This window comes from Dendrobates tinctorius, unplaced genomic scaffold (genome assembly GCF_039654945.1).
Source record: "Dendrobates tinctorius isolate UK_male_01 unplaced genomic scaffold, ASM3965494v1 ptg000490l, whole genome shotgun sequence".
In the NCBI taxonomy this organism is placed as follows: domain Eukaryota; kingdom Metazoa; phylum Chordata; class Amphibia; order Anura; family Dendrobatidae; genus Dendrobates; species Dendrobates tinctorius.
This window is the reverse complement of record NW_027362151.1, coordinates 211,481-325,991: the sequence shown is the minus strand read 5'-3', so window position 1 is coordinate 325,991 and position 114,511 is coordinate 211,481. Positions and strand designations below refer to the sequence as shown.

The window sequence follows — 114,511 nt, the reverse complement described above, 5'->3', positions numbered from 1 at the left end:
AGCTTAGGTAAAACGTAAAAGGCTATCTTCTCTCGATGTAAGGCTCCGATTTGCAATTCCACCTCTTCAGTGACCAAGGTGACGGTCACCTGTAGCGGTTTGCCATCCACGGTGGCAATCTGAATTGGGTTAGATAGAGTGACTACAGGAATTTGGTATTTGTCTACCTCTTCCGGCCGAATGAAGTTACCCGCTGAGCCCGAATCCACGTAGGCCACCTCGGAACCACGCCTCCCTCCTGAAACCAAAAGCACAGAAATCGTAAGGGGTTGAGAGGAATCATCATCATCACCTAGGAAGGCCTCTCTTACCTGACCTAGGTGGAGTCGTTTCCCTGTCTCTTAGGACAGGTGCGGATATAGTGTGACGAATGACCGCAATAGAGGCACAGACCTTGTGCCCGTCTCTCTCTCTGACGTAACTCGGCCAACCTGAGATGATCTATCTGCATGGGCTCACCCGAAGAGAGGGAAGAAGATCCGACTGAACGAGAGCTGGCCGACTGAGTGAAAGGAGAAACTGACCTGGAGGAGCGCCTGTCTCTCACTGACTCCCGAGCGCGCTCCAGGAAGCGCAGGTCAATGCGGGTAGCCAGCGAGATAAGGTCCTCTAAGGTGGACGGGGTATCTCGACCTGCGAGTTCATCCTTTATTTTACTAGAAAGACCGCGCCAGAATGCCCCCACCAAAGCTGCGTTATTCCAGCCGAGCTCGGAGGAAATAGTGCGAAAGCGAATAGCGTACTGTCCGACCGTGAGAGAGCCCTGGTGTAAGTTAAAGAGTGACTCAGTGAGAGAGGCTAACCGGCCCGGCTCATCGAAAACCTTACGAAACGTATCCAGGAAAACCGGGAAACTCGAAACGACCGGGTTGTCACGTTCCCAGAGCGGGTTTACCCAAGAAAGGGCCTCTCCCTCCAGATGGGACATGATGAAGGCCACTTTGGCCCGGTCCGAGGGATATTGCTGCGGCAGCCATTCAAAGTGGAGACTACACTGATTTAAGAACCCCCTACAGAGCTTGGGATCCCCGGTGAAACGAGGCGGTTTGGCGAGGCGGGGCGTCGGAGGAGCAGTAGACGCAGGGGGAGGAGTCGGCACTGCAGCGGAAGCCTGGAGGGCCGACAAGCGACTATCAAAGGAGGCCATGTAGGACAAAATGTGGGTTTGAGTATCTTGCTGCTGACCCAGCTCCTGTTGGAGACTGGCCAGCTGAGTGGCATTTCCAGGATCGGCCACCTGTAAGGCCGACAAACGGGTGTCCATCGACTTCATGACTGACATAATGCGCCCCTGATTCTCCCGTAGGAATAGCAACTCTTTCTGGGTAGCAGCCGTAGTACCGGCGGAGTCCATGGCCTGATCGTACTGTTAGCGCGGGTGGTCAGGAGCGGGAACTCCGAGAGTGGACCCTCTGGACCGTGGCACCGAGGGACCCCGGGCGAGCTGCCAGGTGGAACCGACCCCTATACAGGGACCGTTAGGAGCAGGCCCAGGGGTTCGAGTACCACGGTAGCCGGTACCGAGAGGGGCGGCTCAGGATGGACCGGAGTAAGACTGAGACTGGAGTAGGACGGCAGGAGCACTGAAGACAGGACTGGAGTAGGACGGCAGGAACGCTGAAGGCAGGGCTGGAGCAGGACGGCAGGAACACAAGGCAGGACTGGAGTAGGACGGCAGGAACACTGAAGGCAGGACTGGAGTAGGACGGCAGGAACACAAGGCAGGACTGGAGTAGGACGGCAGGAACACTGAAGGCAGGACTGGAGTAGGACGGCAGGAACACAAGGCAGGACTGGAGTAGGACGGCAGGAACACAAGGCAGGACTGGAGTAGGACGACAGGAACACTGAAGGCAGGACTGGAGTAGGTAACCAGGAACACGGGTAGCAGGACTGAGAAGCTACTGTGAGGAGCAGCCGAGACAGTAACTGCAGGAGCAGAGTGTGCACGATGGAGCGAGGCCAGAGTGTCAGGAAACACAACGATCAGGCGCCTCCCTCAGGGGGAAGCGGCCTGATATGGCCCCGTCTGGTCAGCCATTGGTCCAAAGGTGCTTCCGGGTCAGGGCACAGCCGGAGCATAAGAAGCAGGAAGGAGGCGTGGCCGCGGCCTATGGCACATGCGCATAGCATGCAGGGAAGGCATCGGTCACGGGCCTGTCTCAGGTGACCGCCGCGGCCGTCGGGTGGAGAGAGGCTGCGGCGTGGGAGCGGAGGGCGACTGCGGCGTGGGAGCGGAGGCCGGGTGAGTATGGCGGAGCGGTGTAACAAAATTTCATTGACTCCATTCTTCTCTCTACCTGTGAAATGTTCCCTGCGCCATTGGCTCCAACACAACCTCAAAACGTGATTGATCCACCAGCATGCTTACTGGTGGGCGAGTTGTTCTTTTCCTGAGATTCTGTGCCCTTGTCTCCACGTATACCTTTGATCATTGTGGCCACAGAGCTTTATGTTAACCTCATCGGTCCACAGGACTTGTTTCCCAAAATCCATCAGGCTTGTTTAGATTTTCATTCGAACACTTCTGACACTGAAGTTTAAGGTGAGGACGCAGGAGACGTTTTCTTCTGGTGACTCTTCAATGAAGGCCATATTTGTGTAGGTGTCTCTGAACAGTAGAGCAATGTACCACTACTTTAGAGTCTGCTAAGTCTTTCTGAAGATCTTTTGAGGTCAGGCTGGGATTCTGATTTTTCTCTCTAGCTATCCTATGTCAGAGACACCGCACTACACTTGCTCATAGAGCCAGTGCGCGTGTCCTGAGTACAGAAGCATGTTGTGAGTTCATTTTCCCCTTCGTCACTGAGGTCTGGTGAACTCCCTATTCTGGTAAAGGAAGGTAATGAGCCTGATTATCAGGCACCTGAGTCTAATGATGATGACTGGCTGAGTGGAGTCACGGACTGGATATAAGGCTGCCGACGCCCTTCTGCCCTGCAGGTGATTTCTCTGTGGACTTCTAGGAAACCAGTCTGATTCCTGCTCCTCTAAAGCTAAGTTTTCTGCTTTGCCTTTTAGCATTTGTGTTTTGTTTTTGTTTGCCTGGCTTTTCTGGATTCTGCCATTCCCTGCTGGGGTGAGCTGATTCTTCTTTTGCCTGTTGCTCTGTCTTCAAAATATTCCTGAGTACTGACATAGTCTTTTTGAAGCCTAGCGTCTTCAGGGCCTTTTTTACTGTCAGTCTGTTGGCTCTTATTTTCATAGGGTTTTTCACGGATTGCAGACAGCAGCCTTCCTGTCCTTTCCTATCTAGTTAGCTTGGGCCCCGTCTTTGCTCAGTCTATCTTTCTGTCTGTGTTGTGTTCTTTCTTCTTGTTTCACTGTCATTATATGTGGGGGGCTGCCTTTTGCTTTGGGGTCTGCTATGGAGCAGTTTAGATTTCCCTTTCTGTCTTTAGGCTATTTAATTCTCCGGCTGTGATCGAGGGGTCTAGGGCATCGTAGGAACCCCCCACGGCTACTGCTAGTTTTGTTGATAGGTTCAGGGGTCTGCAATCCGATAGCTGCCAACCTCTCTGGTTTTCTGGACTTAGCTTGCATTTCTGTTTTTGCCTCCTACGGTGACTCAATCATAACAGAATCACCCGCCATACCGCAGATCCTAGGGTACTCAATAGCAGGAAAGAATTGTGTTTAAAAAAAAAAAAAGTGTGTATATTCTTTCCTCTATATCTCTGAGGCCGTAGGGGGAATTTTTTTTTCTCTCAATGGAGATAAAGCAATTGTCTGATCGTGTGGAGCAGCTTGCTGCGGAAGTGCGGGGAATTTCCGCCTACCTTGCTCGTTTGCATGCTGTTGAACCAAAGATCCCTACACCTGATGTATTTTTTGGGGATCGATCTAAATTTTTGAGTTTCAAAAATAATTGTAAATTATTTTTTGCCTTGAAGCCTAACTCGTCAGGGAGCTCCGCGCAGCAGGTAAAAATTGTCATCTCTTTGCTGCGTGGCGATCCCCAGGATTGGGCATTTTCTTTGAAACCAGATGATCCTATTCTGACTAATGTGAACGCATTCTTTCAAGCCTTGGGGTTGTTGTATGACGAACCTAATGCCATTGATCAGGCTGAAAAGACCCTGCTGGCATTGAACCAGGGTCGAGATTCTGCAGAGTTGTACTGTCAAAAGTTCCGAAAGTGGGCGGTCCTTACTACCTGGAATGATAATGCCTTGGCTGCTCTCTTTCGGAAGGGTTTGTCAGAAGCCGTAAAAGATACTATGGTGGGATTTCCTGTTCCCTCTGGTCTGGACGATTCTATGTCATTAGCCATTCAGGTTGATCAGCGTTTACGTGAACGCAGGATTGCACGAGAGGTGTTGCCACCGGTAGAACAGACGTCTGAACCTATGCAATGTGATAGAGTTTTGTCTAAGGCGCAACATCAGGAGTTCAGAAGGTGTAATAAGTTGTGTTTTTTCTGTGGAGATGCCTCGCATATTATTTCTGTTTGTCCTAAACGAGAAAAACGCTTTGCACACACGTTTTCTGTTGGTGGTGTTCAACCTAAGTTTCTTCTGGCAATTACTCTGATCTGCTCCCTGTCCACATTTTCCGCCAAGGCTTTTGTGGATTCGGGAGCAGCGCTAAACCTAATGGACTTGGATTTTGCTAAACGTTGTGGATTTCCTATGACACCTCTGCAGACGCCTATCCCTTTGAGGGGGATTGATGCTACTCCTTTGGCGAAAAATAAACCTCAGTTTTGGACCCAGGTGGTCATGCGGGTCGCCCCAGACCATCAAGAAAATTGCAGATTTTTGGTGTTACATGGTCTGCATGATGCCGTTGTTCTGGGGTTTCCCTGGTTGCAAATTCATAATCCAGTCTTGGATTGGAAATCTTTGTCTGTGGTGAGTTGGGGTTGTCGGTGTGCCTGTAGTGAGGCTCCGTTTTTTTCCACCTCTCCTCAGTTGCATGATGTTCCTGACTATTTGGCGGACTTGATGTTCCTGACTATTTGGCGGACTTTTATAATGTATTTAGTGAGAATGAGTCTGCGTCCTTGCCTCCTCATAGGAGTTATGACTGCAATTGAACTGAGCCCGGGGTGTAAATTTCCCAAGGGTCGGCTCTTCAATTTATCTGTACCTGAGCACGAGGCTATGCGGTCCTATATTAAGGAGGCGTTGGAGAAGGGTCATATTAGACCATCCTCTTCACCCTTAGGTGCCGTTTTTTTTTTTTGTGGCCAAAAAGGATGGTTCTTTAAGGCCTTGTATTAATTATCGTGCCCTCAACAAAATTACTATTAAATATCAGTATCCGTTACCCCTAATTTCGGATCTATTCTCTAGAGTTAGAGGTGCTTGCTGGTTTACCAAGCTTGACCTCAGGGGGCATATAATCTTATCCGCATTAAGCAGGGGGATGAATGGAAGACGGCGTTTAATACTCCGGAGGGACATTTTGAGTACCTGGTGATGCCTTTTGGGCTCACTAATGCCCCTTCTGTCTTCCAGTGCTTCATGAACGATATTTTCCGAGACTTTGTCGATAAATTTTTGATTATCTATCTGGATGATATTTTGATCTTCTCCAAGGATTGGGATTCTCATGTGGAACATATTCGGACTGTGTTCCAGATCTTGAGGGAGAATTCCCTGTATGTCAAAGGATCGAAATGCCTTTTTGGAGTACAGAGGATTTAATTTTTGGGATTTATTTTGTCTCCGTCAACTATTGAAATGGACCCGGCCAAGGTACAGGCCATTTATGATTGGGTTCAGCCCACTTCTTTGAAGGCCCTCCAGAAGTTTTTGGGTTTTGCTAATTTTTATCGGAAATTTATAGCAAAATTTTCTAGTATTGCCAAGCCATTGACTGATCTGACTAAGAAGGGTGCTGATGTGTTGAATTGGTCTCCGGAGGCTGTTGCTTCATTTCAGGAGCTGAAGCGAAGATTTACCTCCGCCCCGGTTTTGCGGCAACCTGATGTCTCACTCCCGTTCCAGGTAGAGGTGGATGCTTCTGAGATTGGTGCAGGAGCTGTTTTGTCCCAAAAGGATCCTGCAACATCTAAAATGAATCCCTGTGCTTTCTTTTCCCGAAAGTTCTCTCCATCTGAACGTAACTATGATGTAGGGAATCGGGAACTGTTGGCCATGAAATGGGCATTTGAGGAGTGGAGACATTGGTTGGAGGGAGCTAAACATCAAGTTGTGGTCCTCACTGACCACAAGAATTTGATTTACCTAGAGTCGGCTAAACGCTTGAACCCTAGACAGGCTAGGTGGGCCTTGTTTTTTACACGTTTTGATTTTGTGGTCTCTTTTCTTCCTGGAACTAAGAATGTCAAGGCAGACGCCCTCTCTAGGAGCTTCTTTGCTGATTCTCTTGTGGTGACCAAGCCTGCTACCATCTTAGGCGAAGGGGTAGTTCTTTCTGCCATCTCGCCTGATTTGAGACTTGCTCTGCAAGAGTTCCAGGAGGACAAACCTGAGCGTTGTCCCAGTGGAAAGTTGTATGTTCCTGACCAGTGGAAGAAGAGAGTGATGTCTGAAGTTCATTGCTCTGCATTCGCTGGTCATCCAGGTATTTTTGGTACTAGAGATCTGGTGAGTCGCTCTTTTTGGTGGCCCACCTTGTCTCATGATGTCAGGAATTTTGTGCAGTCCTGTGGGACTTGCTCCCGGTCTAAATTTTGTTCTCGCTCTAGTGGGTTGTTGATGCCTTTGCCGGTCCCCAGGAGGCCATGGACCCATATTTCAATGGATTTCATCTCTGATATGCCGGTCTCTCAAAGAATGACTGTTATTTGGGTGATTTGTGATAGGTTCTCTAAGATGGTTCATCTTGTACCACTCCCTAAGTTGCCGTCTTCCTCTGAGTTGGTGCCCCTGTTTTTGCAACAGGTGGTTCGCTTGCACGGGATTCCTGAGAACATTGTATCTGACAGAGGAGTTCAGTTTGTGTCTAGATTTTGGAGGACTTTCTGTTCCAAGCTGGGAATTCAGTTGTCCTTCTCCTCTGCTTTTCACCCTCAGACCAATGGGCAGACAGAGAGAACAAACCAGACCTTGGAGTCGTATTTGAGATGTTTTATTTCCGATGATCAGGATGATTGGGTTTCATTTTTTTTCCTTGGCCGAATTTGCTTTAAATAATAGAGCCAGTTCTGCCACTTTGATGTCACCTTTTTTTGTAACTTTGGGTGTCATCCTCGATTTTCTTCAGGGCAGGTGGAGCCTTCTGCCTGCCCAGGTGTTGACACTGTGGTGGAGAGAATGCACCAAATCTGGGACCAAGTGGTGGATAAGTTATCTCTCTCCCAGGAAAAGGCCCAGCGGTTTTCCAATCGACATAGGACCATTGTTCCCCAGTTTAACATTGGTGATATGGTGTGGTTATCATCAAAAAATATTGCTATGAAGGTGGCCTCTCCTAAGTTTAAGCCTAGATTTATTGGACCTTACAAGATTTTGGAGATTATTAATCCGGTCTCTTTTCGTTTGGCTCTCCCTGTCACATTTAAAATCCATAATGTGTTCCATAAGTCCTTGTTGAAGAGGTTTGTTGAACCAGTTGTTCCTGGGGTGGCACCTCCGGACCCTGTATTGGTTGAAGGTAACATGGAATATGAGGTAGAGAAAATACTGGATTCCCGTCTGGCTAGACGGAGACTCCAGTATTTGGTTAAGTGGAAGGGTTATGGTCAGGAGGATAATTCGTGGGTCTCTGCCTCTGATATTCATGCCAAAAGATTGGTGCGTGCCTTTCATCGGGCTCACCCTGATCGCCCTGGTGGCGTGGTTGAGGGTTCGGTGACCCCTCCTCAAGGGGGAGGTACTGTTGTGAGTTCATTTTCCCCTTCGTCACTGAGGTCTGGTGAACTCCCTGTGTTGAGGTATGGGGTAAATTAACCCTTCACGGTTGAGCCAGTGATTTCCAAATTAATTTACAGGGCGTTGCTAGCAACTGGGAATGACCACACGGAGACGGGGGTCTCTGTACGGGAGGATCGAGGCAGATCACTGAGCCCCTTTACTGAATCTCACATTACATAGCATTCTGCTTAATTATGCAAAGTATACAGCTACCAATAGAATCGTAATACATTTAAGCCAATAGTATTGCAAGAAAATCAGAATATGTCCCCAGCTGCATGACGTAGAATATAGAACAATAGCACATTCTTTTAGGGTCTCATCTCATATCTCATATCTTGTACAAGCTAGAACAGTCTGGTTTCATAACAGCCGTGAACTTTCATCTAGTTAAGTTACAAAATTTAACTCGTAAACAACAAAATGGCGTTGCAAGCACAAAAATGGATCCCGAAGAACAAGATGTCCTGTACATCTGAATACTGTACTTCACACCTTTTCTGGTAAAGGAAGGTAATGAGCCTGATTATCAGGCACCTGAGTCTAATGATGATGACTGGCTGAGTGAAGTCACGGACTGGATATAAGGCTGCCGACGCCCTTCTGCCCTGCGGGTGATTTCTCTGTGGACTTCTAGGAAACCAGTCTGATTCCTGCTCCTCTAAAGCTAAGTTTTCTGCTTTGCCTTTTAGAATTTGTGTTTTGTTTTTGTTTGCCTGGCTTTTCTGGATTCTGCCATTCCCTGCTGGGGTGAGCTGATTCTTCTTTTGCCTGTTGCTCTGTCTTCAGAATATTCCTGAGTACTGACATAGTCTTTTTGAAACCTAGCGTCTTCAGGGCCTTTTTTACTGTCAGTCTGTTGGCTCTTATTTTCATAGGGTTTTTCACGGATTGCAGACAGCAGCCTTCCTGTCCTTTCCTATCTAGTTAGCTTGGGCCCCGTCTTTGCTCAGTCTATCTTTCTGTCTGTGTTGTGTTCTTTCTTCTTGTTTCACCGTCATTATATGTGGGGGGCTGCCTTTTGCTTTGGGGTCTGCTCTGGGGCAGTTTAGATTTCCCTTTCTGTCTTTAGGCTATTTAATTCTCCGGCTGTGATCGAGGGGTCTAGGGCATCGTAGGAACCCCCCACGGCTACTGCTAGTTGTGTTGATAGGTTCAGGGGTCTGCAAACCGATAGCTGCCAACCTCTCTGGTTTTCTGGACTTAGCTTGCATTTCTGTTTTTGCCTCCTACGGTGGCTCAATCATAACAGAAGCGGTGTTAAAAGTTACCTGGGGAGCAGGGCAGCAGAGGTGACCAGGCGTGCTTCAACTAATAGTGTCAGGGTCCAGTCAGCGCTGGAAAGTAAAGAGGCACGGGACCTGCGGACACTGAAAATGAACAAGCTTGCACAAGACCTATGTGTTATGATTGAGTCACCGTAGGAGGCAGACTCAAAAATAGAAGCTACGTCCAGAAAACCAGAGAAGTTGGCAACTATCAGATTGCAGACCTCTGAACCTATCAACACAACTAGCAGTAGCCGTGGGGGGTTCCTACGATGCCCTAGACCCCTCGATCACAGCCGGAGAGCTAAATAGCCTAAAGACAGAAAAGGAAATCTAAACTGCCCCAGAGCAGACTCCAAAGTAAAAGGCAGCCCCCAACATATAATGACGGTGAAGCAAGATGAAAAAACACTCACACAGATAGAAAGATAGGCTGAGCAAACGATGGGGCCCAAGCTAACTAAACAGAACAGGAAAGGAAGGTTGCTGTCTGCAATCTGCCAAAACCCTATCAAAGACATAAGCCAACAAGCTGATATGGAAAAAGACCCTGAAGCAGCTAGGCTTCAAAAACTAAATCAGCACTCAGGTATTTTCAGAAGACAGAGCTAAAGGAATTCAGCTCACCCCAGAAGGGAATGGCAGAAATCCAGAAAAACAAAGCAAAACAAAGTCAAAGCACAAATGCAAAAAGCCGAGCAGAAAACTTAGCTTTAGAAGAGCAGGAATTCAGACTGGTCTCCAAGGATCCCACAGAGAAATCACCCGCAGGGCAGAAGGGCGTCGGCAGCCTTATATCCAGTCAGTAACTCCACTCAGCCAGTCAAAATCATCAGGCTCAGGTGTTTGATAATCAGGCTCACTACCTTTCTTTACTAGAAGAGGGAGTTCCTCGGGCCTCAGTAGTGAGGGGGAAAATGAACTGACAACACCTATGGTCATGTGACTGCAAGGGGGCGGGGCTTAGCGTCAGAGAAGCCAGAGAACTCAGATTATGGCAAAGCAGAAGTCATGTACAGTACAGTCAAACGAGGTACAGGAGGGATAAACAGACGGGAGGTCAGACAAAGCAAAAGGTCATACACAAGATATCAGTACAGTACCAGGGAGGAGACAGAGTGGATAATCAGGGCCAAGCAGAGATCAAAACCAAACAGACATAGGAGGTACCAAGCAGAATCCAAAGCGATATCCAGGGAACAGACCGAGTCATACACAGAGAATCAAGCAACCAGAACACAGCACTAACACACTCAGGGGTCACCACACAATGCCAAGGGCGAAAGTATAACTGACGGGGGATGGGAGCTTCCTGAGGCTATAAGAAGCCTCCCCCAGAACCAGAGAGAGGCCACAATCATAAGCCCCAGGTGTGCAGGTAAGCCTGCACCGGGATCACAACCTTTAACCCCAGAAATGCCAGTCATCAGCACTGGTTCCATACATTAACCCCACGTGTGCGAGTCAAACCCGCACTGAGATCATGACAGTACCCCCCTCTCATCGGGGGGCCTCTGGACCCCCAGGCTTGCCCGTGTACTTAGCATGGAAAGCCCGCACCAGGCGATCAGCATGCATCAACCGGGCCGGTACCCAGGACCTGTCCTCCGGTCCATACCCCTTCCAATGAACCAGTTACTGTACCGACCGCCGTACCAACCTGGAATCTACGATATGACCAACCTCGTACTCCACCTGCCCCTCGACCAAAACAGGAGGAGCAGCAGACTCGGAGTCTCCCCGGACTGCTTCAAAAGGTTTCAGTAGAGATTTGTGGAAGACGTTAGGGATCTGGAAAGAGGGTGGAAGGCACAGCCTATACGCCACTGGATTGATTTTTTCCACAATCTTGTACGGGCCAATGAATTTGGGTCCCAACTTGGCTGACGGAATCTTTAACTTAATGTTTCGCGTGGAGAGCCAAACTTTCTCTCCCACCCGAAACATGGGACCAGGTGTTCGTTTCCTGTCCGCGAAAAACTTATACCTGCCTTGAGACCTAGATATACGCCGCTGGACTTCTGCCCATGTATCTTTTAACCGCTGAACAGAGTCCTCAGCCCCGGGACACCCCGAATCCAGACGAGAAAACTCACCAAAATGAGGACTGAACCCATAGTTGATCAAGAAAGGGGACATACCAGTGGATTGACTCACCCGACTATTGAAGGCAAATTCAGCCAACGGCAGTGCATCACACCAGTCACTCTGTCTAGCAGAGGTTAGACACCTGAGGATCTGTTCCAGGGACTGGTTAGTGCGCTCCGTCTGCCCATTGCTCTCAGGATGGTATGCAGACGAAAAGGACAGAGACATCCCTAATTTTTTGCAGAAAGCACGCCAAAACTTAGCCACAAACTGCACACCACGATCAGACACCACATTCAGGGGTACCCCATGCAACCGGATCACATGCTGCACAAACAACCTGGACAACGTCTCAGCTGATGGTAGTGCGGACAGGGGTACAAAATGAGCCTGCTTAGAAAACCTGTCCACCACTACCCATACCACCGTATTACCCTTAGATGGAGGGAGATTGGTAACAAAATCCATGGATAAGTGAGTCCATGGCCTTTCGGACACTGCCAAGGGTATCAGCTCCCCTGCCGGCCGGCTATGAGAGCTTTTAGAATGAACGCAGACCCCACAACCAGCAATGAATTTTTTTATGTCCGAACAAAGGGTCGGCCACCAAAAGATCCTAGCCACCGCCAGACGTGTGGCTGAAATACCAGGGTGAGCACTCAGCTTGGATTCGTGGAACTCCTGCAAGAGTTTCAGGCGAAGTTGCTCTGGGACAAACAACTTCCCCTCCGGCTTGGCCGCCGAGGCCTGCGACTGGGCCCCCTGAATCTCCCGTTCCAATTCAGATGAGACCTCTGCTATCACAACCCCAGGGTGAAGAATGGAGGACGGTGGCTTGGGGAGAGACACCGGCTGAAAACTGCGCGATAAGGCGTCAGCCTTGACATTCTTAGACCCTGGACGAAATGTAATCGTAAACTGAAAACGGGAAAAAAAAAAAGTGACCAATGGGCTTGTCAGGGCGTTAGTCTTTTAGCAGACTCAATGTACGACAAATTTTTGTGATCCGTGATCACCGTATCCGGGTGACTGGCCCCCTTAAAAGTGCCTCCATTCTTCAAACGCCAATTTGACCGCAAGAAGCTCTCTATTGCCTACGTCGTAATTTCTTTCCGCAGCAGAGAACTTCTTGGAAAAGAAAGCACATGGCCTGAGGTTGGTTTGAGTGGCAGGCCCTTGGGACAACACCACCCCCACCTCGGAGGCGTCCACTTCCACGACGAATGGTTTGGACGGATCTGGCTGCACTAACACAGGAGCAGACAAAACATTTTTTCAGCGTCGCAATGGCCTCTTTTGCGAGCGAGGACCAATTTCTCACATCCGCACCTTTGCATGTTAGATCCGTGAGAGGTTTGACCACTTGCGAAAACCCCCGGATAAATTTGCGGTAATAATTGGCGAACCCCAAGAAGCGCTGAATACCCTTAAGATCTCGGGGTTGCACCCAATCCGCAATGGCCTGCACCTTCTTGGGGTCCATGCGAAAACCCTCACCGGATACAATTTACCCCAAAAAGGACAACTCTTGTACACAGAATACACATTTCTCCAATTTGGCATACAAATGATTTTCTCTAAGCCTTTGGAGCACAGTTTGTACATGTTCCAAATGAGAATACTTGTCGGGGGAATATATCAAAATATCATCTAAGTAGATAACGACAAAACGACCAATGAGATCCGAGAATACCACGTTGATGAAATTCTGAAATATGGCAGGGGCGTTGGTAAGACCAAACGGCATGACTAAATTTTCAAATAGTCCCTCGGTCGTGAGGAATGCGGTTTTCCATTCGTCCCCCTCCCGGACCCTTATCAAGTTATATGCTCCCCGAAGGTCCAGTTTAGAAAACCACTTTGCCCCTGATAGCTGGTTACATAAATCGGGAATCAACGGAAGGGGGTACGTATTCCGTACAGTAATTTGATTAAGCTCCCGGAAGTCGAGACAGGGACGTAACCCGCCATCTTTTTTCTTTACAAAAAAGAAACCTGCCGCCACAGGTGAGACTGAAGGACGTATCTGTCCTTTGCGCAGACTTTCAGTAATGTACTCCTTCATAGCCAAGCGCTCAGGACCGGACAAATTAAACAGACGGGCTTTGGGTAATTTAGCCCCCGGGACCAGTTCAATAGCGCAGTCAAAGGGTCTATGTGGCGGTAACGTCTCGGCCTCGCTTTCGGAGAATACATCTTCGAAGTCCTTCAGGCATTCCGGAATACCTTCCAGCTCAACAGATGATACAGACACAGATTTAACTGGTTCAACCAGCAGTGCGGATTTATCACATAACTCAAAATCATTAAACCCCCATTGAACAATCTCCCTCGTTTTCCAGTTAATAACTGGGTTATGGCGTTGTAACCAGGGCATGCCCAACACCAACCCTGCAGGTAGATTGTCCAGCACAAAACAACTTAGGTTTTCCACATGAGTAGCGCCCACTCTGAGCGAAAACAAGTCAGACATAAAGCGAATTCCCTCCTTAGTGAGGGGAGAGGAGTCAATGGCCATCACCTTGATCGGAACCTTGAGCCTAACTGTCCCTATCTTGCAGTGTGTGACCAGTTGGGAGTCAATAAGATTAATAAATGATCCGCAGTCCACGAAGGCTGTAGAGGAAAAAGAACTACCGTCCACAAACAGTTCCACAGGCAGTACTACTTTAGAAAACGAGGAAAATGGTACCTGAGGGTCTGAGCAGCCTCCCCGTTGACTACCCAGACCTAGTCGTTTCCCGCCGACCGGGTTTGAAGACGGGCAATTCGGGCACTCCCTTTTCCAATGTCCCGTTTTACCGCAGTAAAAGCATAACTGCTTGTCCTTCCGGCGTTTCCTCTCCGTATCCTTCAGGGAGAGGGCGTCTACATCCATGGGCTCAGGGGCAGTCTCTTTTCCACTGGGGAATAATGGAGTATCCACCTGCATCACCCCTCTGGCCCGCAGCCTGCGGTTCATCCGGACGGCCTGGGTCATGGCGTGCTCGAGAGAGTTAGGTCAGGTAAGTAACGCCAAGGCATCCTGCAGCTGCTCGGACAAGCCTCTGCGAAAGAGTCCTCGGAGTGCGGCGTCGCTCCAAGAGACCTGTTGTGCCTGCCGGCGCTCACCTGGGGTCCTCCTCCAGCCGGCGCCCCTCCTCTCCGCTCTCGCGCCGTCCCCTCTCTGGCTTTGCAGGGGTCCGGCGCGTAGGAGGCCCGCGCATGCGCGCTCGCTCTTCCTCGGCCTCTGTGCATCATGGGGGCACGTGACCCGGTGGCTCCGCCCCCATCATGGCGGCGCCCACCGGGTATTTCAGTCGGGCGTCGGGACAGGTAAGACGCCTGTTTGTCTTAGTCCGTGGCGCCGCTATCCTTGCGCAGCGTCACCCCTGGCCATCAGGTCCCCACGCACCCTCTGTGCTGCGCTCTCCTGTATCTCAGCCTTTGTCCCCGTCTGTAGCCTGCTCCCGTGTCTCCCTGTCTCTGCCTACCGTCCTCCTTGGTTCCTCTGTTTCCTCCTCCTGTGTTCCCGTGCCGGTCCCTGTACCTCTGCCCTATTGTTACCTCCCTCCTGTATTTTACGCTCCTTCCCCTGTCTCATTCCTTGTCTCATTTCCCAGGCCCAGCCTTTCCTAATCCCCTTTCCCTCATCTTCCTTTCAGCTTCTGGTCCCGGTTCCGTCCTGACCCTTCGGGCTTCCACAGCCTGCCTCCTGCTTCGTTGGATCTGCGCTACCCCTCGTATACCTTTCTCCACTCTGATCTGATCTGCTCTCCTGTATTTACCCCGGGTCGTCCCTTTGGTTCCGGCTGTCGTGGTTCCATCTCCCTTGGGCCTGCCCCTAACACTCCCTGTATAGGGGGTGGGCATCACCTGGTCCGCTCGCCCTCGGGGGCTCTGGAGCCACGACCCAGAGGGTCCACTCTCGGGTTTTCTACCTAGAAATCTTAACAAGACCTCTGCCGCCCAGCGGCGGAACTCAGAACAAAACCACTCAGCTGAGTGTTTCCCCTGACAGACACTCATCACCATGTCCTCTGCCAATCGCACTCGGTCAGGTTCATCATAAATGTGCCCGAGGGCCTCAAAGAATGCGTTCACTGACATACGTTCAGGAGCAGAGGAAGACAGAGAGAAAGCCCATGCTTGCGGAGCCCCCCGAAGTAGGGAAATAATGACCCCCACCCTCTGGAACTCATCCCCGGAGGAGCGGGGCCTTAGAGAAAAAAAAAGCTTGCATCCTTCTCTGAAAGACCTGAACTCCTTTTTGTCCCCTGAGAAAAAAGGTCTGGTAATTTGACCGGAGATTCGGGGGACGCTAATGACACATCCCTACCCCCAGAACCAGAAGCCCCTGCAGCGACAGCCTCCTGCACAGTAACTACCAACTGTTGCTGGGTCTGGGCCATCGTGCGTTGTTCCACATTGAGCTTATGGAACATTTGGGTCAGTGCGCGTGTCCTGAGTACAGAAGCAGTGCTAAGAGTTACCTGGGGAGCAGGGCAGCAGAGGTGACAAAGCGTGCTTCAACTAATAGTGTCAGAGAAGCCAGAGAACTCAGATTATGGCAAAGCAGAAGTCATGCACGGTACAGACCAGCGAGGTACAGGAGGGATAAACAGACGGGAGGTCAAAGCCAAAGGTCATACACAAGATATCAGTACAGTACCAGGGAGGAGACAGAGCGGATAGTCAGGGCCAAGCAGAGATTAAAACCAAACAGACATAGGAGGTACCAGGCAGAATCCAAAGCGATATCCAGGGAACAGACCGAGTCATACACAGAGAATCAAGCAACCAGAACACAGCACTAACACACTCAGGGGTCACCACACAATGCCAAGGGCAAGAGTATAACTTGCAGGGATGGGAGCGTCCTGAGGCTATAAGAAGCCTCCCCCAGAACCAGGGAGAGGCCACAATCATAGCCCCAGGTGTGCAGGTAAGCCTGCACCGGGATCACCACCTTTAACCCCAGAAATGCCAGTCATCAGCACTGGTTCCAGACATTAACCCCACGTGTGCGAGTCAAACCCGCACTGAGATCATGACATCCTACTAGCAGCTCTCAGTGAAATTTTGCTTGGTCTTCCAGACCTTATCTTGACCTCCACTGTTCCTGGTAACGGCCATTTCTTAATTACATTTCGAAACTGAGGAAAGGGCAACTTGAAAACGCGTTGCTATCTTCTTGTAGCCTTCTGCCTTGTGGGCCTCCACCATTTTCATTTTCAGAGTGCTCGGCAGCTGCTTGGAAGACCCCCATGGCTGCTGTTTTCTGGCACAATGTTAGAGGAGGCTGGGTTTTTATAAAGCTGGGAAATTTGCATCACCTGGACTTTCCTAACGATGATAGTGAGCAAGCCATAACCTTAACAGGCTAATAAGGCCAGAAACCTTGGGCAAAGTTATCTGAGCACAAATCTTCAAGGGTGCCCAAACTTTTGCATCGGACCACTTTCCTTTTTGTAATTTTTAAAATGTAAAATGTGACATTTTTGCTTAAAATACAAATGAAATGTGTCATCTTTAACTTTAGAACTTTAGGCCTATTAGAGATCATAGAATCTCCAAATTGTTTAGCTATTCACAATAACAGTAATTTTGACCAGGGGTGCCCAAACTTTTACATGTCACTGTAGCTCAAGTTATTGTTTATTTTAGTCTGAATTTTGGGTTGTACTTTTATGTTAGGCCATAGCTTACACTGTATCTTATTTTAGGCTGTATCTTGGGTTGTCCATTAGTTTGGTATGTAGCTCGGGTTGAGCCTTAGTTTAGGTCATGGCTCGGCTTGTGCCTTAGTTTATGCCTGAGCTTGGCTTGTGCCTTAGTTTAGGCTGGAGCTCGGTTTGTGCCTTAGTTTAGGCCCAGAGCTCAGGTTGTGCCTTAGTTTAGGCTGTAGCTCGGCTTCTGCCTTAGTTTAGGCTGGAGCTCTGGTTGAGCCTTAGTTTAGGCCGTAGCTCGGCTTGTGCCTTAGTTTAGTCCTGAGCTCGGCTTGTGCCTTAGTTTAGTCCTGAGCTCGACTTGTGCTTTAGTTTAGTCCTGAGCTTGGCTTGTGCCTTAGTTTAGGCCGGAGCTCGGGTTGTGCTTTAGTTTAGTCCTGAGCTTGACTTGTGCTTTAGTTTAGTCCTGAGCTCGGCTTGTGCCTTAGTTTAGGCCGGAGCTCGGCTTGTGCCTTAGTTTAGTCCTGAGCTCGGCTTGTGCCTTAGTTTAGTCCTGAGCTCGACTTGTGCTTTAGTTTAGTCCTGAGCTTGGCTTGTGCCTTAGTTTAGGCCGGAGCTCGGGTTGTGCTTTAGTTTAGTCCTGAGCTTGACTTGTGCTTTAGTTTAGTCCTGAGCTCGGCTTGTGCCTTAGTTTAGGCCGGAGCTCGGCTTGTGCCTTAGTTTAGGCCGGAGCTCGGCTTGTGCCTTAGTTTAGTCCTGAGCTCGGCTTGTGCCTTAGTTTAGGCCGGAGCTCGGCTTGTGCCTTAGTTTATGCCTGAGCTTGGCTTGTGCGTTAGTTTAGGCTGGAACTCGGTTTGTGCCTTAGTTCAGGCCCAGAGCTCAGGTTGTGCCTTAGTTTAGGCTGTAGCTCGGCTTGTGCCTTAGTTTAGGCTGTAGCTCGGGTTGAGCCTTAGTTTAGGCCGTAGCTCGGCTTGTGCCTTAGTTTAGTCCTGAGCTCTGCTTGTGCCTTAGTTTAGTCCTGAGCTTGGCTTGTGCCTTAGTTTAGTCCTGAGCTCGGCTTGTGCCTTAGTTTAGGTTGTAGCTTGGGTTGTACCTTAGTTTAGGCCGGAGCTCGGGTTGTGCCTTAGTTTAGTCCTGAGCTCGGGTTATGCCTTAGGTTAGTCCTGAGCTCGGGTTGTGCCTTAGTTTAGTCCAGAGCTCGACTTGTGCTTTAGTTTAGTCCTGAGCTCGGGTTGTGCCTTAGTTAGGCCGGAGCTCGGCTTGTGCCTTAGTTTAGTCCTGAGCTCGACTTGTGCTTTAGTTTAGTCCTGAGCTCGGCTTGTGCCTTAGTTTAGGCTGTAGCTTGGGTTGTACCTTAGTTTAGGCCGGAGCTCGGGTTGTGCCTTAGTTTAGGCTGTAGCTCGGGTTGTACCTTAGTTTAGGCCAGAGCTCGGGTTGTGTCTTAGTTTAGTCCTGAGCTCGGGTTCTGTCTTAGTTTAGTCCTGAGCTCGACTTGTGCCTTAGTTTAGTCCTGAGCTCGGCTTGTGCCTTAGTTTAGGCCGGAGCTCGGCTTGTGCCTTAGTTTAGGCCGGAGCTCGGCTTGTGCCTTAGTTTAGGCCGGAGCTCGGCTTGTGCCTTAGTTTAGTCCTGAACTCGGCTTGTGCCTTAGTTTAGTCCGGAGCTTGGCTTGTGCCTTAGTTTAGGCCGGAGCTCGGGTTGTGCTTTAGTTTAGTCCTGAGCTTGACTTGTGCTTTAGTTTAGTCCTGAGCTCGTCTTGTGCCTTAGTTTAGTCCTGAGCTCGGCTTGTGCCTTAGTTTAGGCCAGAGCTCGGCTTGTGCCTTAGTTTAGTCCTGAGCTCGGCTTGTGCCTTAGTTTAGTCCGGAGCTCGACTTGTGCCTTAGTTTAGGCTGTAGCTTGGGTTGTACCTTAGTTTTAGGCCGGAGCTCGGCTTGTGCCTTAGTTTAGGCTGGAGCTCGGGCTGTGCTTTAGTTTAGTCCTGAGTTCGGCTTGTGCCTTAGTTTTAGGCCGGAGCTCGGCTTGTGCCTTAGTTTAGGCCGGAGCTCGGCTTGTGTTTTAGTTTAGGCTGTAGCTCGGATTGTATCTTAGTTTAGTCCGGAGCTCGACTTGTGCCTTAGTTTCGGCCTGAGCTCGGCTTAGTTTAGGCTGAGTACCATCTCCTGACTGTGAAACAGACTGATTCTATTTGCTGTAGTGCGCACATTGACCACCAGGGGACGCGGGTTCCGATGCTCGCGGTGCAGGACAGCCTCCCGCCGCCAGGTGTCGCTGTGTTGTCACGCCGCTTCTCCGGGGTCCTCCGGCCAGCAGGGGTCGCTGTAGCGGCCGTGCTCTCCGGCAGGTTCTCTGTTGTGTCTCCCGCGCTGTGAGGCGGCGGTGGCTGAGGAGGATGGCGGTGACCGGGGCGCTGCGCACGGAGCTGGCGGAGGCGGTGTCCGGCTGCCGCGTGCTGGTGGTCGGGGCCGGAGGGATCGGGTGCGAGTTACTGAAGAACCTGCTGCTCACCGGATTCACCAACCTGGACGTGGTGCGGAGGCGGGAGGGACCGGGGGAGGAGAAGCCGGGGGAGGAGACCGGAGCCGGGGAGAGACCGGGAGAGGAGAAGCCGGGGGAGGAGACCGGAGCCGGGGAGAGACCGGGAGAGGAGAAGCCGGGGGAGGAGACCGGAGCCGGGGGAGGGGGGCTCCATCACTGCGGAGCATCGGGGGGAGGGGGCTCCATCACTGCGGAGCATCGGGGGAGGGGGCTCCATCACTGCGGAGCATCGGGGGGAGGGGGCTCCATCACTGCGGAGCATCGGGGGAGGGGGCTCCATCACTGCGGAGCATCGGGGGGAGGGGGCTCCATCACTGCGGAGCATCGGGGGGAGGGGGCTCCATCACTGCGGAGCATCGGGGGGAGGGGGGCTCCATCACTGCGGAGCATCGGGGGGAGGGGGCTCCATCACTGCGGAGCATCGGGGGGAGGGGGGCTCCATCACTGCGGAGCATCGGGGGGAGGGGGACTCCATCACTGCGGGGGGGAGGGGGGCTCCATCACTGCGGAGCATCGGGGGGAGGGGGGCTCCATCACTGCGGAGCATCGGGGGAGGGGGGCTCCATCACTGCGGAGCATCGGGGGAGGGGGGCTCCATCACTGCGGCGCATCGGGGGAGGGGGGCTCCATCACTGCGGGGGGGAGGGGGGCTCCATCACTGCGGAGCATCGGGGGGAGGGGGCTCCATCACTGCGGAGCATCGGGGGGAGGGGGGCTCCATCACTGCGGAGCATCGGGGGGAGGGGGCTCCATCACTGCGGGGGGGAGGGGGGCTCCATCACTGCGGAGCATCGGGGGGAGGGGGCTCCATCACTGCGGGGGGGAGGGGGGCTCCATCACTGCGGAGCATCGGGGGGAGGGGGCTCCATCACTGCGGAGCATCGGGGGGAGGGGGGCTCCATCACTGCGGAGCATCGGGGGAAGGGGGCTCCATCACTGCGGGGGGGAGGGGGGCTCCATCACTGCGGAGCATCGGGGGGAGGGGGCTCCATCACTGCGGAGCATCGGGGGGAGGGGGGCTCCATCACTGCAGAGCATCGGGGGGAGGGGGGCTCCATCACTGCGGAGCATCGGGGGGAGGGGGCTCCATCACTGCGGGGGGGAGGGGGGCTCCATCACTGCGGAGCATCGGGGGGAGGGGGCTCCATCACTGCGGAGCATCGGGGGGAGGGGGGCTCCATCACTGCGGAGCATCGGGGGGAGGGGGCTCCATCACTGCGGAGCATCGGGGGAGGGGGCTCCATCACTGCGGAGCATCGGGGGGAGGGGGCTCCATCACTGCGGAGCATCGGGGGGAGGGGGGGCTCCATCACTGCGGAGCATCGGGGGGAGGGGGGCTCCATCACTGCGGAGCATCGGGGGGAGGGGGGGCTCCATCACTGCGGAGCATCGGGGGGAGGGGGGCTCCATCACTGCGGAGCATCGGGGGGAGGGGGGCTCCATCACTGCGGAGCATCGGGGGGAGGGGGCTCCATCACTGCGGAGCATCGGGGGAGGGGGCTCCATCACTGCGGAGCATCGGGGGGAGGGGGGCTCCATCACTGCGGAGCATCGGGGGGAGGGGGGCTCCATCACTGCGGAGCATCGGGGGGAGGGGGGGCTCCATCACTGCGGAGCATCGGGGGGAGGGGGGGCTCCATCACTGCGGAGCATCGGGGGGAGGGGGGCTCCATCAGTGCGGAGCATCGGGGGAGGGGGCTCCATCACTGCGGAGCATCGGGGGGGAGGGGGCTCCATCACTGCGGAGCATCGGGGAGGGGGGGCTCCATCACTGCGGAGCATCGGGGGGAGGGGGGCTCCATCACTGCGGAGCATCGGGGGGAGGGGGGCTCCATCACTGCGGAGCATCGGGGGAGGGGGCTCCTTCACTGCGGAGCATCGGGGGGGGAGGGGGCTCCATCACTGCGGAGCATCGGGGGAGGGGGCTCCATCACTGCGGAGCATCGGGGGGAGGGGGGCTCCATCACTGCGGAGCATCGGGGGGAGGGGGGCTCCATCACTGCGGAGCATCGGGGGGGAGGGGGGGCTCCATCACTGCGGAGCATCGGGGGGAGGGGGGGCTCCATCACTGCGGAGCATCGGGGGGAGGGGGGGCTCCATCACTGCGGAGCATCGGGGGGAGGGGGGCTCCATCAGTGCGGAGCATCGGGGGAGGGGGCTCCATCACTGCGGAGCATCGGGGGGGAGGGGGCTCCATCACTGCGGAGCATCGGGGAGGGGGGGCTCCATCACTGCGGAGCATCGGGGGGAGGGGGGCTCCATCACTGCGGAGCATCGGGGGGAGGGGGGCTCCATCACTGCGGAGCATCGGGGGAGGGGGCTCCTAAACTGCGGAGCATCGGGGGGGGAGGGGGCTCCATCACTGCGGAGCATCGGGGGAGGGGGGCTCCATCACTGCGGAGCATCGGGGGGGAGGGGGGCTCCATCACTGCGGAGCATAGAGGGAGGGGGGCTCCATCACTGCGGAGCATCGGGGGGAGGGGGCTCCATCACTGCGGAGCATCGGGGGAGGGGGGCTCCATCACTGCGGAGCATCGGGGGGAGGGGGCTCCATCACTGCGGAGCATCGGGGGAGGGGGCTCCATCACTGCGGAGCATCGGGGGGAGGGGGGCTCCATCACTGCGGAGCATCGGGGGGAGGGGGCTCCATCACTGCGGAGCATCGGGGGGAGGGGGGCTCCATCACTGCGGAGCATCGGGGGGAGGGGGGCTCCATCACTGCGGAGCATCGGGGGGAGGGGGCTCCATCACTGCAGAGCATCGGGGGGAGGGGGGCTCCATCACTGCGGAGCATCGGGGGGAGGGGGACTCCATCACTGCGGGGGGGAGGGGGGCTCCATCACTGCGGAGCATCGGGGGGAGGGGGGCTCCATCACTGCGGAGCATCGGGGGAGGGGGGCTCCATCACTGCGGAGCATCGGGGGAGGGGGGCTCCATCACTGCGGCGCATCGGGGGAGGGGGGCTCCATCACTGCGGGGGGGAGGGGGGCTCCATCACTGCGGAGCATCGGGGGGAGGGGGCTCCATCACTGCGGAGCATCGGGGGGAGGGGGGCTCCATCACTGCGGAGCATCGGGGGGAGGGGGGCTCCATCACTGCGGAGCATCGGGGGGAGGGGGCTCCATCACTGCGGGGGGGAGGGGGGCTCCATCACTGCGGAGCATCGGGGGGGAGGGGGGCTCCATCACTGCGGAGCATCGGGGGGAGGGGGCTCCATCACTGCGGAGCATCGGGGGGAGGGGGGCTCCATCACTGCGGAGCATCGGGGGAAGGGGGCTCCATCACTGCGGGGGGGAGGGGGGCTCCATCACTGCGGAGCATCGGGGGGAGGGGGCTCCATCACTGCGGAGCATCGGGGGGAGGGGGGCTCCATCACTGCGGAGCATCGGGGGGAGGGGGGCTCCATCACTGCGGAGCATCGGGGGAGGGGGCTCCATCACTGCGGGGGGGAGGGGGGCTCCATCACTGCGGAGCATCGGGGGGAGGGGGCTCCATCACTGCGGGGGGGAGGGGGGCTCCATCACTGCGGAGCATCGGGGGGAGGGGGCTCCATCACTGCGGAGCATCGGGGGAGGGGGCTCCATCACTGCGGAGCATCGGGGGGAGGGGGCTCCATCACTGCGGAGCATCGGGGGGAGGGGGGGCTCCATCACTGCGGAGCATCGGGGGGAGGGGGGCTCCATCACTGCGGAGCATCGGGGGGAGGGGGGGGCTCCATCACTGCGGAGCATCGGGGGGAGGGGGGCTCCATCACTGCGGAGCATCGGGGGGAGGGGGGCTCCATCACTGCGGAGCATCGGGGGGAGGGGGCTCCATCACTGCGGAGCATCGGGGGAGGGGGCTCCATCACTGCGGAGCATCGGGGGGAGGGGGGCTCCATCACTGCGGAGCATCGGGGGGAGGGGGGCTCCATCACTGCGGAGCATCGGGGGGAGGGGGCTCCATCACTGCGGAGCATCGGGGGGAGGGGGCTCCATCACTGCGGAGCATCGGGGGGAGGGGGGCTCCATCACTGCGGAGCATCGGGGGGAGGGGGACTCCATCACTGCGGGGGGGAGGGGGGCTCCATCACTGCGGAGCATCGGGGGGAGGGGGGCTCCATCACTGCGGAGCATCGGGGGAGGGGGGCTCCATCACTGCGGAGCATCGGGGGAGGGGGGCTCCATCACTGCGGCGCATCGGGGGAGGGGGGCTCCATCACTGCGGGGGGGAGGGGGGCTCCATCACTGCGGAGCATCGGGGGGAGGGGGCTCCATCACTGCGGAGCATCGGGGGGAGGGGGGCTCCATCACTGCGGAGCATCGGGGGGAGGGGGGCTCCATCACTGCGGAGCATCGGGGGGAGGGGGCTCCATCACTGCGGGGGGGAGGGGGGCTCCATCACTGCGGAGCATCGGGGGGAGGGGGCTCCATCACTGCGGGGGGGAGGGGGGCTCCATCACTGCGGAGCATCGGGGGGAGGGGGCTCCATCACTGCGGAGCATCGGGGGGAGGGGGGCTCCATCACTGCGGAGCATCGGGGGAAGGGGGCTCCATCACTGCGGGGGGGAGGGGGGCTCCATCACTGCGGAGCATCGGGGGGAGGGGGCTCCATCACTGCGGAGCATCGGGGGGAGGGGGGCTCCATCACTGCGGAGCATCGGGGGAGGGGGGCTCCATCACTGCGGAGCATCGGGGGGAGGGGGCTCCATCACTGCGGGGGGGAGGGGGGCTCCATCACTGCGGAGCATCGGGGGGAGGGGGCTCCATCACTGCGGGGGGGAGGGGGGCTCCATCACTGCGGAGCATCGGGGGGAGGGGGCTCCATCACTGCGGAGCATCGGAGGAGGGGGCTCCATCACTGCGGAGCATCGGGGGGAGGGGGGCTCCATCACTGCGGAGCATCGGGGGGAGGGGGGGCTCCATCACTGCGGAGCATCGGGGGGAGGGGGGCTCCATCACTGCGGAGCATCGGGGGGAGGGGGGGCTCCATCACTGCGGAGCATCGGGGGGAGGGGGGCTCCATCACTGCGGAGCATCGGGGGGAGGGGGGCTCCATCACTGCGGAGCATCGGGGGGAGGGGGCTCCATCACTGCGGAGCATCGGGGGGAGGGGGGCTCCATCGCGGAGCATCGGGGGGAGGGGGGCTCCATCACTGCGGAGCATCGGGGGGGAGGGGGGGCTCCATCACTGCGGAGCATCGGGGGGAGGGGGGGCTCCATCACTGCGGAGCATCGGGGGGAGGGGGGGCTCCATCACTGCGGAGCATCGGGGGGAGGGGGGCTCCATCAGTGCGGAGCATCGGGGGAGGGGGCTCCATCACTGCGGAGCATCGGGGGGGAGGGGGCTCCATCACTGCGGAGCATCGGGGAGGGGGGGCTCCATCACTGCGGAGCATCGGGGGGAGGGGGGCTCCATCACTGCGGAGCATCGGGGGGAGGGGGGCTCCATCACTGCGGAGCATCGGGGGAGGGGGCTCCTTCACTGCGGAGCATCGGGGGGGGAGGGGGCTCCATCACTGCGGAGCATCGGGGGAGGGGGGCTCCATCACTGCGGAGCATCGGGGGGGAGGGGGGCTCCATCACTGCGGAGCATAGAGGGAGGGGGGCTCCATCACTGCGGAGCATCGGGGGGAGGGGGCTCCATCACTGCGGAGCATCGGGGGAGGGGGGGGCTCCATCACTGCGGAGCATCGGGGGGAGGGGGCTCCATCACTGCGGAGCATCGGGGGAGGGGGCTCCATCACTGCGGAGCATCGGGGGGAGGGGGGCTCCATCACTGCGGAGCATCGGGGGGAGGGGGCTCCATCACTGCGGAGCATCGGGGGGAGGGGGGCTCCATCACTGCGGAGCATCGGGGGGAGGGGGCTCCATCACTGCGGAGCATCGGGGGGAGGGGGGCTCCATCACTGCGGAGCATCGGGGGGAGGGGGACTCCATCACTGCGGGGGGGAGGGGGGCTCCATCACTGCGGAGCATCGGGGGGAGGGGGGCTCCATCACTGCGGAGCATCGGGGGAGGGGGGCTCCATCACTGCGGAGCATCGGGGGAGGGGGGCTCCATCACTGCGGCGCATCGGGGGAGGGGGGCTCCATCACTGCGGGGGGGGAGGGGGGCTCCATCACTGCGGAGCATCGGGGGGAGGGGGCTCCATCACTGCGGAGCATCGGGGGGAGGGGGGCTCCATCACTGCGGAGCATCGGGGGGAGGGGGCTCCATCACTGCGGAGCATCGGGGGAGGGGGCTCCATCACTGCGGAGCATCGGGGGGAGGGGGGCTCCATCACTGCGGAGCATCGGGGGGAGGGGGGGCTCCATCACTGCGGAGCATCGGGGGGAGGGGGGGCTCCATCACTGCGGAGCATCGGGGGGAGGGGGGGCTCCATCACTGCGGAGCATCGGGGGGAGGGGGGCTCCATCACTGCGGAGCATCGGGGGGAGGGGGGCTCCATCACTGCGGAGCATCGGGGGGAGGGGGCTCCATCACTGCGGAGCATCGGGGGAGGGGGGCTCCATCACTGCGGAGCATCGGGGGGAGGGGGGCTCCATCACTGCGGAGCATCGGGGGGAGGGGGGCTCCATCACTGCGGAGCATCGGGGGGAGGGGGGGCTCCATCACTGCGGAGCATCGGGGGGAGGGGGGGCTCCATCACTGCGGAGCATCGGGGGGAGGGGGGCTCCATCAGTGCGGAGCATCGGGGGAGGGGGCTCCATCACTGCGGAGCATCGGGGGGGAGGGGGCTCCATCACTGCGGAGCATCGGGGAGGGGGGGCTCCATCACTGCGGAGCATCGGGGGGAGGGGGGCTCCATCACTGCGGAGCATCGGGGGGAGGGGGGCTCCATCACTGCGGAGCATCGGGGGAGGGGGCTCCTTCACTGCGGAGCATCGGGGGGGGAGGGGGCTCCATCACTGCGGAGCATCGGGGGAGGGGGCTCCATCACTGCGGAGCATCGGGGGGAGGGGGGCTCCATCACTGCGGAGCATCGGGGGGAGGGGGGCTCCATCACTGCGGAGCATCGGGGGGGAGGGGGGGCTCCATCACTGCGGAGCATCGGGGGGAGGGGGGGCTCCATCACTGCGGAGCATCGGGGGGAGGGGGGGCTCCATCACTGCGGAGCATCGGGGGGAGGGGGGCTCCATCAGTGCGGAGCATCGGGGGAGGGGGCTCCATCACTGCGGAGCATCGGGGGGGAGGGGGCTCCATCACTGCGGAGCATCGGGGAGGGGGGGCTCCATCACTGCGGAGCATCGGGGGGAGGGGGGCTCCATCACTGCGGAGCATCGGGGGGAGGGGGGCTCCATCACTGCGGAGCATCGGGGGAGGGGGCTCCTAAACTGCGGAGCATCGGGGGGGGAGGGGGCTCCATCACTGCGGAGCATCGGGGGAGGGGGGCTCCATCACTGCGGAGCATCGGGGGGGGAGGGGGGCTCCATCACTGCGGAGCATAGAGGGAGGGGGGCTCCATCACTGCGGAGCATCGGGGGGAGGGGGCTCCATCACTGCGGAGCATCGGGGGAGGGGGGGCTCCATCACTGCGGAGCATCGGGGGGAGGGGGCTCCATCACTGCGGAGCATCGGGGGAGGGGGCTCCATCACTGCGGAGCATCGGGGGGAGGGGGGCTCCATCACTGCGGAGCATCGGGGGGAGGGGGCTCCATCACTGCGGAGCATCGGGGGGAGGGGGGCTCCATCACTGCGGAGCATCGGGGGGAGGGGGGCTCCATCACTGCGGAGCATCGGGGGGAGGGGGCTCCATCACTGCAGAGCATCGGGGGGAGGGGGGCTCCATCACTGCGGAGCATCGGGGGGAGGGGGACTCCATCACTGCGGGGGGGAGGGGGGCTCCATCACTGCGGAGCATCGGGGGGAGGGGGGCTCCATCACTGCGGAGCATCGGGGGAGGGGGGCTCCATCACTGCGGAGCATCGGGGGAGGGGGGCTCCATCACTGCGGCGCATCGGGGGAGGGGGGCTCCATCACTGCGGGGGGGAGGGGGGCTCCATCACTGCGGAGCATCGGGGGGAGGGGGCTCCATCACTGCGGAGCATCGGGGGGAGGGGGGCTCCATCACTGCGGAGCATCGGGGGGAGGGGGGCTCCATCACTGCGGAGCATCGGGGGGAGGGGGCTCCATCACTGCGGGGGGGAGGGGGGCTCCATCACTGCGGAGCATCGGGGGGAGGGGGCTCCATCACTGCGGGGGGGAGGGGGGCTCCATCACTGCGGAGCATCGGGGGGAGGGGGCTCCATCACTGCGGAGCATCGGGGGGAGGGGGGCTCCATCACTGCGGAGCATCGGGGGAAGGGGGCTCCATCACTGCGGGGGGGAGGGGGGCTCCATCACTGCGGAGCATCGGGGGGAGGGGGCTCCATCACTGCGGAGCATCGGGGGGAGGGGGCTCCATCACTGCGGAGCATCGGGGGGAGGGGGGCTCCATCACTGCGGAGCATCGGGGGGAGGGGGCTCCATCACTGCGGGGGGGAGGGGGGCTCCATCACTGCGGAGCATCGGGGGGAGGGGGCTCCATCACTGCGGGGGGGAGGGGGGCTCCATCACTGCGGAGCATCGGGGGGAGGGGGCTCCATCACTGCGGAGCATCGGGGGAGGGGGCTCCATCACTGCGGAGCATCGGGGGGAGGGGGCTCCATCACTGCGGAGCATCGGGGGGAGGGGGGGCTCCATCACTGCGGAGCATCGGGGGGAGGGGGGGCTCCATCACTGCGGAGCATCGGGGGGAGGGGGGGCTCCATCACTGCGGAGCATCGGGGGGAGGGGGGCTCCATCACTGCGGAGCATCGGGGGGAGGGGGGCTCCATCACTGCGGAGCATCGGGGGGAGGGGGCTCCATCACTGCGGAGCATCGGGGGAGGGGGCTCCATCACTGCGGAGCATCGGGGGGAGGGGGGCTCCATCACTGCGGAGCATCGGGGGGAGGGGGGCTCCATCACTGCGGAGCATCGGGGGGAGGGGGCTCCATCACTGCGGAGCATCGGGGGGAGGGGGCTCCATCACTGCGGAGCATCGGGGGGAGGGGGGCTCCATCACTGCGGAGCATCGGGGGGAGGGGGACTCCATCACTGCGGGGGGGAGGGGGGCTCCATCACTGCGGAGCATCGGGGGGAGGGGGGCTCCATCACTGCGGAGCATCGGGGGAGGGGGGCTCCATCACTGCGGAGCATCGGGGGAGGGGGGCTCCATCACTGCGGCGCATCGGGGGAGGGGGGCTCCATCACTGCGGGGGGGAGGGGGGCTCCATCACTGCGGAGCATCGGGGGGAGGGGGCTCCATCACTGCGGAGCATCGGGGGGAGGGGGGCTCCATCACTGCGGAGCATCGGGGGGAGGGGGGCTCCATCACTGCGGAGCATCGGGGGGAGGGGGCTCCATCACTGCGGGGGGGAGGGGGGCTCCATCACTGCGGAGCATCGGGGGGAGGGGGCTCCATCACTGCGGGGGGGAGGGGGGCTCCATCACTGCGGAGCATCGGGGGGAGGGGGCTCCATCACTGCGGAGCATCGGGGGGAGGGGGGCTCCATCACTGCGGAGCATCGGGGGAAGGGGGCTCCATCACTGCGGGGGGGAGGGGGGCTCCATCACTGCGGAGCATCGGGGGGAGGGGGCTCCATCACTGCGGAGCATCGGGGGGAGGGGGGCTCCATCACTGCGGAGCATCGGGGGGAGGGGGGCTCCATCACTGCGGAGCATCGGGGGGAGGGGGCTCCATCACTGCGGGGGGGAGGGGGGCTCCATCACTGCGGAGCATCGGGGGGAGGGGGCTCCATCACTGCGGGGGGGGAGGGGGGCTCCATCACTGCGGAGCATCGGGGGGAGGGGGCTCCATCACTGCGGAGCATCGGAGGAGGGGGCTCCATCACTGCGGAGCATCGGGGGGAGGGGGCTCCATCACTGCGGAGCATCGGGGGGAGGGGGGGCTCCATCACTGCGGAGCATCGGGGGGAGGGGGGCTCCATCACTGCGGAGCATCGGGGGGAGGGGGGGCTCCATCACTGCGGAGCATCGGGGGGAGGGGGGCTCCATCACTGCGGAGCATCGGGGGGAGGGGGGCTCCATCACTGCGGAGCATCGGGGGGAGGGGGCTCCATCACTGCGGAGCATCGGGGGAGGGGGCTCCATCACTGCGGAGCATCGGGGGGAGGGGGGCTCCATCACTGCGGAGCATCGGGGGGAGGGGGGCTCCATCACTGCGGAGCATCGGGGGGGAGGGGGGGCTCCATCACTGCGGAGCATCGGGGGGAGGGGGGGCTCCATCACTGCGGAGCATCGGGGGGAGGGGGGGCTCCATCACTGCGGAGCATCGGGGGGAGGGGGGCTCCATCAGTGCGGAGCATCGGGGGAGGGGGCTCCATCACTGCGGAGCATCGGGGGGGAGGGGGCTCCATCACTGCGGAGCATCGGGGAGGGGGGGCTCCATCACTGCGGAGCATCGGGGGGAGGGGGGCTCCATCACTGCGGAGCATCGGGGGGAGGGGGCTCCATCACTGCGGAGCATCGGGGGAGGGGGCTCCTTCACTGCGGAGCATCGGGGGGGGAGGGGGCTCCATCACTGCGGAGCATCGGGGGAGGGGGGCTCCATCACTGCGGAGCATCGGGGGGGGAGGGGGGCTCCATCACTGCGGAGCATAGAGGGAGGGGGGCTCCATCACTGCGGAGCATCGGGGGGAGGGGGCTCCATCACTGCGGAGCATCGGGGGAGGGGGGGCTCCATCACTGCGGAGCATCGGGGGGAGGGGGCTCCATCACTGCGGAGCATCGGGGGAGGGGGCTCCATCACTGCGGAGCATCGGGGGGAGGGGGGCTCCATCACTGCGGAGCATCGGGGGGAGGGGGCTCCATCACTGCGGAGCATCGGGGGGAGGGGGGCTCCATCACTGCGGAGCATCGGGGGGAGGGGGCTCCATCACTGCGGAGCATCGGGGGGAGGGGGGCTCCATCACTGCGGAGCATCGGGGGGAGGGGGACTCCATCACTGCGGGGGGGAGGGGGGCTCCATCACTGCGGAGCATCGGGGGGAGGGGGGCTCCATCACTGCGGAGCATCGGGGGAGGGGGGCTCCATCACTGCGGAGCATCGGGGGAGGGGGGCTCCATCACTGCGGCGCATCGGGGGAGGGGGGCTCCATCACTGCGGGGGGGAGGGGGGCTCCATCACTGCGGAGCATCGGGGGGAGGGGGCTCCATCACTGCGGAGCATCGGGGGGAGGGGGGCTCCATCACTGCGGAGCATCGGGGGGAGGGGGGCTCCATCACTGCGGAGCATCGGGGGGAGGGGGCTCCATCACTGCGGGGGGGAGGGGGGCTCCATCACTGCGGAGCATCGGGGGGAGGGGGCTCCATCACTGCGGGGGGGAGGGGGGCTCCATCACTGCGGAGCATCGGGGGGAGGGGGCTCCATCACTGCGGAGCATCGGGGGGAGGGGGGCTCCATCACTGCGGAGCATCGGGGGAAGGGGGCTCCATCACTGCGGGGGGGAGGGGGGCTCCATCACTGCGGAGCATCGGGGGGAGGGGGCTCCATCACTGCGGAGCATCGGGGGGAGGGGGGCTCCATCACTGCGGAGCATCGGGGGGAGGGGGGCTCCATCACTGCGGAGCATCGGGGGGAGGGGGCTCCATCACTGCGGGGGGGAGGGGGGCTCCATCACTGCGGAGCATCGGGGGGAGGGGGCTCCATCACTGCGGGGGGGAGGGGGGCTCCATCACTGCGGAGCATCGGGGGGAGGGGGCTCCATCACTGCGGAGCATCGGGGGAGGGGGCTCCATCACTGCGGAGCATCGGGGGGAGGGGGCTCCATCACTGCGGAGCATCGGGGGGAGGGGGGGCTCCATCACTGCGGAGCATCGGGGGGAGGGGGGCTCCATCACTGCGGAGCATCGGGGGGAGGGGGGGCTCCATCACTGCGGAGCATCGGGGGGAGGGGGGCTCCATCACTGCGGAGCATCGGGGGGAGGGGGGCTCCATCACTGCGGAGCATCGGGGGGAGGGGGCTCCATCACTGCGGAGCATCGGGGGAGGGGGCTCCATCACTGCGGAGCATCGGGGGGAGGGGGGCTCCATCACTGCGGAGCATCGGGGGGAGGGGGGCTCCATCACTGCGGAGCATCGGGGGGGAGGGGGGGCTCCATCACTGCGGAGCATCGGGGGGAGGGGGGGCTCCATCACTGCGGAGCATCGGGGGGAGGGGGGGCTCCATCACTGCGGAGCATCGGGGGGAGGGGGGCTCCATCAGTGCGGAGCATCGGGGGAGGGGGCTCCATCACTGCGGAGCATCGGGGGGGAGGGGGCTCCATCACTGCGGAGCATCGGGGAGGGGGGGCTCCATCACTGCGGAGCATCGGGGGGAGGGGGGCTCCATCACTGCGGAGCATCGGGGGGAGGGGGGCTCCATCACTGCGGAGCATCGGGGGAGGGGGCTCCTTCACTGCGGAGCATCGGGGGGGGAGGGGGCTCCATCACTGCAGAGCATCGGGGGAGGGGGGCTCCATCACTGCGGAGCATCGGGGGGGGAGGGGGGCTCCATCACTGCGGAGCATAGAGGGAGGGGGGCTCCATCACTGCGGAGCATCGGGGGGAGGGGGCTCCATCACTGCGGAGCATCGGGGGAGGGGGGGCTCCATCACTGCGGAGCATCGGGGGGAGGGGGCTCCATCACTGCGGAGCATCGGGGGAGGGGGCTCCATCACTGCGGAGCATCGGGGGGAGGGGGGCTCCATCACTGCGGAGCATCGGGGGGAGGGGGCTCCATCACTGCGGAGCATCGGGGGGAGGGGGGCTCCATCACTGCGGAGCATCGGGGGGAGGGGGCTCCATCACTGCGGAGCATCGGGGGGAGGGGGGCTCCATCACTGCGGGGGGGGAGGGGGGCTCCATCACTGCGGGGGGAGGGGGGCTCCATCACTGCGGAGCATCGGGGGGAGGGGGCTCCATCACTGCAGAGCATCGCGGCCGGGGAAGGGGGGCTCCATCTCTGCAGAGCATTGAGGCCGGGGGGGCTCCGTCTCTGCAGAGCATTATGGGCAGGTGGGGTCTCTTCAGAGCGATGTGCTGTATCTGCCTCTCCCCCTTTTCTTCTCTCGGCGTTCCCTCCCTAATTCTGGTGGTTTTCTGTGTTTTGTAGATTGATCTGGACACGATTGACGTCAGTAACCTCAACCGGCAATTTCTGTTCCAGAAGAAACATGTGGGGCGATCAAAGGCGCAGGTAAGGGCCCCGCCATCTGTGGGGGTCATATGACTCAGTGACCTGCTGATGCGGCGCTCTGTGATGTGTGCTTGTAACGGGGTCTACCAAGCTGGGGTACCTCTTTCAGTACCGCCCCGTGTTTTCGGAGGTCCACTCTGCTTTGGCTGGAGTCTGAATGAATGACGCTGGCTGGAATTCCTTGGTTACATGGGCGCATATAAAAGATCACTGCTTCTCCATGTATTTCCAGTCTGACAACACTTTACTCACAGGACACAGAATATATCACACAGATACAGAGGGCAGGCCAATAGAAAAGCGGCAGGCCAGACATGCATTACAAAAGCCGCAGGTGGCCGGAGCCTGCCGATGTTTACTGTGGGAATTACAAAGGTGGGGGGAGGGCAGACAAAAGGAGAATATCGTGTCCCCTCTGCCCAGGGGCGCAGCCTGTGGGCTGATGCATTAGGGACATGCATCTCACATGGAACCTATTATCCATACATATAACTGCACAACATATTCTGGGTGCTGAGTGGTTCTGTAACACGGCTCCCCTTTTCAGCGACGCGATCGGCATACACAGTCTGATCCTCAACGGATCGGTTTGGGGATGACTGAAGTTTATGGGGTTGGTATAAGTTCCGTTTGTCGACTTAGTGCATCGGCGTTACCGTTTTGTTTGCCGGGTCTGTGGTGGATGGTGAAGTCCAGAGGTTGTAGGGCTAAACTTCACCGCAGCAATCTGGCGTTGTCTCCGGAGACCCGATTAAGCCAGACTAGGGGATTATGGTCTGTTAGGAGGGAAAACGGTCGTCCATACAAATATGGTTGCAACTTCTTGAGTGCCCATACTACCGCCAGGCACTCCTTCTCGATGGCCGCATAGCTTACTTCGCGGGGCAGTAGTTTCCGACTCAGGTAAGCTACCGGGTGTTCTTGGCCGTCCGGCCCGACCTGGCTCAGTACTGCCCTCAATCCAAACATAGAAGCGTCTGTGTGAACAAGGAAATGTTTAGTTGGATCGGGTACGGCCAATACAGGTGTATTGGTGAGGGCGTCCTTTAGTTGGCGGAAGGCTTCCTCACACTCTGAGGTCCAGGTTACCTGGCGGGGGAGGTTCTTATGGGTCAGATCAGTGAGGGGCTTGGCTACGCTGCTGTAATTGGGAACGAATTTCCTGTAATACCCCGCTGTCCCTAGAAACGCCATGACCTGGGTTTTCGTGCGTGGGATGGGCCATTTGGCTATGGCCTCAATCTTGGCTGGTTCTGGTCGCTGTTTCCCACTTCCCACCCAATGCCCTAAATACTGAACCTCTGCTTTGCCCACGTGACACTTGTTTGGGTTCAGGGTGATTCCGGCCTGGTGGATCCTGTCCAATACTGTCTCTAGGTGATTTAGATGCTCTTCCCATGTCGCACTGTAGTTGGCGATGTCGTCCAGGTAGGCACAAGCATAGTCCTGGAGACCATCCAGAAGCCGGTCAGCCAGCCTTTGGAAGGTCGCCGGGGCATTCTTCATCCTGAATGGCATAACTCGAAACAGGAATAAGCCGAACGGGGTGACAAATGCCGACTTGGGAATAGCGTCAGGACTAAGGGGAATCTGCCAGTAGCCTTTGCATAGATCAATGGTGGTCAAATACTTTGCCCCCGCCAGCCGGTCTAACAGCTCATCCACACGCGGCATGGGGTATGCATCCGTCACTGTTTTCTCATTGAGCTTACGATAGTCTACACAAAACCGTGTAGTCCCATCCTTCTTGGGCACTAACACTACGGGGGATGCCCAGGGACTATCTGACTTTTCAATGACCCCTAAACACAGCATCTCTTGTATCTCTTGTCGCATCCCCTCTCGTACAGACTCAGGGACGCGGAAGGGGTTTTGTTGCAGTGGGGTCTGATCCTGGGTCTCAACCTTGTGTTGTGCCAGGCGAGTGTACCCCGGTCTCTCTGAAAACATCCTCTGTCGCAGCCTCAGCAAGCCTCCGCCTGCTGTCTCTCCCGGGGGCCTAGATCTTCACCCAAGTGTACCTGGTCCCATATTTTAGACTGAGTCCTTTCCCCTAAGACATCCGGCAAGGGAAGTCTGGCTAAATCCTCTGCTTCAGGTGCACAGATGGCCACTACCTCTTCAGGGCGCTCCCGATAGGGCTTCAACATATTCACGTGGAACATGCGGATAACCCTGGGGTCGTCACAATCGGCGACATTATAGCTTGTGTCGGCTATTTTCCCCACTACCTGGTAGGGCCCCTGCCGTGCAGCTTGGAACTTATTCTGCTTAGTGGGCTCTAACACCAGGACCTTCTGCCTATTTCCAAAGTGCGTTCTCTGGCCCTCCGATCGTACCATACGCGCTGGCGCCGCTGGGTCGCCTGCAGGTTCTCACGTACAGCCTGAGTCAGCTCCTGTAGGCGGTCCCGGCATTCCACACATAGGGTACAATAGGTACCCCTTCTATGAGGCCCTCCCCTTCCCAGTGTTCCAGCACTAAGTCTAGGGGTCCCCTTACCTGTCTCCCGTATACCAGCTCGAACGGGGAGAACCCCGTGGGTTCTTGGGGCACCTCCCGATAGGCAAACAGGAGGTGTGGCAAGAATTTCTCCCAGTCCCTGTAGGTCCTGGTAAAAGTCCCAATGAGCTGTTTTAATGTCCCGTTAAAGCGTTCACACAACCCATTGGTTTGCGGGTGGTACGGGGCGCTTCTAATGGACTTTACGCCGCACAGCTTCCACAGTTGGTTGGTCACCTCTGCTGTAAACTGGGTACCCTGGTCCGAGATAATCTCCCGGGGAAATCCAACCCGTGAGAAAACCTGGAGCAGGGCGGCCGCCACCGTCTCTGCCAGTATGTTAGGTAACGCAACCGCCTCTGGATACCGTGTGCCATAATCTACCACTGTCAATATATACTATTTCCCGGACGGACTGGGTTTGGCTAACGGCCCTATCAGATCGACCGCTACTCGGCTAAATGGTTCCTCCACAATGGGGAGGGGGCGTAATTTGGTCTTGCATCGATCCCCCCTCTTGCCAATGCGCTGACAACTGTCACAGGTCTGGCAGTACTGACGAACATCATAGGTTACCCCCGGCCAAAAGAAGTTTTGTGTCAGACAATGCCTGGTGCGACTGACGCCAAAGTGCCCGGCCAAGGGTAGATCATGAGAGATTCGCAGTAGCTCCTGCCTTTACTTCTTGGGAACTACCAGCTGTCGTTTTATAGTGGGGCTCGTCCCTGTGTGGTGCTGCTCTGTGATCCGGTAGAGGAGTCCCTGCTTCCATACAAACTGTTCCCCTTCCAGTACTCCTCTCCCCTCCTGTGCCTTCCCACGATATCCCTCTAATGAAGGATCCTCAAGTAACTCCCTCTTAAATTCATCTGGGGTGGCCCAAGAAATGTGTCTGGCTATGGGAATACGTGCAGGGCTGGGATGTCTTACCTGGGCCTCCTCTGAGTGCGATTCCGCCTCCGCAGCTCGAGCTTGTCTCCGGGTGGTCACAGGATAGGCCTCAGCCAGAGGGGCCACCGAGAATGCAGACAACACGGGTCCCAAGTCATTTCCCAACAAGACGTCTGCAGGCAAATCCTCCATCAAGCCGACCTCAACAAGGCCATCCCTGACTCCCCAGTTCAGGTGAATCCTGGCAGTGGGTAGTCGATGTATAGTTCCCCCTGCTACACGGACGGACACTGTCCGGTCCGTCTTCTCTTGGTCCCGGACGAGATGAGGCTTCACAAGGGTCAAAGTTGCTCCGGAATCTCTTAGTCCCTGCATACGTTTCCCATTAACCCACACGACCTGTCGATGCTGTTGTCGATTATCTGCCCGGGCTGCCTGCACGGGGTCTACTTCATGCAGCACTTCCTCCATCTCTTCCACCCCTTGGTTAGTCGTAGCCCCCAATGCCGGGTCAGCTTCGCCTTGGTAGCAGTGTACAGCAGCCCGGCTGAAGGTAGCTGTTCCCGCCTTTGGCCACTGGGTATGCTGAGTCCGGTTGGGGCATTGTCTTTGCAGGTGGCCCAGCTGACGGCAGGTGTGGCATCGCGCCCCAGGGGGACTGTGGTAGGCCGGGTTTCTAGCTGGTCCCCCTACAATCTTCGATGGTTTGGGGCCCTCCAGGTCCATGGACGGGACCCTAGTGACCACCTTTGATCCGGACAACTGCGGCCTCCTGGCATCATGATGTTCATCGGCCAGACGAGCGGCCTCCTCAAGAGTCGTTGGCCGCCTGTCCCGAAGCCATTCCTGTGTCTCGGGGTTTAGTCCATTAAAGAATCGTTCTAACGAAGAGCTGGAGGACGTCCTCCTTAGTGGTTGCTTGGCTCCCTTGTACCCACTGTAGCAGTGACCGCCGTAATTTACAGGCCCATTCAGCGTGGGTATCGGTTACGCGTTTTATAAGTCCGTGGAACTTTTGGCGGAAGGCCTCTGGTGTCAGCGCATACCGGGCCAAGATCACTTCTTTGATCCGCTCATAGTCCATACAGTCCTCATCAGGTACCGTGCGATAGGCGTCCGCTGCCCGGCCTGTCAGCTTGCTGGCCAGAATCTGAACCCGTTCCTCCGGATTTACTTGATGAAGGGCACACTGCCGCTCAAAGTCCTGCTGAAAACCATCAATGTCTTCCTCTGCCTCCCCCAACTGTCGGAAGGCATTATACTGGATCTTTTTGTGGCTTACTGTTGAAGGTACCTGGTCGAAGGCCAGAGCTCCCCCTGCTCGCTGACTCTCCTCTCTCCGCTCTGCCATCTCCATCTTGGCCAGCTCCACTTTGGTCCGCTCTGCCATCTCCATCTTGGCTAGCTCTATCCTGGTCCGCTCGGCCATCTTTTCCTTCAGATCAGTACGCACATCAGCCATCACTTCTCGTATGATCTCTACTGCAGGGTTCGGGCCATAGAACGCCAGTCTGTTCTTTACCTCCCTCTGGAATTCAGTCTCCTCCACGTTCACATTGGGGGGCGCTGCACTGTCGTGTTCCATGATGGCTGCTATCAAATCCGCTTTTGTTGCTGGCGATCAACCCTTGGGCTTCCACCAGATCTTTTAATGTAGTCTTCTTTAACTTCTGGTAGTTATTTTCCATTCATTCCTTTCCTCCTGAAGAAGTGGTATCAAATCCCGCTGTCTGCCACCAGTGTAACGGGGTCTTCCTATCTCGGGTACCTCTTTCAGTACCACCCCGTGTTTTCGGAGGTCCGCTCTGCGTTGGCTGGAGTCTGAATGAATGACGCTGGCTGGAATTCCTTGGTTACATGGGCGCATATAAAAGATCACTGCTTCTCCACGTATTTCCAGTCTGACAACACTTTACTCACAGGACACAGAATATATCACACAGATACAGAGGGCAGGCCAATAGAAAAGCGGCAGGCCAGACATGCATTGCAAAAGCCGCAGGTGGCCGGAGCCTGCCGATGATTACTGTGGGAATTACAAAGGTGGGGGGAGGGCGGACAAAAGGAGAATATCGTGTCCCCTCTTCCCAGGGGCGCAGCCTGTGGGCTGATGCATTAGGGACATGCATCTCACTAGAACCTATTATACATACTTATAACTGCATAACATATTCTGGGTCCTGAGTGGTTCTGTAACACGTAACAGTGCTCTTTGTGACCGGCGCTCTGGGACCTGCGGACGTGCGCTCTGTGATGTGTGCTCTTTGTGACCGGCGCTGTGTGACCTGCGGACGCACGCTCTGTGATGTGTGCTCTTTGTGACCGGCGCTCTGTGACGTGTGCTCTGTGTGACCGACGCTCTGGGACCTGCCGACGCGGCGCTCTGATGTGTGCTCTTTGTGACCAGCGCTCTGTGACGTGTGCTCTGTGTGACCGACGCTCTGGGACCTGCGGACGCGGCGCTCTGTGATGTGTGCTCTTTGTGACCGGCGCTCTGTGACGTGTGCTCTGTGTGACCGGCGCTCTGTGACCTGCGGACGCGGGGCTCTGTGACGTGTGCTCTTTGTGACCGGCGCTCTGAGACCTGCGGACGCGACGCTCTGTGACGTGTGCTCTGTGTGACCGGCGCTCTGAGACCTGCGGACGCGGCGCTCTGTGATTTGTGCTCTGTGTGACCGGCGCTCTGGGACCTGCCGATGTGGCGCTCTGTGATGTGTGCTCTTTGTGACAGGCGCTCTGAGACCTGGGGACGCGGTGCTCTGTAACGTGTGCTCTGTGGATGCGGCGCTCTGTGACCTGCGGACGTGGCGCTCTGTGTGACTGGCGCTCTGTGACCTGCGGACGCGGCGCTCTGTGACGTGTGACCTGCGGATGCGGCGCTCTGTGACGTGTGCTCTGTGACTGGCGCTCTGTGATGTGTGCTCTTTGTGACCGGCGCTCTGTGACGTGTGCTTTTTGTGACCGGCGCTCTGAGACCTGCGGACGCGACGCTCTGTGACGTGTGCTCTGTGTGACCGGCGCTCTGAGACCTTCGGACGCGACGCTCTGTGATGTGTGCTCTTTGTGACCGGTGCTCTGGGACCTGCGGACGCGCGCTCTGTGATGTGTGCTCTTTGTGACCGGCGCTCTGGGACCTGTAGACGCGACGCTCTGTGATGTGTGCTCTTTGTGACCGGCGCTCTGGGACCTGCGGACGCGCGCTCTGTGATGTGTGCTCTTTGTGACCGGCGCTCTGGGACCTGTAGACGCGACGCTCTGTGATGTGTGCTCTTTGTGACCGGTGCTCTGGGACCTGCGGACGCGCGCTCTGTGATGTGTGCTCTTTGTGACCGGCGCTCTGGTACCTGTAGACGCGACGCTCTGTGATGTGTGCTCTTTGTGACCGGCGCTCTGGGACCTGTAGACGCGACGCTCTGTGATGTGTGCTCTTTGTGACCGGCGCTCTGGGACCTGCGGACGCGCGCTCTGTGATGTGTGCTCTTTGTGACCGGCGCTCTGGTACCTGTAGACGCGACGCTCTGTGATGTGTGCTCTTTGTGACCGGTGCTCTGGGACCTGCGGACGCGCGCTCTGTGATGTGTGCTCTTTGTGACCGGCGCTCTGGGACCTGCGGACGCGCGCTCTGTGATGTGTGCTCTTTGTGACCGGCGCTCTGGGACCTGTAGACGCGACGCTCTGTGATGTGTGCTCTTTGTGACCGGTGCTCTGGGACCTGCGGACGCGCGCTCTGTGATGTGTGCTCTTTGTGACCGGCGCTCTGGGACCTGTAGACGCGACGCTCTGTGATGTGTGCTCTTTGTGACCGGCGCTCTATGACGTGTGCTCTGTGTGACCGACGCTCTGAGACCTGCGGACGCGGCGCTCTGTGACGTGTTCTCTGTGTGACCGGCGCTCTGTGATGTGTGCTCTTTGTGACCAGCTCTCTGTGACGTGTGATCTGTGTGACCGGCGCTCTCAGACCTGCCGACGCGGCGCTCTGTGTTGTGTGCTCTGTGTGACCGGCGCTCTGAGACCTGCCGACGCGGCGCTCTGTGTTGTGTGCTCTGTGTGACCGGAGCTCTGAGACCTGCGGACGCGTGCTCTGTTATGTGTGCTCTTTGTGACCGGTGCTCTGGGACCTGCGGACGCGCGCTCTGTGATGTGTGCTCTTTGTGACCGGCGCTCTGGGACCTGCGGATGCGACGCTCTGTGATGTGTGCTCTTTGTGACCGGTGCTCTGGGACCTGCGGACGCGCGCTCTGTGATGTGTGCTCTTTGTGACCGGCGCTCTGTGATGTGTGCTCTGTGTGACCGACGCTCTGAGACCTGCGGACGCGGCGCTCTGTGACGTGTTCTCTGTGTGACCGGCGCTCTGTGATGTGTGCTCTTTGTGACCAGCTCTCTGTGACGTGTGTTCTGTGTGACCGGCGCTCTGAGACCTGCCGACACGGCGCTCTGTGTTGTGTGCTCTGTGTGACCGGCGCTCTGAGACCTGCGGACGCGCGCTCTGTGATGTGTGCTCTTTGTGACCGGCGCTCTGTGATGTGTGCTCTGTGTGACCGACGACCTGCGGACGCGGCGCTTTGTGACGTGTGCTCTGTGTGACCGGCCCTCTGTGATGTGTGCTCTGTGTGACCGGCGCTCTGAGACCTGCGGACGCGCGCTCTGTGATGTGTGCTCTTTGTGACCGGCGCTCTGTGATGTGTGCTCTGTGTGACCGACGACCTGCGGACGCGGCGCTTTGTGACGTGTGCTCTGTGTGACCGGCCCTCTGTGATGTGTGCTCTGTGTGACCGGCGCTCTGAGACCTGTGGACGCGGCGCTCTGTGATGTGTGCTCTTTGTGACCGGCCCTCTGTGACGTGTGCTCTTTGTGACCGGTGCTCTGGGACCTGCAGACGCGACGCTCTGTGACGTGTGCTCTGTGTGACCGACGCTCTGATACCTGTGGACGCGGTGCTCCTGACGTGTGCTCTGTGTGACCGGCGCTCTGTGATGTGTGCTCTGTGTGACCAACGCTCTGAGACATGTGGATGCGGCGCTCTGTGACGTGTGCTCTTTGTGACCGGCGCTCTGTTATGTGTGCTCTTTGTGACCGGTGCTCTGGGACCTGCGGACGCGCGCTCTGTGATGTGTGCTCTGTGTGACCGGCGCTCTGAGACCTGCGGATGCGGCTCTCTGTGAGGTGTGCTCTTTGTGACTGGCGCTCTGTGACGTGTTCTCTGTGTGACCGGCGCTCTGTGACGTGTGCTCTGTGTGACTGGTGCTCTGAGAACTGCGGATGCGGCGCTCTGTGACGTGTGCTCTGTGTGACTGGCACTCTGAGACCTGCGGATGTGGCTCTCTGTGATGTGTGCTCTGCGGATGTGGCGCTCTGTGACCGACTTTCCTTCCGTTTCTTCCTTAGGTTGCCAAGGAGAGCGTCCTGCAGTTTTGTCCGGGGGCCGGCATCACCGCGTACCATGACAGCATCATGAAGTGAGTACGAGCCATTACTGTGCCCCAGCAGTCATGTGACCCCCTCAACTCCGTGTGATCCATCTTCCTCTGGGTCCATCAGAGGTACCGTGATGGGGGCCCCAATGCTGCACATAAGAGGTGGAGGATTGGGCGGTGGGTGCAGACTGTGGCTCCTGAGGCGACTCCTCACGGCCGGCAGTTATTCCTACGGCCTCCTCAAATGCTTCTTTCCTGACAGTCTGCTGGCGCCGCTCGCCTGACATGGACCGAGCTCGTACATGGGGTGAAAGGGTTTTTAGTTTTGCAGAAATGACCTTTGTTCTCGGCAGGGCTGTGGAGTCGGAGTTAGTTTTGGTTGGAGTCGGTAGAAATGTACCGACTCCAGCTTTTAAAAAAATGTATTAATATTTCATAATTGAACTTTCATATGAATTTTATAAATGTTACTCAAATATATATGTTCTATCAAACTATGAACAACAGTGATAAGCAGTTCTGCTGGAGATAGAGACATTTCTTACTTCTTGTGTGTCACTGTTCTCCACTGCCCTTATCTAATCTTATGCTTGGTTAACCTCATGCTGCCCCAACCCCCCTACTTACAATGTATGAAACTGAAAGTGAAAATGTGTTGCAAATTCTTAGTAGTAAAGCTCCTCCTCTAGACTAGATCATACTAGGTGTGCGTCTTCCAAGCATCTCACAGCTGCCTGCTACTCAGAAGAGGAAGACTGTAAGAAGTATTATCCTTTCAACAAACTTTGCATCAGTTAACTGTGAGTACATGAGGAATAATAACAGTATTACTGACCACTATATCAGTTGTACGACCTGGCAATAATTTTGTACAATTGTTTTTAGGAAAAACAATTGTCATTTGGATTGTGAATGCAGAATTAAAAACCTGAGAATGTCAAAGAAGCATCACATTAAATCAGCTGTATTTGAACATTTCACCATCACTCAAGATAGAAAACATTATGTCTGTCAGTGTATGACAAATGATCCAGACGAAAACAAATGCTGTGAAGCCAAGATGAGTGCATATTCAGGCAAAGATAAAAATGCTCCTACCAGAGCTTCTAATCTAAAGAGACATTTACAGCGCTTTCATCCAGAAGTACTGAAAGCAGTGGATGAGAAAGACTGCATCCAAACCAATGAACCAGTGCCCAGCTCTTCCAGCCAAACAAAGGAGCAGAGAACTTTGCAGCCATCAGTTGCAAGATATTTTGTCAGTGACAAAGTTACTGTGACAATGACAGTAGATACATTTAAAAAACAGATCATAGAGCTTGTTGTAAAGGATAGTGTGCCTATTTCATTATTTTCACGACCAGCTTTTATGTGTCTGAATGGGGAAATGGCCCGCAAGCTTGGTGTTTCTCTGGAGAGAGAGACTATTAGAAAATTAGTAATCGAAGAAGCTTTTAAACAAAAGGAAGAACTTAAAAAAACTCTCAAGGGACGCTTTCTGTTTCTTAAAATGGATGCCTGCACACGTCACAGAGTGAACTATTTTGCCATCAATGTCCGATTTGTTTGTGACAAAAATGAAATAGTTACCAAGACATTGGCAGTAAGAGACACCAAAGCTCATCACACCAGTGAGTTTCTCCAGGTCTTGGTGGAAAAGGTTCTGCAAGACTATGAACTTAAAAAAGAGCAAGTTCTTTCTGTCGTAACGGACAATGCTTCAAATATGATAAGTCCTATTAAGCTAATGAATGAGAGTAATGATGGTGACCAGCAGCTAGAAGAACATTCTGGGTCCACAGACACAGAAATGGTTGAAATAGAGGAACACAGTATTGTAACTGAGGAGCAAACTGAAGTTGCTTCAGATGAACAGCAACATGATAGCTTAGATGATCTTGTTGAAACTGTGTCAATATGTTCTTTCATTCATCACATGCGCTGTGTTGTGCATACGCTACAGCTGGCTATAAGAGACAGTCTGCAAGAAGGACATGCTGCTGCACTGATTGGCAAGGTGAGAAAATTGGCTACTGTTGCCAGAACCCCTAAAGTTGACTCAATTTTGAAGAGACGTGCTGGAAAAGGGGCAATTATTGATCAAGCCACACGATGGGGCAGTACTTAATGATTCAGCGCTTGGTTGAACTGAAAACCTTTCTTGTAGACATGGCTAACCCTCAACTGACGCTAAATGAAAGTCAGTGGAATCAGGTGACTGAGCTGGAAAAATTGCTAGAGCACCCATTTACAGTGACTAAAAAATTACAAGCAGAGGACTTAACTCCAGGTATTCTCTTAAAGGAGTGGAAGAACCTGATGTTTCGCCTGTCCCAAAGAGGAGGGTTAATTGCAAGTGGCATTGCTACATCAATGAAACGGAGAGAGGAGCTACTATTACAAAATAACATTCTTTTGGCAGCTGTTTATGTAGACCCAATGCATCGGATTCTTCTAGATGATCAACCGCTAAGTAAAGGAAAAGAAGCTCTGTTTGAAATAGCAGTAAGGATGAAAGGGTTGCAGAACAGTCAGGAGGAACAAGAAGAATTTGGTCGTCCTGCCACATCTTCACCCTCATCATCAACTGATGAAGAATTTAATTTCGAAAAATATTTGGATCACAAGGACCGTGCAAAGCGTTCCCGCATAGAAGAAGAGTCATCCCCATCAAGGAACACAGCCAGTACATTTCAGCAGAATTTTTCATGTGCACTAAAAGAAATTGAGAAATTTGACCGTTCATCAAAAATAACAGTGCAACAAGCGATTCCTCTGTATCCTGACATTGTCAGAGATGTTGCCCGAGTGGTTACTGCTTTGCCACCAACACAAGTTAGTGTAGAGAGGTTGTTCTCTGCTCTCAAAATAATTAGATCAGATTTGAGGGCATCCATGAAGGAGGATCTGACAGAGGCAATACTTTTTCTGAGGACAAATTTATAGATTTCTTCTTATTAACTGCATAAAAGTGTTTATTGCATATTTACTTACAGTTTAGAAAAGTTTATAAAAGTTATTTGCTACATTCTAATTGTATTCTAATAAATGTAGTTTTTGCTCTAAGTGGTCTGATTACTTATATGATGGTGAGAAACTGAATAAGCACGATATTTAATATTTTACAGCAGTAAATTTGTTATGAATTGGCCATTTATGAAGGAGTCGGAGCCGGAGCCTGATAAAATCCAGGAGTCGGAGTCGCAACTGTGGCTTACCGACTCCACAGCCCTGGTTCTCGGCAGCTCATCACCCATCACCTTGTGCCGCCGAGAAGCATGGCCGTCTTCCAGACCCTTCTGTGCTCGTCTGCCGCTGTGAGTCGGTTCTTACACCTGGTACACATAGTCAGACTGTGATTGTGCACCGCTCATCAGCATTAGGGAGTGATCACAAGCGATTGTCCTCTGTTATCAGCCGCTCCTCCGTCTTGGGCCGGAGTCATCGCTCTCCTGGTTTTTGTCTCCTCAGTGCCGAATATGATGTTGAATTTTTCAAGAAGTTCACGCTGGTGATGAACGCCCTGGATAACAGAGGTACGGTCTGGTGTGCTGAGGGTCCGTGCCCAGTGGGCTGCAGCTGTGGAGGTGGTCCGTGCTCCAGGAGTCCCTTGCGGTGGGCGCCACCTTTAGTCAGTGCTGAGTTTCTATCCTGTTGATTTCAGCTGCCCGGAACCATGTGAACCGGATGTGTCTGGCGGCGGACGTCCCCCTGATAGAGAGCGGCACAGCCGGGTACCTGGGCCAGGTCACAGTCATCAAGAAGGTTTGTAGTTCTCATGAATCGGGGATACATGGCACGGCCCGTCACTCTCCTCACGGTTTATCCTTTCATCAGGGGGTCACAGAGTGCTACGAATGTCAACCCAAACCCACCCAAAAGACCTTCCCTGGCTGCACCATCCGCAACACTCCCTCCGAGCCCATCCACTGCATCGTGTGGGCAAAGTATCTGTTCAAGTAAGATTCCCCCTACCATGATTGTAACCTGAGCTCAGGGCCACACATCCTTGTGTGCTGGGAGCCCCCGCCATGGCTGGGCCCGGTGCCAGCTGTACCACTCTGGGGGGCCGGCGCTGATGTCTGCTCTCATCTCTTGTCTCCTCTCCAGCCAGTTATTCGGGGAGGAGGATGCAGATCAAGAGGTCTCCCCCGACACCGCCGACCCTGAGGCTTCCTGTGAGTATCCAGCTCTCGCCCCATTACCAACATGTTGGGGGGCGACTGTACCGAGGAGACCACTGTTGTCCTCATTCTGTCCTCTTTCCTCCCAGGGGAGCCCACGGAGGCCGCACAGAGGGCCAACGCCTCCAACGAGGACGGGGACATCAAACGCGTCTCCACCAAGCAGTGGGCCAAGTCCACCGGCTACGACCCCGTCAAGCTCTTTAACAAGGTAATTAGTTCCTGTGCTGTTGGGGTCATATTCTGGGGGCTGGGCACAGCTTGGGGGGAGGGGTGCTGGATGCTATAGGGGGGATGTCGGGTGCTGTTTAAGGGGGTGAGTTTGGAACTCTTGGAGCAGAAGTGAGGAGGATGGGGTGCCGAGGACTGGGCAGAGCGAAGCACTGGGCACTGTTTGGAGGAGCTGTTTCCATTTGGGGAGTGAAGGGGGCGCTGTTTGGGGGAGGAGTGGTGTAGAGCGCTACCTGGGGGGGATCTAGGTGCTGTGTTTTGTGGGGGGTGATAGCAGGTGCTGTTTGGGGGGAGCACCAGACACTGTTTCTTGGTAAGAGTGGGACGGTGACATGTCCTGTTCTGATTGTGACGTCCCTTACAGCTTTTCAAAGATGACATCCGCTATCTCCTGACTATGGACAAGCTGTGGAGGAAGAGGACACCCCCAGTGCCCCTGGACTGGGCCGGCCTTCAGAGCAGCGGTAATGCCCCCACTTAGTACTGATCTCAGGTGATGCAGAAGATGGGAGGTGTGGTGATGTCCAGTGCCCCAGATCGCTCACCGCCGCTCAGTATTGGCCATCACTGCTGCCTTCACTTCTGGTGCGTCCGGTCTCTTCCGCAGTTTTCCCTTCTGATGCGTCCGGTCTCCTCTGCGGTTTTCCCTTCTGGTGCGTCCGGTCTCTTCCGCAGTTTTCCCTTCTGGTGCGTCCGGTCTCCTCTGCGGTTTTCCCTTCTGGTGCGTCCGGTCTCTTCCGCAGTTTTCCCTTCTGGTGCGTCCGGTCTCTTCCGCAGTTTTCCCTTCTGATGCGTCCGGTGTCTTCCGCAGTTCTCCATTCTGGTGCGTCCGGTCTCTTCCGCAGTTCTCCATTCTGGTGCGTCCGGTCTCTTCCGCAGTTTTCCCTTCTGGTGCGTCCGGTCTCTTCCTCAGTTTTCCCTTCTGATGCGTCCGGTGTCTTCCGCAGTTTTCCCTTCTGATGCGTCCGGTGTCTTCTGCAGTTTTCCCTTCTGGTGCGTCCGGTCTCTTCCGCAGTTTTCCCTTCTGGTGCGTCCGGTCTCTTCCTCAGTTTTCCCTTCTGGTGCGTCCGGTCTCTTCCGCAGTTCCTGCTGGTGCGTCCGGTCTCTTCCTCAGTTTTCCCTTCTGGTGCGTCCGGTCTCTTCCTCAGTTTTCCCTTCTGGTGCGTCCGGTCTCTTCCGCAGTTTTCCCTTCTGGTGCGTCCGGTCTCTTCCGCAGTTTTCCCTTCTGGTGCGTCCGGTCTCTTCCGCAGTTTTCCCTTCTGGTGCGTCCGGTCTCTTCCGCAGTTTTCCCTTCTGGTGCGTCCGGTCTCTTCCGCAGTTTTCCCTTCTGGTGCGTCCGGTCTCTTCCGCAGTTTTCCCTTCTGATGCGTCCGGTCTCTTCCGCAGTTTTCCCTTCTGGTGCGTCCGGTCTCTTCCGCAGTTTTTCCTTCTGGTGCGTCCGGTCTCTTCCGCAGTTTTCCCTTCTGGTGCGTCCGGTCTCTTCCGCAGTTTTCCCTTCTGGTGCGTCCGGTCTCTTCCGCAGTTTTCCCTTCTGGTGCGTCCGGTCTCTTCCGCAGTTTTCCCTTCTGGTGCGTCCGGTCTCTTCCGCAGTTTTCCCTTCTGGTGCGTCCGGTCTCTTCCGCAGTTTTCCCTTCTGGTGCGTCCGGTCTCTTCCGCAGTTTTCCCTTCTGGTGCGTCCGGTCTCTTCCGCAGTTTACCCTTCTGGTGCGTCCGGTCTCTTCCGCAGTTTTCCCTTCTGGTGCGTCCGGTCTCTTCCGCAGTTTTCCCTTCTGGTGCGTCCGGTCTCTTCCGCAGTTTTCCCTTCTGGTGCGTCCGGTCTCTTCCGCAGTTTTCCCTTCTGGTGCGTCCGGTCTCTTCCGCAGTTTTCCCTTCTGGTGCGTCCGGTCTCTTCCGCAGTTTTCCCTTCTGGTGCGTCCGGTCTCTTCCGCAGTTTTCCCTTCTGATGCGTCCGGTCTCTTCCGCAGTTTTCCCTTCTGATGCGTCCGGTCTCTTCTGCAGTTTTCCCTTCTGGTGCGTCCGGTCTCTTCTGCAGTTTTCCCTTCTGGTGCGTCCGGTCTCTTCCGCAGTTTTCCCTTCTGATGCGTCCGGTCTCTTCCGCAGTTTTCCCTTCTGATGCGTCCGGTCTCTTCTGCAGTTTTCCCTTCTGGTGCGTCCGGTCTCTTCTGCAGTTTTCCCTTCTGGTGCGTCCGGTCTCTTCTGCAGTTTTCCCTTCTGGTGCGTCCGGTCTCTTCCGCAGTTTTCCCTTCTGGTGCGTCCGGTCTCTTCCGCAGTTTTCCATTCTGGTGCGTCCGGTCTCTTCTGCAGTTTACCCTTTTATCATTATTTTCCTCCTTAGAGAATGATTCTGCAGAGCAGAGGACGGCATCCTCGGGGGTCGGCCTGAAGGACCAGCAGGTTCTGGACGTCGCTGGATACGCTCAGCTGTTTTCTCATAGTGTCGAGACTTTAAGGGATCAGATATCGAAAAAGGGAGACGGCGCTGAGCTCGTCTGGGACAAGGTGCGTCTGTCTCTCGTTTTTCGCCGTCCATGTTTTATGTCCTGTGGATGCGGCCCCACCTGATCCCGAGAACGCGGCCTCCTTACTATAGATCAGTTGAAGTCCATGAGCAACAAAAAACAGTTTGGAGGCATAAACGCTGGTGAATACGTGCGATCATTATGCTGCATGTGAGCCGCCAACAGGTCCGCTTTAGATGTAGTGTGATGTAACGCAATGGCAGTCACCCCCCCCATCTAATCCCAGGGTTCCCTTCTGTAGGACGACCCCCCAGCGATGGATTTCGTCACCTCCGCTGCTAACCTCCGGATGTACATCTTCAGTATGGCCATGAAGAGCCGGTTTGATATAAAGTGTAAGCTCCTGTGCCCGCTCCTAGTGTGCGAGCGTCCGCTCGGCTCCCCCAGTGTTTCCTTGTTGATGTCGTCAGTAAAGGACGTGTCTTGTTCACACAGCGATGGCCGGGAACATCATTCCAGCGATCGCCACAACCAACGCCGTCATATCGGGGCTGATCGTGTTGGAGGGGCTGAAGATCCTGTCTGGGAACCTGGAACAGTGTAGAACGGTGCGGGGCTCGTCGTACATCCCGGGGGCGGGCTTCAGATGGGAGGCGAGACCCTGACCCTGTGCTCCATCTTCTAGGTGTTTCTGAACAAGCAGCCGAACCCCCGTAAGAAGCTGCTGGTGCCGTGCGTGCTGGACCCCCCCAACGCCAACTGCTACGTGTGCGCCAGTCGCCCCGAGGTCACTGTCAAGTTAAATGTTCATAAAGTGACTGTGCAGACTCTGCAGGACAAGGTAGGTGCCCACGGCGGTGCCGGGCTCCACAGGGGGTCCGAGGTGGAGGCAAGCCGCCCTGTACTTCAGCCTCTCAGCGACTCACGGTAATGGATGTTTTACGTCTCCCAGATAATAAAGGAGAAGTTCGGCATGGTGGCCCCCGACGTGCAGATTGAAGACGGGAAAGGCACAATCCTCATCTCCTCAGAGGAGGGAGAGACGGAAGGTGAGTGTCGCCGAGACAGAGGAGGGAGACTACTGTAGAGGGGACTGTGCAGGGTGGGTTTATCTGTCACCATCGAAACGCATGAGGTGCTGGAGACACAACGGTTGGTGATTTGGAAACATTATTTGCAAATGGCTTCATTGTATTGGTTCAGGAGGCGCGTCCCTGGTGTGCACCAATAGAGGACGCCACGCTGTCAGTGATGGGCAGCAGTAGGGATTGGTCACCAGTGGACCAGGTGCCTATACTAAGGGTTTGGTGTTCCCTGATCTTCAGCCTCCCCCTTCACACAGCTCTAGGAAACGCTGCCCGGACATGGGGTGCTACCAGAGATCCTCTAATATGTACCCCCAATATTCTCCTCTAGAGGCGCCCGTCCCGTACTCCTATGACCGCCTTATGCCCCGTTTATACCTTCTCGTGCTCCCGTGACCTCTTTCTGCCCCGTTCACACCCTCTCGTGCTCCCGTGACCTCCTTCTGCCCCGTTCACACCCTCTCGTGCTCCCGTGACCACCTCCTGCCCCGTTCACACCCTCTCGTGCTCCCGTGACCTCCTTCTGCCCCGTTCACACCCTCTCGTGCTCCCGTGACCTCATTTTGCCCCGTTCACGCCCTCTCGTGCTCTCGTGACCTCCTTCTGCCCCGTTAACTCCCTCTCGTGCTCCCGTGACCTCCTGCCCCGTTAACACCCTCTCATGCTCCCGTGTCCTCCTCCTGCCCCGTTCACGCCCTCTCGTGCTCCCGTGACCTCCTTCTGCCCCGTTCACGCCCTCTCGTGCTCCCGTGACCGCCATCTGCCCCGTTCACACCCTCTCGTGCTCCCGTGACCTCCTTCTGCCCCGTTCACACCCTCTCGTGCTCCCGTGACCGCCTTCTGCCCCGTTCACACCCTCTCGTGCTCCCGTGACCGCCTTCTGCCCCGTTCACACCCTCTCGTGCTCCCGTGACCTCCTTCTGCCCCGTTCACACCCTCTCGTGCTCCCGTGACCTCCTTCTGCCCCGTTCACACCCTCTCCTGCTCCCGTGACCTCCTTCTGCCCTGTTCACACCCTCTCGTGCTCCCGTGACCTCCTTCTGCCCTGTTCACACCCTCTCGTGCTCCCGTGACCTCCTTCTGCCCCGTTCACACCCTATCCTGCTCCCGTGACCTCCTTCTGCCCCGTTCACGCCCTCTCGTGCTCCCGTGACCTCCTTCTGCCCAGTTCACACCCTCTCGTGCTCCCGTGACCTCCTTCTGCCCTGTTCACACCCTCTCGTGCTCCCGTGACCTCCTTCTGCCCCGTTCACACCCTATCCTGCTCCCGTGACCTCCTTCTGCCCTGTTCACGCCCTCTCGTGCTCCCGTGACCTCCTTCGGCCCCGTTCACACCCTATCCTGCTCCCGTGACCTCCTTCTGCCCTGTTCACGCCCTCTCGTGCTCCCGTGACCTCCTTCTGCCATGTTCACACCTTCTGATGCTCTGACTCTTCGCTTCTAGAATTTTTTAAATCTTTATTCCAGCAAACAACAGTCGACAGTTGTCAGATTTCGGCATCCGGAACGGCACCCGGCTGCAGGCAGACGACTTTCTGCAGGACTACACCCTGCTGATCAATGTGCGACAGAGGTGAGCACCATTGGGGGTCTGCGGGCAGCGACCTGTAGTGCGCCCAGCACTCCGTGACCTTTAAGTTCGAGGTCGGCCATCTTCACCTTTGTATATTGAACTCTACAGTGAAGATTTGGAGAAGGATGTGGAGTTTGAGGTTGTCGGCGACGCCCCAGAAAAAGCCCCTCAGAAACCCACGGAGGAGAGCGGCAAAAGTATCACCAACGGCAGTGATGACGGAGCACAACCATCAACATCCGCAGGTAGTGAGCTGCACGCACCGCCATGTCTGATTGTTTAGGATCTCTGCTTCCTGATAGGACAGCACGGAATTCGCTCATCTGTGCTGAGGGTTTGTTACATTTGTGCGTAACAAAGGACTGTCCGAACTGGGCACAACTGTAACAAACCCTCAGCTGTGAGCAGTATTCCGCCTCTGATGACAGTAGTCTCGGGGGGAGACCATCAGCAGGCAGGACACGCAGCTGGGTTTCGCTGTGATACTTTATGGCAGCGTTTCTGTTGCTGCAGCTCAAGAAGCAGACGACGTGTTAATTGTGGACTCGGAGGAGGATAGTCCGAGCGGCAGCGATGTCAACATGGAGACCGTGACACTGAAGAGGAAGCTGTCCGAAGAGGAGGCCGTGAGCAACAAGAGGAAGCGCATGGAGCCGGACGAGGACGTCATCGCGCTGGACTGAGGGTCGGAGCTGCTCTCCGCTCACTAACGTATTTTTATATTTCCTGTTTTGTGATAAATGTTGTTACCCGCGGGCCCCCACAACGCTGCGGCAGCCCCCGCTGCTCCGCCCCAGGGATGGAAGCCATGTCTATTCATCAGGTCATGCGTTTGGGGTGGTCCCGGACCCCTGCTGTCTGTATTTATATCCCTAGGGTTACGGGCGTTGTGTTCTCACACCTGAATGTTAAGTAATGACTGTTTTCTACCAAGTGCCACGTCTGACGTCCGCTCCACCCTGCAGGGGCCGCAGACGGATGGCAGCAGCAGCGACCGCAGCCCTCAGCCGCCATCTCTGCGCTCCACCGTCTGCGTCGTCCCAGGTTATTTATATTTCATCTTTTGTAAAACGGCCGATTCCTCCTGTATCTGAACGGACCAAATAAATGCCATCTTGTACCCACGTGCAGTGATGCGCCGCCGGGCGGAGACCACCGTGCCGCCATGACACATCCCCACATACTGCTCCACCTGACACCGTATTATGTCCATAGATAATTGGCCTCATCCAATAGTGTCACAGTGCTAATATGTAAATCACATGTCGCCTCGCTGGGTGCGGACCCTGGGGGACTCTGAACACAGCGACAACTACACACAGGAGACATACGCTGGGTACGGAAAGCCATGTGCTAAATTCAGAAAAGTCCATTTCTCTCATTAATGTGCACTCTGCACCCCATCTTTACTGGAAAAAAAAACAGAAATGTAGAAATTTTTTGCAAAATTATTAAAAAAGAAAAACTGAAATCTCCCATGGTCATAAGTATTCAGCCCCTTTGCTCAGTATGGAGTAGAAGCACCTTTTGAGCTAGTATAGCCATGAGTCTTCTTGGGAATGATGCCACAAGTTTCTCACCCCTGGATTTGGGGATCCTCTGCAGTCCCGTCAGGTTGGATGGTGAACGTTGGTGGACAGCCATTGTCAGGTCTCTCCAGAGATGCTCAGTTGGGTTTAGGTCAGGGCTCTGGCTGGGCCGGTCAGAAATGGTCACAGAGTTGTTCTGAAGCCACTCCTTTGTTATTTTAGTTGTGTGCTTAGGGTCATTGTCTTGTTGGAAGGTGAACCTTCAGCCAAGTCTGAGGTCCAGAGCACTCTGGAAGAGGTCTTCATCCAGGATATCTCTGTACTTGGCCGCATTCATATTTCCTTCAATTGCAACCAGTTGTCCTGTCCCTGCAGCTGAAAAACATCCCCATAGCATGATGCTGCCACCACCATGTTTCACTGATGGGATTGTATTGGGCAGGCGATGAGCAGTGCCTGGTTTTCTCCACACATACCGCTTAGAATTATCACCAAAAATTTCTTTGTCCCATGAGACCAGAGAATCTTATTTCTCATAGTCTGGGAGTCCTTCATGTGTTTTTTAGTAAACTCTATGTGGGCTTTCTATCTCTGGCACTGAGGAGAAGCTTCCGTCTGGCCACTCTGCCATAAAGGCCTGACTGGTGGGCTCCAGTGATAGTTGACTTTGTGGAACTTTCTCTCATCTCCCTACTGCATCTGTGGAGCTCAGTCATAGTGATCTTGGGGTTCTTCTTTACCTCTCTCACTAAGGCTCTTCTCCAACGGATTATGGAGGCCACTGTGCTCTTAGGAACCTTGAGTGCTGCAGAATTCTGTAACCTTGGTCAGATGTGTGCCTTGCCACAATTCTGTCTCTGAGCTCCTTGGCCAGTTCCTTTGGCCTCATGATTCTCATTTGCTCTGACATGCACTGTGATCTCTTATATAGACAGGTGTGCGCCTTTACACATGCAGTCCTATCAGTGTAATTACACACAGCCGGACTCCAATGAAGGAGTAGAACCATCTCAGGGAGGATCACAAGGTAATGGACAGCATGTGACTTACATATGAGTGTCTGAGCAAAGGGGCTGAATACTTATGACCATGTGATATTTCAGTTTTTCTTTTAATTTGCAAAAATTTCTACATTTCTGTTATTTTCAGTCAGGATGGGGCGCAGAGTGCACATTACTGAGGAAAGATGAACGTTGTTTCATTGCAGCCATTTGGTAAATTAAAAAAATTGAAAAGTGTAAAGGGGTGTGAATACTTTCTGTACCCACTGTAAATGTAATTATTTGCACATACAGAACACACTGATGATGGGGATAAATATGGCGCCTGCAGAGAGGGACGAGGACGTTGTATCCAGCGCAGGGAACATCCGCTGTGGCACGCTCGCTCCCCAATCACAGATCTGCTGTGTAGAGGGAATGGCTGCCTGCCGTCCTGTACAGCGATCAGATAATGTGCGTCCAGGTGATGTGTCCTCTAGTGAGAATAGTGCAGCACCTGTGACGTAAGATGGGTGCTGCAGATACGGGGGTCCTGAATGGACGTAATCACGTGTTACCAACATGGGGTCCGCTGTGAAGCTGAGTAATTAGGAGAGGTGAAGTGCCCAGTACACAGGCTGCCACTTACTAGTGTAGGGGGTCTCTGCCCCGATGCGCATTTCGTCTACACTTCTTCATATCATGTATACAGATAATACACAGGTATAAAAAAAAATTGGAACACAAAAAGTATTAGAGCGAAAACGGGCGCACTATAAACAAGTATACGTATAAAGCACCATAGCAAGGACCTATGCAGCAATATGAGAAGCATGTATCATATACCCCATGTACAGAGATGAGTACGTATGAAAAATAGGCAAAGTAATGTTGCACAGTCCACACAGGTATCCATTATGTCAAATAACTGCAGGTCTATGAAACAAGGAAATCTCCGAAACGCGCGTCGGGGTGGGCTGGAGACAGCGTGGTGGCTGGAGCCTTGCTATCTGGTATGTCTGTTGTATTATCTCTTGATTACGTTTCTTAGACCTGCAGTTATAATGGATGCCTGTGTGGACTGTGCAACATTACTTTGCCTATTTTTCATACGTACTCCTCTCTGTACATGGGGTATATGAGACATGCTTCTCATATTGCTGCATAGGTCCTTGCTGTGGTGCTTTACACGTATGCTTGTTTATAGCGCGCCCGTATGGTGTATGCTGATGTAGCCTGTCACTTTTAGCCCTGCTGGTTAATGACCTGTGTTATTTAATAAAGAGGTCTAAGAACCATTCCTGACAACACAACCCCAGTACAACAATCCAGATGGAGATACAGGCGGACACTATGGAGAGAAATCGGAAAGGGAGCGCGATAAATGAGAAAATAACCAGAGTAAGGTACTCCGCCTCCGCACTGGTGCTTAGTAGTACACAGCTGGGAGCGCTGGAAAGAGGTTGAAGGTTCTCCCTTTCTCACTCCATCCGCGGATGAGGTCATCTCACAGAAATGACTTTCCACGCCTGATTCGGAGGTGAGACGAGGAATAAGAATCTGTGGCCTAGCACCACCGCTTCTCCACCAGCAGGTGGCAGCCTTTCTCGGTAATCCATCGCCTGCAGCGCGGACCCCCTGCTCTCACTATAAACACCACCGGCTTGTGGGAAAAGATGGAAATAGGAGATGAAGTATGCAGCGGCCCCCCGGGACCGGCCGGCTATTCCCAGCCTCCCCTCCCCCCCCTCGTCCTATCCGCTACTTTCCTATGTGAACACTGGCCCATCATTCTTGGCTCTGGCCTCGTGTCCCCTGCTGAGTCCTGACCCCCAAAGGAAAAAAACTGTTCCCAAAGTTACACTGCACAGATCTGACTATTGGGGGAGGTATACAGGAAGAGGAGCCTGATATTCTGTGCCCGCCATGATGTCATTTACCAACCGTACTGTACTCACTGGCACAGGACGGCTGCGGCCCGATCTCACAGATCCCAACAGAGAAAGCGGCGAACGGTCCGGAGGGGCACCAGTGCGGGAAAAGGGAGGTCCGCTACACTGTACACAGGATAATTCAGTGTGCGGTCCTGTGTCACATGGTCCCACTGCTCCCAGTACAGATCCTTGTGGTCCCCACTGCTCCCAGTACAGATCCTTGTGGTCCCACTGCTCCCAGTACAGATCCTTGTGGTCCCCACTGCTCCCAGTACAGATCCTTGTGGTCCCACTGCTCCCAGTACAGATCCTTGTGGTCCCACTGCTCCCAGTACAGATCCTTGTGGTCCCACTGCTCCCAGTACAGATCCTTGTGGTCCCACTGCTCCCAGTACAGATCCTTGTGGTCCCCACTGCTCCCAGTACAGATCCTTGTGGTCCCACTGCTCCCAGTACAGATCCTTGTGGTCCCCACTGCTCCCAGCACAGATCCTTGTGGTCTCACTGCTCCCAGTACAGATCCTTGTGGTCTCACTGCTCCCAGTACAGATCCTTGTGGTCCCACTGCTCCCAGTACAGATCCTTGTGGTCCCACTGCTCCCAGTACAGATCCTTGTGGTCCCCACTGCTCCCAGTACAGATCCTTGTGGTCCCACTGCTCCCAGTACAGATCCTTGTGGTCCCACTGCTCCCAGTACAGATCCTTGTGATCTCACTGCTCCCAGTACAGATCCTTGTGGTCCCCACTGCTCCCAGTACAGATCCTTGTGGTCCCACTGCTCCCAGTACAGATCCTTGTGGTCCCACTGCTCCCAGTACAGATCCTTGTGGTCCCCACTGCTCCCAGTACAGATCCTTGTGGTCCCACTGCTCCCAGTACAGATCCTTGTGGTCTCACTGCTCCCAGTACAGATCCTTGTGGTCTCACTGCTCCCAGTACAGATCCTTGTGGTCTCACTGCTCCCAGTACAGATCCTTGTGGTCCCACTGCTCCCAGCACAGATCCTTGTGGTCCCACTGCTCCCAGTACAGATCCTTGTGGTCTCACTGCTCCCAGTACAGATCCTTGTGGTCTCACTGCTCCCAGTACAAATCCTTGTGGTCCCACTGCTCCCAGTACAGATCCTTGTGGTCTCGTGGTCCCACTGCTCCCAGTACAGATCCTTGTGGTCTCACTGCTCCCAGTACAGATCCTTGTGGTCCCACTGCTCCCAGTACAGATCCTTGTGGTCCCCACTGCTCCCAGTACAGATCCTTGTGGTTCCCACTGCTCCCAGTACAGATCCTTGTCCCATTGATCCCAGTACAGATCCTTGTGGTCCCACTGCTCCCAGTACAGATCCTTGTGGTCCCACTGCTCCCAGTACAGATCCTTGTGGTCTCACTGCTCCCAGTACAGATACTTGTGGTCCCACTGCTCCCAGTACAGATCCTTGTGGTCCCCACTGCTCCCAGTACAGATCCTTGTGGTTCCCACTGCTCCCAGTACAGATCCTTGTCCCATTGATCCCAGTACAGATCCTTGTGGTCCCCACTGCTCCCAGTACAGATCCTTGTGGTCCTACTGCTCCCAGTACAGATCCTTGTGGTCCCACTGCTCTCTGGAGTGACATGTCCGGGGTCTCCTCTGTGCTCTGTGGGGGGGACATTGAGGTCTCCTCTCTGCTATGTGGGGGGGCATATTGGGGTCTCCTCTGCTCTGTGGGGGATATATCGGGGTCTCCTCTGCTCTGTGGGGGATATATCGGGGTCTCCTCTGCTCTGTGGGGGATATATCGGGGTCTCCTCTGCTCTGTGGGGGATATATCGGGGTCTCCTCTGCTCTGTGGGGGATCTATCGGGGTCTACTCTGTTCTGTGGGGGATCTATCGGGGTCTACTCTGCTCTGTGGGGGATATATCGGGGTCTCCTCTGCTCTGTGGGGATGTATCGGGGTCTCCTCTGCTCTGTGGGGGATATATCGGGGTCTCCTCTGCTCTGTGGGGGATATATCGGGGTCTCCTCTGCTCTGTGGGGGATATATCGGGGTCTCCTCTGTTCTGTGGGGGATATATCGGGGTCTCCTCTGTTCTGTGGGGGATATATCGGGGTCTCCTCTGCTCTGTGCGGGATATATCGGGGTCTCCTCTGTTCTGTGAGGGATATATCGGGGTCTCCTCTGTTCTGTGGGGGATATATCGGGGTCTCCTCTGTTCTGTGGGGGATATATCGGGGTCTCCTCTGCTCTGGGGGGGATATATCGGGGTCTCCTCTGCTCTGGGGGGGATATATCGGGGTCTCCTCTGTTCTGTGAGGGATATATCGGGGTCTCCTCTGTTCTGTGAGGGATATATCGGGGTCTCCTCTGCTCTGTGGGGAATATATCGGGGTCTCCTCTGCTCTGTGGGGGATATATCGGGGTCTCCTCTGCTCTGTGGGGGATATATCGGGGTCTCCTCTGCTCTGTGGGGGATATATCGGGGTCTCCTCTGCTCTGTGGGGGATATATCGGGGTCTCCTCTGCTCTGTGGGGGATATATCGGGGTCTCCTCTGCTCTGTGGGGGATATATCGGGGTCTCCTCTGTTCTGTGGGGGATATATCGGGGTCTCCTCTGTTCTGTGGGGGATATATCGGGGTCTCCTCTGCTCTGTGGGGGATATATCGGGGTCTCCTCTGCTCTGTGGGGGATATATCGGGGTCTCCTCTGCTCTGTGGGGGATATATCGGGGTCTCCTCTGCTCTGTGGGGGATATATCGGGGTCTCCTCTGCTCTGGGGGGGATATATCGGGGTCTCCTCTGCTCTGTGGGGGATATATCGGGGTCTCCTCTGCTCTGTGGGGGATATATCGGGGTCTCCTCTGTTCTGTGGGGGATATATCGGGGTCTCCTCTGTTCTGTGGGGGATATATCGGGGTCTCCTCTGTTCTGTGGGGGATATATCGGGGTCTCCTCTGCTCTGTGGGGGATATATCGGGGTCTCCTCTGCTCTGTGGGGGATATATCGGGGTCTCCTCTGCTCTGTGGGGGATATATCGGGGTCTCCTCTGTGGGGGATATATCGGGGTCTCCTCTGCTCTGGGGGGGATATATCGGGGTCTCCTCTGCTCTGGGGGGGATATATCGGGGTCTCCTCTGCTCTGTGGGGGATATATCGGGGTCTCCTCTGTTCTGTGGGGGATATATCGGGGTCTCCTCTGTTCTGTGGGGGATATATCGGGGTCTCCTCTGCTCTGTGGGGGATATATCGGGGTCTCCTCTGTTCTGTGGGGGATATATCGGGGTCTCCTCTGTTCTGTGGGGGATATATCGGGGTCTCCTCTGCTCTGTGGGAGATATATCGGGGTCTCCTCTGCTCTGTGGGGGATATATCGGGGTCTCCTCTGCTCTGTGGGGGATATATCGGGGTCTCCTCTGTTCTGTGGGAGATATATTGGGGTCTCCTCTGTTCTGTGGGGGATATATCGGGGTCTCCTCTGTTCTGTGGGGGATATATCGGGGTCTCCTCTGCTCTGTGGGAGATATATCGGGGTCTCCTCTGTTCTGTGGGGGGATATATCGGGGTCTCCTCTGTTCTGTGGGGGATATATCGGGGTCTCCTCTGTTCTGTGGGGGATATATCGGGGTCTCCTCTGTGCTGAGCGCGGTATATCGGGGTCTCCTCTGCTCTGTGGGGGATATATCGGGGTCTCCTCTGTTCTGTGGGGGGATATATCGGGGTCTCCTCTGTTCTGTGGGGGATATATCGGGGTCTCCTCTGTTCTGTGGGGGATATATCGGGGTCTCCTCTGTTCTGTGGGGGATATATCGGGGTCTCCTCACATATCGGGGTCTCCGCACTCGGGCGCTGTACTGAGCGCACTACACCGGTCCGGCCGCTCTGGCGCACTGATCCAGCCGCAGCACATTCCTCCGCGCCGCGGCGCCGCCGTCTCCCTCCGCACATTCCTGTCCCGGAGCCGCAGACACAGAGGAGCAGCAGGGAAAGAGTCCGCGCGCCCCGTGCCCTGCTGCCCCCCGCCCGGGCTGGGATGAAGCTTCCCCCCTCGCCGCCAGCATGGAGCAGTACCCGGAGGAGGAGGACGTGGGCCGGCTGATGGACGAGCTGTGCCTGGAGGAGGGCCGGCCCCGGAGGGTGAACGGCGCGGGCCTCCAGCTCTCCCACTGCCCGGCCGAGCCGTACCGGAGCCGCCAGGAGGCGGAGGTGGCGCTGCCCTGCTACCACCCCCCGGGCCGGCCGGGCCTGTGCAGCCCGCGCTCCAGCCTGGCCCCGTGCACCGAGGCGCCCAGCCCGCGCTCCAGCTACGCCAGCACCGCCAGCGACACCAGCAAGCACTCGAGCCCGCGGGCCAGCCTGCACGACGGCGGCTCCAAGCCGAGCAGCGCCCGCACCAGCGGCATCAGCCTGGGCTACGACCAGCGGCACGGCAGCCCGCGCTCCAGCTACGGCCCCGCGGAGGCGGACGGGGGGCCCCGCTGCAGCCTGCAGGACGGCCGCGCCGCCACCCTGGCCAGCCCGCGCTCCAGCATCTCCAGCCACAGCTCCCGCGGCTCCATGGGGCCCTCCCCGCGCTCCTCCATGCTGGCGCCGGGGCTGGCGGAGGAGGCGCTGCCCGGGGAGGCCGCGGAGCTGGGCGGCTACAGGCTGCGGGCGCACTCTCCCCCGCGGAGCAAGGAGCCGCTCCCGGCCGAGTACGGCTACAGCTCCGCCCGCGGCTCCGCCACCCTGCACCGCCTCAAGCTGCCCTACCAGGTGACCCCCGGCAAGGAGAGCGGCCCCAGCCCGGCGGAGAGGAGGCTGGAGGCCCTGACCCTGGAGCTCGAGCGGGAGCTGGAGATGCACATGAAGAAGGAGTACTTCGGTAAGAGCCCGGGGACGGAGGAGATGGGAGGACGAAGGGTCCGGAGAGGATGGGGGGGACTGAGGGTTCGGATAGGATGGGGGGGGGGGGACTGAGGGTCCGGATAGGATGGAGGAGATGGGAGGAGTGAGGGGACGGAGGAGATGGGGAGGGACTGAGGGTCCTGAGAGGATGGAGGAGATGGGGGGATGGAGGAGATGAGGGAACTGAGGGTCCGGAGAGGATGGAGGAGATAGGAGGGATGGAGGAGATGGGGGGGACTGAGGGTCCGAAGAGGATGGGGGGGACTGAGGGTCCGGAGAGGATGGAGGAGATGGGACGGAGGAGACTGAGGGTCCGGAGAGGATGGAGGAGATGGGGGGACTGAGGGTCCGGAGAGGATGGGGGGGACGGAGGAGATGGGGGGACTGAGGGTGCGGAGGAGATGGGGGGGATAGGGGGGACGGAGGAGATGGGGGGGACTGAGGGTCCGGAGAGGATGGAGGAGATGGGGGGGACTGAGGGTTCGGAGAGGAGATGGGGGGGACTGAGGGTCCGGAGAGGATGGGGGAACGGAGGAGATGGGGTTCGGAAGGTGCGGAGAGGATGGAGGGACTGGGGTGTCGAGGACAGAGAGGATGAGGGGGACGGAGAGAATAGGGGAGACAGGGTCAAAGGATCTAGAGGATGGGGGGGTATGAGGGACCGGGGGCCGGAGAGGATGGGGGGGACTGGGGTGTCGGACGGAGAGGATGAGGGAGACAGAGGGTTGGAGGAAAGGGGGGGTCTGAGGTTCCGGGGAACTGAGAGGATGGGGACAAGGTCCAGAGAGGGACCGGAGGAACGGAAGGTCCAGATAGGATGGGGGGACGGAAGAGTTCAGCGTTGAGGGTGGAGGGTCTTGGGCCCGGCATGTGTAACCCTTTGTGCACCAGGCTTTATCTCCTCCACGTTGTCTCGCTCGTCCTTGGTGACAACTGCGCCCTGACCTGACAGATGAGATTTCTCGGCGTTGGCCTCTTGCACACAGATCTGATTGTCAGGTCCCGGTGTCCCGCCGCAGCGTCTCACGGCGTTGCACACAGGAGCTGACGCTCTAATCTGTCCGTCCCTTGTGTCCTATTTCCTGTGCAGTGCTAATGTAGCAGAGCTGATGAGGCACCGGGTGCAGTGACAGGACCTGATGTGGACGTGACTGATTTGTGTCCTGACCGGTCTCATTTGGGGGCTTGTGTGGACCCCCCTCCAACACTCATCATTTTCTAACATCAGCAGATTTTTAGGGTCCCTCTCTAGTCATTATCTGGGGTTCTGGCTCATAGACCCCACTGACCCTACAAAATCCAATCTCTGGCCACAGTAATGCATGCGGTGAGAAATGTCCGCCATTACGGAGCATCTTGAGGGGTCAATGTGCTGAAGACCCCACATACCTGTTCCCCAGGATCATCTGTGTGTCTGCTCCTCGGGGGTCTCAGTTGTGTAGTGTCATTACACAGAACAAAATCGAGTGACAGAAGGGACCAAATACACCGCTGCAACCAATCATGGGGGACAGGAGGACCCTGCTGCAGGGAAGAGGTCCTCCTAATGGCTCCTCAAGACATCACTGACCATAAGAGCTTACACTCTACAGGAGAGGACCCCACTGACCATAAGAGCTTACACTCTACAGGAGAGAGGACCTCACTGACCATAAGAGCTTACACTCTACAGGAGAGAGAGAGGACCCCACTGACCATAAGAGCTTACACTCTACAGGAGAGAGGACCCCACTGACCATAAGAGCTTACACTCTACAGGAGAGAGAGAGGACCCCACTGACCATAAGAGCTTACACTCTACAGGAGAGAGAGGACCCCACTGACCATAAGAGCTTACACTCTACAGGAGAGAGAGGACCCCACTGACCATAAGAGCTTACACTCTACAGGAGAGAGAGAGGACCCCACTGACCATAAGAGCTTACACTCTACAGGAGAGAGAGAGAGGACCCCACTGACCATAAGAGCTTACACTCTACAGGAGAGAGAGAGGACCCCACTGACCATAAGAGCTTACACTCTACAGGACAGAGACAGAGGACCCAACTGACCCTAAGAGCTTACACTCTACAGGAGAGAGAGGACCCCACTGACCATAAGAGCTTACAGTCTACAGGAGAGAGAGGACCCCACTGACCATAAGAGCTTACACTCTACAGGAGAGAGAGAGGACCCCACTGACCATAAGAGCTTACACTCTACAGGAGAGAGAGGACCCCACTGACCATAAGAGCTTACACTCTACAGGAGAGAGAGGACCCCACTGACCATAAGAGCTTACACTCTACAGGAGAGAGAGGACCCCACTGACCATAAGAGCTTACACTCTACAGGAGAGAGAGAGGACCCCACTGACCATAAGAGCTTACACTCTACAGGAGAGAGAGGACCCCACTGATCATAAGAGCTTACACTCTACAAGAGAGAGTGGACCCCACTGACCATAAGAGCTTACACTCTACAGGAGAGAGGACCCCACTGACCATAAGAGCTTACACTCTACAGGAGAGAGAGAGGACCCCACTCACCATAAGAGCTTACACTCTACAGGAGAGAGAGAGAGGACCCCACTGACCATAAGAGCTTACACTCTACAGGAGAGAGAGAGAGGACCCCACTGACCATAAGAGCTTACACTCTACAGGAGAGAGAGGACCCCACTGACCATAAGAGCTTACACTCTACAGGAGAGAGAGGACCCCACTGACCATAAGAGCTTACACTCTACAGGAGAGAGAGGACCCCACTGACCATAACAGCTTACACTCTACAGGAGAGAGAGAGAGGAGACCCCACTGACCATAAGAGCTTACACTCTACAGGAGAGAGAGGACCCCACTGACCATAAGAGCTTACACTCTACAGAAGAGAGAGGACCCCACTGACCATAAGAGCTTACACTCTACAGGAGAGAGAGGACCCCACTGACCATAACAGCTTACACTCTACAGGAGAGAGAGGACCCCACTGACCATAAGAGCTTACACTCTACAGGAGAGAGAGAGAGAGAGGACCCCACTGACCATAAGAGCTTACACTCTACAGGAGAGAGAGAGGACCCCACTGATCATAAGAGCTTACACTCTACAGGAGAGAGAGAGGACTCCACTGACCATAAGAGCTTACACTCTACAGGAGAGAGAGGACCCCACTGACCATAAGAGCTTACACTCTACAGGAGAGAGAGGACCCCACTGACCATAAGAGCTTACACTCTACAGGAGAGAGAGGACCCCACTGATCATAAGAGCTTACACTCTACAGGAGAGAGGACCCTGCTGAGTATGTAGGTGGGGGTCACACATGGAGGACCCCTGGGGCCGGGCACTCACTGTCTGTGTTCTCTGCTTGCTGGTGTCATTCTTGTTTAGGGTCGGAGTTCTTAGTGTAAGACTACTCACAGCTGAGGGTTTGTTGCAGATGTTGAGCAGCCAAGTGAAAAGCTGATAAACTGATAAATCTTCAGCTGTGGGAAGTATCGGGTCAGGAAGGGTTTCATATTTTTGGACATAAATGATTGTTTCTAATCTGGAGCAGCGGAGTCCGGTCTCTGCGGATGTGATGGGACAGTGTGACCCCCTGTGGATGATGGTGGTTGTCGTGGATGATGGTGGTTGTGGTGCAGTGATCCCCTCCAGTGCGGATGTGATGGGTTAATGTGACCCCCTGTGGATGATGGTGGTTGTGGTGGATGATGGTGGCTGTGGTGCAGTGATCCCCTCCAGTGCGGATGTGATGGGTTAATGTGACCCCCTGTGGATGATGGTGGTTGTGGTGGATGATGGTGGCTGTGGTGCAGTGATCCCCTCCAGTGCGGATGTGATGGGTTAATGTGACGTCCTGTGGCTGATGGTGGTTGTGGTGGATGATGGTGGCTGTGGTGCAGTGATCCCCTCCAGTGCGGATGTGATGGGTTAATGTGGCGTCCTGTGGATGATGGTGGTTGTGGTGGATGATGGTGTTTGTGGTGCAGTGATCCCCTCCAGTGCGGATGTGATGGGACAGTGTGACGTCCTGTGGATGATGGTGGTTGTGGTGGATGATGGTGGTTGTGGTGCAGTGATCCCCTCCAGTGCGGATGTGATGGGTTAATGTGACGTCCTGTGGATGATGGTGGTTGTGGTGGATGATGGTGTTTGTGGTGCAGTGATCCCCTCCAGTGCGGATGTGATGGGACAGTGTGACGTCCTGTGGATGATGGTGGTTGTGGTGGATGATGGTGGCTGTGGTGCAGTGATCCCCTCCAGTGCGGATGTGATGGGTTAATGTGACGTCCTGTGGCTGATGGTGGTTGTGGTGGATGATGGTGGCTGTGGTGCAGTGATCCCCTCCGGTGCGGATGTGATGGGACAGTGTGACGCCCTGTGGCTGATGGTGGTTGTGGTGGATGATGGTGGCTGTGGTGCAGTGATCCCCTCCAGTGCGGATGTGATGGGTTAATGTGACGTCCTGTGGTTGTGGTGGATGATGGTGGTTGTGGTGGATGATGGTGGTTGTGGTGCAGTGATCCCCTCCAGTGCGGATGTGATGGGACAGTGTGACCCCCTGTGGATGATGGTGGTTGTGGTGGATGATGGTGGTTGTGGTGCAGTGATCCCCTCCAGTGCGGATGTGATGGGACAGTGTGACGCCCTGTGGCTGATGGTGGTTGTGGTGGATGATGGTGGCTGTGGTGCAGTGATCCCCTCCAGTGCGGATGTGATGGGTTAATGTGACGTCCTGTGGATGATGGTGGTTGTGGTGGATGATGGTGTTTGTGGTGGATGATGGTGGTTGTGGTGCAGTGATCCCCTCCAGTGCGGATGTGATGGGACAGTGTGACCCCCTGTGGATGATGGTGGTTGTGGTGGATGATGGTGGTTGTGGTGCAGTGATCCTCTCCAGTGCGGATGTGATGGGACAATGTGACCCCCTGTGGATGATGGTGGTTGTGGTGCAGTGATCCCCTCCAGTGCGGATGTGATGGGACAGTGTGACCCCCTGTGGATGATGGTGGTTGTGGTGGATGATGGTGGTTGTGGTGCAGTGATCGACCTCCAGTGCGGATGTGATGGGACAGTGTGACGCTCTGTGGATGATGGTGGTTGTGGTGGATGATGGTGGCTGTGGTGCAGTGATCCCCTCCAGTGCGGATGTGATGGGACAGTGTGACGCCCTGTGGATGATGGCGGTTGTGGTGGATGATGGCGGTTGTGGTGGATGATGGCGGTTGTGGTGGATGATGGTGGTTGTGGTGGATGATGGTGGTTGTGGTGCAGTGATCCCCTCCAGTGGTCTCGGGTGGCGGCGTCCTGTTTCTCGGGATAACTCTTCATCATGTTAGTGTGGGGGAGATGCTGAGACGTCGGCTCCTCTCTGATGCTGTAGAACTACAACTGTCAGCATGTCCGTGCAGTGGGAGTTTGGGGTCAGAGCCGGGGTCAGCTGTGGGCCTGTCAGTGTCTGGTCCCCGCGGGGGACGTCTCACGTCTGAGCTGTTAGTTGTCTCTGCCTCGTCCCCACGTCCTGGGTGTCGGGGTTTCTGCCGGGTGTCGGGGTCTCTGCCCGTTGTCGGGGTCTCTGCCCCGTGTCAGGGTCTCTGCCGGGGTTTCTGCCGGGTGTCGGGGTCTGAGGCTCCTGGTTACATTGTTGCTCTGCTGCCTGTTACTTCCATGGGATTCTTCAGCCCTGCTCCATTGTAACGAATCCCCGGCTGCATGAGACCCTGTCCCTGGTCAGTGGCAGCGGACCGCCCGGCTGTCATTATGGAGGGGCTCTGCGGCGGGGTACAGGGGGCTCCGGACGCTCTGCGATCAGTGAGCAGTTTGCGGCTCTGGAGCGGGGGTCTCTGGTGTTGCTTCTCTGGGGGTCTCGCGGCCGGACTGTGACTGAGATCTGGGAGGCAGTGACCCTAACATGGCGCAGCGTAAAAGGTCCTGCCCGGCCCCTCGTACCAGCACAAAGGGTTAATGTTTGCAAGAATCCTTTCCCAAACCCTCTCGCCCCATCGCCTGTCTCCCCCCACATTGTTCCCTTATCACATTCCAAGACAAGTACAGATCTGACCCGGAGGAGGGCGGCGGCTCCACCTCTGCACCGGGACCTCGAGAATAGTGACTGCAGCTCTGGGGGTGACTGGAGGATGAGACCCGATGTAACAGCAGAATAGTGAGTGCAGCTCTGGAGGTGACTGGAGGATGAGATATGATGTAACAGCAGAATAGAGACCGCAGCTCTGGAAGTGACTGGAGGATAAGACACAATCTAACAGCAGAATAGTGAGTGCAGCTCTGGAGGTGAATGGGGGATAAGACACGATGTAACAGCAGAATAGTGAGTGCAGCTCTGGAGGATAAGACACGATGTAACAGCAGAATAGTGAGTGCAGCTCTGGAGGTAACTGGAGGATAAGACACGATGTAACAGCAGAATAGTGACTGCAGCTCTGGAGGTGACTGGAGGATAAGACACGATGTAACAGCAGAATAGTGACTGCAGCTCTGGAGGTGACTGGAGGATAAGACATGATGTAACAGCAGAATAGTGACTGCAGCTCTGGAGGTGACTGGAGGATAAGACATGATGTAACAGCAGAATAGTGACTGCAGCTCTGGAGGATAAGACACGATGTAACAGCAGAATAGTGACTGCAGCTCTGGAGGTGACTGGAGGATAAGACATGATGTAACAGCAGAATAGTGACTGCAGCTCTGGAGGATAAGACACGATGTAACAGCAGAATAGTGACTGCAGCTCTGGAGGTGACTGGAGGATAAGACATGATGTAACAGCAGAATTGTGAGTGCAGCTCTGGAGGTGACTGGAGGATAAGACATGATGTAACAGCAGAATAGTGAGTGCAGCTCTGGAGGTGACTGGAGGATAAGACATGGTGTACAGCAGTATAGTGACTGCAGCTCTGGAGGTGACTGGAGGATAAGACATGATGTACAGCAGTATAGTGAGTGCAGCTCTGGAGGTGACTGGAGGATAAGACCCGATGTAGCAGCCAGAAGAGGGGCGGCGTCGCTCACCTGCCCTGGTCTCTGGACAGATGCCCTGCAGGATGCAGCAGAGCCATGTAGTGCAGATGGCGGCAGCACAGGCACTGGTGAGACCCCCGCTCCCTCACTCCGGGGGTACCGGTGACGTTCCGCTCTCCTTCCCCCCGGCGGCGGCCCTGCTGTCTCTTTTTCACCGTTTCTCTTTTCTTTCTCAGGTATTTGCATCAAGTGCGGGAAGGGCGTGTACGGGGCGAGCCAGGCGTGCCAGGCCATGGGCAACCTGTTCCACACCAACTGCTTCACCTGCTGCTCGTGCGGTAAGACCCCTGTGCGGGATGGCGGGGGGCAGTGACTGGGAACATTGTGTGAGGGAGGTGCAGACGTCTCATTAGTGAACGTCCAGTGATGCCCCCCGGGGCTCCGGCCGTGTGGGGGCTGCAGGTGGCGGTGGCTCCTCACATGGCGGCTCCGTCCTGCGCTGCCGCGCGCTCAGTCCGGATGGGTTTCGGTCGCCCGGGTCCCATCCTGGGTCATCACTCCGGGCACGTCTGCAGTTTGCCGGAGACCTGGCGCTCGGGGGAGGGGAGCAGCTGTGGGACCGGACATTGTGTGAACTCCGGAGACGGAGAAACGGAAAGTTTATTAGAGACGAGCGCCCGTCCCTCCGGAACTGCTGGCACTTATAGTCCCACAGGCCAGATGATCGCCTCAAGGGGAGGTGGTGTCAGACGCCTCCAGGCAACCACGCGCCCGTCCACACCATCCTGTATACAGCGTGCGCCACTTCTCGCTCTTTATAAATAGGTCACCTGTTACTGGTAGATACAGTGTATCCGGCGGACGGCCGCAGCGTCTGATTGGCTGCAGCGATGTGACGCACGCTCTGCTGCAGGATCCGTCTTCTGTGATCAGAGGAGTAACAACACTCAGCGGACTCCTGCCCCAGTTACTTGTGACGGAGCGCTCCTTCTCCCATCAGTCTCCTGGGTTCTGTCCTCTCTGAAGTTACCCTTCTTTCTTCTATTGGTGCATGAAGACGTGAGCAGATTGCAAAATGAGTGCGGCACCAAGGACGGCCTCCCCAGAAGAGGGCCGCTGCCTCCCCAGAAGAGGGCCGCTGCCTCCCCAGAAGAGGGCCGCTGCCTCCCCAGAAGCGGATTCCCTCTGCCGCCCCAGAAGCGGATTCCCTCTGCCGCCCCAGAAGCGGATTCCCTCTGCCGCCCCAGAAGCGGATTCCCTCTGCCGCCCCAGAAGCGGATTCCCTCTGCCGCCCCAGAAGCGGATTCCCTCTGCCGCCCCAGAAGCGGATTCCCTCTGCCGCCCCAGAAGCGGATTCCCTCTGCCGCCCCAGAAGCGGATTCCCTCTGCCGCCCCAGAAGCGGATTCCCTCTGCCGCCCCAGAAGCGGATTCCCTCTGCCGCCCCAGAAGCGGATTCCCTCTGCCGCCCCAGAAGCGGATTCCCTCTGCCGCCCCAGAAGAGGGTACACTGCTGCACTGAGGACGGCCGCCCCAGAAGAGGATACGCTGCTGCCGTGAGGATGGCCTCCCCAGAAGAGGGACGCTGCCGCCCCGTGAGAGATACACTGCCGCACCAAGGACAGCCACTCAGGACGGGGGAGGAGCAGCACTTTATAGTAGTGATATAGTGCTAGGATGTGTACATATATATGTCTTGGGGGGAGGGGCGGCACAGTATATATCAGCGGTGGACTCATTATCACCATGTTGTATTTTGCAGGGAGAAGATTACGCGGTAAAGCCTTTTATAACGTCAATGGGAAAGTTTACTGTGAAGAGGATTTCCTGGTGAGTGTTGTTACTGCTCCGCGTTCCTGTTAATACAGCGCCGTTGTGCCGCGCTCCTGTTATTACAGCACTGCTGTTCCGCGCTCCTGTTATTACGGCGCCCTTGTTCCGCGCTCCTGTTATTACGGCGCCCTTGTTCCGCGCTCCTGTCATTACAGCGCCATTGTGCCGCGCTCCTGTTATTACAGCGCCCTTGTGCCGCGCTCCTGTTATTACAGCGCCGTTGTGCCGCGCTCCTGTTATTACGGCGCCCTTGTGCCGCGCTCCTGTTATTACAGCGCCGTTGTGCCGCGCTCCTGTTATTACGGCGCCCTTGTGCCGCGCTCCTGTTATTACGGCGCCCTTGTTCCGCGCTCCTGTTATTACAGCGCCATTGTGCCGCGCTCCTGTTATTACAGCGCCATTGTGCCGCGCTCCTGTTATTACGGCGCCCTTGTGCCGCGCTCCTGTTATTACGGCGCCGTTGTGCCGCGCTCCTGTTATTACGGCGCCCTTGTGCCGCGCTCCTGTTATTACGGCGCCCTTGTGCCGCGCTCCTGTTATTCAGGGCTGTGGAGTCGGTAAGCCAAACCTGCGACTCCGACTCCTCAATTTGCCTTACTCCGACTCCACGACTCCGACTCCAACTCCGACTCCCACACATATATTGCTTATATTTAAGTGAAAAATGTATTGTAGTACAATGTGAACCTCAGACATTTAATCATTTTTATGATCCAATAATCAAGATATTTAGATAGAACAGAATATATATTGGTGTACTACCCGGTTTTCATTCTTTTTGGTACAGATACGATATGGATAGACAGATATGGATAAATGGATATATAGATAGAGCAGATTTCTAATCTGCTTTTGCTATTGAAAACATTATCTATGAGCTCAAAAACCTTTCAGGTGATGCAGTTTTTTAAAAAGATGATCTGCTTTTGCAGCTGAAAAACGTATCCTCAAAAAACGCAGCAAAAACGCTGTGTGTGAATGTAGCCTTAGATCAGGAATATAACAGCCATTTACAGGACATTTCATAACTTTCCCAAACTCCTATGAAAAAATATTCAGCACATCCTGCATTGAATTACTGTACCCAATTTATTATATATTTTAGGAGTCGGAGTCGGTCCATTTTATACCGACTCCAACTCCGACTCCACCAAAATGAGCACCGACTCCACGACTCCGACTCCAACTCCACAGCCCTGCTGTTATTACAGCGCCGTTGTGCCGCGCTCCTGTTATTACGGCGCCCTTGTGCCGCTCTCCTGTTATTACGGCGCCCTTGTGCCGCGCTCCTGTTATTACAGCGCCGTTGTGCCGCGCTCCTGTTATTACGGCGCCCTTGTTCCGCGCTCCTGTTATTACAGCGCCATTGTGCCGCGCTCCTGTTATTACAGCGCCATTGTGCCGCGCTCCTGTTATTACGGCGCCCTTGTGCCGCGCTCCTGTTATTACGGCGCCCTTGTGCCGCGCTCCTGTTATTACGGCGCCCTTGTGCCGCGCTCCTGTTATTACGGCGCCCTTGTGCCGCGCTCCTGTTATTCAGGGCTGTGGAGTCGGTAAGCCAAACCTGCGACTCCGACTCCTCAATTTGCCTTACTCCGACTCCACGACTCCGACTCCACGACTCCGACTCCCACACATATTGCTTATATTTAAGTGAAAAATGTATTGTAGTACAATGTGAACCTCAGACATTTAATCATTTTTATGATCCAATAATCAAGATATTTAGATAGAACAGAATATATATTGGTGTACTACCCGGTTTTCATTCTTTTTGGTACAGATACGATATGGATAGACAGATATGGATAAATGGATATATAGATAGAGCAGATTTCTAATCTGCTTTTGCTATTGAAAACATTATCTATGAGCTCAAAAACCTTTCAGGTGATGCAGTTTTTTAAAAAGATGATCGGCTTTTGCAGCTGAAAAACGTATCCTCAAAAAACGCAGCAAAAACGCTGTGTGTGAATGTAGCCTTAGATCAGGAATATAACAGCCATTTATAGGACATTTCATAACTTTCCCAAACTCCTATGAAAAAATATTCAGCACATCCTGCATTGAATTACTGTACCCAATTTATTATATATTTTAGGAGTCGGAGTCGGAGTCGGTCCATTTTATACCGACTCCAACTCCGACTCCACCAAAATGAGCACCGACTCCACGACTCCGACTCCAACTCCACAGCCCTGCTGTTATTACAGCGCCGTTGTGCCGCGCTCCTGTTATTACGGCGCCCTTGTGCCGCTCTCCTGTTATTACGGCGCCCTTGTGCCGCTCTCCTGTTATTACAGCGCCCTTGTGCCGCGCTCCTGTTATTACGGCGCCCTTGTGCCGCTCTCCTGTTATTACGGCGCCGTTGTTCCGCGCTCCTGTTATTACGGCGCCGTTGTGCCGAACCCGTTATGGTGCCGTTGTGCCGCGCTCCTGTTATTACAGCACTGCTGTTCGGCGCTCCTGTTATTACGGCGCCGTTGTGCCGCGCTCCTGTTATTACAGCACCGTTGTGCCGCGTTCCTGTTATTAGAGCACCGTTGTGCCGCGTTCCTGTTATTAGAGCACCGTTGTGCCGCGCTCCTGTTATTAGAGCACCGATGTGCCGCTCTCCTGTTATTACAGCGCCGTTGTGCCACGCTCCTGTTATTAGAGCGCCGTTGTGCCGCGCTCCTGTTATTAGAGCGCCGTTGTGCCGCGCTCCTGTTATTACAGAGCTGCTGTTCCGCGCTCCTGTTATTAGAGCGCCGTTGTGCCGCGCTCCTGTTATTACGGCATCATTGTGCCGCGCTCCTGTTATTAGAGCGCCGTTGTGCCGCGCTCCTGTTATTACGGCGCCGTTGTGCCGCGCTCCTGTTATTAGAGCGCCGTTGTGCCGCGCTCCTGTTATTACGGTGCCGTTGTGCCGCGCTCCTGTTATTAGAGCGCCGTTGTGCCGCGCTCCTGTTATTAGAGCGCCGTTGTGCCGCGCTCCTGTTATTACGGTGCCGTTGTGCCGCGCTCCTGTTATTAGAGCGCCGTTGTGCCGCGCTCCTGTTATTAGAGCGCCGTTGTGCCGCGCTCCTGTTATTAGAGCGCCGTTGTGCCGCGCTCCTGTTATTACGGCGCCGTTGTGCCGCGCTCCTGTTATTACGGCGCCGTTGTGCCGTGCTCCTGTTATTACGGCGCCGTTGTGCCGCGCTCCTGTTATTAGAGCACTGCTGTTCCGCGCTCCACAGTCCTGACTGATTACATCATCTGATCATAGTGGTGTCGGAGAAGTGATGTCATCACACAGGAGTGCGCTGAGAGGTCACGTGACCTGTGTAATGTGATAAAGCGATATATCATTCCTGACAGTCAGATCCGGACCGCTGGGTGGTGGGGGAGGGGTGATGCATGCTGGGAGTTGTAGTTTCAGTTTGCAGATTAGCATTGTAGGGTGTCTTTAGGATTCTTTGGCCCCTGACCGGAGGAGGCTTGTTGTCTCCACATTGGACCGATGGTGGCGTGTGGTGCACGCTGTGCCCCTCTGCGTTATCACATATACGAGGTCTGGTCACATTGGGATCCGTTTGTTTCTATCTGGATCCCTCAGCGCTGGATCAGCAGATCTGCCAGACGAGAGGAACCTCGCAGCACTTCTGTCCCCGGCGCTCAGACTGGACACAGCTGTAACAAACCCTCAGCTGCGAGCAGTCTTCTCTCAGGACGGGGTATGAGAATTCTCTGATCACGGGACGCCGAGATGGCGACACTCGCTGGGAAAGTGCAGAATCTTCTTACAGTAATTGAAGGGGATGTTTCCACATTCTTTGCGTCATTCCCGGGAGTCGGATGTTCCCGGACGGTAGGGGGGCGCTGCTGCAGGATGGGGGCGCTGCTTGCAGGATGGGGGGCGCTGCTGCAGGATGGGGGCGCTGCTTGCAGGATGGGGGGCGCTGCTGCAGGATGGGGGGCGCTGCTTGCAGGATGGGGGGCGCTGCTTGCAGGATGGGGGGCGCTGCTGCAGGATGGGGGGCGCTGCTTGCAGGATGGGGGGCGCTGCTGCAGGATGGGGGGCGCTGCTGCAGGATGGGGGCGCTGCTTGCAGGATGGGGGGCGCTGCTGCAGGATGGGGGGCGCTGCTGCAGGATGGGGGGCGCTGCTTGCAGGATGGGGGGCGCTGCTTGCAGGATGGGGGGCGCTGCTTGCAGGATGGGGGGCGCTGCTTGCAGGATGGGGGGCGCTGCTTGCAGGATGGGGGGCGCTGCTGCAGGATGGGGGCGCTGCTTGCAGGATGGGGGGCGCTGCTTGCAGGATGGGGGGCGCTGCTTGCAGGATGGGCGGGGGGCGCTGCTTGCAGGATGGGCGGGGGGCGCTGCTTGCAGGATGGGCGGGGGGCGCTGCTTGCAGGATGGGCGGGGGGAGCTGCTTGCAGGATGGGCGGGGGGCGCTGCTTGCAGGATGGGGGCGCTCTTGCTGACGGGCGGCGCTGCTGCGGGGTGGCAGTGGGGGGGCGGCGGCAGTGGGCGGCGCTGCTGGCAGGCGACGGGGGAGCAGCATGGTGGGAGGCGCTGTTGCGGGGCCGCTGTGTAATCCTAGACGATCCCTGTAAGCTTTAGTGATGCAGGCGGCGTCTCTCCTCACCTGGCGCCGCTGATCTCCGCTCCCTCTTCTTGCAGTACTCCGGCTTCCAGCAGACGGCAGACAAGTGTTTTGTGTGCGGACACCTCATCATGGAGATGGTGAGTTACTGGTGCGCTGTGATTACTGCTCGCGGGTGGAGACGTGACCTGACACGCTGCTGTAATGGCCGTATGTGCGCGGACTCGTCCGGGGTCCGTCCTCACATTCCTCCCGCCAGGGCCTGCTCTCCAGACACTCGGCTCTCGCCCGCTCCGCTGCCGCCATTGTCGGGGTGGTGCCAATTGATTGCGCGTCCAGCAGATTACTGACGAGGTCGTCTCCTTCACAGTGAAATAATCGGCTGCTGTCCTGACTGCCACCAGGGGGCGCCACTGATCTCTTCTCCATATTCCAGATATTACAAGCTCTGGGGAAGTCGTACCATCCGGGCTGCTTCCGCTGCGTTGTCTGTAACGAGTGTCTGGACGGCGTCCCCTTCACCGTGGACGTGGAGAACAACATCTACTGTGTCAAAGATTATCACACGTAAGAAGCCAGAGAAAAAAATGCGGCCACCGCTGAGTACAGGCAGCCCCGCCGCATGTGAGGGGTAGGACCTGCGGCCACCGCTGAGTACAGGCAGCCCCGCCGCATGTGAGGGGTAGGACCTGCGGCCACCGCTGAGTACAGGCAGCCCCGCCGCATGTGAGGGTTAGGACCTGCGGCCACCGCTGAGTACAGGCAGCCCCGCCGCATGTGAGGGGTAGGACCTGCGGCCACCGCTGAGTACAGGCAGCCCCGCCGCATGTGAGGGGTAGGACCTGCGGCCACCGCTGAGTACAGGCAGCCCCGCCGCATGTGAGGGGTAGGACCTGCGGCCACCGCTGAGTACAGGCAGCCCCGCCGCATGTGAGGGGTAGGACCTGCGGCCACCGCTGAGTACAGGCAGCCCCGCCGCATGTGAGGGGTAGGACCTGCGGCCACCGCTGAGTACAGGCAGCCCCGCCGCTGCATGTGAGGGGTAGGACCTGCGGTCACCGCTGAGTACAGGCAGCCCCGCCGCATGTGAGGGGTAGGACCTGCGGTCACCGCTGAGTACAGGCAGCCCCGCCGCTGCATGTGAGGGGTAGGACCTGCGGCCACCGCTGAGTACAGGCAGCCCCGCCGCTGCATGTGAGGGGTAGGACCTGCGGCCACCGCTGAGTACAGGCAGCCCCGCCGCTGCATGTGAGGGGTAGGACCTGCGGCCACCGCTGAGTACAGGCAGCCCCGCCGCTGCATGTGAGGGGTAGGACCTGCGGCCACCGCTGAGTACAGGCAGCCCCGCCGCTGCATGTGAGGGGTAGGACCTGCGGCCACCGCTGAGTACAGGCAGCCCCGCCGCTGCATGTGAGGGGTAGGACCTGCGGCCACCGCTGAGTACAGGCAGCCCCGCCGCTGCATGTGAGGGGTAGGACCTGCGGCCACCGCTGAGTACAGGCAGCCCCGCCGCTGCATGTGAGGGGTAGGACCTGCGGCCACCGCTGAGTACAGGCAGCCCCGCCGCTGCATGTGAGGGGTAGGACCTGCGGCCACCGCTGAGTACAGGCAGCCCCGCCGCTGCATGTGAGGGGTAGGACCTGCGGCCACCGCTGAGTACAGGCAGCCCCGCCGCTGCATGTGAGGGGTAGGACCTGCGGCCACCGCTGAGTACAGGCAGCCCCGCCGCTGCATGTGAGGGGTAGGACCTGCGGCCACCGCTGAGTACAGGCAGCCCCGCCGCTGCATGTGAGGGGTAGGACCTGCGGCCACCGCTGAGTACAGGCAGCCCCGCCGCCGCATGTGAGGGGTAGGACCTGCGGCCACCGCTGAGTACAGGCAGCCCCGCCGCCGCATGTGAGGGGTAGGACCTGCGGCCACCGCTGAGTACAGGCAGCCCCGCCGCCGCATGTGAGGGGTAGGACCTGCGGCCACCGCTGAGTACAGGCAGCCCCGCCGCCGCATGTGAGGGGTAGGACCTGCGGCCACCGCTGAGTACAGGCAGCCCCGCCGCCGCATGTGAGGGGTAGGACCTGCGGCCACCGCTGAGTACAGGCAGCCCCGCCGCCGCATGTGAGGGGTAGGACCTGCGGCCACCGCTGAGTACAGGCAGCCCCGCCGCCGCATGTGAGGGGTAGGACCTGCGGCCACCGCTGAGTACAGGCAGCCCCGCCGCCACATATGAGGGGGAGGGCCTGCGGCCACCGCTGAGTACAGGCAGCCCCGCCGCCACATATGAGGGGGAGGGCCTGCGGCCACCGCTGAGTACAGGCAGCCCCGCCGCCACATATGAGGGGGAGGGCCTGCGGCCACCGCTGAGTACAGGCAGCCCCGCCGCCACATATGAGGGGGAGGGCCTGCGGCCACCGCTGAGTACAGGCAGCCCCGCCGCATGTGAGGGGGGAGGGGTAGGATCTGCTGCCACCACTTAGTAACCATATCCTCACTGTCTTCCTCTGCTGTGCCGCCGCCTCATGCTTGGGACACGTATACGGTATATACTGCTGTTTGTTAACCCTTCCTGCTGTTCTTGGCATTAATTGTAATTGTTTCTCTTTCAGAGTTTTTGCCCCTAAGTGTGCCTCGTGCAGCCAGCCGATCCTGCCCGCTCAGGTAACGTCCGAGCGATCCCCGCAGCCTCGCTGTAGATCACTGCTTGCTGTCAGTGAAGGAGAGGATTCCCTGACTGATGTAGTATATCGTTACAATGTATCAGTGCAGCACAGATCTCGCGCTGTCCTGACACATTGTAACACACACCGTGGAGGGGGCTTTTCAGCTTCTGGATGTTTCTATTTGCTAGCATCAGGTACGTGGCGTGGTCTGACCGCCAGGGAAGGGGCCTGTGGAATGAGTGCTGCTGTGCGTATAGTGGCGGTGGGTCTGTGCCTGTATCACCCGCGCTGGCTGCACCGGCCGGAGTGTGCCTGCTGGGAATAAGCCCCCCGCAGGGTGATGGCGGCCCGCTCTCTCTCACCTGCTGCTCTCGTTTCTTCTCCAGGGGTCGGAGGAAACGATCAGAGTGGTTTCAATGGATAAAGATTACCACGTGGAGTGTTATCACTGTGAGGTAAGAGACGGTACCGCGGGCAAGGCCGCCGCCGCACCCCCCGACCCGTGCCGCCTGCAGCAGTGCGCTATTAAAGGGCCGGTGCAGCCTCCTAACAGACTTTGGGCAGACTTATGAGGCTTTTTGCCCCAGGTGTCGGTCTGCATTAGTCCATTGATTTCTTTGGTCCACGGCCCATGACCGCTGTAACCAATCACTGAGCTCAGCGTTGCTGTGATTGGCTGCAGCTGTCCCTGCACACTAGTCCAGTTATTCCTCTCGGTCCACGCTTACCGTGTTTGATTGCACTGAGGGGGCTGTAGACTTCCCCGGCCGAGCCGTCACTTCATTGCAACCGTTAAAGGGAAGGTGCCATCCAAAAAATTTTTTATTTTTCAGCAATTAAAAAAAATGCAAAGAATTAATGTTTAAATTTTCTTAAAAAATATAATTTGTTTATAATTTAGTAAAATATGAAAAAAAAATTGTATAAGGTTTGGTATTTCCACTTTTAAACACTAGGGGGAGCAGCTACTGTACTGAAATTTGACAAAAATCTAGTGTACAACTAGCTCACATTACTGCCCTGCAGTAACTATGGCTGAGTGTGCTGACATGTGTGACGTCTCCTCTCCGTCTGGGTGTTTGCTAAGGGATAAGAGAGGATGACATTTAGGAACACAGTGCGGAGCCATTTTGTTGGTGACTGCAAAGTTATACTGACAAGTCACCGAGGATGGCAGACAGCAAGGATTCTGTTAGTTGGTGCTGCTTGCTGTATCACACAGACATGCAGGGGGGAGAGGAGTGCATAGGAGGGAGAGACATGCAGGGGGGGAGGGCAACCCATGGGGAGAGACATGCAAGGGGGAGAGGAGTGCATAGGAGGGAGAGACATGCAGGGGGGAGAGGGCAACCCATGGGGAGAGACATGCAGGGGGGAGAGGAGTGCATACGAGGGAGAGCGACCATGCACAGGGGGATAGAGAGCACACATGGAGAGATGTGTTGATCAATGGGGGGGTCACAGATGGAGATATATGGTGACAGGAGCACAGAGTATTTCAGGAGTGCAGTGTTCTGGTCTATGGGGGGTCAGAGGGAGATATATGGTAAAGGAGCAGGGTGACAGCAGCACAGAGCTTATCAGGAGAGCAGTGTGCTGGTCTATGGGGTGAGTGTGCTAACAATCACGCTGATGCTCACACTGAGCCTGACACCGTCATTACTAAGCCGATAAGTAAACGCAAACACATAAAAACCTACGTACACATTGTCACCAGCCTATGTAGGAGCGTTATCACCAGCCTATGTAGGAGCGTTATCACCAGCCTATGTAGGAGCGTTATCACCAGCCTATGTAGGAGCGTTATCACCAGCCTATGTAGGAGCGTTATCACCAGCCTATGTAGGAGCGTTATCACCAGCCTATGTAGGAGCGTTATCACCAGCCTATGTAGGAGCGTTATCACCAGCCTATGTAGGAGCGTTATCACCAGCCTATGTAGGAGCGTTATCACCAGCCTATGTAGGAGCGTTATCACCAGCCTATGTAGGAGCGTTATCACCAGCCTATGTAGGAGCGTTATCACCAGCCTATGTAGGAGCGTTATCACCAGCCTATGTAGGAGCGTTATCACCAGCCTATGTAGGAGCGTTATCACCAGCCTATGTAGGAGCGTTATCACCAGCCTATGTAGGAGCGTTATCACCAGCCTATGTAGGAGCGTTATCACCAGCCTATGTAGGAGCGTTATCACCAGCCTATGTAGGAGCGTTATCACCAGCCTATGTAGGAGCGTTATCACCAGCCTATGTAGGAGCGTTAACAGAACTCATGTATATAGGCTGTAACCAGACAGCAACTGTTAATTTTAAAGAAAAAAAACAAAAAATTGCATGGGCTCCTGCATAATTTTAATAACCAGCAGAGGGAAAGTCGACGGCTGGGGGCCGGTGTTTATAGCCTGGGAAGGTAGTAATACCCATGGAGCTTCCCAGGCTATTAATATCAGCTCACAGCTGTATACTTAGCCTTTACTGGCCATTAAAATGGGGGACCCCCCCAAAAAAAAAAAATGACGTGGGGTCCCCCTATAATTAATAGTCAGCAAACTCTATGCAGACAGCTGCAGGCTGATATTAATAGCCTAGGAAGGGGCCATGGATATTGCACCCCCTCCCCCTAAAAACATCAGCTCTCAGCCGCCCCAGAAATGGGACACCCATCCATTACTAATCCTATAGGTACATTAATCTTTATTAACCATACTTACTGCATCGCCTAATCCCCAACTCCCTCGTCTCCTGCAACAAAAATATAATGGTAGACCACAAATATTCCTCACCTGTCCAATGAGAAGATAATCCATAGTGTCCCATGATGATCCCGATCACTTTGAGAGCAGTCACATCAGTGATATGACAGCCGGCGATACACTGACAGGAGGTAATTGCTCCCGCAGTGTATCACTGAGCTGCTGTCAGTGTTCATCAGCTCGGTGCTCTCCCTTTACGGCACCACTGCTTCGTGGGAAAATTCTCACACAGCGGTGCTGTAAGGGAGAGCACTGAGCTAATGAACTATGACGGCTGCTCAGTGATACACTGCGGGAGCGATTACCTCCTGTCAGTGTATCGCTGGTCGGGTAGAGCGGTCATCTCCCGATGTGACTGTTCTACACGTGAGATCGCCGCGGGACAATCTGGAGTGCGGCGGACAGGGAGTATAGGTTGTTTTATTATTTTATATTATTTCTAGGAGACGAGGGCGTCGGGGATTTGGTGTGAGGTGAGTATAATGGGTTTTTATTTTTATGTGAACATGAAAGTAATTTAATTTTTTTTTTTTTTTTTTTTTTTAACTGTGAGCTCAGGCGCCGGCAGATGATACTACTCTCCCATCAGACATAGCCCGATGGGTGCAGTAGTCTCATAGGCCCGTGCCTGCTTTACCGCGCAGGTCACAGCTGCGGGGTAACGCTGACATCTGCCAGCATGATCCCGCAGCCCTGTCATCGCACGCACTGAGCAGTATGTGCAATGACAGGGGAAAATAAAGCCCATAGCATATGCTGCAGGCTACAACAAAATGGCCGCAACCTCCTCCCACAGCGGTGACCTGGACAGCCCAGGAGGGTATGCCCGGGTCACAGCTAATGTGGCTACAGTGGTATAGATGGGGTCTGTGCCCGGGGCTGCTGTATTTGCAGAGTATAAGTGTCGTGCAGCGCCCAGTGTCTGCAAACACAAATAATAAAAAAAAAAACTACAACTACTGTAAATACTGTGCGCTTGAAAATATTATAAAAATAAGAACTTTAACATTTTTATTTTCTTAATATAAAAACGCGGCACCTTCCCTTTAATCAGTTGTGTTTTGGTGGAAGACGATTAGAAAGCTGCAGAGTGTTATTTACATAGGACTGCGACGGTCCTTCAGAGGGGTCGGTAGATATTCTTAGATACTGATGTTATCATTGGGGGTCCGGTGACTTCCCACTGAGCAGCTGGTTTCAGGATAGCGCCACACAGCGGGCTGTTCTCAGTACTGCAGCTCCTTTTGAAGTGAATGGAAGCTGATCTGCAGTACCGAGAACAGACGGTGCACGGAGATGAGGAGCTGCAGTACCGAGAACGGCCACTACGCGGTGCACAAGAATTGCTTACATCCAGCTGATGGGTGGGGGTCTCGGACCACTGTTCTTGAACTAATGGCCTCGCCTTAGGGTACGTCCTGGTACCTGAGACGCAGGCAGGGAGGGGTTTGACCATCATGATTTGCTATTGCTCCTCGGCTGGACGGTGTGATTGACGGGGTCACTACTGGTGCTGCAGCAGACCTGTCATTCATGGTGGGAGCCGCAGCACCCTGGTGACAGGTTCCCTATGTATCATGGCGCTCTGTCGCATGCTCCTGTTCACACCACGGTTTCCCTGTATGGTCGGTTTTGGGTGGGATGGTGGATAATGGAGACCCCGCTGTGGCGTCCTCTCACCTGACTGACCGTTCTCTGGCTTCTCTCTGTGCAGGACTGTCACCTGCAGCTGAACGACGAGGAGGGTCACCGCTGTTACCCGCTGCAGGGCCACCTCCTGTGCCACGGCTGCCACATCAGACGCATCAGCGTGAACATTCCTGCCCCGCACCCGGCCAACTACCCCATGCACGTCACCGAGCTGTGAGCGCCGGGAAGCCACGGACTAGTCTCCTAGCGGAGGGCCTGCCATACATTTCTACAGAGAGCCGGACACCGCCATTATTTATTGTCCGCTCGCCCGGGACGCGGCGCCTCCGTACTGAGAATTAGCACTTAACCCGCATTAACCCTTCTGTGGCCGGCAGACAATCTGTGGTGGGGGAGGGGAGCGCTGTGAGCCACGTTCAGTCATGTACCGTCCACCACCGGCGCCTGGAATAAACCGCCACCTTAGCGATCGCGTCTCCAAGGGTTTAACCCTTTACACCAACTTCAGAGCAGTGATGACGCCCTGCGCCTGTCACATTGACCGTAAGAAGGAACGTACCTCCTGCTATGAAAAATGCCAACAACGGTGTCCTAGGAGTGAATTGTGGCCACGCCGACCACGAGGAGGAGCTGCAGCGTTGTCCTCCCATTCACCGACAGCAAGCGGAGATGAGAGCGACCTGTCCCGGTTACATGGAGGCTTCAGTGACCACTGACAAGCCAGCACTGCAGTGGTGTCACGGCGTCTCGTGGTCGCCCCTCCAGTAAGTGACCCCTCAGAGAGTCGGCGCTGCGAGTCACAGATCAGCCAGTAACATGGGATCATCTCTGCGGAAAGCTGAGGGTCCTACATCCGCGGGGGAGGTCGTCTGCTCAGCCCTTGTCCCTCATTGGCTAACTGGAGATCTGATTCTAGCCCCTCCCACGCAGAGCCGCCATCCTGGAGGAGGGGGGGTTAACCCTACGTCTCCAGCATCATTCCCCGTTTTCCGCACTTCTACATTTCAGAATATTTGCTCTCGGTGATCACTGCCGCCATCGCTGCACCGTCACAGGACGGGGGTCGTAGATGACGCCGTGTAACCGTCGCCAAGCTTATTTATTGCTGATCATGGATCTTGCCGGCAGAGCTCTGGATCTCATGAGGTCCCGACACTGGAATGAACACTGTAGAATCACTGTGGGCTGAGCTGCGGACTGCTCTGTATATATCACCTGTGTGTGAATGTTCCCGTATTGTGCCTTAGTCACCGCGGCCGCCGCGCCGGCATCCTGAGATGTCACACCTGGTGGATCAGCAGATGCCGGATGACGGCGTGGCCTCAGCCCTGAAAGCCATAGCTGGTGGGATCCGAGGAGGAACGGCTGCCGCAGCGTCTACAAGCTGCCGGTCGGCTGGGTAAAGATGGCAGCTGCTGTGCGCCGCCGCAGCGAGCGTGGGGTGTGACCACACGGCGTCCGTTCCCGGTCATTCTCCCCCCGTCTATTACGTTATCTCAGTTATTACAGTACAAGGAGAGGCAGCCGGCGCCTCAGTGGTTAATTGCGGCTGTCGTAACGCCGGCGTCTCAGTGTTTAACCCCGTGGCCGCCGCGTCCTGAACGGTTCTGCTGTAACTAATGTCTTAACTGTAGAATATAAGTGACTTAAATTAAGTTTTTTCCTTTAAGAATCTATTTTCGTTTTCTGAGAGAATATAGTTTTTGCGTTTTATTCTATTATTATTATTGGACCAGCGGGTTAGGATCCGCCAGCGGGAGCAGCGGGGCTATTCTTGTATAAACGGTTGCTTTGGTAGCTCCGCAGGCCGTCGCGGTCATTTCCCGCCGTAATTCTCCTGATTGAAGCGTAGGTTATTTATCGGAGGAGCAGTAATAAGTTATTGATGTTACAGACGCCTCGTGCCCTAGTCGTTATAATCTGCTTTTTACAATAAACACTTTTTGTAGTTTACGCTCATTGTCTCACTGTAATTCTGACACTCGCCACCAGAGGCTCTGCACTATGACAGGACCACAACTCCCAGCATGTCCGCCCATCTCGCTCGCTGCGGCAGATGGAGGAGACTCGTCATAAACACCGAATGTCACCGACGCCTCCGCACAGAATGTTCCCTGTCCGCAGGAAGGAGCCGGAGACACGACGCCACCCACAATCCCAAGATCTGCTGCGAGGAAGCGATACGGGAGAGGCCCGGGTTATACCGGCCGCGCGCGTATAGAGCGTGCCCGGGCTATACCAGCCGCGCGCGTATACAGAGCGTGCCCGGGTTATACCGGCCGCACGCACGTATAGAGCGTGCCCGGGTTATACCGGCCGCGCGCACGTATACAGAGCGTTCCCGGGTTATACCGGCCGCGCGCGCGTATACAGAACCAACTATGCATATATACAGGAGATGCCCAGGTTATACCGGCTGTATATATATAATTATATACAGGAGATGCCCAGGTTATACCAGCTGTACATATATAATTATATACAGGAGATGCCCAGGTTATACCTGCTGTACATATATAATTATATACAGGAGATGCCCAGGTTATACCTGCTGTACATATATAATTATATACAGGAGATGACCAGGTTATACCGGCTGTACATATATAATTATATACAGGAGATGACTAGGTTATACCGGCTGTACATATATAATTATATACAGGAGATGCCCAGGTTATACCGGCTGTACATATAATTATATACAGGAGATGCCCAGGTTATACCAGCTGTACATATATAATTATATACAGGAGATGCCCAGGTTATACCTGCTGTACATATATAGTTATATACAGGAGATGCCCAGGTTATACCGGCTGTACATATATAATTATATACAGGAGATGCCCAGGTTATACCAGCTGTGCATATATAATTATATACAGGAGATACCCAGGCTGCCTGTTGGGGCAGTTCTGGACCCCTCTCCATATGTTACAGCTTGTGTCAGTTTGTTTTGTCCCCTGTTATATTAGTCTCTTTTGCTTTGCTGCCAGTTCACACCAGAATGCTGATATAGTGGGGGCGAGGTCGTGAGACCTCAGTGTTTTTTGTATATCAGACATGTTGGATTTTTTAGAGTTTTTGCGTGATTGCAGACAGTATCTTTCCTGTCCTTTCTAGTTAGTTTGGGCCCCATCGTTTGTTCAGCCTATTTTCCTACCTGCGTTTGTGTTTTCATCTTGTCTCACAGACGATACATGTGTGGGGGCTGTCTATTCCTTTGGGGTCTGTTCTAGGGCAGTTAGTTTTCCCTTTTTTTGCTTTAGGCTTATTTAGTTCTCCGGATGTGCCGAGGTGTCTAGGAACATCGTAGGCACGCTCCACGGCTACTGCTAGTTGTGGATAGGATCAGGGGTCTGCAATCCTCTTAGTTACCAACTTCTCTGGTTTTCTGTGGCTTGGCTTGGTCTTGTTTTCCTCCTCGGTGACCCAATCATAACAGAATCACCAGCCATACCGCAGATTCTAGGGTACTCAAAAGCAGGAAAGAATTGTAAAAAAAACAAACAAAAAAAAACAATTTTTTTTATATATATTTTTTCCTCTTTTTCTCTGGGGCCGTAGGAGGATTTTTTTTTCTCTCCTAATGGAGATTAAGCAATTGTCTGATCGTGTGGAGCAACTTGCTGCTGAAGTGCGGAGAATTTCCACCTACCTTATTCAGTCTCATGCTGCTGAACCGAAGATCCCTACTCCTGATGTGTTTTCTGGGGATCTGTCTAAATTTCTGAATTTTAAGAATTGTAAATTATTTTTTGCCTTGAAGCCCAACTCATCGGGAAGCCCTGCGCAGCAGGTTAAAATTGTCATCTCCTTGCTGCGCGGTGATCCCCAGGATTGGGCGTTTTGTTTGACACCTGAAAATCCTATTCTGAGTAATGTGAATGCATTTTTTCAGACCTTGGGGTTGTTGTATGATGAACCTAATGCTGTTGATCAAGCTGAGAGAACCCTATTGGCAATGAACCTGGGTCAGGATCCTGCAGAGTTATACTGTCAAAAACTCCGAAAGTGGGCGGTCCTTACTACATGGAATGATAGTGCATTGGCAGCTCTCTTTCGGAAGGGTTTGTCAGAGACTGTAAAAGATACTATGGTGGGATTTCCTGTTCCCTCTGGTCTTGACGATTCTATGTCATTAGCCATTCAAGTTGATCGGCGTTTATGTGAACGTAAAACACGGGAGGCGCTGCCACCTTTTGAACAACCGTCTGAACCTATGCAATGTGATGGGGTGTTGTCTATGGCGCAACGTCAGGAGTTTAGAAGGCGTAATAAGCTGTGTTTTTTCTGTGGAGACGCCTCTCATACTATTTCTGTCTGCCCTAAAGGAGAGAAACGTTTTGCACACACATTTGCTGTGGGCAGTATAAAACCTAAGTTCCTTTTGGCAATTACTCTGATCTGCTCCTTATCCACGTTTTCCGCCAAGGCTTTTGTGGATTCGGGAGCAGCTCTGAATCTGATGGATTTGGACTTTGCTAAACGTTGTGGCTTGTCCGTGACGCCTCTGCAGACGCCTATTCCTTTGAGGGGTATTTATGACACTCCTTTGGCGGAGAATAAACCTCAGTTTTGGACCCAGGTGATAATGCGAGTTGCCCCAGACCACCAAGAAAATTGTAAATTTTTGGTGTTGCATAATCTGCATGATACTATTGTCCTGGGGTTTCCTTGGTTGCAAACTCATAATCCAGTTTTGGATTTGAAATCTGTGTCTGTGGTGAGTTGGGGTTGTCGGTGTGCTCTTAGGGACGCTCCTGTTTTCTCCACCTCTCCTCAGTCGCATGATGTTCCTGACTATTTGGCTGATTTTTATGATGTATTTAGTGAGAGTAAGTCTGCGTCTTTGCCTCCTCATAGGAGTTATGACTGTGCAATTGAGTTGATGCCTGGGTGTAAATTTCCCAAGGGTCGGCTCTTCAATTTATCTGTACCGAACATGATGCTATGCGATCCTATATTAAGGAGTCGATGGAGAAGGGTCATATTAGACCATCCTCGTCACCTTTAGGTGCCGTTTTTTTTTTGTGGCCAAGAAAGAAGGTTCATTAAGACCGTGTATTGATAATCGTTCCCTTAACAAGATGACGGTTAAATATCAGTACCCGTTACCTCTGATGTCTGATTTATTCTCCAGAGTTAAAGGTGCCTGCTGGTTTACTAAGCTTGACCTCAGGGGGGCGTATAATCTTGTTTGCATCAAGCACGGGGATGAATGGAAGATGGCGTTTAATACTCCGGAGGGACATTTTGAGTACCTGGTGATGCCTTTTGGGCTCACTAATGCCCCTTCTGTCTTCCAGTCCTTTATGAATGATATTTTCCGAGACTTTGTGGATAAGTTTTTGATCATCTATCTGGATGATATTTTGATCTTTTCTAGTGATTGGGATTCTCATGTGGAACATGTCCGGACTGTGTTCCGGATTATGAGGGAGAATTCCCTGTTTGTTAAAGGATCGAAATGCCTCTTTGGTGTACAGAGGATTTCATTTTTGGGATTTATTTTGTCTCCGTCGACTATTGAAATGGACCCGGCCAAGGTACAGGCCATTTATGATTGGGTTCAGCCTACGTCTTTGAAGGCCCTCCAGAAGTTTTTGGGTTTTGCTAATTTTTATCGTAAATTTATAGCTAATTTTTCTGGTATTGTCAAACCACTGACTGATCTGACCAAGAAGGGCGCTGATGTGCTGAATTGGTCTCCTGAGGCTGTCTCAGCATTTCAGGAGCTTAAGCAGAGATTTACTTCTGCTCCGGTTCTACGGCAACCTGATGTCTCACTTCCATTTCAGGTGGAGGTGGACGCTTCTGAGATTGGTGCAGGAGCCGTTTTGTCCCAAGACCCTGTGACTTCTAAGATGAATCCCTGTGCCTTCTTTTCTCGAATGTTCTCCCCATCTGAACGCAACTATGACGTGGGGAATCGGGAATTGTTGGCCATGAAATGGGCATTTGAGGAGTGGAGACATTGATTGGAGGGAGCTAGACATCAATTTGTGGTCCTCACCGATCACAAGAATCTGATTTATCTGGAGTCGGCCAAACGCTTGAATCCGAGACAGGCTAGATGGGCCTTGTGTTTCACACGTTTTGATTTTGTGGTCTCTTTTCTTCCGGGCACTAAGAATGTTAAGGCAGACGCCCTTTCTAGGAGTTTCTTTGCCGATTCTCTTAATGTGACCGAGCCTACTACCATCCTAGGTGAGGGGGTAGTTCTTTCTGCCATTTCGCCTGTGTGATGCTCGCCATGTCTGTTATGTCCGCCATGTCTGTTGTGCCTCATGACCCTGTAGCAGTATGCACACTCACCTCATGTCTGCTGAGCTGCAAGATGCCTGCGTTTCTGCTTTGCCTTCTGTGATCTTCTCGTCATGTCTAGAACCCCTGATCATGTCGTTCCTAGGATCCTGCACTGTCTGGTTCTGCAATCATCTCGTCATGTCTGTAACCCTGATCATGTGACTGCGCTCTGTGATCCTGGAGCATCTGAACTAGGAAGTTCTCCCCTGGTCCTGACCCGGAAGAGGAGGTGCTGTGCCCTATATTAGACCGCCCCTCCCTATGCTCAGGGCCTGAGTATTGTGTTGCTTCCCTGCATGGCTGCTTGGTCTGTGGGGCGCTCCCTCTATTCTGTGCCCTTGCACTCTGCTCTGTCGTGTGTCTCTGCACACGCTCCGTGCTCGTACTCCATCTCTTGTCCCGTGCCTCGTCTTATGTTTGTCCGTTGTGCCATGTTCGTCCTTGTCCTGCTTGGACTTGTAGTCCTTCTGTTATTCTCTGCCTTGCCTGTTTTTGCTGTGCCTTGTTTCGTACCTTGCCTTGCTCTGCCTTGTTCCTCCCTATGGTCTCAGTCTTTGCTTGCTCTGCCTCGCTCTCTCCTATGGTGCTCTGTAGTGCTCCCTGGCACACGCACCATTCCTCCTTTCTTTCCTTTTGTGCTCTTTTCCATGTCTAGTCCCAAGGTTCTCTCTTGGCCCGGCTCTGGGCTCCGGCCTACGCTCCGCTGCTAGCTCCGTTCTTGCTCTGACCTGATTCCGTGTTTCTGCCTATGCTTCCGTCCCTGGTTCCGTACACTGCCTAAGCTCTGTCTTGTTTCTCGTCTTGTCTTCCCCTGCTCTGTTTCTTCGTGTACCCTTTGCATATGCCTGGCCTTCCTAGCCTCCTGTTTGTGCCTCAGCTGTGCCCGCCCTAGCCGTGCCCGCCTGCTTGTGCCTCAGCCGTGCTCGTCGGTCAGTGACAGCTGTGTCACCTGCCATGCCTCAGCCGGGTTCGCTGGAGTCTTGCCCGTCTTTCAGTGCCGCAGCCCGATCAGCTAGCCAGTGCCCCAGCTGTGCCCTCTGTGCTCCCTTACACTTCACGCTGTTTCTGCACTGTGCTCTGCGTGCTCTCTAAAGCACGCGCAGGCCCTCGCCTGCCCATGGCATACCTCCCCGTGCTTCTGTAAAAGTACGCGCAGGCTTTGCCATGTCCCCTGTCGTACCCTCTTGCACGCACAGGCCCTAACCCTGTCCTGGAACCCTGACGTGCCTCTCTGCACGCGCAGGACTCTGCCTCGCCTGACCCTGGCGTGCCCCTTTGCACGTGCAGGATTCTGTCTAGTATCTTGTGCCTTGGCGTGTCGCTACACACGCACTCTGTCTTGCCTTGAACCCTGGCGTGTCTCCAAGCACGCACCCTGCCTTGAACCCTGGCGTGTCTCCAAGCACGCACCCTGCCTTGAACCCTGGCGTGTCTCCAAGCACGCACCCTGCCTTGAACCCTGGCGTGTCTCCAAGCACGCACCCTGCCTTGAACCCTGGCGTGTCTCCAAGCACGCACCCTGCCTTGAACCCTGGCGTGTCTCCAAGCACGCACCCTGCCTTAAACCCTGGCGTGTCTCCAAGCACGCACCCTGCCTTGAACCCTGGCGTGGCTCCAAGCACGCACCCTGCCTTGAACTTTGGCTTGCCTGCAGGATTCCCGAAACCTGCCGACCGTTGCCAGAGGTCCGGAACCAGATGACTGCTGCCTGATGTCCGGAGCTGAAGTCCGCAGCCTGATGCCTGGATCCTGTCGGTCGCTGCCAGTAGTCCGGAGTCCGATGCCATCACACCCCGTCTTGGATCCTGGCGTGTCCTAGCATGCATCCCTTCTAGGAACTCTTGTGTGATCCCTATCACGTATCCTGTCTAGGACCCTGGTATGTTTTCGTGCATGTGTTATGCCTGGAACATTTGGCGTGCCCTTGCACGCATCCTGCCGTGTGTTTGTGCCCTGCACCTGATTCCATGTTATGCCTTGCACCTGAATAAAGTGTGAATCCACGTTTGAGGAAGAAACTGGGTGACTTCGCTTTGTTTGGTATCCTGTCCGTCCTGTTGTCAGACACTCAATAGTGTCTCCTTGAGCCGGCCATCTGGTCCAGCTGCCGTGGTGGCTCACCCCCTTGGTCTTGCCCCTGACACTCCCGGTACAGGGGGTGGGTTCTCACTAGGTCAGCTCGCCCTAGGTGGGAGGGTGCCACGGCCCAGAGGGTCCACTCTAAAAAAGGAATGGGCTCAGCAGAAGCTAAGTCCGTCACAGCCTGATTTGAGACGCGCCCTGGAGGAATTTCAGGAGGATAAACCTGAGCGTTGCCCTATGGGAAAATTGTATGTCCCTAACAAGTGGAGGAGTGATGTCTGAAATTCATTGCTCCGCGTTGGCTGGTCATCCGGGTATTTTTGGTACCAGAGATTTGGTGAGTCGGTCGTTTTGGTGGCCTGCCTTATCTTGTGATGTCAGGAATTTTGTACAGTCCTGTGGGACTTGTTCTCGGTCTAAACCCTGTTCTCGTGGGTTGCTGATGCCCCTGCCGGTGCCCAAGAGGCCATGGACCCATATCTCAATGGATTTTATTTCTGATCTTCCTGTGTCTCAGAGAATGACTTATCTGGGTGATTTGTGATAGATTTTCGAAGATGGTCCATCTTGTACCACTCCCAAAGTTGCCATCTTCCTCAGAGTTGGTGCCCTTGTTTTTACAAGAGGTGGTTCGGTTACACGGGATTCCTGAGAACATTGTGTCCGACAGAGGAGTCCAGTTTGTTTCCAGATTCTGGAAGGCTTTCTGTTCCGAGCTGGGAATTCAGTTGTCCTTCTCCTCCGCGTTTCATCCCCAGACCAATGGACAGACTGAGAGAACAAATCAGACCTTGAAGTCTTATTTGAGATGTTTTATATCTGCTGATCAGGATGATTGGGTTTCATTTTTGCCCTTGGCCGAATTCGCGCTAAACAATAGAGCTAGTTCTGCCACTTTGATGTCGACCTTTTTTTTCCTGTAACTTTGGTTTTCATCCTCTATTCTCTTCAGGGCAAGTAGAATCTTCGTCCTGCCCAGGTGTGGACACTGTGGTTGTGAGAATGCAGCAGATATGGGACCAAGTGGTGGATAAGCTGTCACTCTCTCAGGAAAAGGCCCAGTGATTTTCCAACCAGCATAGGACCATTGGTCCCCGGTTTAAAGTGGGTGATATGGTTTGGTTGTCGTCTAAGAATATTCCTATGAAGATTGTGTCTCCAAAGTTCAAGCCAAGATTCATTGGACCTTAAGATTTTGGAGATCCTTAAAGGGAATCTGTCACCCTTTTTTTGGCTTGCAGCTGCCGGCATAGACATCGGGGGCTTATCTACAGCATTCTGTTGATAAGTCTCCGATGTTACCTGAAAGATAAGAAAAACGAGTTAGATTATACTCACCGCGGTGGGCGGTCCAGTCGGACGCCTCCCTTCTTCATGTGATGACGTCCTCTTCTCCCGTCCTGTAATGGCTCCGGCGCAGGCGCACTGCTCTGTCCTGTTGAGGGCAGAGCAGAATTCTGCAGTGCGCAGGCGCCAGACCTCTCCAGACACCTGCGCACTGCAGGACTCTGCTCTGCCCTCAACAGGACAGAGCAGTGCGCCTGCGCCGGAGCCATTACAGGACGGGAGAAGAGGACGTCATCACATGAAGAAGGGAGGCGTCGGACCGGACCGCCCACCCCGGTGAGTATAATCTAACTCGTTTTTCAGGTTACATTGGAGGCTTATCTACAGCATTACAGAATGCTGTAGACAAGCCCCCGATATCTATGCCGGCAGCTGCAAGCCAAAAAAAGGGTGACAGATTCCCTTTAACCCTGTTTCTTTCCGTTTGGCTCTTCCAGTTAACGTTTAAAATTCATAACGTTTTTCATAAATCTTTGTTGATAAGGTTTGTGGAGCCAGTAGTTCCCATGGCGGCGCCCCCTGACTGGTTATAGGTAATTTGGAGTATGAGGTAGAGAAGATATTGGATTCTCGTCTGGCTAGACGGAGACTCCAGTACTTGGTCAAGTGGAAAGGTTATGGCCAGGAGGATAATTCCTGGGTCTCTGCTTCTGACATTCATGCCGATTGGTTCATACTTTTCACTGGGCCCATCCTGATCGGCCTGGTGGCGTGGAGGAGGATTCAGTGACCCCTCCTCAAGGCGGTGGTACTGTTGTGAATTCTCTTGATCTGACTTCTGAGTCGGGGCTCCCTCTGGTGGTTACGGCGGGTTGTGGAGCTGGCCGGGTTGAGAGAAGTCTGCCACCTGACGACGATGATTGGAAATCAGGGGTTACTGACTGGGAGGGTATGAGTGAGCAGGCTTCCCTCAGTTGCTGCTGGTGATTAGTTTCTTCCTGTGCATCTTGAGGTCTGCTGTCTCCTGCCTGATCCTGCATTTTTCAGTTAAGTTGTTCATTTGCTAATCCTTTGCCTCTGATCTGGTTTTGCCTCTTTCTGCTTTGCTGTGAGGGTTCAGCGTGCTCCCTGCTGGGGCAGTTCTGGACCCCTCTCCATGTTACAGCTTGTGTCAGTTTGTTTTGTCCCGTTATATTAGTCTCTATTGCTTTGCTGGCAGTTCATACCAACCTTTCTGGTTTCCTGGGGGCCTAGCCTATTCTTGCCATCCTCCTCGGTGATCTATTCATAACACAGGAGATAGCCAGGTTATACCGGCTGTACATATATAATTATATACAGGAGATGCCCGGGTTATACCGCCTGTACATATATAATTATATACAGGAGATGCCCGGGTTATACCGCCTGTACATATATAATTATATACAAGAGATGCCCGGGTTATACCGCCTGTACATATATAATTATATACAGGAGATGCCCGGGTTATACCGCCTGTACATATATAATTATATACAGGAGATGTCCGGGTTATACCGGCTGTACATATATAATTATATACAGGAGATGCCCGGGTTATACCGGCTGTACATATATAATTATATACAGGAGATGCCCAGGTTATACCGGCTGTACATATATAATTATATACAGGAGATGCCCGGGTTATACCGGCTGTACATATATAATTATATACAGGAGATGTCCGGGTTATACCAGCTGTACATATATAATTATATACAGGAGATGTCCAGGTTATACCGGCTGTACATATATAATTATATACAGGAGATGTCCAGGTTATACCGCCTGTACATATATAATTATATACAGGAGATGTCCAGGTTATACCGGCTGTACATATATAATTATATACAGGAGATGCCCAGGTTATACCGCCTGTACATAATTATATACAGGAGATGCCCAGGTTATACCGGCTGTACATATATAATTATATACAGGAGATGCCCGGGTTATACCAGCTGTACATATATAATTATATACAGGACATACTCTGGGTTATGGCAAACATTAAAGACCGCTGCACAATGTTCAGTTTCTCTGATTTTTCTCTTTGTTTTTGAGTAAAATGTAAATTTCTCTTTTATTCTATAAACTTCTGACATCATGTCTCCGAATCTCCAAGCAATACATTTTGTATTTATTTTGTGAAAATGAGAAATGGTCAAAAGAACAAAAAAATGCCGAGTGCTTGTAGACCTCAATGCTAAGAAACAAGTCCATAATCATTTGGACACAACAATCCTAATGTTTTACCTCTGGAAGAGTTCAGAGATCAGTATTCTGTGGAATCCCCATGATTGTTAATCACAGCTTTCCTGCGTCTTGGCTGCTTTCCTCCAGTCTCTCACATGGCTTTTGGGTGACCTTATGCTGCTCCTGGTACACACATTTCAGCAGTTCTTCTGTGTCTGATGGCTTGTGACTCTCCATCTTCCTCCTGATTACATTCCAGAGGTTCTCAGTGGGGTTCAGGTCTGGAGATTGGGCGGCCATGGCAGGGATGTGATGTGTTGGTCCTTCATCCACACATTGAGTGCCCTAGCTGTGTGGCATGGCGCATTGTCCTCAGAGTTGGGGAACATTGCCTGAGCAGAAGGAATCAGCTGTTTTTCCAGGATAACCTTGTATGCGGCTTGATTCATACGTCCTTCACAAACATTAACCTGCCCCATTCCAGCCTTGCTGAAGCATCCCCAGATCATCACCGATCCTCCACCAAATTTCACAGTGGGTGACAGACACTGTGGCTTGTACGCGTCTCCAGGTCTCCGTCTAACCATTAGACGCCCAGGTGTTGGGCAAAGCTGAAAATTAGACTCATCAGAGAAGATTACCTCACTCCAGTCCTCTATGGTCCAAGCCTTATGGTCTTTGGTAAACTTCAGCCTGGCTTTCCTTTGCTTCTCATTGATGAAAGGCTCCTTTCTAGCTTTACAAGACTTGAGCCCTGCCTCTAGGAGCCCGTTACGGACTGTTCTTGCCGTGCACTTCACCCCAGCTGCCATTTGCCATTCCTATTGTAGGTTACTTGATGTCATCCTGCGGTTGCTGAGTGACATTCGAGTAAGATGTCAGTGATCCCGGTCAGTGGTCACTTTCACCCTCTGCCCGTCTGTAGCTTTGTTGTCCCCAGTCTCTGCTGCTTGACCTTGTTGTAATGGACTGATGTCTTAGAGATTTTAAGGATGGAGGCGACATGACGCTCACTGTATCCCTCTGCTAGTAAAGCCAGAATTGAGCCCTTCTTTTCCTCACTCAAGACTTAACTTTTAACCATGCCAAAGGAAGTGAAATGTTTTCATGCCTATTACTTTTGGGATATTACTAGTACTTGTTTTGCCGTCCAGCTTGTCCTATTGCAAGAGGATTGTGGACCCCACAGCAGGGATTTTATACTTTCCTTCGTTAAGGCTGTGTGCCCACGTAGCGTTTTTGATGCAGAATATTCCTGAGCAGAAACGCTTCTTCCCGGGAAACCACATGCGTTATATGAAGCACTTATGTAAGCGTTTTCACAATACAATTGTATGTATGCAGAAACACGTGCATTTCCTCAAAATTAAATATATATACACCCTGCACAGTACCACTCCTCCTGTATATATACACCCTGCACAGTACCACTCCTCCTGTATATATACACCCTGCACAGTACCACTCCTCCTGTATATATACACCCTGCACAGTACCACTCCGCCTGTATATATACACTGCACAGTACCACTCCGCCTGTATATATACACTGCACAGTACCACTCCTCCTGTATATATACACTGCACAGTACCACTCCTCCTGTATATATACACTGCACAGTACCACTCCGCCTGTATATATACACTGCACAGTACCGCTCCTCCTGTATATATACACTGCACAGTACCACTTCTCCTGTATATATACACTGCACAGTACCGCTCCGCCTGTATATATACACTGCACAGTACCGCTCCGCCTGTATATATACACTGCACAGTACCGCTCCGCCTGTATATATACACTGCACAGTACCGCTCCGCCTGTATATATACACTGCACAGTACCGCTCCGCCTGTATATATACACTGCACAGTACCGCTCCGCCTGTATATATACACTGCACAGTACCGCTCCGCCTGTATATATACCCTGCACAGTACCGCTCCTCCTGTATATATACACTGCACAGTACCGCTCCTCCTGTATATATACCCTGCACAGTACCGCTCCTCCTGTATATATACACTGCACAGTACCACTCCTCCTGTATATATATATATACACTGCACAGTACCGCTCCTCCTGTATATATACACTGCACAGTACCACTCCTCCTGTATATATATATACACTGCACAGTACCACTCCTGTATATATACTGCACAGTACCGCTCCTCCTGTATATATATACACTGCACAGTACCGTTCCTCCTGTATATATATACACTGCACAGTACCGCTCCTCCTGTGTATATATATACACTGCACAGTACCGCTCCTCCTGTATATATACACTGCACAGTACCGCTCCTCCTGTATATATACACTGCACAGTACCGCTCCTCCTGTATATATACACTGCACAGTACCGCTCCTCCTGTATATATATACACTGCACACTACCACTCCTGTATATATACACTGCACAGTACCGCTCCTCCTGTATATATATACACTGCACAGTACCGCTCCTCCTGTATATATATACACTGCACACTACCACTCCTGTATATATACACTGCACAGTACCGCTCCTCCTGTCCTGTATACTGGGTGTAATTCCTATGTGGCACTATTGCCCTCTGGTGGCCGCACACATTATGTCCTGATCCATCCGCTGCCCAGTATGTACGGGACACATCATCAGGTCTGGGGGCTGCAGACAGCACTAGGTGGAGCGATCTCGGCCCCAGAATACAAGGAGGAGTGCCTATACCTTATAGATGGATGTATATAATGTTCTGGTTTGCTGTTGCTAGAGATGTAATCCGTTGCACTGGTAATGTAATCTCGGCCATGACTATCAGCCCCTTACTGCAGCAGCTTCGGGGCAGTGCGAGTCCGAGCCCCAGTGATCGGAGCAGTCCGCATACATATCTGACGTCAACCCCAGGATTCCAGATACTAGAGGCACAGACTGTGGGAACAAGGACGCAGCCCCTGGATCCCAGACCACCCACCCTCCCCCATCACACGCCGTACCTGAGGGGCTACCGGAGCAGGGGACGTAAGTAACACCAGTGACATTTTATCATTTATTTTTCTGCAGATGTAAAACAAAATGTCAAGTCACAAAAATGCTGAAATACAAAACACACAATCTAAATATACAACATGGCTAAAGGAGGGGGGGGACAACACCGAGGACGAGGATCCTCCACCCCGGGCACTGGTACAAAATCCGAGCCGCTCCGCTCAGTGTTTGGCAGCCTGCTAACAAAGGGCAAAGAGACATGTCAGTGACTGAGATCTGCAGCACCTAACAGAACAGCGAGTGCAGCTCTGGAGATGACTGGAGCACACGATGCACAGATGAGCTATTGCAGGCCCCTGGTTGTGTCTCGTCCTCTGTTCTTTACACTACATCCCATTCTGCCCCAATGATGCACCCACCTTGTTGGCACAGTCCTCCTCCTCCACGCCTGCCTGCGTCATCAGATCCGCAATGTTCTTCTCCAGGTCGTCGATACGAGTGCTCATGTCATCGAGTGACGGGCTTAGATAAGGAAAGCAAGTGCCACACTTCAGAGCAGGTGACATTAGACGGGTCGGGGACCGGCGGCAGGGACTAACACTCCTCGGCAGAGGTTCTGCTTGCTCTGGGGTCGTCATGGTCACATGGACAGCGTTCTGTACCTGGACTTCCTGCTAGAAGACCGCCACTAGATGGAAGGTTTCAGGGCAGGATGTGTAAGTTTGCCAGTGTAGCTATGGTAACCCCAGAGCAAGCACAATCATGACAGCAATGAGAGGTCACTGTGTAATGAGGGGTGGGGTGAGAACAAAATGGAAACCCCAGGTGCTTATTAAAGGGCCCCTGGGACTAGGCCCGGTACCTGGGGACTGAAGGGAGATACAGGACGTGTGCCAGCTGCTGACCACCCATCCTGACCCTCGGCTGTACCGACTCTCTACCTCTACAGTCACTTTCCTATTCACGATCAGCAGAGAAGTTACATGGTCGTGTAGGAAAAAAATACATAAGTGTCCGTGAAACTAAACACTCTGCGACAATGTATCCAAGATGTTTGTCCAGAATTCTGCGATGAGAAGCTGGGTAACGTCTACAATTGGTATCGCAATGCCGGACTGCATCAAGGATTTGTGGCTTCTGGGTTCTCGTGTTATGTTGGCCAAGCTCTGATGAGGCGGGCGCACACGGGGCGAACCGGGAGCCTAGAAAGTGGCCACAATTCATGACGAGCAGCGGCGTCCCTGACCGGAGTAACATCGGGGGCGCAGGACACTCACACGTACCGGGTTCATTAAGAAGCGGCTGACGCCAGCGCCCCCTCCGTGACGCCACTGATCGGGATGAATCGGGGGAAGGCTACAGAGTGTCTGGTTACCCCGATCCACCCCCTGATCCCCTCCGACACTGCGCAGGATATTCCTCCCGATGATCTGATCCGACATCGTCTGGAACTTGTCCTGCATTTGTTGCAGCAGATTCTGGACCTAGAGAGAAAAGATGAGAAATCAGACACGGTTCAGGGCGCCGGAGCCGCAGGACAGTGTGAGGACGACGTCATCGCTGTGATGTCACCGGACTGGAGAAACGTCACCGACGTGAAGGAACCCAGAAAAACGGCCAGAAATTGTGAGGAGGCAGCGATGGCACCAGCCGTCCCCGAAATCATATGCCACATAGGAAATAGAGGCCATTACTGGAGGCGTAGGGGCCCCAGAGCCATAGAGTGGACGGGCCCCAAACTGAGGCCATTACTGGAGGCTCAGGGGCCCCAGAGCCATAGAGTGGACGGGCCCCAAACTGAGGCCATTACTGGAGGCTCAGGGGCCCCAGAGCCATAGAGTGGATGGGCCCCAAACTGAGGCCATTACTGGAGGCTCAGGGGCCCCAGCTCCATAGAGTGGACGGGCCCCAAACTGAGGCCATTACTGGAGGCTCAGGGGCCCCAGAGCAATAGTGTGGATGGGCCCCAAACTGAGGCCATTACTGGAGACTCAGGGGCCCCAGCGCCATAGAGTGGACGGGCCCCAAACTGAGGCCATTACTGGAGGCTCAGGGGCCCCAGCTCCATAGAGTGGACGGGCCCCAAACTGAGGCCATTACTGGAGGCTCAGGGGCCCCAGCTCCATAGAGTGGACGGGCCCCAAACTGAGGCCATTACTGGAGGCTCAGGGGCCCCAGCGCCATAGAGTGGATGGGCCCCAAACTGAGGCCATTACTGGAGGTGCAGGGGCCCCAGCGCCATAGAGTGGATGGGCCCCAAACTGAGGCCATTACTGGAGGCTCAGGGGCCCCAGCGCCATAGAGTGGATGGGCCCCAAACTGAGACCAATACTGGAGGCGCAGGGGCCCCAGAGCCATAGAGTGGACGGGCCCCAAACTGAGGCCATTACTGGAGGCTCAGGGGCCCCAGAGCCATAGAGTGGACGGGCCCCAAACTGAGGCCATTACTGGAGGCGCAGGGGCCCCAGCGCCATAGAGTGGATGGGCCCCAAACTGAGGCCATTACTGGAGGCGCAGGGGCCCCAGAGCCATAGAGTGGATGGGCCCCAGAGCCATAGAGTGGATGGGCCCCAAACTGAGGCCATTACTGGAGGCTCAGGGGCCCCAGCGCCATAGAGTGGATGGGCCCCAAACTGAGGCCATTACTGGAGGCTCAGGGGCCCCAGCGCCATAGAGTGGATGGGCCCCAAACTGAGGCCATTACTGGAGGCTCAGGGGCCCCAGCGCCATAGAGTGGATGGGCCCCAAACTGAGACCATTACTGGAGGCGCAGGGGCCCCAGAGCCATAGAGTGGATGGGCCCCAAACTGAGGCCATTACTGGAGGCTCAGGGGCCCCAGAGCCATAGAGTGGACGGGCCCCAAACTGAGGCCATTACTGGAGGCGCAGGGGCCCCAGCGCCATAGAGTGGACGGGCCCCAAACTGAGGCCATTACTGGAGGCTCAGGGGCCCCAGAGCCATAGAGTGGACGGGCCCCAAACTGAGGCCATTACTGGAGGCTCAGGGGCCCCAGAGCCATAGAGTGGACGGGCCCCAAACTGAGGCCATTACTGGAGGCTCAGGGGCCCCAGAGCCATAGAGTGGACGGGCCCCAAACTGAGGCCATTACTGGAGGCGCAGGGGCCCCAGCGCCATAGAGTGGACGGGCCCCAAACTGAGGCCATTACTGGAGGCTCAGGGGCCCCAGCGCCATAGAGTGGACGGGCCCCAAACTGAGGCCATTACTGGAGGCGCAGGGGCCCCAGCGCCATAGAGTGGACGGGCCCCAAACTGAGGCCATTACTGGAGGCGCAGGGGCCCCAGCGCCATAGAGAGGACGGGCCCCAAACTGAGGCCATTACTGGAGGCTCAGGGGCCCCAGCGCCATAGAGTGGACGGGCCCCAAACTGAGGCCATTACTGGAGGCTCAGGGGCCCCAGCGCCATAGAGTGGACGGGCCCCAAACTGAGGCCATTACTGGAGGCGCAGGGGCCCCAGCGCCATAGAGTGGACGGGCCCCAAACTGAGGCCATTACTGGAGGCGCAGGGGCCCCAGCGCCATAGAGTGGACGGGCCCCAAACTGAGGCCATTACTGGAGGCTCAGGGGCCCCAGCGCCATAGAGTGGACGGGCGCCACATTGTGGAGCTGAGGTGCGGGGTCGCTTCCTCTCCTCACCAGGTCTGTCAGGTCCTGAACGGTTTTCGGGTCGGTCTCTGACATCTCCCGTCTCCTCTGTCGCCGCCTCACAGAAATCTCTCACCGGATGTGATTCTTCAAACCACGCCCACAAGGGCAGCCAGTTCCTCCAATCAGCGCAGGCGGCAGATCTACTTCCGGGTGAAGAGACGGCTCTTCGGTTGCTAGGAGACAGGCCTGTGACGTTGGAGGCGACGGGTGATAACCGTCATTGCCGTGGAGCTGACGGCGGCGCCTGGACGGCACTGCGCATGTGCGGGGGTACAGCCAGGCCTCTGTCATGTCTCCTTTTCCTGTAGTTCTGTGGCGCTAAGGCCACTTTCACATTAGCGTTTTTTAGGCGCAAGCGGTTTAACCAGTTTCAAGACATGTTAACTCTTAAAACGCCTGCATTCCCATAGACTGTAATGCGGTTTTTTGACACCGTTGGACGGACCCAAAAATGCAACAGGGTGCGTCCGGCGCGCACCTTACAAAAACACATGTGCACGAAAACAAGAGCATGCGCCCCTCATGTTAAATATAGATGGGCATGACGCATGGACGATGTGCAGCGCAAAAACACGCTAGTGTGAAACCAGCCTAACATGGCGGATAAGAGGAGAGCAGCAGTGAGATGTGAGCGCCCCCAGCCTGAGAGCTAACAGGAGAGCAGCAGTGAGATGTGAGCGCCCCCAGCCTGAGAGCTAACAGGAGAGCAGCGGTGAGATGTGAGCGCCCCCAGCCTGAGAGCTAACAGGAGGGCAGCAGTGAGATGTGAGCGCCCCCAGCCTGAGAGCTAACAGGAGAGCAGCAGTGAGATGTGAGCGCCCCCAGCCTGAGAGCTAACAGGAGGGCAGCAGTGAGATGTGAGCGCCCCCAGCCTGAGAGCTAACAGGAGAGCAGCAGTGAGATGTGAGCGCCCCCAGCCTGAGAGCTAACAGGAGGGCAGCGGTGAGATGTGAGCGCCCCCAGCCTGAGAGCTAACAGGAGAGCAGCAGTGAGATGTGAGCGCCCCCAGCCTGAGAGCTAACAGGAGAGCAGCAGTGAGATGTGAGCGCCCCCAGCCTGAGAGCTAACAGGAGAGCAGCGGTGAGATGTGAGCGCCCCCAGCCTGAGAGCTAACAGGAGAGCGGCAGTGAGATGTGAGTGCCCCCAGCCTGAGAGCTAACAGGAGAGCAGCAGTGAGATGTGAGCGCCCCCAGCCTGAGAGCTAACAGGAGGGCAGCGGTGAGATGTGAGCGCCCCCAGCCTGAGAGCTAACAGGAGAGCAGCAGTGAGATGTGAGCGCCCCCAGCCTGAGAGCTAACAGGAGAGCAGCAGTGAGATGTGAGTGCCCCCAGCCTGAGAGCTAACAGGAGAGCAGCAGTGAGATGTGAGCGCCCCCAGCCTGAGAGATAACAGGAGAGCGGCAGTGAGATGTGAGTGCCCCCAGCCTGAGAGCTAACAGGAGAGCAGCAGTGAGATGTGAGCGCCCCCAGCCTGAGAGATAACAGGAGAGCAGCAGTGAGATATGAGCGCCCCCAGCCTGAGAGCTAACAGGAGGGCAGCAGTGAGATGTGAGCGCCCCCAGCCTGAGAGCTAACAGGAGAGCAGCAGTGAGATGTGAGCGCCCCCAGCCTGAGAGCTAACAGGAGGGCAGCAGTGAGATGTGAGCGCCCCCAGCCTGAGAGATAACAGGAGAGCAGCAGTGAGATGTGAGAGCCCCCAGCCTGAGAGCTAACAGGAGAGCAGCAGTGAGATGTGAGCGCCCCCAGCCTGAGAGCTAACAGGAGAGCAGCAGAGAGATGTGAGCGCCCCCAGCCTGAGAGATAACAGGAGAGCAGCAGTGAGATGTGAGTGCCCCCAGCCTGAGAGATAACAGGAGAGCAGCAGTGAGATGTGAGCGCCCCCAGCCTGAGAGCTAACAGGAGAGCAGCGGTGAGATGTGAGTGCCCCCAGCCTGAGAGCTAACAGGAGAGCAGCGGTGAGATGTGAGTGCCCCCAGCCTGAGAGCTAACAGGAGAGCGGCGGTGAGATGTGAGTGCCCCCAGCCTGAGAGCTAACAGGAGAGCGGCGGTGAGATGTGAGCGCCCCCAGCCTGAGAGCTAACAGGAGAGCGGCGGTGAGATGTGAGTGCCCCCAGCCTGAGAGCTAACAGGAGAGCAGCAGTGAGATGTGAGTGCCCCCAGCCTGAGAGCTAACAGGAGAGCAGCAGTGAGATGTGAGCGCCCCCAGCCTGAGAGCTAACAGGAGAGCGGCGGTGAGATGTGAGCGCCCCCAGCCTGAGAGCTAACAGGAGAGCGGCGGTGAGATGTGAGCGCCCCCAGCCTGAGAGCTAACAGGAGAGCGGCGGTGAGATGTGAGCGCCCCCAGCCTGAGAGCTAACAGGAGAGCGGCGGTGAGATGTGAGTGCCCCCAGCCTGAGAGCTAACAGGAGAGCGGCGGTGAGATGTGAGTGCCCTCAGCCTGAGAGCTAACAGGAGAGCAGCAGTGAGATGTGAGCGCCCCCAGCCTGAGAGATAACAGGAGAGCAGCGGTGAGATGTGAGCGCCCCCAGCCTGAGAGCTAACAGGAGAGCGGCGGTGAGATGTGAGTGCCCCCAGCCTGAGAGCTAACAGGAGAGCAGCAGTGAGATGTGAGCGCCCCCAGCCTGAGAGCTAACAGGAGAGCAGCAGAGAGATGTGAGCGCCCCCAGCCTGAGAGATAACAGGAGAGCAGCAGTGAGATGTGAGCGCCCCCAGCCTGAGAGCTAACAGGAGAGCAGCAGTGAGATGTGAGCGCCCCCAGCCTGAGAGCTAACAGGAGAGCAGCAGTGAGATGTGAGTGCCCCCAGCCTGAGAGATAACAGGAGGGCAGCAGTGAGATGTGAGCGCCCCCAGCCTGAGAGATAACAGGAGGGCAGCAGTGAGATGTGAGTGCCCCCAGCCTGAGAGATAACAGGAGAGCAGCAGAGAGATGTGAGCGCCCCCAGCCTGAGAGCTAACAGGAGGGCAGCGGTGAGATGTGAGCGCCCCCAGCCTGAGAGCTAACAGGAGAGCAGCAGTGAGATGTGAGCGCCCCCAGCCTGAGAGCTAACAGGAGAGCAGCAGTGAGATGTGAGCGCCCCCAACCTGAGAGCTAACAGGAGGGCAGTGGTGAGATGTGAGCGCCCCCAGCCTGAGAGCTAACAGGAGAGCAGCAGTGAGATGTGAGCGCCCCCAGCCTGAGAGCTAACAGGAGAGCAGCAGTGAGATGTGAGTGCCCCCAGCCTGAGAGATAACAGGAGAGCAGCAGAGAGATGTGAGCGCCCCCAGCCTGAGAGCTAACAGGAGAGCAGCAGAGAGATGTGAGCGCCCCCAGCCTGAGAGATAACAGGAGAGCAGCGGTGAGATGTGAGCGCCCCCAGCCTGAGAGCTAACAGGAGAGCAGCGGTGAGATGTGAGCGCCCCCAGCCTGAGAGCTAACAGGAGAGCAGCGGTGAGATGTGAGCGCCCCCAGCCTGAGAGCTAACAGGAGAGCAGCAGTGAGATGTGAGCGCCCCCAGCCTGAGAGATAACAGGAGAGCAGCAGTGAGATGTGAGCGCCCCCAGCCTGAGAGATAACAGGAGAGCAGCAGTGAGATGTGAGCGCCCCCAGCCTGAGAGATAACAGGAGAGCAGCAGAGAGATGTGAGCGCCCCCAGCCTGAGAGATAACAGGAGGGCAGCAGTGAGATGTGAGTGCCCCCAGCCTGAGAGATAACAGGAGAGCAGCAGAGAGATGTGAGCGCCCCCAGCCTGAGAGCTAACAGGAGAGCAGCAGTGAGATGTGAGCGCCCCAGCCTGAGAGCTAACAGGAGGGCAGCAGTGAGATGTGAGCGCCCCCAGCCTGAGAGATAACAGGAGAGCAGCAGTGAGATGTGAGCGCCCCCAGCCTGAGAGCTAACAGGAGAGCAGCAGTGAGATGTGAGCGCCCCCAGCCTGAGAGATAACAGGAGGGCAGCAGTGAGATGTGAGCGCCCCCAGCCTGAGAGATAACAGGAGGGCAGCAGTGAGATGTGAGTGCCCCCAGCCTGAGAGATAACAGGAGAGCAGCAGAGAGATGTGAGCGCCCCCAGCCTGAGAGCTAACAGGAGGGCAGCGGTGAGATGTGAGCGCCCCCAGCCTGAGAGCTAACAGGAGAGCAGCAGTGAGATGTGAGCGCCCCCAGCCTGAGAGCTAACAGGAGAGCAGCAGTGAGATGTGAGCGCCCCCAGCCTGAGAGCTAACAGGAGGGCAGTGGTGAGATGTGAGCGCCCCCAGCCTGAGAGCTAACAGGAGAGCAGCGGTGAGATGTGAGCGCCCCCAGCCTGAGAGCTAACAGGAGGGCAGCAGTGAGATGTGAGCGCCCCCAGCCTGAGAGCTAACAGGAGAGCAGCGGTGAGATGTGAGCGCCCCCAGCCTGAGAGCTAACAGGAGAGCAGCGGTGAGATGTGAGCGCCCCCAGCCTGAGAGCTAACAGGAGAGCAGCGGTGAGATGTGAGCGCCCCCAGCCTGAGAGCTAACAGGAGGGCAGCAGTGAGATGTGAGCACCCCCAGCCTGAGAGCTAACAGGAGGGCAGCGGTGAGATGTGAGCGCCCCCAGCCTGAGAGCTAACAGGAGAGCAGCGGTGAGATGTGAGCGCCCCCTGCCTGAGAGCTAACAGGAGAGCAGCGGTGAGATGTGAGCGCCCCCAGCCTGAGAGCTAACAGGAGAGCAGCAGTGAGATGTGAGCGCCCCCAGCCTGAGAGCTAACAGGAGGGCAGCAGTGAGATGTGAGCGCCCCCAGCCTGAGAGCTAACAGGAGGGCAGCGCTGAGATGTGAGCGCCCCCAGCCTGAGAGCTAACAGGAGAGCAGCGGTGAGATGTGAGCGCCCCCAGCCTGAGAGCTAACAGGAGGGCAGCGGTGAGATGTGAGCGCCCCCAGCCTGAGAGCTAACAGGAGGGCAGCGGTGAGATGTGAGCGCCCCCAGCCTGAGAGATAACAGGAGAGCAGCAGTGAGATGTGAGCGCCCCCAGCCTGAGAGCTAACAGGAGAGCAGCAGTGAGATGTGAGAGCCCCCAGCCTGAGAGCTAACAGGAGGGCAGCGGTGAGATGTGAGCGCCCCCAGCCTGAGAGCTAACAGGAGAGCAGCAGTGAGATGTGAGCGCCCCCAGCCTGAGAGCTAACAGGAGAGCAGCAGTGAGATGTGAGCGCCCCCAGCCTGAGAGCTAACAGGAGGGCAGCAGTGAGATGTGAGCGCCCCCAGCCTGAGAGCTAACAGGAGAGCAGCAGTGAGATGTGAGCGCCCCCAGCCTGAGAGCTAACAGGAGAGCAGCAGTGAGATGTGAGCGCCCCCAGCCTGAGAGCTAACAGGAGGGCAGCAGTGAGATGTGAGCGCCCCCAGCCTGAGAGCTAACAGGAGAGCAGCAGTGAGATGTGAGCGCCCCCAGCCTGAGAGCTAACAGGAGAGCAGCGGTGAGATGTGAGTGCCCCCAGCCTGAGAGCTAACAGGAGAGCAGCAGTGAGATGTGAGTGCCCCCAGCCTGAGAGCTAACAGGAGAGCAGCAGTGAGATGTGAGCTCCCCCAGCCTGAGAGCTAACAGGAGAGCAGCAGTGAGATGTGAGTGCCCCCAGCCTGAGAGCTAACAGGAGAGCAGCAGTGAGATGTGAGCGCCCCCCAGCCTGAGAGCTAACAGGAGGGCAGCAGTGAGATGTGAGCGCCCCCAGCCTGAGAGCTAACAGGAGAGCAGCAGTGAGATGTGAGCGCCCCCAGCCTGAGAGCTAACAGGAGGGCAGCAGTGAGATGTGAGCGCCCCCAGCCTGAGAGCTAACAGGAGAGCAGCAGTGAGATGTGAGCACCCCCAGCCTGAGAGCTAACAGGAGAGCAGCAGTGAGATGTGAGTGCCCCCAGCCTGAGAGCTAACAGGAGAGCATCAGTGAGATGTGAGCGCCCCCCAGCCTGAGAGCTAACAGGAGGGCAGCAGTGAGATGTGAGCGCCCCCAGCCTGAGAGCTAACAGGAGAGCAGCAGTGAGATGTGAGCGCCCCCAGCCTGAGAGCTAACAGGAGAGCAGCGGTGAGATGTGAGCGCCCCCAGCCTGAGAGCTAACAGGAGAGCAGCGGTGAGATGTGAGCGCCCCCAGCCTGAGAGCTAACAGGAGAGCAGCAGTGAGATGTGAGCGCCCCCAGCCTGAGAGCTAACAGGAGAGCAGCAGTGAGATGTGAGTGCCCCCAGCCTGAGAGATAACAGGAGAACAGCAGTGAGATGTGAGCGCCCCCAGCCTGAGAGCTAACAGGAGGGCAGCAGTGAGATGTGAGCGCCCCCAGCCTGAGAGCTAACAGGAGGGCAGCAGTGAGATGTGAGCGCCCCCAGCCTGAGAGCTAACAGGAGGGCAGCAGTGAGATGTGAGCGCCCCCAGCCTGAGAGCTAACAGGAGAGCAGCAGTGAGATGTGAGCACCCCCAGCCTGAGAGCTAACAGGAGAGCAGCAGTGAGATGTGAGTGCCCCCAGCCTGAGAGCTAACAGGAGAGCATCAGTGAGATGTGAGCGCCCCCCAGCCTGAGAGCTAACAGGAGGGCAGCAGTGAGATGTGAGCGCCCCCAGCCTGAGAGCTAACAGGAGAGCAGCAGTGAGATGTGAGCGCCCCCAGCCTGAGAGCTAAGAGGAGAGCAGCGGTGAGATGTGAGCGCCCCCAGCCTGAGAGCTAACAGGAGAGCAGCAGTGAGATGTGAGCGCCCCCAGCCTGAGAGCTAACAGGAGAGCAGCAGTGAGATGTGAGTGCCCCCAGCCTGAGAGATAACAGGAGAACAGCAGTGAGATGTGAGCGCCCCCAGCCTGAGAGCTAACAGGAGGGCAGCAGTGAGATGTGAGCGCCCCCAGCCTGAGAGCTAACAGGAGAGCAGCGGTGAGATGTGAGCGCCCCCTGCCTGAGAGCTAACAGGAGAGCAGCGGTGAGATGTGAGCGCCCCCAGCCTGAGAGCTAACAGGAGAGCAGCAGTGAGATGTGAGCGCCCCCAGCCTGAGAGCTAACAGGAGGGCAGCAGTGAGATGTGAGCGCCCCCAGCCTGAGAGCTAACAGGAGGGCAGCGCTGAGATGTGAGCGCCCCCAGCCTGAGAGCTAACAGGAGAGCAGCGGTGAGATGTGAGCGCCCCCAGCCTGAGAGCTAACAGGAGGGCAGCGGTGAGATGTGAGCGCCCCCAGCCTGAGAGCTAACAGGAGGGCAGCGGTGAGATGTGAGCGCCCCCAGCCTGAGAGATAACAGGAGAGCAGTAGTGAGATGTGAGCGCCCCCAGCCTGAGAGCTAACAGGAGAGCAGCAGTGAGATGTGAGAGCCCCCAGCCTGAGAGCTAACAGGAGGGCAGCGGTGAGATGTGAGCGCCCCCAGCCTGAGAGCTAACAGGAGAGCAGCAGTGAGATGTGAGCGCCCCCAGCCTGAGAGCTAACAGGAGAGCAGCAGTGAGATGTGAGCGCCCCCAGCCTGAGAGCTAACAGGAGGGCAGCAGTGAGATGTGAGCGCCCCCAGCCTGAGAGCTAACAGGAGAGCAGCAGTGAGATGTGAGCGCCCCCAGCCTGAGAGCTAACAGGAGAGCAGCAGTGAGATGTGAGCCCCCCCAGCCTGAGAGCTAACAGGAGGGCAGCAGTGAGATGTGAGCGCCCCCAGCCTGAGAGCTAACAGGAGAGCAGCAGTGAGATGTGAGCGCCCCCAGCCTGAGAGCTAACAGGAGAGCAGCGGTGAGATGTGAGTGCCCCCAGCCTGAGAGCTAACAGGAGAGCAGCAGTGAGATGTGAGTGCCCCCAGCCTGAGAGCTAACAGGAGAGCAGCAGTGAGATGTGAGCTCCCCCAGCCTGAGAGCTAACAGGAGAGCAGCAGTGAGATGTGAGTGCCCCCAGCCTGAGAGCTAACAGGAGAGCAGCAGTGAGATGTGAGCGCCCCCCAGCCTGAGAGCTAACAGGAGGGCAGCAGTGAGATGTGAGCGCCCCCAGCCTGAGAGCTAACAGGAGAGCAGCAGTGAGATGTGAGCGCCCCCAGCCTGAGAGCTAACAGGAGGGCAGCAGTGAGATGTGAGCGCCCCCAGCCTGAGAGCTAACAGGAGAGCAGCAGTGAGATGTGAGCACCCCCAGCCTGAGAGCTAACAGGAGAGCAGCAGTGAGATGTGAGCGCCCCCAGCCTGAGAGCTAACAGGAGAGCATCAGTGAGATGTGAGTGCCCCCAGCCTGAGAGCTAACAGGAGAGCATCAGTGAGATGTGAGCGCCCCCCAGCCTGAGAGCTAACAGGAGGGCAGCAGTGAGATGTGAGCGCCCCCAGCCTGAGAGCTAACAGGAGAGCAGCAGTGAGATGTGAGCGCCCCCAGCCTGAGAGCTAACAGGAGAGCAGCGGTGAGATGTGAGCGCCCCCAGCCTGAGAGCTAACAGGAGAGCAGCGGTGAGATGTGAGCGCCCCCAGCCTGAGAGCTAACAGGAGAGCAGCAGTGAGATGTGAGCGCCCCCAGCCTGAGAGCTAACAGGAGAGCAGCAGTGAGATGTGAGTGCCCCCAGCCTGAGAGATAACAGGAGAACAGCAGTGAGATGTGAGCGCCCCCAGCCTGAGAGCTAACAGGAGGGCAGCAGTGAGATGTGAGCGCCCCCAGCCTGAGAGCTAACAGGAGAGCAGCAGTGAGATGTGAGTGCCCCCAGCCTGAGAGCTAACAGGAGAACAGCAGTGAGATGTGAGTGCCCCCAGCCTGAGAGCTAACAGGAGAGCAGCAGTGAGATGTGAGCGCCCCCAGCCTGAGAGCTAACAGGAGGGCAGCAGTGAGATGTGAGCACCCCCAGCCTGAGAGCTAACAGGAGGGCAGCAGTGAGATGTGAGCTCCCCCAGCCTGAGAGCTAACAGGAGAGCAGCAGTGAGATGTGAGCACCCCCAGCCTGAGAGCTAACAGGAGAGCAGCGGTGAGATGTGAGCAACCCCAGCCTGAGAGCTAACAGGAGAGCAGCGGTGAGATGTGAGCGCCCCCAGCCTGAGAGCTAACAGGAGAGCAGCGGTGAGATGTGAGCACCCCCAGCCTGAGAGCTAACAGGAGGGCGCAGTGAGATGTGAGTGCCCCCAGCCTGAGAGATAACAGGAGAACAGCAGTGAGATGTGAGTGCCCCCAGCCTGAGAGCTAACAGGAGAGCAGCGGTGAGATGTGAGCACCCCCAGCCTGAGAGCTAACAGGAGGGCAGCAGTGAGATGAGAGCCCCCCAAGCCTGAGAGATAACAGGAGAGCAGCAGTGAGATGTGAGTGCCCCCAGCCTGAGAGCTAACAGGAGAGCAGCGGTGAGATGTGAGCACCCCCAGCCTGAGAGCTAACAGGAGGGCAGCAGTGAGATGTGAGCACCCCCAGCCTGAGAGCTAACAGGAGAGCAGCAGTGAGATGTGAGCACCCCCAGCCTGAGAGCTAACAGGAGAGCAGCAGTGAGATGTGAGCACCCCCAGCCTGAGAGCTAACAGGAGGGCAGCAGTGAGATGTGAGCGCCCCCAGCCTGAGAGAGAACAGGAGAACAGCAGTGAGATGTGAGTGCCCCCAGCCTGAGAGCTAACAGGAGAGCAGCGGTGAGATGTGAGCACCCCCAGCCTGAGAGCTAACAGGAGGGCAGCAGTGAGATGTGAGCCCCCCCAGCCTGAGAGATAACAGGAGAGCAGCGGTGAGATGTGAGCGCCCCCAGCCTGAGAGCTAACAGGAGAGCAGCGGTGAGATGTGAGCACCCCCAGCCTGAGAGCTAACAGGAGGGCAGCAGTGAGATGTGAGCGCCCCCAGCCTGAGAGATAACAGGAGAGCAGCGGTGAGATGTGAGCACCCCCAGCCTGAGAGCTAACAGGAGAGCAGCGGTGAGATGTGAGCACCCCCAGCCTGAGAGCTAACAGGAGGGCAGCAGTGAGATGTGAGCGCCCCCAGCCTGAGAGATAACAGGAGGGCAGCAGTGAGATGTGAGCGCCCCCAGCCTGAGAGATAACAGGAGAGCAGCAGTGAGATGTGAGCGCCCCCAGCCTGAGAGATAACAGGAGGGCAGCAGTGAGATGTGAGCGCCCCCAGCCTGAGAGCTAACAGGAGAGCAGCAGTGAGATGTGAGCGCCCCCAGCCTGAGAGCTAACAGGAGGGCAGCAGTGAGATGTGAGCTCCCCCAGCCTGAGAGCTAACAGGAGAGCAGCAGTGAGATGTGAGCGCCCCCCAGCCTGAGAGCTAACAGGAGAGCAGCAGTGAGATGTGAGCGCCCCCAGCCTGAGAGATAACAGGAGAGCAGCAGTGAGATGTGAGCGCCCCCAGCCTGAGAGATAACAGGAGGGCAGCAGTGAGATGTGAGCGCCCCCAGCCTGAGAGATAACAGGAGAGCAGCAGTGAGATGTGAGCGCCCCCAGCCTGAGAGCTAACAGGAGAGCAGCAGTGAGATGTGAGCGCCCCCAGCCTGAGAGATAACAGGAGAGCAGCAGTGAGATGTGAGCGCCCCCAGCCTGAGAGCTAACAGGAGAGCAGCAGTGAGATGTGAGCGCCCCCAGCCTGAGAGCTAACAGGAGAGCAGCAGTGAGATGTGAGCGCCCCCAGCCTGAGAGCTAACAGGAGAGCAGCAGTGAGATGTGAGCGCCCCCAGCCTGAGAGCTAACAGGAGGGCAGCAGTGAGATGTGAGCGCCCCCAGCCTGAGAGATAACAGGAGAGCAGCAGTGAGATGTGAGCGCCCCCAGCCTGAGAGCTAACAGGAGAGCAGCAGTGAGATGTGAGCTCCCCCAGCCTGAGAGCTAACAGGAGAGCAGCAGTGAGATGTGAGCGCCCCCAGCCTGAGAGCTAACAGGAGAGCAGCAGTGAGATGTGAGCGCCCCCAGCCTGAGAGCTAACAGGAGAGCAGCAGTGAGATGTGAGCCCCCCCAGCCTGAGAGATAACAGGAGGGCAGCAGTGAGATGTGAGCGCCCCCAGCCTGAGAGCTAACAGGAGAGCAGCAGTGAGATGTGAGCGCCCCCAGCCTGAGAGATAACAGGAGAGCAGCAGTGAGATGTGAGCGCCCCCAGCCTGAGAGCTAACAGGAGAGCAGCAGTGAGATGTGAGCGCCCCCAGCCTGAGAGCTAACAGGAGAGCAGCAGTGAGATGTGAGCGCCCCCAGCCTGAGAGCTAACAGGAGAGCAGCAGTGAGATGTGAGCGCCCCCAGTCTGAGAGATAACAGGAGGGCAGCAGTGAGATGTGAGCGCCCCCAGCCTGAGAGATAACAGGAGAGCAGCAGTGAGATGTGAGCGCCCCCAGCCTGAGAGCTAACAGGAGAGCAGCAGTGAGATGTGAGCGCCCCCAGCCTGAGAGCTAACAGGAGAGCAGCAGTGAGATGTGAGCGCCCCCAGCCTGAGAGATAACAGGAGAGCAGCAGTGAGATGTGAGCGCCCCCAGCCTGAGAGATAACAGGAGAGCAGCAGTGAGATGTGAGCGCCCCCAGCCTGAGAGATAACAGGAGAGCAGCAGTGAGATGTGAGTGCCTCCAGCCTGAGAGCTAACAGGAGAGCAGCAGAGAGATGTGAGCGCCCCCAGCCTGAGAGATAACAGGAGAGCAGCAGTGAGATGTGAGCGCCCCCAGCCTGAGAGATAACAGGAGAGCAGCAGTGAGATGTGAGCGCCCCCAGCCTGAGAGCTAACAGGAGAGCAGCAGTGAGATGTGAGCGCCCACAGCCTGAGAGCTAACAGGAGAGCAGCAGTGAGATGTGAGCGCCCCCAGCCTGAGAGCTAACAGGAGAGCAGCAGTGAGATGTGAGCGCCCCCAGCCTGAGAGATAACAGGAGGGCAGCAGTGAGATGTGAGCGCCCCCAGCCTGAGAGCTAACAGGAGAGCAGCAGTGAGATGTGAGCGCCCCCAGCCTGAGAGATAACAGGAGAGCAGCAGTGAGATGTGAGCGCCCCCAGCCTGAGAGCTAACAGGAGAGCAGCAGTGAGATGTGAGCGCCCCCAGCCTGAGAGCTAACAGGAGAGCAGCAGTGAGATGTGAGCGCCCCCAGCCTGAGAGATAACAGGAGGGCAGCAGTGAGATGTGAGCGCCCCCAGCCTGAGAGATAACAGGAGAGCAGCAGTGAGATGTGAGCGCCCCCAGCCTGAGAGCTAACAGGAGAGCAGCAGTGAGATGTGAGCGCCCCCAGCCTGAGAGCTAACAGGAGAGCAGCAGTGAGATGTGAGCGCCCCCAGCCTGAGAGATAACAGGAGAGCAGCAGTGAGATGTGAGCTCCCCCAGCCTGAGAGATAACAGGAGAGCAGCAGTGAGATGTGAGCGCCCCCAGCCTGAGAGATAACAGGAGAGCAGCAGTGAGATGTGAGCGCCTCCAGCCTGAGAGCTAACAGGAGAGCAGCAGAGAGATGTGAGCGCCCCCAGCCTGAGAGATAACAGGAGAGCAGCAGTGAGATGTGAGCGCCCCCAGCCTGAGAGATAACAGGAGAGCAGCAGTGAGATGTGAGCGCCCCCAGCCTGAGAGCTAACAGGAGAGCAGCAGTGAGATGTGATCGCCCCCAGCCTGAGAGCTAACAGGAGAGCAGCGGTGAGATGTGAGCGCCCCCAGCCTGAGAGCTAACAGGAGAGCAGCGGTGAGATGTGAGCACCCCCAGCCTGAGAGCTAACAGGAGGGCAGCAGTGAGATGTGAGCGCCCCCAGCCTGAGAGATAACAGGAGGGCAGCAGTGAGATGTGAGTGCCCCCAGCCTGAGAGATAACAGGAGAGCAGCAGTGAGATGTGAGCGCCCCCAGCCTGAGAGATAACAGGAGGGCAGCAGTGAGATGTGAGTGCCCCAAGCCTGAGAGCTAACAGGAGAGCAGCAGTGAGATGTGAGCGCCCCCAGCCTGAGAGCTAACAGGAGGGCAGCAGTGAGATGTGAGCTCCCCCAGCCTGAGAGCTAACAGGAGAGCAGCAGTGAGATGTGAGCGCCCCCCAGCCTGAGAGCTAACAGGAGAGCAGCAGTGAGATGTGAGTGCCCCCAGCCTGAGAGATAACAGGAGAGCAGCAGTGAGATGTGAGCGCCCCCAGCCTGAGAGATAACAGGAGGGCAGCAGTGAGATGTGAGCGCCCCCAGCCTGAGAGATAACAGGAGAGCAGCAGTGAGATGTGAGCGCCCCCAGCCTGAGAGATAACAGGAGAGCAGCAGTGAGATGTGAGCGCCCCCAGCCTGAGAGCTAACAGGAGAGCAGCAGTGAGATGTGAGCGCCCCCAGCCTGAGAGCTAACAGGAGAGCAGCAGTGAGATGTGAGCGCCCCCAGCCTGAGAGCTAACAGGAGAGCAGCAGTGAGATGTGAGCGCCCCCAGCCTGAGAGATAACAGAAGGGCAGCAGTGAGATGTGAGCGCCCCCAGCCTGAGAGATAACAGGAGAGCAGCAGTGAGATGTGAGCGCCCCCAGCCTGAGAGCTAACAGGAGAGCAGCAGTGAGATGTGAGCCCCCCCAGCCTGAGAGCTAACAGGAGAGCAGCAGTGAGATGTGAGCGCCCCCAGCCTGAGAGCTAACAGGAGAGCAGCAGTGAGATGTGAGCGCCCCCAGCCTGAGAGCTAACAGGAGAGCAGCAGTGAGATGTGAGCGCCCCCAGCCTGAGAGATAACAGGAGGGCAGCAGTGAGATGTGAGCGCCCCCAGCCTGAGAGCTAACAGGAGAGCAGCAGTGAGATGTGAGCGCCCCCAGCCTGAGAGATAACAGGAGAGCAGCAGTGAGATGTGAGCGCCCCCAGCCTGAGAGCTAACAGGAGAGCAGCAGTGAGATGTGAGCGCCCCCAGCCTGAGAGCTAACAGGAGAGCAGCAGTGAGATGTGAGCGCCCCCAGCCTGAGAGCTAACAGGAGAGCAGCAGTGAGATGTGAGCGCCCCCAGCCTGAGAGATAACAGGAGGGCAGCAGTGAGATGTGAGCGCCCCCAGCCTGAGAGATAACAGGAGAGCAGCAGTGAGATGTGAGCGCCCCCAGCCTGAGAGCTAACAGGAGAGCAGCAGTGAGATGTGAGCGCCCCCAGCCTGAGAGCTAACAGGAGAGCAGCAGTGAGATGTGAGCGCCCCCAGCCTGAGAGATAACAGGAGAGCAGCAGTGAGATGTGAGCGCCCCCAGCCTGAGAGATAACAGGAGAGCAGCAGTGAGATGTGAGCGCCCCCAGCCTGAGAGATAACAGGAGAGCAGCAGTGAGATGTGAGTGCCTCCAGCCTGAGAGCTAACAGGAGAGCAGCAGAGAGATGTGAGCGCCCCCAGCCTGAGAGATAACAGGAGAGCAGCAGTGAGATGTGAGCGCCCCCAGCCTGAGAGATAACAGGAGAGCAGCAGTGAGATGTGAGCGCCCCCAGCCTGAGAGCTAACAGGAGAGCAGCAGTGAGATGTGAGCGCCCCCAGCCTGAGAGCTAACAGGAGAGCAGCAGTGAGATGTGAGCGCCCCCAGCCTGAGAGCTAACAGGAGAGCAGCAGTGAGATGTGAGCGCCCCCAGCCTGAGAGATAACAGGAGGGCAGCAGTGAGATGTGAGCGCCCCCAGCCTGAGAGCTAACAGGAGAGCAGCAGTGAGATGTGAGCGCCCCCAGCCTGAGAGATAACAGGAGAGCAGCAGTGAGATGTGAGCGCCCCCAGCCTGAGAGCTAACAGGAGAGCAGCAGTGAGATGTGAGCGCCCCCAGCCTGAGAGCTAACAGGAGAGCAGCAGTGAGATGTGAGCGCCCCCAGCCTGAGAGCTAACAGGAGAGCAGCAGTGAGATGTGAGCGCCCCCAGCCTGAGAGATAACAGGAGGGCAGCAGTGAGATGTGAGCGCCCCCAGCCTGAGAGATAACAGGAGAGCAGCAGTGAGATGTGAGCGCCCCCAGCCTGAGAGCTAACAGGAGAGCAGCAGTGAGATGTGAGCGCCCCCAGCCTGAGAGCTAACAGGAGAGCAGCAGTGAGATGTGAGCGCCCCCAGCCTGAGAGATAACAGGAGAGCAGCAGTGAGATGTGAGCGCCCCCAGCCTGAGAGATAACAGGAGAGCAGCAGTGAGATGTGAGCGCCCCCAGCCTGAGAGATAACAGGAGAGCAGCAGTGAGATGTGAGTGCCTCCAGCCTGAGAGCTAACAGGAGAGCAGCAGAGAGATGTGAGCGCCCCCAGCCTGAGAGATAACAGGAGAGCAGCAGTGAGATGTGAGCGCCCCCAGCCTGAGAGATAACAGGAGAGCAGCAGTGAGATGTGAGCGCCCCCAGCCTGAGAGCTAACAGGAGGGCAGCAGTGAGATGTGAGCGCCCCCAGCCTGAGAGCTAACAGGAGAGCAGCGGTGAGATGTGAGCGCCCCCAGCCTGAGAGCTAACAGGAGAGCAGCGGTGAGATGTGAGCACCCCCAGCCTGAGAGCTAACAGGAGGGCAGCAGTGAGATGTGAGCGCCCCCAGCCTGAGACCTAACAGGAGAGCAGCAGTGAGATGTGAGCGCCCCCAGCCTGAGAGATAACAG

At 56.3% G+C, this 114,511-nt stretch overlaps 3 protein-coding genes across 4 annotated transcripts; 2 read left to right on the top strand and 1 right to left on the bottom strand.

Annotated features, from left to right (window-relative positions):
- The first annotated feature begins 19,134 nt into the window (after positions 1–19,134).
- On the top strand, positions 19,135–52,020 carry UBA2 (ubiquitin like modifier activating enzyme 2). Its single transcript, XM_073564805.1, has 17 exons — positions 19,135–19,354; positions 32,478–32,561; positions 41,340–41,410; positions 44,840–44,904; positions 45,033–45,133; positions 45,206–45,327; positions 45,479–45,546; positions 45,642–45,763; positions 46,148–46,247; positions 48,119–48,282; positions 48,544–48,637; positions 48,738–48,850; positions 48,928–49,083; positions 49,195–49,291; positions 50,795–50,900; positions 51,009–51,145; positions 51,414–52,020. The coding sequence occupies exons 1-17, from the start codon at positions 19,217–19,219 to the stop codon at positions 51,581–51,583; spliced, it is 1,908 nt and encodes a 635-aa protein (XP_073420906.1). The 5' UTR covers positions 19,135–19,216; the 3' UTR covers positions 51,584–52,020.
- A 7,172-nt stretch (positions 52,021–59,192) lies between these two features.
- On the top strand, positions 59,193–82,578 carry LOC141078012 (Wilms tumor protein 1-interacting protein homolog). The gene is made up of 8 exons (XM_073564802.1): positions 59,193–60,184; positions 67,406–67,507; positions 68,930–68,997; positions 73,647–73,709; positions 74,006–74,136; positions 76,170–76,221; positions 76,610–76,678; positions 80,690–82,578. Exons 1-8 carry the CDS (start codon positions 59,380–59,382, stop codon positions 80,840–80,842), a joined length of 1,443 nt encoding a protein of 480 aa, XP_073420903.1. The 5' UTR covers positions 59,193–59,379; the 3' UTR covers positions 80,843–82,578.
- A 12,976-nt stretch (positions 82,579–95,554) lies between these two features.
- HSBP1 (heat shock factor binding protein 1) lies at positions 95,555–99,312 on the bottom strand. Of its 2 annotated transcripts, none has more exons than XM_073564818.1 (4): positions 99,165–99,312; positions 96,925–96,991; positions 95,927–96,021; positions 95,555–95,746 (listed from the first exon to the last, which is right to left on the bottom strand). In XM_073564818.1, exons 1-4 carry the CDS (start codon positions 99,207–99,209, stop codon positions 95,729–95,731), a joined length of 225 nt encoding a protein of 74 aa, XP_073420919.1. In that variant the 5' UTR covers positions 99,210–99,312; the 3' UTR covers positions 95,555–95,728. The 2 variants fall into 2 exon arrangements, with proteins under 2 accessions (XP_073420919.1, XP_073420920.1); XM_073564819.1 differs by having other exon boundaries at positions 95,555–95,743.
- Positions 99,313–114,511: the final 15,199 nt, after the last annotated feature.

Bases quoted from the DNA above. Each gene is read 5' to 3' on its own strand.
- LOC141078012 (XM_073564802.1), top strand. From the start codon at position 59,380: ATGGAGCAGTACCCGGAGGAGGAGGACGTGGGCCGGCTGATGGACGAG. The intron at 73,710-74,005 runs GTGAGTTACTGG...TCCATATTCCAG, and splicing joins GACACCTCATCATGGAGATG to ATATTACAAGCTCTGGGGAA. The intron at 74,137-76,169 runs GTAAGAAGCCAG...TTTCTCTTTCAG, and splicing joins TGTGTCAAAGATTATCACAC to AGTTTTTGCCCCTAAGTGTG.
- HSBP1 (XM_073564818.1), bottom strand. From the start codon at position 99,209: ATGTCAGAGACCGACCCGAAAACCGTTCAGGACCTGACAGACCTG. The intron at 96,992-99,164 runs GTGAGGAGAGGA...TTTTCTCTCTAG, and splicing joins TTCAGGACCTGACAGACCTG to GTCCAGAATCTGCTGCAACA. The intron at 96,022-96,924 runs ATATCCTGCGCA...TAAGCCCGTCAC, and splicing joins GGATCAGATCATCGGGAGGA to TCGATGACATGAGCACTCGT.
- UBA2 (XM_073564805.1), top strand. From the start codon at position 19,217: ATGGCGGTGACCGGGGCGCTGCGCACGGAGCTGGCGGAGGCGGTGTCC. The intron at 45,547-45,641 runs GTGAGTATCCAG...CTTTCCTCCCAG, and splicing joins CGCCGACCCTGAGGCTTCCT to GGGAGCCCACGGAGGCCGCA. The intron at 51,146-51,413 runs GTAGTGAGCTGC...CTGTTGCTGCAG, and splicing joins ACAACCATCAACATCCGCAG to CTCAAGAAGCAGACGACGTG.